General features: G+C 46.4%; 10 protein-coding genes across 18 annotated transcripts; 7 read left to right on the top strand and 3 right to left on the bottom strand.

The window, feature by feature from the left end:
* Positions 1 to 7,212: 7,212 nt before the first annotated feature.
* On the top strand, positions 7,213 to 10,426 carry LOC105183172 (putative uncharacterized protein DDB_G0290521). Of its 2 annotated transcripts, none has more exons than XM_011141130.3 (6): positions 7,213 to 7,389; positions 7,470 to 7,660; positions 7,743 to 8,145; positions 8,262 to 8,362; positions 8,613 to 8,883; positions 9,214 to 9,494. In XM_011141130.3, the coding sequence occupies exons 2-6, from the start codon at positions 7,580 to 7,582 to the stop codon at positions 9,324 to 9,326; spliced, it is 969 nt and encodes a 322-aa protein (XP_011139432.1). In that variant the 5' UTR covers positions 7,213 to 7,389; positions 7,470 to 7,579; the 3' UTR covers positions 9,327 to 9,494. The 2 variants fall into 2 exon arrangements, with proteins under 2 accessions (XP_011139432.1, XP_011139422.1); XM_011141120.3 differs by having other exon boundaries at positions 7,214 to 7,389; positions 9,261 to 10,426.
* Positions 10,427 to 18,372: 7,946 nt separating this feature from the next.
* Positions 18,373 to 24,084, top strand: dbo (Kelch-like protein diablo). Of its 5 annotated transcripts, none has more exons than XM_025296764.1 (6): positions 18,373 to 18,707; positions 19,456 to 19,760; positions 19,921 to 20,236; positions 20,358 to 21,055; positions 21,154 to 21,496; positions 21,692 to 24,084. In XM_025296764.1, exons 2-6 carry the CDS (start codon positions 19,564 to 19,566, stop codon positions 21,881 to 21,883), a joined length of 1,746 nt encoding a protein of 581 aa, XP_025152549.1. In that variant the 5' UTR covers positions 18,373 to 18,707; positions 19,456 to 19,563; the 3' UTR covers positions 21,884 to 24,084. The 5 variants fall into 5 exon arrangements, with proteins under 5 accessions (XP_025152549.1, XP_011139441.1, XP_011139446.1 ...); XM_011141139.3 differs by having other exon boundaries at positions 19,384 to 19,760; XM_011141144.3 differs by having other exon boundaries at positions 18,373 to 18,954; positions 19,384 to 19,760.
* A 686-nt stretch (positions 24,085 to 24,770) lies between these two features.
* On the top strand, positions 24,771 to 26,353 carry CNPYb (FGF signaling regulator protein canopy b). Its single transcript, XM_011141171.3, has 5 exons — positions 24,771 to 25,037; positions 25,265 to 25,391; positions 25,465 to 25,599; positions 25,686 to 25,850; positions 25,948 to 26,353. Exons 1-5 carry the CDS (start codon positions 24,932 to 24,934, stop codon positions 26,096 to 26,098), a joined length of 684 nt encoding a protein of 227 aa, XP_011139473.1. The 5' UTR covers positions 24,771 to 24,931; the 3' UTR covers positions 26,099 to 26,353.
* Positions 26,354 to 26,594: 241 nt separating this feature from the next.
* On the bottom strand, positions 26,595 to 27,582 carry mRpS33 (mitochondrial ribosomal protein S33). The gene is made up of 2 exons (XM_011141184.3): positions 27,167 to 27,582; positions 26,595 to 27,062 (listed from the first exon to the last, which is right to left on the bottom strand). Exon 2 carries the CDS (start codon positions 27,009 to 27,011, stop codon positions 26,667 to 26,669), a length of 345 nt encoding a protein of 114 aa, XP_011139486.1. The 5' UTR covers positions 27,012 to 27,062; positions 27,167 to 27,582; the 3' UTR covers positions 26,595 to 26,666.
* Positions 27,583 to 32,105: 4,523 nt separating this feature from the next.
* On the top strand, positions 32,106 to 46,575 carry Ggamma30A (guanine nucleotide-binding protein subunit gamma-e). Of its 2 annotated transcripts, none has more exons than XM_011141218.2 (3): positions 32,106 to 32,204; positions 36,875 to 37,041; positions 45,276 to 46,575. In XM_011141218.2, exons 2-3 carry the CDS (start codon positions 36,929 to 36,931, stop codon positions 45,379 to 45,381), a joined length of 219 nt encoding a protein of 72 aa, XP_011139520.1. In that variant the 5' UTR covers positions 32,106 to 32,204; positions 36,875 to 36,928; the 3' UTR covers positions 45,382 to 46,575. The 2 variants fall into 2 exon arrangements, with proteins under 2 accessions (XP_011139520.1, XP_011139513.1); XM_011141211.2 differs by having other exon boundaries at positions 32,107 to 32,204; positions 36,827 to 37,041.
* LOC105183222 (hemolymph lipopolysaccharide-binding protein) lies at positions 33,726 to 35,829 on the top strand. Its single transcript, XM_011141197.3, has 3 exons — positions 33,726 to 33,880; positions 34,517 to 34,768; positions 35,068 to 35,829. Exons 1-3 carry the CDS (start codon positions 33,799 to 33,801, stop codon positions 35,364 to 35,366), a joined length of 633 nt encoding a protein of 210 aa, XP_011139499.1. The 5' UTR covers positions 33,726 to 33,798; the 3' UTR covers positions 35,367 to 35,829.
* A 3,461-nt stretch (positions 46,576 to 50,036) lies between the features above and the next one.
* Positions 50,037 to 82,058, top strand: Cht7 (chitinase 7). The gene is made up of 16 exons (XM_011141238.3): positions 50,037 to 50,336; positions 74,586 to 74,667; positions 75,451 to 75,611; positions 76,427 to 76,664; positions 76,858 to 77,037; positions 77,298 to 77,421; positions 77,868 to 78,177; positions 78,446 to 78,872; positions 79,075 to 79,292; positions 79,400 to 79,554; positions 79,755 to 79,895; positions 80,651 to 80,798; positions 80,873 to 81,058; positions 81,268 to 81,390; positions 81,455 to 81,656; positions 81,763 to 82,058. Exons 1-16 carry the CDS (start codon positions 50,334 to 50,336, stop codon positions 81,969 to 81,971), a joined length of 2,907 nt encoding a protein of 968 aa, XP_011139540.1. The 5' UTR covers positions 50,037 to 50,333; the 3' UTR covers positions 81,972 to 82,058.
* Positions 82,059 to 83,140: 1,082 nt separating this feature from the next.
* Positions 83,141 to 89,779, bottom strand: LOC105183256 (chaoptin). Its single transcript, XM_011141247.3, has 10 exons — positions 89,582 to 89,779; positions 89,113 to 89,299; positions 88,869 to 89,016; positions 88,616 to 88,726; positions 87,506 to 88,249; positions 86,816 to 86,964; positions 85,703 to 86,485; positions 84,648 to 85,402; positions 83,989 to 84,505; positions 83,141 to 83,712 (listed from the first exon to the last, which is right to left on the bottom strand). The coding sequence occupies exons 2-10, from the start codon at positions 89,297 to 89,299 to the stop codon at positions 83,390 to 83,392; spliced, it is 3,717 nt and encodes a 1,238-aa protein (XP_011139549.2). The 5' UTR covers positions 89,582 to 89,779; the 3' UTR covers positions 83,141 to 83,389.
* A 2,034-nt stretch (positions 89,780 to 91,813) lies between these two features.
* On the top strand, positions 91,814 to 106,314 carry Nox (NADPH oxidase). 3 transcript variants are annotated; one of them, XM_011141265.3, is made up of 20 exons: positions 91,814 to 92,192; positions 92,812 to 92,982; positions 97,813 to 97,907; positions 98,035 to 98,146; positions 98,990 to 99,087; positions 99,203 to 99,323; positions 99,500 to 99,650; positions 99,739 to 99,949; positions 100,156 to 100,382; positions 100,585 to 100,773; positions 100,942 to 101,135; positions 102,496 to 102,817; positions 102,897 to 103,035; positions 103,124 to 103,296; positions 103,522 to 103,675; positions 103,788 to 104,005; positions 104,310 to 104,500; positions 104,632 to 104,841; positions 105,244 to 105,447; positions 105,520 to 105,834. In XM_011141265.3, the coding sequence occupies exons 2-20, from the start codon at positions 92,836 to 92,838 to the stop codon at positions 105,715 to 105,717; spliced, it is 3,354 nt and encodes a 1,117-aa protein (XP_011139567.2). In that variant the 5' UTR covers positions 91,814 to 92,192; positions 92,812 to 92,835; the 3' UTR covers positions 105,718 to 105,834. The 3 variants fall into 3 exon arrangements, with proteins under 3 accessions (XP_011139567.2, XP_011139560.2, XP_011139577.2); XM_011141275.3 differs by lacking the exon at positions 91,814 to 92,192 and adding an exon at positions 106,020 to 106,314 and having other exon boundaries at positions 92,836 to 92,982; positions 105,520 to 105,748; XM_011141258.3 differs by having other exon boundaries at positions 91,814 to 92,982.
* Positions 106,315 to 106,611: 297 nt separating this feature from the next.
* Positions 106,612 to 109,979, bottom strand: Dgkepsilon (diacylglycerol kinase epsilon). The gene is made up of 11 exons (XM_011141289.3): positions 109,765 to 109,979; positions 109,201 to 109,402; positions 108,798 to 108,969; positions 108,585 to 108,715; positions 108,340 to 108,487; positions 108,020 to 108,237; positions 107,784 to 107,929; positions 107,537 to 107,705; positions 107,268 to 107,448; positions 107,055 to 107,191; positions 106,612 to 106,968 (listed from the first exon to the last, which is right to left on the bottom strand). The coding sequence occupies exons 2-11, from the start codon at positions 109,363 to 109,365 to the stop codon at positions 106,846 to 106,848; spliced, it is 1,590 nt and encodes a 529-aa protein (XP_011139591.1). The 5' UTR covers positions 109,366 to 109,402; positions 109,765 to 109,979; the 3' UTR covers positions 106,612 to 106,845.
* Positions 109,980 to 124,604: the final 14,625 nt, after the last annotated feature.

Here is a 124,604-nt window from a genome sequence, read left to right as displayed (position 1 = left end):
TCCTTAAAAATTCGTTCGGGCTCGCTGGAACAAATAAGCCGATCCGCGATCATACCTCCAGCTGGAGAGCACCTCGGGGGGAGATGATCGATATTCGCTCGAGAGTGCTCGGTACTCTCGAGCATCGCCGTGGTTTGCAGCGGCCAGGAGATCCCCACCTCGTGCCTTCGTCGCGTCTCAACTTCGATTGAGACGTCGCGTCGCAACGTTATTATTTCCCGACGTCGACGTGCGCGAGAGGAGCACTGTGTTGTTATCTTCGGCGCGTTGCGATTCGAGGAACCTCGCCCGTCGAGTCGAGAGACGAGCAAGTTCCATCCGAATTGAATTGTCGAGACTTGGCTTTTCATTAGCAACATACATAATTGACGGCCGAGTGTTACTCGAGCTTGCTACGTATTACGTGGTGGTGGATCGACGTCGCGAATCTCGCGTCGGAAACTATCCCGAGTCATAATTATCAATATTTACAACTCTGCTGATAATTTGATCGTGCGTTAATTGATTCCTTTGAAGAGTCGCGAAAAATATTGTCTCACTCAGGAATCGGCTTCCTTCCTTACTCGAATTTCCTTACTTGCCGGGGCTTAAGCCGAATATTTAAGTCGCCGCAGTTCGAAGTCGTCGAATAGTTTGGATTCGAACTCGAATCGAGTCGAGACAATGCTCCATTCGAGTCCATTCGAGTAGTCCGCACTTCTCTAGCGCGCACGCGCTCGAATTGCTTGAAGATGATCGTAGAATTCATTTCGACCTCCGTTGAGGCCCGCGATCGCGCGTTGTTGGAGGAACGGGGGGGGGGGAGTGAGGATACGCGAGGTCAATCGACGCCGTTGAAACAAGAATAACCGCTTAATGGAACAGTCAACGGTTACGGAAGTGCCGGAGCGCGATGAGTGTCGAGAAATCTTTCGGCGCTGCCAGGTTCGGAAATCATAATAACACACTCTCGAACTTTTATGCGCTTTACGACCGGCAGAAGGCGGCAGCCACAATCCCCTTTAATATATAATCTTCAGCATTACCGTTTCGTCAGGCCTGAAAAATGGACCGACGCGATGCTCTTAAGAAGCCCCATATGGAAACTTGAACGAAATTCGCACGCATTGATACCCAAAGTGCGTGCGCGTCTGCGTGCGTGATCTAAATAAAATTCACTCGCGGCGCGAAACGACAAACCGCCGCTATTATGCAGAAATAACTCGACGACGAGCCGTCGTTAAATCATTATTTAAAAAAGCCGCCCGGCGCGATCAATCGAGTCCTTCGCCGAGCGAAGCGGGTCAATAGCATCCTAAGAAAAGAGGAAGCCCAGTTGCGTAATTGAAAATTAAAAAATAACGAAATTGAAAGATAAGGAAAATCACGCAGTCTTCATCCGTGCAGTTTTCATCATACGCACAAAGGATATACTCCTTGAATGCGATGCTCGCACAGTTGTTTGATCGTACGCGTTATTCGAATTGTTTTTACACTTACTCATACGGACAGAATACGATCTACCCAAGCATTGAAAATTTTTCCAACTTCCTTGAAAAAGATCGTTCACAATAGCGTCTCAGCTATTTCCTCCTCGCCCACGATCGTAAAATTATTGCGGATATCCAAAGTACTTGGCGCTTTTGGTTAATGTCGATCGCCTAATTAAGCAGGAAATGGTTCAACTGATATTTAAACGCGACGTAGAACGGCAAGAGGAAAAGTAGGAGGGGGAAGAGGAGGGACAGGTGCGCTAAATTGATCTTAAAATGTGAGCGCCGATTCTCGCGAGCGAACGACGCGCTCCGAAATTAAGAAATAGGCAATTATCCGGTTTATAACGTGCGTTTTTCTTCGTTAAGAGAATCTCCCCGGCGAAACCACGTAAAATCTGATTTACGCAACTTTCTTCGGGTTGAGCATTAAGAAGCAAACGTGTGCAAGTGTAAAGCGCAATTACTGACGTGCAGGAGATACAAGCCAGAAGATGAATATAACTTAACACGGTGATCATCTTAATTCGATAATTGATATTTTACACTTTTCCAACGGCGTATGAACACTTGCGGGACTCTCGTAATTGGAACTACTATAAATTTTTTTTCGTTACGTCGAGACAAATGTGTCTGGCGATAAAGATGCCGCTTGAGATGAAAGCGCTCCATTGCGAGATAAAAGTAACGTAATTAATTACACGAATATCATAATAAATATTAGTAACGCCACGACACTTTATTCGATCTCGATACGACAAGATGTTAATCAAGAGAGAAATGAAAGTAAAATCCAAGATGTATGAATAATGAGAGATATTTAGGAAAATACCTTCAGTCAAGTCACAATGTTCGCGCTGTGTACAACGTTGGAAATGTATCACAAAGTTGACAGGCTGACGATCGGTGGGAACGTATATGCGTATTTGTTACAACAAATTATCGATCATCAGCCAGCTTTGCGAGCTACACCCCCAACATTCTAATATTTTTCTAAACGTCCCATCATTCATATTTGCCTCATAAAGATTAACTAAAGATTCTCTCGTTCTCTTTTGTGCTACTCTTGCTTGGCGCTCACGCGGTCCAGAAACAATTTCAATCTCAATCGTGGAAAGTTGCTTGGCGCTCACGCGCGCGGCCTCTCGGCTGATAAAACCGATTCCCGATCGTCATTGAACCGGTTTCCCGTTTCAAACCACTCGGGTTATCCCAATGACTCCGCAAGAGTCATTCTCGTGAAGCTCGCCGGCAAGCTCGCGTCCGCTTCCGCCGGCTGATCAGATATCCTGGAAGAAGCGAGGAAAAGCAGCGCCGCGCTCCGCTCGCGATACATCATCGGCTCGAGGCGCGCAGGTTGCTGCATACCTGTGTGTTACATAGGTAGGCAGGTATATACCTGCCTACCTGCCTACGATCGTGTACGCGTGTCGGCGCGCACAGGCCGTGCCGATGAGAGATCGTCGTGTGGAAATTGCACAGGCAACCCCAACGTGCGCGCCTTAAACTGGGCCAAGTGTATGATAATAAATAATTCGCCTTACCCGATCCGGTTTAATGCGCGGCACTCTCGTGCGTCCATAAACGCGCGTATACCGTCGTTAAGTGCATCTACAGAGCGTTTCCAAAGCTGCCGCTCTGCGCGCAAATACCCCTTCGGTCCACCCTTCTCGACTCGCCGAACGAGTCTACCCGGAGAGTGCACTTCGTGGGACGAACGATTTCCCCATTGGCAGGTAATCGGAGATAATCGTCAGGTTGCTTGAAACCTCTCATTTCTGACTGTGTCTGAAAGAAGAGAAACCTGTGCGATTTTACGGAAATATTTGATTTGTCCGCTTCGGTAGGTATTGATGAACCTCCCGTGCGCAGTGTTAAAGCGCGAGTATCGACCGTGCGGATTTTCGTTCGCGGAAATCGCCTCGAATCTCCCGGCGATGTCATTACGTAAATGCGCCGAGAGAGCTCACCCGTCGCCGTGAAAACGCTTCAAAGGTGTCTCGGTTTTATTTTTCAATAATTCACGTAATGAACTCCGCTGGGAACGTCGCCGGACGACGAACGAAATTCCACTTCGGCGGATTAGGCGGTGGGTCGGTGAGGGTAAAGTCCGCTCAGATAATGCGATACGCCGGCCGACGCTCGGCCGGGCGGTAGATATTATCGGAATAATATGTAGACAAGGATTTCAGACGAATTGGAATTTAACCCTCAAACTGCCGGTAACACGAGCCCTGGGAGCCATATGACATATTTACGCGCCCGTACAACTCCCCCTTTCTCTAAACACACATGCATATGGAGACACGTGTTTTAGAGATTACCGTGTTTCAACATCGCGTTACTCAACATTGTTGAACATGATTATTACGTATCACTCTTCAGAAGCTAAACCCGCCGATCCTACTTTTGCTCTCTAATGCTGAAACTAAAAAATTATGAAGACTGCATCGAAGCCTAGTTATACAATTTGTTATACATTTAACTTACGAGAAAAAATACACTTCGCGCACTTTGCAGATTTGCAATTTCTCAAGCTGGAAATGAAAATTCACGAAAAGTGCGATTTGAGTAATTCGACTTTTGGCCGAAGACTCGCGCGAAGAGCCAGCCGCTCGACTCGATGCATTCCCGCCGCTGATAATCGGAGACCGCTTTGGAAGCGACCTATAGAAACGCGCTCGGGTATTTATTTACACACATGTGCATAAATCTATGTGCACGCAATGCACATGCATGTCGCGTGCGCGATCATGAGCGGCATGATGCGCGCACGTACGTACGTTTTCAGCTGTCTCCCAGTTCAAGCGTGTCTCAAGAGAAAGGGCGGCTTCAGGAGAAGAAGGGGCGGCGAGGACGGGGGAGGGACGTCGGTAAGACACAACATGCTCTGTTCTGCACGACACTTATTTTTATGCCCGCTCATTTGCACCCGCTTATGGTCGGGCACGTGCTACCCGGATCGATGAAGCGCGGCCGGTTGTGTAATGCAACACGAGTTGTAAAAATGCTCGTCGCGCGCGGCCGTCTCGTTCTATCCGCTGAATCGCGCTCTCGTCGCTCCTCCTCCCCTCGATTCGAGATTGACGCGGGGCCAGGTACCCGCGTCGACTTTTTCGTTCCTCCGCAGCGACGAATCCGCACGAGGGAGAGCCGGCTCTCTCGCCCGGCGATCGCTCTCTGATCGCTTGGCCCTCTTTCACTTCGTACTTACGCGGGTCGTAAGCGCGGATCGCGCCGCCGCGGGGCACCGTGTTTAGCCGCGAGAAGCGCGGTAACGTCGCTCGCAAGAGGCTCAAACGCGCCGTAATGGCGGCACGACGCATCGCAAATTTAAAATTACGCTGACGACTCACTCGGGCGGCCGCGCGCGCGATAAGCATCGTTCGCCGCCGCCGCGCCGCCGAGGTAAAAAACTGGCCCGAACGGTATCGTGGCGCTGCTGGTGCGAAGCGATAAACCGCGATAAACGCGTAAATTAATGATCCGCGCGCGGGGCGCGCGCCTTGGATGACTATGGATTATAATTTTATCCCCGGAGAGAGGACAGAGAGAGAGAGAGAGAGAGAGAGAGAGAGAGAGAGAGAGACCGGGGGACTCTCGGTGGTGTCGCAATATTGATTTCGATCGCTGCATGCGTCGGTCCGAATTCGCGTCGCGAGCGGGAACGGCACTCGTCGTGCATCGAGAAGCGAGTATATCTCCGACGAATAAAAACGTAAGTCAAATATCGAATTGACGATCCGCTTACAGAATGCCTAAGAATATATAGAAATAATTCGATATATTGGATCGAATCTCAAATAGAACTCTCCGAAAGAGTCACGAATCTCCTTCGGTCGCGCCCTCGCCGCGAATCGCGTCTCTCCCTCGAACTGAAGTCTCGCGTTGCAACTTGAGTCATGCAAAGTAACGAGGGTCGTGCTCAAACAATAGATAACTCCCCGCCGCACCTGCGTCGCTCCGATAGTAGTCGCTCTCTCGCGCTGCGGCTCGCGCTGGCGTCGAGTGTAATTCGCGTTCCTGGAGAAGTGACTGTACATGCGACTTATGCGGGGACGCGATATCTTTAATCAAACAAAAGAGAGGATACCGAGACCCGATGACTCGGACTTTTCCCGGCTAAAAGAACGTCGGACAGCTGGCGCAAGGTGCCCCCTTTCAGCGCTCCTGCCGAAAGTCCGTTCGTTGGGCGCAACCTTGCGCTCCTTCCACCGGCCACGTGCCGGCCGGCCGACCGTACCCCCGAGTTCACCGGGCGTAAAAAGCTCGACGGCAAATTCGTCGCCCGCTGCTTCACGGACGAGTCGCGATGACGCCTCTCGGCGATTCGAATCTGCTGTCTTCGGCGTACGTTCCCTTAAACAGCGGGCGCGCGTACGTTTCAATTCCGCCCGCCCGTCGCGCCCGGATTAAAAATGCCGCTGCAGAACGTGTTCTTCCTCCGCGCCGACTACCGACGATATCGTGAGATATGAATCGAAGCAGTGTGGAAATGAAAATAGGTCAAGCCACGTTCGGCGAGTCGATTCAACCAGGACGAAGTAAAAGCTGTTGCTTCGTCAAGTCATTGTGCCAAGTGGAAGTTTCTGTTGCTTCAGTCGGAGAGTCATTGTCGCTTCCTGTACGAGTATATTGGACACTCGGGGTCTTGGTCTACTCTTGCTTTCGCTGCACATTTTCATCCTTGCCTCATTCATCGTCGAGGATGTGTCAATTGAAGCCAGCCGAATCACTGCCGCGTCGCGACGCACGAGACATGAAAAATGTCATGCCGTGTATAAGTTTAAAGTGGCGCCAGCGAATTCAGAAGCCTGCTTCCACTTTGGGATCTCTTTTTCAGCGACAGGTAACCTCGTTAGTCCACAAGTTCCGTACTCTGTTACTCACAGACGGTAATGCACCAAAAACAAATATTACCTGTAGTCTGATTGAGACACACGCAGGTGTTATCGATGTCTTGCAGAATGCCGGTTCAGGCATGTTTTAGAAAATCACTAGAGCTCGAAATTTCGGGAGATGAAAGACGAATGAAAATTAATAACTGAACGCTTCGATGGAAATGCATTTTTAGATCAGATATTACAAATATTACAACATATGTTTTATGTGAAAAAGCATATATAATAATTAGTTTCTTTAGTTGGAAATTTTATAAGTAACGCAGGTGTTTACATGAGATTATGTTGGAATCGCCGACAGAAACATTTCGCTCACACTGAGAGTTCGCCTTACGATACTGAGATTAATTACTGATATCGGTCGACTCTCGTACAGAAGGAAACAAATTATTTGAATTAAGATAAATTTAAATGTCTAATTTGATTTAAATATTTCATGCGTATAGAGAAAGGATGCATATAACTGCACAAATTATATACATATAAAAAGTTATATGTACGTATTATACGTATATATAAATTATATATATAATTTTTTTTTAAATATTTATGCAGTTATATGCATCCTTTCTTTATACGCATGAAATGTTTAAATCTGTTTAGATATGTTTAAATCAAATTAGATATTTAAATTTATACATATATATATATATATATATATGTATATATTTACCATAACAAACACGATCGAAACGTGTGATCGCGATATTAACAAATAATATCATATTTCGCACATGTGTCGTTGAATGTTTATATCGGCGAATACGCGTCGTCGGTTAAACCCGACATCGGTGATAATTCGTCCGCATGAAGGCACACATAGAAAGGTAAACTAAGAGTATTTCAGTTTTGCGTCTGAAGTCACGCTCTCTCAAGTACATGTTCGTACGGGACACAAACACTTGCGGAAAATTGTAGCGGCAGGCAGAATGTTGGCCCGACGATAAGCATGAAAACGTTCGTCTCCCGAGACTGCTGCTAGAGCCCGGCTGAATGGCTGAGAATTGGACGACGCTGTAAGTTTGCAATTGTATATCGCGTACAAAGAGCTGTACGTAAAAATAGCGTACGAAATCATCTCCTCGTGCTCTTTCAGAAATAGCCGAAAACACGAAAGCGGAATATTCTGTCAACACGAACGAGTCACATGAGATTGCGATTGCGAATTTCTTCTTACGGATTGTAAAGTGCCAGTGTTTGTTTATTATGGTACACAAAGAAAGATCTACAAGGAAGAGAACTGCGAAGAACAATACAAGAGAAATGTATTACGCCAACTATAATGGGGTGAGTGTCCCTTTGATACCGCCTCGAAACTTACTTGGGATCTTATGCACTACAAGTGTCTTATGTGGTTGCTCCGTTTTAGAAAATGTACTACGACCCGACAACCAACTTTCACGAGACTTCAACATTTGCGCCTCAAACGTTCGCGCCTCAAACGTTTATGCCGCAAATGTTTATGCCCCAAACATTTGGGCCTCAAACTTTTGAGATGCAGAGGACTTTGCTTCCGGCGCTCGCACCTCAAACGTTTGCACCCGCGCCTCAACCGTTTGCAGTCCGAACAATCGTGCCCGAAACAATTGCGCCTCGGTCAATTGCGCCTCGGCCAATTGTGCCTCAAGCAATTGCGCCTCAAAGGATTGATCATCGAACGTTTTCGCCCCAAACGTTGTTTCATCAAACACAGTCGCCTCAAACGTTGCTTTCCCAAACAGCCGCGCTTTTGATATCTCCGGCTCCGTCGACAACGCCGCAACAATCGCACGGTACAATTCGCGTGTATATTAAAATATAATCAAATTTCACGTCTCCGCGAGGAGACTTTGCGCGCGCGAGACTTCGAGATCAAATCAGACGATAACTTTGTGTCCCCTTGACGCAGCAATCCAACAGAGTCAGGTGCAATCTGGGACTACTCCCAGCCAGTCGGTTAATGAGAATGTTAATAGCCGCTCGAATCTAAATGACAACCCCTCCACAGTGGTAAGTAACGTGCGCTCTGAATTCGCCATTAGAAAGCCAAAGATAAGTGAACGAAACACTCGTGTGCGCGAGAGAAAAAAAGAGAGGGAGAGAGAGAGAGATCATAAGTCGAATAATAATAATAATAAAAATAGTAATAATTCTACTCAAGTGAGAGTCAGACACCTCGATAAATTTCAACTGAATTCCGACGTCGACTGTTCAGTCTGAATTTCTGAATCGTTCATATCTCGTATTATCATCGAAACAGAATCAGCTCACCAGCTCGCTGCAATCTATCTGGACGCCCGCGCTGCAAACATTTCCGATTGGGAATCGTTCGACATTGCCGGTGACCGCCTTCACGCCATGGTACGGCGCGACTTGGCACACTGCGGATCCGTACAACATGGAGGAAGTTTACATGAGAAGTTCCACTCGCGGGCGCAACTCCGCTTCTCGCACTCGAGCGAATTCTGAGCAGGGACCGAGCAATACCGCTTATCAGCCACTCGCCGATTCGCTGGAGTCCTTGTGGGAGGGTCAGTATCGCAACCCCGTACGCAGAAAGGAAAACGCTTGCTTGGATAAACGAAGTTTCTAGGGAAACGTGAACGATCCAGAGATCTCAATTATATCAAAATATCAAAATAATAATAATAATAATAATTCCGTTCAAGTGGGACTCAGACACCTTGATCAATTTCAACTGAATTCTGACGTCGACTGTTCAGTCTGAATTTCTGAATCGTTCATATATCTCGCCGGAAAATCGTCTCATTCGGCCAAATATTTGCTCCTCCGCGCGCGTACATTTGCTTCTCCCGTTACGTCCGCTCCCTTTCTAAGCTGATTTGACTTGTGCTTGGCAGCTTCTCGCCTCACGAATACACGACATGTGACAGCCGTTCCATTACAGTCCCAATCACGGAACTATACGAACCGCAAACCACTCCGCAAACTCCGTACCATCAGCCGGCAGTAAGCAGAACCTTATGGAAAGAACAGCAAGGGCCACTTTCGCAAGATTTAAGTGACGATGACCTCATCCCATCGATTCAGATCGGACAGCACGTTGTTTATCACAAGGACCGACTTTTTCAGCCACCACAGATGACACCACCGCCGAGTGCACCACTCGAGTGGCGCCCAGCGCCTGATGCTTACATTTCGTCCAAATCGCAGCATATCGAGCCAACTTATCGTACAACTCCGTTTACTTATTACCTAAAGTTCCGATAATTAGATGATCAAACGCACGACTCGCTCAATGTTCGAATGTTGCAGCCGGGCTTGCGAGAGAAAGAGAGAGAGAGAGAGAGAGAGAGAGAGAGAGAGAGAGAGAGAGAGAGAGAGAGAGAGAGAGAGAGGCCCGGTGAAAAAGTCGTCGTTTATGTTGAGGTCCCACTCAACACCAATCGAGCGTGATTCGTAGATTGTAATATTTAATTTTCAACATTTACTACTTTTTACATATGTCGACGCACTTACTTTTACACGTGTACATATATATGTTACATATATACATATATGATCTATTTATCGGGAATGAATCGCGTATTTTTGGTAATGTACGTTTTTTACTAATTACCGTCATGAAGCCGTCATGGCGCGTTTGCGTTTTCTACACGAGGAAACGCCGATTTTACAGATACACGGATTGATGATCGTAATTCTTTCGACGATCCGATACTGTAACCATTTTTGTGAGAAGCAACGTGAGTTTGTTTTTTTCGGTTGACTTCGCTCGAAATCGATGAATTTTTAATGTGAAACCTATGATTGTATTTCTCGTGCGGGTTTTTCGAATTAATAATTTGCCGCAATGGATGACAAGTGGGAAATATAAAATTATCGTTCTTTGAATAACAGTGAAATGAGCTGTTGACATTATCTTTTTGTAATTTACTGCGGTATGGTAGTGTACATTTGTGTAATTATAATGTCAAGTCGGATGGATTTTATCTTGCAGTATAGCAGAAATTTGCTATATACTATTGTCGTAATAAGTTATTGAAATTATTATTCAATTGTGCTGCTGAAAAATAAAGATGCTGAATGACCGTCATTGTGTATGACTTACCATTTTAAATCACAAGCACCGGCGAGATCTCCACGAAAACAGGAACGTTGTGTCCACGTGAAAGCCATGTGGATTCCATGTAAATACAACGTGTGTTCCACGTGGATTCGATGTACGTTTTTGTGGGGATACTGATAAAGACTGTTAGTCTTACAGAATTCAGGGCCGATTGTTCCAACTTCTTAGTAAGTTAATTGATAGTTAAATCATATATTTATCTCCGTTTTTCCTTCAATTTAGACAAAGATAAACATATGATTTAACTATCTAACTATATAACTATATGAATTAACTTACCAAGAAGTTCAGTTCAGTTCGATATATAGCTTTAGGTAGAAAAGTGTACTCATACGCCATTCTCCTTACCAAGAAGTTGGAACAATCGGCCCTTAGAGAAATCTCGCGCTGAGCGCTGACGCTCTCTTAAATAAATAACGTGGCTAGAATACGAAGCTGTAACTCAAGTTAGCATAAATGATAACAGAAAGTGCTGACAGTCTTTAGCATTATTTCGTCGATGTTGATACTTTCCGACAGAGAGGAACGGTAAAAGCGGCCAACACGGCGTTTTCGACGACACCGACTTTCCGCACTAGGAAGGGACGCCATCTGCATCCATTTTGAGAGAGGAACTACAATGCTACATCCACTTTCAGGTTTCGGCGGTAAAACCTGCATGTGGTGGCAGTCCGTGCTACATTCATTTTCAGGCGGTTTATGTCCGTGTTACAACCATAATAGCTACTTGACAAGCACGGTCCCGCACATTGTTACGCGTTTATATAACACTAGAACACTAGCGCGCGCTACGCCCGCGTCATTTTAGCTTATTCATATTAAAGTTTTGAATAAATATTATAAATCATAAAAATAATCCCTGTAGTGTAATATAAGTTTAATAATATCCGACTCCAACATACGATGTATTAGGCGCATACAGTTTGAAATTCCATGACATATTTTCTGCATAGTAACGTGTAACCGTATGACAAATGAATTTCGATGTTTAACATTTCTATTCCAGACCATCTTAAGTTCATCTTCAGATGCTATATGCATCGTTCTATTGGTTAAAAAGCATTTGAAAATAAATTCAAGACGATCCTGAATATAGAAGCTGACTCCGTCTTCCCTCCTTCTCACTCCTCCCTCTCTCTCCCTCTCTTCATCACTCTATCACTTTCCTTCACTCTTTCTTTTTCCCTCACTTTTTCTTTCTCTTTAACTTTCATCCTCCCTCTCGCTCTCTCTCTCCCTGTCACTCACTGTCTCTCCCTGTCTCTCTCTCTCTCTCTCTCTCTCTCTCTCTCTCTCTCTCTCTCTCTCTCTCTCTCTCTCTCTCTCTCTCTCTCTCTCCCTCTCTCTCTCACTCTTTCTCTCTCTCTTCACCCGCTTCGATATATTCGAAATCGAGGTTCACGCACCTTTTTTTTAGAAGAAATCTCCTGATACAAAAATTGTCACTCAGCTATCCACGCATTCCACACGATGGCAGTTGCAAACAACACGAAGCCGGCCGCAACGCGACTTCGAGACGGCCAATCAGCATCGCGGAAAAGAGGCTTCAACCTTTCGATAAAAAATACATTCACAATGTTGACATGCACTTTTTATTAAAAAAATAAAAAAAAAAATAAAAAAAATAAGGGAGGATGAATTAACATATTAACATGTGCAAAAAAAAAGAATTGACATTGTGTATAATTAATATCATAAAGATCATACGAAGTGTCCGGTAATTAGCTGCCAACCCGAAGGGTGTGAGGGTAGATTGGGTTGAGATAAAAGTCCCATACCGTTTTGCGAGATTCACAATAATTATCGAGTTATTAATGACAGAAATCTGAGGAGTAGGAGCTCGCCGACATAGATGATTGGAGAAGCGTTGCAACTGCTCAGGGCAGCGATCATGAATTGAACTAGTGAAAAGTGAAAGACTTCTGTGAATTGGTGAAAAATGAAAAATTTTATATGAATTTGTGAAAATCGGAACATTTCACACGACAATTGAGTCGTTCAACATAGCAGTTGCGTTTTGGATAATTCTTAATAAATATCAAAAAAATCAAAATGATCAAAATAATAATGTCCGTGTAGTCCGAAGGATATTACGTGACATGCAAAATCCGTTTGATATAATATCCAAAGAAAATGTTTCAAAATATGTGTATACAGGTAATATAAACCTCATGCACCGACGAGATATTATAAAGACTGATGGCCTTACGAGATTTAGCGTACCAGAAAAATTTCCCTGGCAAGGCACCCGGGCGAAAGAGACGGGGCTAGGCGACAGAACGACGGCTGACGAGAAATATAATCTAATCGGAAATTTCAAGGTAGTACTAGCTAAATACCCCCGCTATGTCGTCGCTGCAAATTCAAGTGTGTTGTTTTCACACGCGTGAGCGTGTAATTAGCTCAAGCTTTCTTCACACGATTCTTGCGAGATTTGAAACGATAAAACTCGCCCCCGAAAAGAACCTCAGCCAATCGCACGCTCGTATGCGTATAAATAACACATTTGGCTTTGCATCTTGAGTCTTTCGAAAAAAATCGGCACTCGTTCTTCAGGTTCTCACAGAGAATGTCCAAAAACCATCCTCAAACAAGCAGTATCTGATCTTGAAATTTTCATGGATCCCGAAACTTGTAAAGCACAAGTTGGAGGAACGAGAATAGTTTCCTTCGCGGTATTTCATTTCAAGATGGTACGTGCGCTGAGTATTCTCCACGTGCAACATTTTTCGTAGGCACGTCTCGGGACATTTTTTATCAAGCACGAGCGACGAACTTGCGTAAGAGCTGGAAAACTTTACGAGACGTATCGTTCAGAAGACAAAGGTTATCCGCGGATGTCACTTTCCCCATACTCATCCGCAAAAATAATCGTAATGAGGATTAAACAGCCGCGGGAGCAGCTACGGAAGGAAAATCCATGCGGTGTTTACGTTCTCACCGGCAGCAGGCTCTGATTTCTTCTCGTCTTTATCACCGACGAAAGAAGCGCCCATTTTAAAGAGCGATCATAAAATGTGCGGCTATTTTGTCACGCTTATATCATCAACTCCCGCTTCAATCTCCCATCCTCGATTGAGTCTCAACGTACGATCAAGCGCGAGTTATGAAGATTCAGTTTCCGCGAAGAAACTAGTCGAGGGACGTTCGCAGCCGCGGTGGAATTTAACGCTCGCGTTCGCAAGGGCCTAACATTCTACTCGCGAAGGGACGTCATCGCTCCTCTTCTCACAGCGGTGCGGATGTTTAACTCCTTTCTTCCTTATTTTCCGCGACAACGATACCGCGACGAGGCCCTAACGAGGCAAGTTCGCTTATAACCAGCGTTTATGTCAAGAGCGCTTCTCGGGAACATTCTATTCGAGGGGTTAGTCCGCGATAGAAAGTTTCCTGCGACCGGAGGCCGCTGTGGTTTAAAGTTAAATTACAGCAACAGCATTGTTATCGGGCAGCCCTGAGACGGGCTGCTGTCATCCGTCCGTGACGTCTACGGCTTTGCGATTATCGGCAAATTCAGTTTTCTCGATTGTTCGCGCGATTTCAAGTGGCCATAATATATGGCGATAATACATGGCAATATGTGGCAATAATATATAGCAACAATATACGGCAACAATATATGGTAACAATATATGGCAACAATATATGGCCATAATATATGGCAATAATTCATGGAATATATTTTTCGTTACAAAAGTCAATGCAAATTTGCGGCATGCACAATGTAATAATAAAAGAGCTCTCTGCGAGCATTGAGTCAAACGCTCACCGATGATGATATTGATGATATCCCGTTGCATCCAACCAGATCCACCAATGTCTGCTCATGTCCGCTGCCGCTCTCCATGTCGCGCAGCATCCATCTTGCAGCGCGTCCCACGTTGATTGCTACACTTTCGCCACACTTCCGCGACGCGGTCAATACTTATATGAGAGCGGCGATATTTGTGTCAATTAACAAATGTTTTACGTCGACATCGATGGAAAGTTTTTACGCCTTGCAAAACGGACTCTATAAACTGGATCAGCGAGGAGCAAGAACCGTGTGAAAATTTATTGACTCATCCAACGGATTTTTACGGCACTTTTCGCGATCGCGCCTGAAAAATCGCGAAACTGCGGGAGTATCGATATCTACGAGAATATTCGCGAATGCATGCGAGGAAAGATTAGACAATCAGAAACCGGTCACTTCGAGGGAGCGCAAAGAGAGAGAGAGAGAGAGAGCGGGATAAAGTTTTCACGCATGATAGTTCCGTCACGACGAAGCTTACGTTCGCGATACTTTGGCGAAATGAGAATTTAAGCTTTCTTTGTTAGCAGCGCGGGTAAAAACGCGTATATTGATAACCGCGGTCGCAATATTCAAAGGCACGCGAGCGAGGATACCTCAAGCTCGCGTGCCTGGCGTGCGCTGGCGCAATTTCTGCGCGCATTGTACGCTACTCGAGACAATAGGGATCGTGATGAATGGACAATATTACCAAATAATTCTACAGCCTGTTTTGCAAATAAAAGAAAAGTAACCAACGCTATCGGCATTTATGCGTATGAATATATTTTACACGGACAATTGAATATTGTCAAATAATTGTCGTTAAATAATTCTGCGGCCCGCTTGAAAAATGAAAATAAAACAGCTGATGACGGTATCGCGTTTGTGGATATGAATATCTCTTATTCAGATGACTGAACATCAAAAGAGAGTCATTCGGTATTTTAAATCTCGTATGTAATGCAGGCTATCGATGAAGTAATCCCCTGATTGTTTCGAGCAATGTATTTTATCCAATGTCACAAACACACTAATGTAAAATCCCAGCATGCAAGAATCTATTTGCAATTCGCATTGACTCGAACGATATTTTATCTAGTCCTACATCCGTCATGCAGAATTTTTTGTTTCTCTTTTCATTTTGTATTTACTCACCGAAACGACTTGCAGTCAGAGCCGGCCACGTTCCGCTTCAACTCTGTAACAAAAAATTCACATTTGCTCATCAGATTTGACCAACGAGTGCGGGCGAGTAAAAGAGTAGTTTACCATCTGCGATTGTAATTTAAGTCGAGCCGGAAATTATATTCCAGCTCTAGATCACCAAGGGTCAAACAGAGGACTATAGTAAACTTGTAAACTTACCTTCAAGCCGACTCTGCTTGGCTCGAATCGGATCCTCCGGTACGGCATCCGCGTCCGCTGGATTACTTTCCGCAACAACTGAAACAGAAAAATAGTTTTCCCAGTTGATAATCTGCGGTAGAGAGAGAGAGTATTTTTGATCGGGACGAATCGAAAATATGTAAATATTTTGATGTGGAATTTCTATCTTTATATTTTTGTTCCAACATTGAATATTTAAATGAGACTTGAAGCTTTCAAGAGAGCTGATGAGAAACAAGTTGCAAAGGCAAAGACTGTAAAGAGTTGAACACAGATGTGTAGGAAACTTGTAAACCTTACCGTTCCGGCCGATCCTGCTCTGCCCGAACCGGATCCTCCAGTGCGGCATCCGCGTCCGCCGGACTTGCTTCCCGCAACGTCTGGAACAAAAATTTAGCGTTCTTGGTTGGTAAGCTGCGGTAGAGAAAGAATGTTTGGTTGAAATGAGTGGAGAATATTCGCTACGGTTTTTTCTTCATTGACATTGAAAGTCTAGATAGGACTTGGAGCACTTGAAAGAGCTGACGAAAAAAAATGACAACAAGAAGCGGAGACAACAGTTGTGTGCTCTTGAAAATACTCTTTTACGAATGGACATTTAAATTTAGATCTCGTAACGAGAGTAAACAGACTGGAAAGAAGCGCTGACCGAAAACAAAAAAGGTCGCAGTCTAAGAAGCGGTATGATGTTGAATATTCTACACAAGACCGGTATACTCATACAGTTGGGAATTATTCAGAATGTTTGATTGAGAACATGATGAATTAGAGATCCGCGTTCATGGACCGTTATCCGTCTCTGTCTGAATCAATATCTTTTGTATACAACAACGCAATAAATAGATAGACAGACAGAGATTGACGAGAGTAATTGCAGATTCATAAAGTCATAATTACTAGTCGGATGACGACGGATCGTGAATGCCGAGCGCGAAATTTCGACTTCTTATTCCCGGAAAATTCGTTAAATGTCCACTCTCGTTATCGGAGACCTCCCGCATAATAAATGATTCCACATACCTGAAAACATGACGTATCGCTGCCGACGTCCTGCTTCCCGGCTGCTGGAGTCCTTCGGATTTCACTCGCTCTAACGCCGATACTCGCGATTCGACCGTGCGGTTAATCAACGCGATGCCGACGCGATGCCGATTCAGTATCTCGAGGACCAATGAGATACATTTCTTTCAATTACACGAGACGGAAATGACGAACGTGTCGCGCACGAATGCTGCTGATGGAATGAGGTTGAGTACGCGAGGTGCGCGACTATTAATACGAAGGGCAAAATGTATCGTCGCTCGCGAGCCGATCAACACAATCGGCGCGATGTAAACATTGCGGGCTTCGGCGGCGGTTGAAGCAAAAGAGCACTTGCCCTTGGGCTTCTCTTCTTTTCTCGAAAGTTCCGGAACGACGAGAGGAATGCGAGGAGGCCTTTCAACTATACGCGACATTGATTTACTATTTATTGATTACTGAAAATAAAGAAAATTACTCTGTCGAAGCATCGGACATTTATATTTGTTTATTTATTATTTGTTAGCTTTATGTTAATTAAAGAGGAATGTGTACGATTAGAAAATGTGTTATCAACTAATTGTACAGAGTGTCAAAGTTGTGACGCCGTTTTCGGAGAATAATTAAAGGTCATGGTAGCGTTAAAGAGTGGAATTTCATCCCATGCGAATTTTGTCTCGTTCTTATTAAATGTTAGATTATCCGCTCCGGACAATAACTCTTCTACTTTTCATCTAATATTCAATGATGATAAATAACATTTAATTGCATTCATTTGGCTTCTTTTATTTCGCAAATAGAAAAATATATACCAGGGTGAGATTTCACCGATGACAACATCAACGTGATTTTCTTTGATGCTTTTTTTAAAAGTTCAGATATTTCGTCGACTCGCGGGATATTTATAATCGGAGTCTCGTCGCGTTAATTAACACGTGCTCCTCCGAGCGGATCGAATGCTCACCGACGGCCACTGTCAGTGCCACGAGCGAATGCCCAGAGTCCAGAAAGGACAGGATGCTGAATTGAGAAGCAGGACGAAGGAAATGGGATGTGGGCAACGATACATCATGCGTCTCCAGACGTGTCAAATCGTTTATTAACAGGAGGCTTTGATACGGCAATATGTATTCGAAGATTTAATATTTAATACGTACTTTCATTTTTCCTGCCTCTCCCCTTCCCCCCCCCCCTTCGCCGTTCTTTTTAGACCTTCGGGCATAGTCTGGCATAAAGATGGTAACTATGGTTGCAGCACGGACATAAACCGCTTGGAAGTGAATGTAGTAGCATCGTAATTCTCCTCTCAAAATGGATGCAGATGGCATCCTTTCCCAGTGCGAAAAGTCGGTGTTGCAGAAAATGCCGTATTGGCCGCTTTCAGGTTTCTCTCTGCTTTCCGATATCTTTTTCTCATTATTCCTCATATCTGTTGCTACTTATGCTTATTTCTCTGGTGTTCATAACACATAATATATAACACATAAGAGAATAAACTAATTAGTTTTCTTCATTTCCCTCCTCAGGACAGAAATGAAGAACTCTGATTGGTTGATTCTCTTGTGCGTGTGTATTATGCGTTATGCAGAAGTCTGTGCTCTGGCCTTTACGGTCTTTATTAGCGTTTCGTCGATAGTGTAGCTGAAGTAGTCGGTATTGTCATGTCTCTTGAATTACCTCCAGCTCCCTCCGGGCCCCCCTTAGCAATACGAAAATTTACCCGAGGCTGATAATCTTCAATATTATCTCGTCTATAGTTCAGTCGAGTTCATGAGCGGCCAGGATACGCGGGTTACCGTGCAGGACGGGTAGTAAACGTCAAAATGAGAGCACCCTCGTGATAACTCTCGCGGTGCAGTGCAAGTACAAGTCGACAACAATAACAACGATAACAACGACGACGACGACGAGAACGGCGACGGCGACGGCGACGGCGACGGCGACGGTAACGGTGGCGGTGTCGTGCGGCAACGTCCGATGTCTCGCGACAGGCACACACGCTGACGGGAAACTGCCCGAGACCAGCCGAATCGCGGCAGCTCTCCCCTGTTGATATCGCCTGGCGGTCCAGGAAAGCAACGAAAGTGTGTACACGCATTCTCCATGACTTGTCATTCCTACGTTTCGCAATCGTGATCGAAACGCCTAGTCCCTCGGAGTCGCGTGCACCGCGCTCCGCTGCCGCGTTCTTCGGTCTTTCCTAGTTCGGAGCAAAAAGCCAGGAGAAAGCAAAAGCCATCGCGAGATGTCAAGCGAGAAACTTTGTTTATGTGCCACTTTGATCTTCGACTTGTATCAATTACGACTGTAATATGTTTACAAGAGAATCTCGTACGTCACGAATTACTCATTAGAGCTCTCAGTGCTGCAAAGATAGCACTTTCACTTGCTCGTCGGAGAGTGAAATATTTCTTGCAAAACGATTTGTTGTAACCCGTTAAAGTAGCTTCATTCTTTTCTATGCAATTCTATGCAATTTCGAAAAAAGGAAAGAGAGAGAGAGAGATACAGAGAGATATATAGCAGCATAGAGCAGATGCATATTGTGCGGCAATACTTGCAGCACTGTATATATTTATCTTATATTTTAATTAAATTCTATACAAACTATGCAAAACTAACAGGTAATGGAGGAGCATTTATATTCTCGCTCAGAAATACCTTTATTTAAGTATATTATTCTTTACTTAATAATTATACTTATTTATTCTACAGTATACTTACATGACGTCACATACACATATCATCTTGTCACTATAGGAAAAGCACAACATTAAGGGGCCTGCTGCAGGCACATTTGAGACCTGCGGTGGTTGGTGAATGGTGTTGCAGATAGATTCCGTGTGGGGCTGGGCGTCACCCCCGCTGCGCCTCCAGCTAGCCGGGGGGACCAGGGGTGCCTCGGGGAGAGCGGCTGCGGGTGCCCCATCCTCGCAGAGGATGGGTGAGATAGTCGTAGAACGCGCTCCCTCCCCAGCACGCCTCAGTCATACCTCCGAAAAGCATCCACGCGCAACATTAACAGAGCTCAATGGTCTTCGCCGTCATCGAGAACTGTGCGATGTTGTTCTCAATGTTGGCACCAGAAAGATATTCGCACATCGTGTCATCCTCTCAGCATGTAGTCCATACTTCAGGCAAGGATATGAGCAAATAATGCGTATGTGTTATCAATATTGCTTCACAGACCAAACTACATGTAATTTCGTTTCTGATTTGTTTCTTTTTGAGAAAAAAAAGGCAGAGAGAAAAACTGGCCTAGATTTTAAAATGACCAGGGGAACTTTTTTACCACAGGGCAATGTTTACTGGGGAGCTGGCGGAATCTAGACAAACTGAAGTAACAATACGCGACATAGACGAGATGGCGATGGAACTACTCATAGACTTCTGCTACACTTCTCACATTATCGTCGAAGAAGCGAATGTTCAAACTCTCCTTCCAGCAGCGTGCCTTCTTCAATTAGCGGAAATTCAGGATATATGTTGCGAATTTCTCAAACGCCAGTTAGATCCATCGAATTGCTTGGGTATCCGGGCGTTCGCGGACACGCATTCGTGCCGCGAACTTCTGCGTATTGCCGATAAGTTCACTCAGCATAATTTTCAAGAGGTGCGCGCACGCGAGAACAGACCGCACTTATACATATTGCATTTTGGAGACGACAGACACACATATTACACACCCCGATCGCGCGATACTCAATATCTCACTTTATGCTCTCGCTCGGTAGGTGATGGAGAGCGAGGAATTTCTGTTACTACCTGTCGGCCAATTGGTAGACATCATTTCGTCGGATGAATTAAACGTGCGTACAGAGGAGCAGGTGTTTAGCGCCGTGATGAATTGGGTCAAGTACAACGTTACCGAAAGACGGCAGCATCTGGCCCAAGTTCTGCAACATGTGAGACTGCCGTTGCTCAGCCCGAAATTCTTGGTCGGCACCGTCGGCTCCGATCTGCTGGTTCGATCCGACGACGCCTGTAGAGACCTAGTGGATGAAGCGAAGAATTACCTGCTCTTGCCGCAAGAGAGACCGTTGATGCAGGGACCCAGAACAAGACCCAGGAAACCCACGAGACGAGGAGAGGTGTTGTTCGCCGTGGGTGGTTGGTGTTCGGGCGATGCTATTGCTAGCGTCGAGCGATTCGATCCTAACACCGCCGACTGGAAGATGGTGGCGCCGATGAGCAAACGAAGATGCGGAGTGGGCGTAGCGGTGTTGAACGACCTGTTGTACGCAGTCGGCGGTCACGACGGCCAGAGTTACTTGAACAGCATCGAGCGATACGATCCGCAAACGAACCAGTGGTCTTGCGACGTAGCCCCGACTACTTCTTGCCGAACCAGCGTCGGTGTCGCCGTGTTGGACGGATTTCTATACGCGGTCGGTGGCCAAGACGGAGTCCAATGCCTTAATCATGTGGAGAGGCAAGTGCACTTGAGTTCTTCGAGTTGATTCGCCAAAATTGACCTGTTCTTGTCACGGTCATTCATGATCGTCACAACGAATATTCTTCATTTCGCAGGTATGACCCTAAAGAAAATAAATGGTCTAAAGTGTCGCCAATGACAACCAGAAGATTGGGAGTAGCCGTTGCTGTGCTCGGAGGTTATTTATATGCCATCGGCGGGTCTGATGGGCAGGCACCCCTTAATACGGTAGAGAGATACGATCCAAGGCAAAACAAGTGGACCCAAGTGTCCCCGATGTCTACGAGACGTAAACATCTAGGCTGTGCTGTATTTAATAATCTAATTTATGCTGTGGGAGGACGAGACGATTGCATGGAGCTCTCCAGTGCGGAACGTTACAATCCCCATACGAATTCCTGGAGTCCTATTGTAGCGATGACATCTAGGAGAAGCGGGGTAAGCTCTACTGTATGTTTCTATTGAGATTGCTTTCAAAAGGAGGCTGCATATAGGGGGAGGATCGGATGCTTTTCCTTAGGAGATGAACATAAGATCTTGCGGATCCTGATTTTGTCGCATTTTTTTTCGCATAGTCGCGCACGAAGGAGAAACTCCGGATAAACTTGTCGTATTTGTCGTGGTGAATTTCAGGTGGGTCTAGCGGTAGTAAACGGTCAATTGTACGCGGTAGGTGGCTTCGACGGGACAGCGTATCTGAAAACAATCGAGGTATACGATCCGGAGCAGAACCAATGGAAGCTGTGCGGCTGTATGAATTATAGGAGACTCGGCGGAGGTGTGGGAGTGATGCGAGCTCCACAAACCGAGAACTACATTTGGTAGCTCAGGCCCCCCTCTTCAGCCCAAACGGCTGAAACTCCTCTAACTCCTCTCACACCGGTAACGCCAGTTACTCCTGTAACCCCTCCTGCCCCCGTATCGGTTCCTGTTGTTATAACTAATACTAGAAAACGCTACCGTCGATCAATGAGTATTATATAATTAATGTGTATGCATTTTGTAAGACTTTGCCTTTCGAAAATTCCGCGAGAGCCGAGTCCGGCGTTTTACTACGTTTTACCTTCTCTCTTGTTCTTACTTTTCAATTCACCACCGACTCCGAGATAGCTTGTTCGTTCGATCGAGACGTGTACGGGTTCCATGCATACGGCGAAGGAAAGTTGCGACAACCCGCTCGAGTTACTGCCGTTTACTTTAATATATTTACACACTTCTTCGAAACTTTATCGTTATTTTATAGGAATTTCCTCGTGAACGCTACACTATGTGTATTTTATTGTGTTTACACGATACGAATTTCAATCGCTTTAGACTTAAGTGTCTATAGGAATTTTCGGGAAAAAGAAAGGGCTGCTACTTTGCATTTGCCACGCACGTAAATTGAGGACAACGTTTTCTCACACGAAAAGAAAGAAAGGCAAATTCTCTCTCCCCTCGGACATTCGCCAGGAAAATATGTGTTTTCGATGAGCAGTTTCCATTCTCCTTCAGTGAATGAAATCGAAAAAAATGTATAAGCTTTCAGTTGATAGTCTTAATTTAATTAAGCGAAAGGTTGCTTTTGCACCTATTGCAAGGAATGTAATATAAGACACTGATTTCTCGTAAGAGTAGACTGCTTTTATTAAGTGTATGGATATCACGTTCTGTTCCATAAGACTGAGTGTTAACCAGGAAACATTCAAATACTAAATCGTGATAAACAGTTACAATCTGTATTCTCTCGCAAAGATATGAAAGTCAGAATAACACCCGCACTTGCAGTGCGAGACCCTGCGAATAATTCGAGTAATACCGAATTCATTTGACGCATTTATTATGTTATCAACGATTTATTATTATGCCAAGTGCGTCGACGCGCTTGCTCGAGAAAAGCAATATATTATATATGAAAATATTTGAAATTATAAATTATTTTAATATATGAAAATATTTGAAATTATAAATTATTTAAACGCGACATTTGACATCTCGTTCTTTCGTCTTGCTGCAAAGATATGCCATTTAACCGACATCCGTTGTATATGTTTAAGTCAACAGAGGAGTAGCCTTATCGTACAAAATGGTGATAGGGATCATTGATCAACAACAATCTCATAATGTAACACTTCTTATAATTATGCGATAAGGCCCAGTGAAATTGGCCAAGCACGACCAATGTTTCGCTGCAACAATAACGGACCTTGCTCGATAGAAATTTATTTTGGCGAAAATCGAATGACGATTGTACGTTGAAATTGATTCGAATGATTTTCACGGAAGCGAGAGAGCCTTCACGGATCGTCGCTGTTACAGGTATGAGATTGTTGAAGACAGCAAAATGCATGTCTAGCGTAAGAACATATTGACGATGTAATGTAATTCTTTATAAGCAGCTGGCTACACAAAGACGATTATTCCGATTTCTCCCGACAGCTTATTGACGCATTTCTCAATTTACATTATATGGGGCTATATTGCGAATAGTCCGTTATGATTAAGTTATGAAACTCGTGATGCCGTAGAGAGACAACGGGAACGTGGATCATGTTCAGTTAATCAAATTAGACGTTGCAAGGGTACAAATTGTTGTAATCCACGAACAAAGTTCAAATAAGTGTTCAATACCCAATCTCGTCTGATTTTCGAGGAAACAGGAATTAGAGGTCAGAAGGATGTAACATTATTTACAGAGCATTTGCGCGACACACACATAGCGCTAGCTGAATTATAATTTTAATTGATATGCGTTTTAAACTCGTAAACAATAGGCATATTATATCGAATCTTATACAATATGTTTCCCGCAAGTGAGGACGCACGAGAAACACCAAATCTGATTACGTTATCAATTAGCATTCGTAGAGTAATCCCGGAAAACGCCCAGCGTTAATGCAGACATATTGTTTTCCTGTCTTGCTAATCGAGATCAAAAGATTGTTCTGTACAACTGTTCAGTACAAAGGAAGAGTCATAGGATTTCTTTCCTGTTTTTTGTCAATAAATTAAAGAAAGTGCGCATTAGAAATTTGCGCGAACTATTACGCATAACGTTCTTGTGTCCTGCGTCAGTAGTAGAGGATGCCCCAGAGTTGAGTCATCACACACATTTCCTGATCAATTCCTCGGCGAATGTGAAAGAAGTGAAGTGATACTTTTCTTTTTCTTTTTTCTAAATATATGCAAGATATCGTTGGATAAGTTGATCAATACAGGTCAGAATTTTAAGAAATCAATTTTTAGAGCTTTATCATCATTCGTTATTTGTATAACGCCATAAAATTGTGTACAATAATTTACCGCATTTGTAATGACTAATTTTTCAAATTACTTATTTTGCAGATTGGAGATTACTTTGAAAAGCATTCATCGTTTATTTACAAAAGTATATAATTCCATAAGATCATATATATATATATATAAAATCAATAACAAAAGAAAATGCAACTCTTTTGGAGATGTTTATATTTACATTTCCGTTTTCAGAAATAATTTTGAAGAAAAAAGTGCATTATTATAAAATGAACGTAACAATAATGGATAAAGTTCGTTTGAATGTAGTTCTGATTATATGACTGAGATGATAAGCGGGGAGATGATAAAAGATTAATGTTTGTCATCGAGTTATATAAAAACGAATGAATTTAAAGTTCGCGATAAAGAATTTCTAGGGAGATCCATGATATCCTTTGAAAACCACTATAAGTTCCCTATTCGTTGGCCAATTGCCGAATTCCACATGATGTCATGAAACCCGGTGGAAATGGGTTTGTTATGATTGTGTACATGTTGCCGGCTGTCGTGTTGCATCGCACCCGTACGATTCAGTGACGTTTTAATACTACTGCGATATATTTGTTAACATTCCATTTTGATTTCATATAAGCTACAATGTTGCTTGTCAATTGTGCGCTTTTATTAAATTTGTTATTTGCATGGTCTGTCTTTGGCGGGCCTGAAGAGGAGCAAGGAGTAAAGTACGCTAATAAGTGTGAAGGTAATTTTTGCTTTTTAAAGAACAAAAATATTTTATTTTAAAAGGAGATGATAGTTTCAAAGCTGGTTTTAATTTAGAGAACATATTTTGTAGTTTATCTGTTAAAAGTAGGATGAAGTTTCAAGAGAAGAAGAGAGAAAAATTTTTCTTGTTTTTAATTTATAATAAACATTAACACATACGAAGATTGTATCTATTGGAATTGACGGCAAATCCTTTTCATACAGTGTGCAAGGTCTTAGCTGTAGAACTTGAAGCTAGATTAGACGAAACAGGAAAGACTCACGATGTATTGGAAATTGGGTATTCTGTAGATGACATTATACCAAAAAAGAAAAAGGATTATAAGAAGTCGTAAGTATCATTCTAAATTAAAGCAATGCTTGCAATTATTCCATTAAAGCTTACAAAAGGCTCTTGCTTGTAGAGAACTGCGATTGCTAGAGAGTATGGAAAATGTTTGTGAACGTATATTGGAGTATAATATACACAAAGAACGTACAGATAGTACAAGATTTGCAAGAGGGACAAGTCAGACATTTAAAACACTCCATAACCTTGTGTAAGATATACTTTAAAACATTGTAATTGTATACTTTAAAACAATGTTATAATATTATATTTATTAATGGTTTTATATGGTTACAGGGACAAAGGTATAAAAGTCGAATTGGGTATTCCTTACGAACTTTGGGACAAACCTTCTGTAGAAATTACTACTCTAAAAACACAATGTGAAGATATGTTGGAGTCTTACGAAGCTGACATTGAAGAATGGTATCATACTCATCAGGGAAATATTCCTTTAACAAGGTACTACTTTGTTTGAAATCAATATTCACTCTAAAAGAATATCACATTTACATAAAATTTATGAGACTAATATCAATATTTATTGTTCCCTGTTCAGATATCTATGCACCGACCGTGTATTGAAAGAGCAAAATGATTCTTGTCTGTATGAGAAGACTGGCAGTAAAGATGAAAAAAAGAAAGAAACAAAAAAGGTATCAAGTGACACAGAAAATACAAAAGACAAAAGTGTAAAGCAAGAATTATAAAATGAGAATATGAGAAAGAATTAGAATAAACAGAATAAACTGCCTCAAAGAACAAAATGACATGGATATACCTTTTATTACTGGATTAAACAAAATATGTGATCCTTCTCATTGAGTAGAAACATCATAGAATGAAACATCATGTAAAACATACTGTACATATATACAAAGGTAATCTGTAAATATTAGTATAGTATTGCCCATATATGCAAGTATACATGTGCCATATATATTGTACAATAGAAATATTATAATAAACTTCTTTTTATATTTCCTAGAAAACTAATACAAATATTATACCTATATAACATGGAGATAAGTTTAAATGCTATTATGTCACTCTATGTTGAAATATATAAAGGAAAAAATATGAGTACTATTGAAATTGTATTAACATGTGCTAACATACTTCAACCTATATGATAAGATTATATATTTTTCCAACTAGATATTTGAATTTTTGCAATGTCATATTTCTCTTTTGAGACAAATGATGTTATACTTAATTCTGATTTATTGTTTGCATATGAAATACATGAAACAGAATTGACACATGAATCTAAGAAATTTATGTTTTCGTTTCTTGTTTGTTTCTGAAAGGAGGTGGTATCCATTTCGATTTCCCACGAAGAAGTCTTAAGCGATTATATTCTTCATTGAAGTCCTTATGTTCATTCCTATAAAGACCATAATTACGCAGATGGTCCATCATTGTCTCTGTCTCTTTGGTTCTTGGATAATAATTCACAACCTCCGATCGCTTATTCACTGGTTTTTCTGCAAAGAGCTTCACCACCTTCATTGATTTCTGATTAGTAGGCCTGACTACTTCACCAAAGATTCGATTACTCAGTCGGTTCATACGCATTGCGTAATTCGAGTTCACTTTCGCTAAATTTACGTACTTGTTCATCTTTTCATTTACTTCACTAAGCAAAGACAGTGATAACTATACTTCTGAAATCTAAGGAAAGAAATAGTGTGGTTAAAAATTAGGGCCGACTCTCTTTCTCTCCACGATGAATGAAAACACGATCTTCAAAAGATCCAAAGTTGTTATTTACTTACTTATTTCCTTATTCCGTAATTTTACAGTTTAACCACGTTATCAGTCAGTTTAAGTAAAAGACAAGAAAAATACTTTCTTGTCCCTCATTCGTCCTACACAATCGCACAGCTGATCGTCAAATAAAAAATTGCTCTGCTTTGCCGTTGAGTTGTACTACTAGGAGATCAAACTCGTCTAAATAGTTATTGTGTTGTATTACGACTTTGATTGTAGCATTCGTTATTTTCGTTATTCGTTATTCGTTATATGGCTCCGAATTGCATTCAGCAATGTCCATACGCTATTTCCCAGTAATATGAAGTAGAAAGAAAAACAGAGACAACAAGTACGCAGTTCCCGTGATCCAAAAATATGCGTAGCTACAAGACCACATCCAAGTCAACCACCACGGAAGCGAACAAGACTCATGATTTTAGCAGAGAGAGGAATGAGAGCGGCCACCGGCCGTATTTCGGGGGATACGGCTAGGCGCATTTTAGATACGCCATCTGACCAAAATGCACCTAAACTACGTCCGCTAGGCGCACTTTCACGGTGATAAAAGTAAAATGTGCCTAGGTTCGTGTCCGTACTTCCATGCAATGGATAGTAGATTAGAAAAAGACAGACGACAGACAATCGTTCCGTCTTTGTCTCACTACTGAGCGGCGTGCGGCAGTAAACACGAGGCGAGGTAGCGGCGATCTTATCGCTAAGCGAACATCTCTCCGCTTTTCTTTCATCTTTCACGCTCCAGAGACATCAAAAGACGCGGTAGCGTCTCGTGTCAAGGGAACGTGCGAAGCGAGGAATTATTTTTCACGCACGCGAGGTAGCACATTGGAGACTAGACGAGCGTCGACATATTATCTGTTTCTTTCCCGCTCGTCTAACTTATTGACTGCGTGAGCCGCGAGATTTTTCTCGCTACTCCTATACCTCGCTCTTTGTCTCTCTCTCTCGTTCTTTCTCTCGTTCTTTCTCTCTCTCGCGCACTTGCTCGCTCTTCCTCTCTTCTCGTGTTCTTACGGCTTGATTAAATATATTAATTACATGAGAATATATATATATGTGTATATATATAAATAAATGACACATATATAGTGTATATGTATATAAAGAATATTTAGTATTAATGCACAAATAAAGAAGAGAGAATTATAATGAGAGACGAAAAGTTAATAGAAATCCACTCTTAGCCAATATATATATCTTTTAAAAATGATTTGTTATTAAAGTATATGACAGAATAATTTATTTATGCTAATAAATTTAAATTAAAAATTAAATGAAATGTTATTTGTTTTGTAAAAGATATTCCATTGTTACATTTTTCTTTTCGTAGCAAAAATAAATTTAGTCTAGTAAAAGAAGAAATTAGTTTTATTATCATATTTCAATTATGACTTTATTATTTAATTTTACGAATAGATAACGTGCATATTGTTGCTCAACGGAAACCGCGAGAAAATGGTGATCTCCGTCAAAAAATAAATGCAAACTTTTTAATAATATCATAATCTTTTTACGTAAGTGTTTGTTTTTATAGTATAACCTGTTGAATTTTATTATTGTTGTATTAATTATTAATTCAGCATGTTATAGTATAAAAAATATATTTTAATATAAAAATTAATGTAATATTAATTGTTTGCATTTGCAAGAAATATGGATAGAACAGGATAGGTTGCAATGATACATAGGAAGAAAAAAGATAGATGGATAAATAGATAGACAGATAGATATAGAGATAGATATAGATGGATAAATAGATAGACAGATAGATGGATAGATAGATAAATAGATAGATGGATAGATAGATATAGAGAAATAGATAGATAGATAGTTAGATAGTATAGAAAAAAAGATAAATAGAAATATAATTATCATTATTATTATTATTAATGTTTTCAGTTTCAAGAGAACATTCGCTTAAACGTAAGTCTTACTTAGGTCCAGTTACGAGTGTTAACACTCGTAAAGTCAGCCGAGTTTTAAACATCTCGTAGAAACAAGTGCTTCAACTCATCAATATAAATGTAGAGGAAAGTAACCGAAACAGCCAAAAACCTCCTACAGAAAGGAAGAGATTTGAGCATAAATTCATATTCAGTAGCTTCGAGACATTAAGTCAATTAGACATTCCATGTTAATGTAAGTTGCATATTAAATAATAATCATTCATTGTTAATCTCTTTTCTGCTTCGTATTTATTTTCGAGCTTTTTGCATTATGTTTCAAATCAGCATGTTAATCTTTGACTTGCGAAAGGAATTGTTCAATTAACAATTGAAACTTAGAGAATGTAATGAAAGGCCATATATCATTGATAATTGATATGAGCATTTCTTACTTTACACGGACAAATGAATATTGTCAAATAATTGTCGTTAAATAATTCTGCGGCCTGCTTGAAAAATGAAAATAAAGCAGCTGATGACCGTATCGTTTGTAAATATGAACATTTCTTATTCAGATGACTGAATATCAAAAGAGAATCATTCGGTGTTTTAAATCTCGTATATAACGCAGGCTACCGATGTAGTAATCCCCTGATTGTTTCGAGCAATGTATTTTATTCAACATCACAAACACTCACATGCAAAATCGATTTGCAATTCGCATTGACTCAAACGATATTTTATCTGTCTGCATAGTCGCAACAACTGAAACAGAAAAGTAGTTTTCCCAGTTGATAATCTGCGGTAGAGAGAGAATATCTTTGACCGAGACGAATCGAAAATACGGAAATATTTTGATATGAGATTTTTATCTTTATATTTTTGTTCCAACATTGAAAATTTAAATGAGACATAAAGCTTTCAAGAGATCTGATGAGGAAAAAGTCATTTTTCCATCTTTCGTGGCCTGTAATTCCGAAACGCGTAATCGCATTTCGACACGGTTGACTCGGATCATCCTTATTTTGAACCTAGATTAATATCTTATCGCAAATAATTTTGCAACTTATACCCGGTGACTCGTCATTTTCGCATCGGTCGATCTCGACTTATCGGTTTCAATTTTACGTGCGTAGGCGCACGTCGTTACAATTTATGAAGATCTTAGTTATTTTGGGTCTAGATTAAACCTTATCACTCATATTTCGTTAATTAATATTTGATGACTCGTCATTTCTGGGCCTGTCACTTTTCAAATTTTCGTGACTTTTAACTTCAAAACGCGCGATCACAACTCGATACGGCTTGGTCGAATCATCCTTATTTCGAATCTAGATTAACGTCTTATCATAAATAATTATCACAAATAATTAATTTATGGCCGGTGACCCTTCATTTTCGCATTGATTTCAGAAAAAATGAGAAAAATTGAATAAAAAAAAATAAAAAAATTGAATATAGAAATTATAAAAATGGCCACCTCTATTAGCGTCATTTTGTGTCAGTGCTAGAAGTTTTCCGCGCGATCTCGAAACATTTCTTCCCGAATTGCGGGCAGTGCGTTGCGTGAAAGATGAGAAGGCGAAGAGGCAAGACGGAAGAGATTTTGGCTTAGCAATAAGAACTGCCGCTAACTCGCCTCGTGCTTCCTGCTGCCGCGCGTACGCTCATCGGTGGTGCGACAAAGACGGAGAGCGATTTATCGTCTGTGCTTGTCTAACTTACTGTCTCTTGTAAGGGGAAGTGAGCAAGAACCGTTCATGCTTTGCCGTTACCGTCAGGACAGATGTAGTGTGCACATATTTTCTCAGGGGGCGCGTCGGAATTCGGCGGAAAAAACGTTCCGGCGTACTCGGTTCGGTGGCCGCTTTCAGGTTTCTCTCTGGCAACATATTAAGCCCTAATCACAATGTCAGGCAACAGGCAATAAGAATAAAAATAGACCAATCACAATAGATTATTCTTGTAATAGTCGATTGTGATTGGTCTATTTTTATTCTTATTGCCTGTTGCCTGGCATTGTGTTTAGGGCTTTATGGTTGCGTTCCGATATTCACTGCCAGCACTGAAAATCTATAGTATATGTGACACAAACTATACATTTTTAATACTGGTGAATATCGGAACGCAGCCAAAATATAGCGTTAGATGGCGCTGATTACTTATTTCATTTTAGCTGGCCAAGTGAGTCGGCTATTATTGCAAAGCGCAGTTCCTAAATCTCCGCTACGAGCCGCCACCGTTTCTATTGACAAATTGATGTCGTAATATACGATTCCATAATAAGTCAGGAAACTTTTCATTTGTAAGTCGCAACAAATTTTATCATAAAAGGTCAATATTTCTTGCAATTAATTATTTAAGCTTCAATTATTCTTTTTATTATTTAGCAGTTGACACACATTATAATGTAGGAAGTATAGTATATATTTCATATTTTGTTCTCTTTAATATGTTTAATTTTTAACCTAATAATAAGCTATAAGTATGGTAAAATAAAAAAGAGTTAGAAATATAAATCTCACGAGGAAGATAAATCAAAATTTTTTCTTAACTTCATTTTCTCAAGGAAGAAAAGAATCATATAAAAATTACTCCAATACGAGAAATATCGCTTTAACGATAAATAAGCGCTTTTTTTTAAAGCGCATTTTGTCTTTTTTTATTTTGTCTTGTTAAGAAAAAAATCGGCTTTACACTTGTAGGAGACCTTTTCAAAGGAAATGAAACAAGAAAAGAAATAGAATGGCATTGTGCTATCAGGTAATATCACATCACGTACGAGAACAGAACAATGCCCTCTATAAACGTCTATTTAATTCAATAATTACCTCTTTTAGTTTAACATACATATAAGTCGGTCATCAGAGACATTCGCATTCGCTTGGTGGATTAAGTTCAACGGCGTGCTCGTTAGCGAACGCGAGTAGGCGCACTAATGACTGAAAATATCGGCATGGAAATCACCGCTAAATTAGATTATACAGATTTTCCGAGGCTTCCGTAAGCGAATCGTGAAACCCACTAACGGACACTTCGCCGCAGAATACCTTCGTCCTCCGACAAGGTGAGTGCCACACCTGTGTGTCTCGCGATACGTAACTTCTCGTAAGTTCCAGCTAGTCGAACACAGCCGCGATTGCCAAACCGAGCCGAGGTAATCTCGAAATCATCATTCTTATCACACGACGACGAATTTATACGTGAACAATTGCAGATGTCGTGTTAGAAAGCGAAAATTCTCGCGCAACGAGATAGCTGCGGTATTTAGCCGTTTCTTTCGTGAGACGCACTCGCGTGTGTCTCGCGAGTTCGTTTAGCATTCAGCAAGAATCCAGCGAGGCCATGTCGATAGATTGAATTTGACGTTCTTGCATCTACGGGCATACGTTGTGCCTTACGCTTTGTGTGTCGAGAGATCTTTCAGTCGTCGTTACAATATTATATCACTGTTGCGACTGTTGCGTACGCGCTCGACTGACGTTAAGCGTAACCGGATTGGCGCGTGCGAGGATTAACTGCAGATTTTACGCACTCGAGGCAGGAGCGCGCGTACGCAAGAGCGACGTGGACATTTTTTGGTGCGAAACCGTGATTTTATCGCCGTGTGCTTTACCGCCGCATCGGCCGCATTGGCCGCCAGATTGCACGTTACAATGACATTTGATCTTTTCAATCGGGAATGCGATTACCTACGTTTACTTTCGCCCAGGTACGATCTCGCGCGTTTAAAGTTAAACGCGCTCGTCGGGTTACGCGCGCGCGCCTTGCATTCGCGTTTTCGCGGAAGTCGAGCCGCGGTATTCGCTTCGGACGATTGTAACGTCTGGTACGGCCTGGCGAAACAAGCAGGGCTCTCTTGCTCTCCCGTGTTCGCGGAAAAATTCTTCGGAAGATCGAGCCGTTGAATAATTTGCGGAACTTTCGCTCATGGAGTCGCTCTTCTTGAATTCCTCGATTTCGGCGAACATTTAGAGAACAGTTACAGCGCGGTTTAAGAATAACAAACGTTCCCCTCGTTGCGACCGAATGTCTCTCCCGGAGACAGTAATATTAAATTTCGTCAGAGATATCAAGTCGCTCGCGCGATATTTTAATCGCGCAATATCCCGTGTTGAAAAAACTAATCTTTATTTCTACGCGATAATGACGTCACGGAGAGTCCCGTTTGTCGCCGATAAAACTTGCTCTTCGTTGGGATTCTCCAAATTGATAAGTAACATCGTATTTCCTGCGCTAAATATCGTTGTACTTCCTGTGTCACGTTGGTATCACACGCACGCCGATTGGTGAAGTTTATTATTGGATTTATTTTGAGGTATTACGTCGTGTCGAGTCTGCCCTTTCCAACCGGATCAAATTCGGCAAATTTGCAGATCACAGCTTTTGTGTTTGAAAATCTCAAACTCTTTCCATCCGTTTGAAAAATTTGGCGACGCGCTTACACGTGTCGTCATTCTTCAATCGTCAACGAATTTTGAAGAGGAATTTTGAAAGGAAAATAATCAACGTCGTCGTTATCGTTGTCGTTGTTCGCTTACGCTGTTTCGTTCTACATGCATGTATACATTTTTTTTTTCTTTGATCGTAGTGGTGCTCACGGAACATCCTGTCGGGATGGCAAGTCCTGTACTTCCCTGTCTGTGCACGATGACGATTAATTTTATCATATTATATATAAGCACATCGCTCATTCGTTCGTAGCATTCGTTCTTGATAATTCGCGGTGTTAACACAAAGACGTAATAATTATGTTGCAATATTTGTTGGCGGCTTTGTGCGTTGCATGTTGCGTATTGGCGGACCAGTCTGACATCACGAACGGTATACAAGGTAAATTAAAATGGGAACGTAATTGCAATATTCAGGGATTCTTATTGCTCTCGGTCGCTTCGCGAAGTTAACAATCGACAAGTTCAGAGCGGAAGCTCGTCGTGTTCATAATTTAGAACGTTCTTCTTAAGCGTGTCTGAAATAAAAAATCGACAATCGCAAAGTGGATCACCTGTGGTCGATGCATTCTCGTACCGAGTTATTCAATTAGGTTCGATCCCATTATTTCCTACAAATCACACATATTTAGATTACTTATTTATTGGATTTTACTGATTATATTTCATTTATTTATATCGAAGCATCTTATATTGAAAACAATACAATACTCGTCGTAAGAATAGCTTAAAAATAAACTTACTTACATAAATATCGGATTAAAATACTGGAAGCTATCGTGTGTGTGTGTGTCTCCATGCTGGAGTGCCTTTGGAAAGTTTCAGTTCGATAAAATATCGCAGTGCGAAAATACAACGTCAAAATGTCTGCGCAATCTTGGCAGATAATTGCAGTGATAGGGACGGTCATGGATGTGTTTGCATTTCAATTACACGTACACAACGTACACTCTTTGCGGTTTCGACCTTTGACCTTCCGTCAAGTTTCGGCCGCATTGCCAGTTTTTTGTAACTCCAGGCAAATCGCTATGCGCCAGTGAAAATATGAGCCCGCTGCAACAACTGCTATGCGCATACGGTCAAGGTTCAAATTCGGCGCTGCATACCATTTTCATCAACGGGCCGCCGCTGTGGAGAGCGTCAAATTCGGCCAATCTCGTAGAAAAAGCAGGAAACGATTATCTCGTTACACCCAGCTTGGGCGCTCATAAGCTTCACAATCGCAAACTGTCGTGGAACCGCGCTCGTAGAATTTGCGTCCAGGAAGGGGGTAAGTTTCTTTTTTCTCTACAAATTCTCCTTCTCCTTACGAACGAAATGTCGCGATCTGTCGATCGAGTTCCATCCGTCCACAAACATACGTCGGACATGCTAAATCTACCGATTCTAAATCAACCGCACGCGATGGTAGAAGTTCGTCCAAGTGGATGAATCGCTCCGAAATTCGTCGATCAAATGAATTGAGTGTGCTGAAAAAAGAAAAGAAAGTAACGCTAAGAGAAAACTAAAAATCTCGCCGAAAATCTCGCGGAGGATTAACGAGACGGATAACTGCGCCTGTCGGCACAGGTCATTTGGCTGTTATCAACTCGAACTCGGAGGAGAAGCTACTGCTGCGCATTTTAGAGGAGAACAAGGTCAACCAGGCGTGGCTCGGCGTGCACGACCTGTACGAAGAGGGTGACTGGAACACGATCCTAGACGAATCCATGGAGTCATCGGGCTACACCAAGTGGACCTCGAAGATTGCCAATCTGCCCGATAACGCCGGTGGAAAGCAGCATTGCGGATTCCTGCTGAAGGACGGTGGCATGGACGATTTCGATTGTGCCAGCGCGCAATCCTTTTTCTGCGAGATCAATTTCTGAGCCGGCCGGTTCGCCGATCGTCGCTGAGCGTTCGCTCGCGCCAAGCGCGCGAGATCGCAATCGGATCCCGTAACGACACGCGATTTGCCGAAGATTCTCGTTTCACGGCGCGAGACCGTCGTGCGTTATTAAGATCGGATTAACGGCGCCGGTAACGCGGCAAGTATGCGTTATTGTAATTAATTAATAGGGTAAATGGATCAATGTCGTACACGCGCGTCCAAGCGGCGAAGGAGAGATTAGATCGTAAGTTTTATTTTTATATCGATGATAGCGCGTGAAGCACTCGTAAGGTATGTCGAGAAACGCCGCATGAGAATTATTCTTATCGCGAAGCATAATGAAGTGAGAACGAACGCGATCGCGAGATGTAAGAGCGTCAGTTCTTCGGGGAAAAATTCGTCATGGCCTCGCTTGTCGATACAGGGAGATGAAACGGAATAAAAGATGTTATCACGTGGAACGGCCTGAAAAGGCAACCGAGAGATTTATTTCTAAAAAATCTACACGCTTCTGTTTATAAAAACCCGCAGATGGAGGAAACATTTTTATGCTGCACCCTATATATTCTTCTCTCTCTCTCTCTCTCTCTCTCTCTCTCTCTCTCTCTTTCTCTCTCGTGCAACAAGTGCAACAAGATTCTTATCTGATTCGTGTAAAAGGCTGCGGAAAAAGAGAAACATAACAATGCAATGAAACTAAGAAAAGGACCTCACAGCTGAATCGGCGCTAATGCGCCCGGCCGTGCAACTAAACAATTTTCACATCTCGTTAACGTTGCACTTTGGGAGCTCATCTCCCTGCTCGGGATCCTGACTCTCCCGAAGATTGTTCCGCTTTTGAAACTTCGACGATTTCTCGATCATTTTCGTCGCGGGACATCGCGTCCCGCGATCGACACTCTCTCGGTCGCACGCCGCGCCCTTTGCCGAGCGAACGGGAAAGAAAAGTAAAAAGGGAAAGGGGAAAAAGGAGACACAAAAGCACCGCGGACCTACATACGCATACATACATACACATGCACACACGCGCATGTAAATCTGATTACATGCGTACGTGGCCTGGCCTGCCGTCAGCAGCGCGTCATCGTCGCGCGTCCCGTTCCCGTTTTCACGCGCTCGTTCGCCGAACTCGACTCCGACTCGGATCGGTTTGCATTCGTCGCTCGTGTTTCACCCGCGATGCTCGGCGTCGTAACGCGCGACGATCCATCATCATCATTATCTCTCGCGCGAGGTCGCCCGCCGATCTCCCGACGGTCTCTCGGATGCCGGTCGAGAGAGTGTGCCCGAGAGAGAGAGAGACAGAGACAGAGAGAGAGAGAGAGAGAGAGAGAGAGAGAGAGAGAGAGAGTGAGAGAGAGAGAGAGAGAGAGAGAGAGAGAGAGAGAGAGAGAGAGAGAGAGAGCCGTTCTGCCTCGTTCTGCACCCCGATGAGAGAGAGCCGCGTTCGCGTTACAGGGAGCACTCGAGATAGCACCGCTCTTCGCCCTATTGATTTTCCCGCAGAGGCGCACGCGCTATTCCGTTCCCGATTGCGACAAGGGGGGTGCGGCTGTAACCATGGATCCCAGTGTACTCGCCACCATGGACAAGGACGCACTGAAGAAGCAGATCGAGAACATGAAGTACCAGGCGTCCATGGAACGGTGGCCTCTTTCCAAGAGCATCGCGGCGTAAGTGCACGTAATCGCGCGACCGGCCGAATCGTCATTGCTTGCGCGAGCTTTTAATCCAGCCCCTCGCATACCTTTCTGCCTGCCTGCCTGCCTGCCTGCCTGCCTGCCTACAGTCGCCTCGCGAATCCTTCCGAGACGAGACATACGCCATACTCGTGCACAGGTGCTGAGGGAATCTCATCGTCTCAGTCTCGCTCGCGATCGGACTCCCTTACGTCGAGTTCTCTTACGTCGTTTAAATTCCTCGGAAACTTGTCGAGAACGCGTAAGGAGGGTTGGGGGTAGAGCAGGGGGGAGGACTATTTACGGGTGTTTGTAATCTTCAGGTACACGCTGGGCTTTCGCTGATGTTGCTTTATTTTGATCGCTACCTAAGCGTCTCGAAGGCACCGCTTATTCGTCACTCGTGTGTGTCCGAGGGAGCCACCTTGTAGAAATTTATGCAGTACTCTGCTTCTTTTAACACGTTAGAAAGTTCACGGAGCCTGTTCCGTTCTTCTTTTCTTTTTCCCGTATATCTCGAGCTCGAGCCGACAGGACTCGAGGGAAAGGTGCGATCCTTCCTTTTCGCGTTGATCGTCACTCTCGTCGCCGGACAGGTGCGATTAAGCAAAGCTCGAGGAAAACTGATCCCATCCAGCCGTGCGATCACGTCAGCGAGCGCGATCGATCGTCGCAAATGTCTCTCACGTCGTCGCCGAAGCGCGCGAGCGTTAATTATACGCAGATTGCTCTAAATTCGCGCCATCGCATCTTTCTCGCCCGACAGATATCGACGTCGCTCGGTCCCCGACCTCGATGCGATTCATCGCGGCTAATCGCGATCTTCCGGTGCTCGCGGCTCGCATTTTTTATCGGCCTCGAGCGAGGGACGTCATTAGGTTCGCGAGACAGTTCAGTTTTTGCGGCACGGGCGTCGACTCGCGTTACAAGCTTCTTCAAGGAAACACCTGAGCTGTGCAAGGCGCGCGCGCGCGCGTTATGCGAGAGCCATTTGACAGAACGGCTCGCAGTTCCTAGTTCCCTACAATCGACGACGTATTTCACGTAATTTTCACCGGCCTGTAATCACCGAACGCCCCGCCAGGCAAATCGGTTCGCGCGTAAACCCGCGTAACGCTCAGGCTCAGCTTGCCCGCGGTGGTTCGAGGCCCAATTACGCCCGCGAATGCCGGCGAATCGTGTTCGGCTAGATAAGAGATAACGAGAGTCGAAGGAGAATAATCCGAGTCGAGGAAAGCTGCCAGTTAGCTCTGTGATTATTCTTACACTCGCTCGTACGGCGCTCTTCGTCGTCGGCGAAGACTGAAATGTGACGAGCCTCTCTCGGCTCCGACATTTCTCTCTCGACGTTTTTCTCAGAATCTAAAAAGGACGTTAACGAAACAACAAGCAGTGAGAAACGCATTTGAACATTGGCCGACAGCTAAGGAAGAAACGATTTCGTCGATGACAACAATGGCGTCAACAATCACGCGCACGAGACAGCCCGATCGAATCGCCCTCCGAGTAGCCTGCCAGGCAAAGCGATCGCGTACTTTTCAGATAAATCTCGATCAGTAGCCAGTCGCGCCGCTGACAATCCGCGCGATAGCCCATATTCGGATTCGCACATTCTCCTCTCTGCACCACAGTTACTTCCAGGGAAGGGACATCGCCGCGGATCGCGGTTCATTACATCACTCGCGCTCGCGCTCGCGAGAGCGGATCATCGCCGATTCGGACTCGATTTCCCGGGGGACGGAGGCGAAAATCCTGAGCTGTCGCCGGCGAGTTCTCCTCGCGCGCGACAAGGCTGGACACGCGCGGCCGCGACGGTTTCCGGCGTCGGGAATCGCGCGGAAAGACCTCTCGTCGCCTTTCCCAGACAAATCATCTCGCGCCCATAAAGGCAAGGCGACGGCAGTCGTGCCGGCACAGTCAAGGCTGCACCATTGCCCGCGTCGCCGCGTTACACGGTGGGACAGGATCTCCTTGGACGCGCGCGCGCGCGTGGTGTGTGTCCGTTAATCGTGTTTTCGCCGCACACTCACTTTCAGCGGAGATTATTACGCGCGGCGGCGCGGCTCGCGGCGCGGCTCGCGCGGGAGGGCGCGAGATCGCGACGGTGACTCAACGGCGATGATCGATGATCTAATTGGGCCGCGGCGGCCGGCGATCGAGATCGTCCCCGCTAATAATGTAACTCGCCCGCGCGCTTTCGTCACGCGAACGAGCGATAGGCAGGGCGCAAAAAAGAGCGCGCGGATTATCCTCGCAGCCTCCGTCGCGGTCGCAGCCTGACGGACGGCGCGCCTCTAATTATACCCTGCTCGCGTCGCGTTCCGGCTAATGATCGAGCGGCGAGCTTCGCGATTGCGAACGCGAGGCCTCGCAAAATTCCGAATCTCCCGGCCGCTCTCGTCGTTCGACGTGACGTTGACGACCGCTGCTTGAGCGCGAGCGAGATGCCTTGTTAGTCTCTTTCTTTCTCTTTCTTGCCGTCCCTCCGTCCCTCCTTCTTCCTCTTTCTCTCGATGCCCGCCGACATCTTTTGCAATGCCTGTGAAATTGTTCGGAGAGACGCGCGGCCGGCTCGTAACGAGGATGCCATCAAGCGCCCGCGGCGCGACGAAGGCTTCACTTTGAATGTCGCGCGTCGACAGCGACGTTCGCGTGTTTTTCTTCGAAATTTTTCCCGCGCGTCGCTTCTTTTCGTCCCCGCACCGCGCGACGGCATTTGCTCGACGGACGCGTCTAGTTGCATTTGTCTTCGGAAAGGACGAGGTTGCAGCTCGATCCGCATGTAACCTCGCGGGAGCCATTTTTCAGGGGGTTGGTTATTGGCAAAATAATAAGGGTGAAATTTCAGAATAGAGCCTTTTCCGAATTTTGATATATTTTTGCTACTTGCTGGATAGAAATCTTTGTTGTGACTACGACAATGATAATCAATGGGGCGAGCCCGAAAAAAATGTTACCGATCTATTTTTTTCAAGTTTTTTCGGATTTCATAAAACTCTGAAGGAAAAACGCACCAAATTTAAACTATTGAATAAAAGTATAAAAAACTCAATGAACTCTAATAAACCAAAGACAAATTATTCTCCGCCATAATTTAGACTTTATAATATAAATTTGTGCTTTTGATTAAAGCAGAGCATGATTGTGAATAATGCTCTGTTTTATTTTGCTTGTAATTTATGATACGTCCTACCTTGCGTAGAAGTCTTGCTAATCTTTTCAGTATTCATTTTTAGTATATCGTAGACTCACCTGTTTAGTAAGGCGAAAGATTCGAGTGACAACTGTGAACGGTATTTAATCAGTCGGTATAAAATCGATATTTAAAATTTTAAATATATGGAATAAAATTTTCATGTTTTTTCCTATAAAGATCTTAGCCCCACCCCCCCCCCCCTCCTCCCTTAATATATATGTAAGACTTTGTATACATGCTTTTTTATAGCTAGTTTTGTAAATTACTGAGTAAGAAAACGTAGTTTTTGGTATAATAGTACTTCTGAATATTTACCAAAAAGAATTGTTCAAAAAATAAGTGGGTAACATTTTTTTCGGACTCCCCCGATTGATCATCACTGTCGGAGTCGCAACAAAGATTTTTACCATGAGAGTAGCAAATAAATATCAAAATTCGGTAAAGGCCCTATTCTAAAGTTTTACCACAATAAGATCTATAATTGATCCTGTGAGATTCAATACAAGTCAGACTCGTCGTTAACATCGCGCACGCTCGGAACTCGAGCGGTAGCCTGGTAGACATCGGTCCTCGCGCACGACGGGGTTGATTTGCGAGCGAGTGCGCTTTTTCCGACCGTCGCCGATGACGAATATCGGATACTCCGGTAACACATCGACACCCGCGGACGACAAGCCGTCGAAAAGCCGCAAACATCCGCGAACTCGCGGCAGCCTCACCTCAGGTTTCGCAACAGCCGGGGTTGCGTCAGCGCGACGAAAGGTGCGGGAGAGCAGGATCCAGGAAGCGGGGTGGAAATGCATTGTCGTGTTGCCACAGGGGCGCGAGATCAGGTCGATCGGCGGCTGGTAGAGACGAGAAACGGGAAAGAAAGGCGAGGGGGAAGCAACGGGAAAGACGACGGCGGCTGCGGGGAGAGGCGGGAGAGACGGGACGGCGGCGAAGGAGGTGCCGCCTTTCACCGCGCCGCGCTCTCGCTCCCGCCGGAGTCTCTCGCGAGAGACCGCGGAAACTTTTTTGCTTTCGCTTTGTTTTTGCTTTCGCGCGGCGCGAGAACGGACGGACGGACGGACGGACGGTCGGACGACGCGCGCGCGCGCGCGCTCGCTGAAAACGCGTCGGTTCCGCGTCGTTCCGCAAGCCGGAGCACACGCCGGAACTGCTGCCAGCCGCGGCGCCTATTTCCCGCACGCTCACGGATCGCCGAGCCGCGGCCTATTAGCGCGCCGCGATGCGCTCGCGTCTCGCGGTTTCCCCGCTAACGATCGAATTCCGATGTAATCAGCGCCTTTGACAGCCTCGGCGAGGCGCAAAGTTACGGAAACCTTCCGCGGTAACTCGAGCTCCGCTCAGCGTTGTGCCGCGCGTTTTCCGCGGCGCAGCCGCATTTTCCGCAGTTTTTCCGCAGCGACCGCTGATGACCGCGTTAGCGCCGGAAATATCCGCGAAGCGGCTCTCGCCATCTCAGCCGAGAAATTTCAGCCAGTTGGGAATTTAACGTTCGCAGTTCCGAGCGAGCCGAATTTTCAGACGAAGTTGTTTTCCTCGCTCGTCCTCGAATCCTCGTCTGGTTCCCGCTCGGTTGCGCAAACTGGGACTTCTTTTCCCAGGCAATCGTTGAGACGAAATGTCCAGGAGACGCAAACGGTCGCGAGTAGCGCGTCGAAGAGCTGGCTCGAGCGGAGCGTTGCCTCGGCCGCTTCTCTCGCCGGTTCCTGAATTCAGGATGACCTCCTTTAAACCCGACCGAACTTCGGCGCCTCTCCGCCTGTTGCGTCGCTGCTGTTGCGGCGACGCGCTCCGCAGAGCTCCGAGCGCGCTCCCGTTTTCACGCGCGGCTCTCCGCGCGAGAATTCCCCGCGCGTCGTCCTCGTTGGCGATAACAATGAATCGCCGATGACCGGCCGTGTAGATTTGAGATCGCCGCCGCGGCTGTCTTCCTCGTCGCTCGCCGATCGCGAGTCAACCGAACTGATCGAGAGAGCTCGTCGTCTCTCGTTTAACGCGCTTCTTCTTCCCTCGGCATTCGGATGACTCTGGAATCTGTGGGATTTTCCGGCGTCTCGTCCAGCCGCTTCGCTCGGTCTTCGTGCGTCAAATCGCGCAACTTCCATCGGAATGACCGCGCAGATAGGACACGAAAGTCTGACGGACGGCGAAGTCGAGCGTAAAGCGAGCAGAATCGCGCGCTCACTCCTTCGCGACAGATTCGCTCGATGGCACTTGCTCGATATCGTGCCGCGAGAGTCGAGCCGCGCTCCGATTCCGCCGAGAGTTTTCATTATATAAACGACGGCCGATCGAGTAATAGACGGCCCGGCTGAGATCGCGCGCGCGCGCGCGCCGATCGATCGGCAGGCGGCGTTGCGACACGCGGATGCCGGAAGGTCATTCACCCTAATTTAAAAATTGCGCGACGCGGACCCTGATAAGTGAAAGTTCGCGATTCCCGCACGAACTCTGATAATCGCCACCAATCAGGCGTGCGAGATGCACGCTCGTCGTTAACGACATCAAATTTACGCGCGCAACGCAAGGTAAGATAAGGCAAGAGGACTATCCGAGAGGAGAGCTCTGTTGCGGAAGCAGACGTCGTGCGTCCTTTCTTTCCTTTCGACATGGAGAAATTTGGAAGAACCGCTCCGTCGGTTCGCACGAGATTCTCTCTGGCCAGTGCGGCTCGTGTTTTTTACGCACTGCGATAGTCGCGTTAACCTTCGTTAACAACGAAGGTCTTATTCCTTTCACGTGATGGAAAAATACATCTTTATGAGTTTATAAAAATTCCTCAGGAATGTGCGCGCAACCGATATCCTTAACAAGCGGCGATATTCATATTAACATTCACGTGACGAATAAGGTCTCGTTTTCTCCGCGTCGTAGGATCCTGAAGAATGCAAAATGCTTCGTTCGCGCAGGATTCCCCGCGTCACGAAGCGATATCCTTCGGGCTGCGCGACATTCAACGGTATAATATAACGAAGTCGATAACGTCTTATCCTTGCCACGTTACACGACTCAGAGAGGAACGTCGTGCTGAACCCTCGTAGAACACTCATTTCAAAATTCAAGTCTGGTGTTAGGATCAATTTGATTGCCGCAAGTAAATTGAAGTTGAAGTTCACATGTAAAGTGTAAAGTAAACAAAGCAACGATGTATTTTATAGTTCGATAGAGCCAGGAGCCGAAAGATGAGATCAATCGGAGAAAATTTCCATTCCAATGAATTTCAAAAAGAGGCAAATTGACACCAACGTCCGTTGAGGGTTAATTACACAAGACTTTCCTGTGGGTGTAGCCGATATCCTCCTGCGATATTCGTCCTGATACGCTCATACGAAGAGAGTCGTCCTTTCATGCATAACGCTGACGGATCGAGCAAAATGGCTGAAAAAAATTCTCTCTCTCTCTCTCTCTCTCTCTCTCTCTTACGAGCGCAAGAGCATCCAAAGCCCGCGAGTCGCCCATTGGTCTGTTCTTTTTAGCTATAAGTTAGAATGAGACAACTATATTTTTTCTCACTTCAACTTATTGCACCAGTTCAGTAGTGCAGCTAAAAAGAACCGACTCCCATATCAGCGACGAATATTCTGATCTGGACGCGTTAGCGAAGCGACCAGAGAGACGCGGCAATCCTTGCTCGGCTGACCTCGCGCTGCCCATTCACGCGAGCGCGAGCGCGCCGTGTCATTGAAGCCGCACTTGCCGCTTGCGCCGCTCGGCGCGAACAAAGTTCACCGAGAGAGGCGGAGCGTGCAAACAGTGCTCCAGCGCGATTTCCGATCCATTTGTCGCGAATCGCGCCGCCGCGAAAGTCGCGAGTGCCGGTGAAGGGTCAGCGATGGCGCGAGGCGAGCGGAACGGTCGTATCCCGCGGGAAGGAATTCCGCGGATATTTCTCGCGCGAGCGCGCGAGAGCCCGCCTTCGGCAACAAAGTCCGAAAGCTTCGTGCTCTGTCGGTCCGTCTGTCGGCCGGCCACCCGCCTGGCCGCTTGCCGTGCGCGCGACTCTCCTTGAACGCAAAATCGGCCGCGCGCAGTCCCTTTCACCGTCGACTTCTTCGCCGTCGAACGGAACGGCCGCCGGCTCGCTCCGCGAGTAAACGCCGTAAACGCGCGGCCGTGCGGAGGCGCGAACTTATCGGCGATCTGATAAATCGCGGCTAACCTATCGCGCGTGCACCACCGCCTCTCCGCGAGGACATTCTCCGGGAGATCCTGGAAAACTGATCTCCGCCGGATAGGATTTCTCCCCCGAGTTCATAGGAGAACAGCGACGCTTTCAGGAAAGTCGCGCGCCGGGCTGACGGCCGGTTGATGCTTCCTCTTCTACCTTTGCACGTTCATCTGTTTGGTATCGCCTCATAAAGGATCGGTGAAGGATGTCTCGCCTGTTTGGACACGAATAAATAAACGGACGAATGAATGAAACTGCGCGCGGAAGAAAAATCGCCACTGTTTTTACTCGAGGCGCGCGGACGCGATCCTCTCATGCGTGTGTTCCTCTCATGGGGAGTTATATATCGAGTCTCTCGATATGTTATTTTTACATATTGACGAGCGCGCGTCGCACCTCTCTCTCTCTCTCTCTCTCTCTCTCTCTCTCTCTTTCGAGAAAGAGAGGACGTCTGATGAAAATTTGTCTTCATACTCCGGGACACGAGACGCGATCGATCACACCTTCCTCTCGCGGGCGTAAATGAATCACTGCTCAAGGAGCAGCGGGCGAGGGAAAGAAGAGCAGAAAAAGAAATGCAAGCTCGTGCGAGGATAAAGATAGTCGCGAGGAAACGAATGATTAATTTCGGTAGAGAGAGAGAGAGAGAGAGAGAGAGAGAGAGAGAGAGAGAGAGAGAGAGAGAGAAAGAGAGAGAATCACAATCGCACGCTCATTGCGCCACCGTCCCCTCTTAGGTAAGCCGCGACGGGGTAAACGCACGCCGGCGAGGCTGCAATTTCAGCATTACGCGAGAACAGCGTGCGCGCGAGCGAGCGTGTATATACACACTGACCCTCTTCTTTATCCCCGCAGGATGCGGGAGTACGTTGAAGAAAACGAGAAGAATGACCCGCTGATACACGCGCCCGACAAGAAGAACAATCCCTGGGCCGAGAAAGGCAAGTGCATAATCATGTAATCGAGCCGGAGCGGAGGAAGGGCAGCAGCAGAAGAAGGAAGCGTGCATACGCGAGCGTGCGAGGAGGAAGAGAGGAGGAGGAGGAGGAGGAGAGCCGGTCGTTCATCCGCGGCGAGAGGAATCTCGGACAGACCACGAAAAGGTGGAGTAGCAGGAGAGCCGGTGGAAGAGATCGGCAGCGGCAGAGGAGGAAGAGGAAGAAATCGGCGGACGCTCGCGGCGCGGCTCGATCGCGGCGGATCCGCGATCGAGCCGCGATCGAGACGCGATAGCCGCCGAAATGAGAAGAACGAACGCGCGCCGATCTCGATCGCGAAGCGACGGCGTCCGGTCGATCACGAGGACGCACCGTCTCGCTCTCGCTCTCCGGATCGTTCGCCGCTCCTCCGGGACCCTGGTTTCCCAGTCTTTCGCTTACTCTGCGAGAATCTGCCGATTCTCCATTACCGTCGCGTCCTACGTCGCCGGCGATACACAGCGTTGTCCCTCGTACCGATCGCGCCATTCGCGAGAACAATCGTAATCGTAAGAGCGCTCGCGCGCACTCCGAGGCGGCTCGTGAATCTTCTTCACCCCCCCGTACGATTTACCATCGCGTGCGCGGGAGGAAACGAGAAAGGACGATTTGTCGTCCGTTCGTACGACGTCGTCGCTCGATCCCGATTGAAAATCCCCGAAAAGTCCCGAGTGCGAGTAGTCGCGCAGCCGCGACCAAGCGAAGCGCCTCAAACCCGATCGTTCTTGCGCTCGCGGGTTTCCCCGACGGAGAGCGAGGACGAAGAGGCGAGCAGGAGGAGAAGGAAATCGGAAGAATCGTGCCGCTTGCCGCCGTCTGGCAGTCGTCCTCCGGTACGATCGATCGACCGACCGATCGATCGGTGTCAATCGGTCGATCGGCCGATCGACGTCGCCTCGCGCACATCTCACCTCGCCGATGCACTTGCCGTGTCGAATGTCCCCCCGTAAACCACCGGCGACCCACCGTCAATGCGATTTACCGTAACGCTACGTGTACGCGTGCGTGCTATATTCTCGCGTGTATTGTATAAGAGACACACAGTTGTTACTATTGCGATGTAAATTCATTACGACGAGAGTCACGACGATTGATCCTACTGCGACATTATGTATCTCTGCGCAAATTTCTTACCACACACAGGATTAAGGACGAGGAAATATAACATGAGCATCAACTGAAGTCCCCTTTCTCTCTCGTTTACCGATCCATTTCTCGTTGTCTTTCCGCCTCCCTCGGGAAGACGCGATCGCGGTTTCGCAAAGTCACACCTCGTACGAAATATCTCATTCGACCGAACGGCCGAGAGGAAGAAAAGACCTCTCCCGTCCGCTCCTCCACCCCCCCCTCCCCCTCCCTCCTCCACCCGCTCCGACTCTCGATTCGTCGTAATCGTCGGACACTTGAAAATCGAGGCTCTCCGGTCACGAGCGCGTTGAGTAATCCACCCGTTGACACGCGCGGAAAGGAACGTGGGAATAACTTATAACAAATAACTCCTCGCAGAAGTAATTTTCGAAACCCGACGGAGTCCGGCGCGAGCGAGCGAGCGCCTATTACCGCTGCGCGAGAGAAAGGGTTAACGACCGTTTCGCGGTTCAAACTGCGGCGCGCGCGATCGCCGTGCGGGCGAGATTTGTATTTCTCTATAACGTTAATTATGCAGATATCGCGCGCGCGGGTCGTTAAAACAGCCGGCCGAGAGAAAGGAGCGCGCGCGGTTGCATTTTCACGCTGAAATTCTTACACCCGCTCGAGCTTAAGCGCGGCGTCGGCGGCGGCGGCGTCGGTGAGGGGAAAACGCCGGGCGAGGAGGAAAACCCGCAGGAAGAGGAATCCACGAGGAGGAGGAGGAGGAAGAAGAAGAACCGACGGACAGGCGCTTTCGCCTTTTGAAAACGAGCCGACGACGGAGCGTGCCATCGCGATAATTAGCGAATTAGAGGAGTCCTGTTACTTTCGTCCTCATCTTCCCTCCTCTTCCTCTCCTCCCTCCCTTAATCTGGCTAAAGCCACGCAGGTGTGAATCACTGCGTGCGATGTACCTGCGGGATGATTTAACGCTAATGAGACGGAAGAGCTCGTTACGCGGCGCGTGCGACTCGACGTTGCCGTTTGAGTTACCGCCGATCGTTACCGTTGGAGGATACAAAGGATCACGAGTGACGGATCCTGAAAGATGAGCCGTCCAGCCGGATGCCGGATTCGCCTATCTTCGCAGCAGTGTTTCAGCAGACGCACGATCGATTGTAATGCGCGTTGTGACCGTGAAGACAGAGAAAAAATGAGAGAGGGAGGAAGAGAGAGAGAGAGAGAGAGAGAGAGAGAGAGAGAGGAAGAAAAAAACAGGTCGCGCTAATCCTCTCTGAATCGTTTCCCGAGGCGACAATGAATCCGTCGTCGCACACGTCGTCTGCAGGATGTCTTTAACGTGCAACACTCAATAGAAATGCATTCTGGAAGTAATTTGCCGGCGACCGCTCTTCTTTTCTTCAGCGGAAGTTCTCTAACTTCGTTCTTCATTATACCGACCTTTTAGATAAGATAATTATGGCGATACGATCAACCAAAGCAGACCAGTAATCAAGAGCTTGTACGGAAGCCCGCCGAGCGCGGAACATCTTCCTTATAAGATACGTATTCTTTCGTACATTATGAACCTCGCGGTTTCTCGCTCAAGGAGAGCTTTTTCAATTTATACGTGCGCCAAGGATAATATTATAACACAACAATATTTCGTATTATCAGGAAAATATGAAAATAATATAAGAGATATCATAGAAATAAAAAATTGAGGCAAAATGATCTCACAGTAAACCATAAATGCAGAATTTTACTGATCGATCGAAAACACTCGATTAAATCCACCGATATCGACCAATGAGATTGTCATAAGCCTTGTTAATTATTATAATTATTACAAAAGTCTCACGTTCTCGGTCTCTCTCTCTCTCTCTCTTGAAAATTTCGGGAAAGCCGCGAACTTTCGTTCAGAGTTTAAATTTCGCAACGAGAAGTACTGAAATATCGCGAGAGTACTGAAACATCGCTGATAAAATTATTACAAGCCTTGTTAATTATTATAATTATTACAAAAGTCTCTCTCGAAGATTTCTGGAAAGCCGCGATCTTTAGTTCAGAGCTTAAATTTCGCAACGAGAACCACTGAAATATCGCGAGAGACTAAGATGTCGTTGATAAAATTACTATATAAATTACATTAATTATTACAATTATTATAAATCTCTGGTTATTAGTTTTAAAGTCTAAATTTCGCAGCAAGGAGTACCGATATCGCGGGAAACACCGGAAGTGACTCGCGAGAGGACGCGAGCGCGCACAAGTGCGCGTCTCATTGGTTCACGGCGCAGGACAATGCCGCGCGGCTCCTGCGCGTAGGAGATTCTCCTCGCGAGAAGATTTTCACGCGAGGCGAGCGCGCGCGCGACCATCCTCCGTTGTGATTCCTCGGCGGCGAATCGATCGTCGACTTTCTATGTCTCCGGCCGGCGGGAAATCGCCAGATTCGGTTTCGACCCCGTCTCGGAAGACGATTATTTATGCGCATAAACATCGCGCGCCACGTGGATTATTTATCGACGGCGTATCGTGGCCCGGCTATTCTCCGCAAAGTAATTGCGCGATCGCTATCGACAACTTGCTGGAACATTTCCCCAATTATATGGCGAGCGTTGCGACATTAGAATAACCGATCGATTACGTGTATACCAGTCGCATTATGCACGCCCGGTCGTGCTTCACATTAAACTCGCGCGGCCGCGCGCGATCACGAAGTAGACAACGATTTCCTGCTACATTGTGCGTTATACTTATACGTCTCGCCTCATGCGGCCGGCCAGTATCGCTCCGCCGCGAATAAAAATCAAAATGGAATGTCAGCGGGAGCGTGTCCGTTCCCGAGGAATTCCAACGCTACCGATATTCGAGCACGAGATCGCGTACGTTCTTCCAAACTCATTCAGCGGCCGAATGAGAGAGGGAGGGGCTCGATCGCGAGCGTATCGTAATGTCGTAATCTCCGAATCTCAATATCCCAGCTGGGACGGTCGAAAAAGTCCGAGGTGTCGCACGGGAGGATCGACCGACGCGAATAAATGATCGGCATTGGCGTGTAACTGACCGCCAGGCGAACCGCCCGACGTCTTCGCCAACGCCGATCTTTCGCGCGCCGCTCTGTGCGACCGATTTCAGCTACAGTCGCGTGCTGTCGCTTACTATACGCAAAATGAAAGGCAGCTTTAATTGCCATCGCGGCTGCGACGACGACGACGACGACGACGACGACGACGACGACGAAAACGATGTCTTCGTCGTCACCGCCGCCGTCATCTGGAAATGTGCTGCGAAAATGTGCAGCGCGCGAGCAAGAAAGAGAGAGGCTGCACCCTGCTCAGGTAGAAAGAGGGAGGCAGTGACTGAGAGAGAGAGAGAGAGAGAGAGAGAGAGAGAGAGAGAGAGAGAGAGAGAGAGAGAGAGGGAATAAGAGAAAGAGAGTGAGTAAGAGAGAGAGTGAGTAAGAGAGAGAGTGAGTAAGAGAGAGAGAGAGAGAGAGAGAGAGAGAGAGAGAGGTAGCACATCTAGAGAGAGGGAAAATGAAAGAGAGCGAGAGAGAGAATGACAGTAGGCTGGTTCGCCGCAGTCAGTGTTTCCCGAACTGCTGTCAGTGACAGTTCATGCGATCATGCGGCGGCGGATCCTCGATCATTGATCCGTATCATTCACGAGATCCCTCCGAGTTTTTTTGCTCCGACAGTTCTGTCGCGTTGTTGAGTTTTCTCTTTTCTACGTTACGCTGTTCTCCCGTTCTTCGTAAGGCACTGTCCCGGGGGGATTTTTCGTCGGCTGTCTGCACTCGCGCGCGGCTCGGTACAACGGACAGTTGTTGTTGTTGTTATTTTGACTGATTGGAGCAATCATGGTGAGTACGATTCCGCAGCGCTGCGCTGGATCTCCCATGAGGTTCGATCGAAGCGCGATACGCAAAGTGTGATACTTTTCAATTCGCCAACTCGCGTTGTCTCTCTGGCTCCCTCGAGTCTCGGAGAATGAGTGGTCGAAATAACCCCCCCCGCGTTTATCTGAAACAGCAATCCTCATCAAGTATCGGTATTTCTCCCCTCAGGAGGCGACTCATTCTCGACGTAATGATCTCGCGGCCGAGAAAACAATTCAATCACGTCGGGCTCGAGGGAGGACCAGTTTGACGAGAGGCCCCGCGAGAACCGACGAGGACTTTCGAGTTCGAGCTTGCGCTCGTGTCACTTCCGATGAATATCCCGACTCGTCACCATGCGCGATTATTGATTCCACACATACCTATTTGCGTGCATTATTACTACATTATACTTAATCGGTCGTGTCAAATGGAGAGAACGGCAATTTTCCATACTCTCCGTCTCTCTTCGTCCGTCGATCCGCGCTGAGCGTGAAACGCGCCGTTTCATCGGTCGACGATCCGTCTCGGACCGTCAGAAGCGGAGAGATCGTGGTCGCTCGCATTTTCGCGGCTATTCATCGGGAAGAGTCACGCAGCCGTCGCTCATCCTCGAATCGGCAGTCGCGACCGGATCTGCCCGGGCGTAACGTCAACGCTCCCCCTCGCGCGCGCAGTGCGATTTTCGAGCTCGTCCGATTTTTCCCCTCCCTCCTCCTCCTCTTTTCGCCCGTCTTTTTCCTTTTCGTTGCACGACGGAGTTATTACATCACGCATGGATTCATGCGAGACCAGCGCGTGGAACCGGTCTGAAAAGAGATCTATTCGAGCAGGATTGAAACGACCGCGCGCGGGATCGCTCGGCGTCCGTGTCGTTACTAGGGCGTAGACTTTGTCGCAGCTGACGATTAATCAGTGCGAGTTTCCCGAAGCTTCATAATTACACACATGCCGGCGATGTATAATCGGTTCTATTAAAATGGCAAGCGTTCCACACGTGCAACTCCCTCGTTAGATCGAAAAATCCGAGCGCCGAGCGCGAGCCGCTCCGTGTCGCGGTTGTGCAAGGCGCGGGAATGTAAAACCTCGGAATTATCTCCACGACGGCCGATAGACAGGCCATTATCGTCTCTAACAATTTTGTAACGGTCGTCCGTTGCACCGCCGAGAAATATCGCGGTGTCGCGATTACCTCCTCGTTCATTCTCTCCTCTCACGCGGATATATTTATATCCCGCGAGGGGGTCGACGAACCTTCTCCCATTATTATATATCTCAATTATTCGTACAATTTTCTCCGCTGCGCGACAGAAGTTACAAGGTAAAATGCCGTCGCTTACGAGACGCGACTCTACTCTCCTCTCATTCAACAAGCCGGAATGACTCGTTGTTGTCTTCGGGACACTTTACAACGTCGGGCGAATAATGAAGCAATTTACCGAACTGTTGAATAACTGGTTAACGAGTCGTCAGCGGACGGCATGAGAATGCTATAAAATGAGAGTCCCAGTCATCCGTATCGATGCTCTCTCGGCAGCGGCGTTATATCACGGAACGAAAAGAGAGAGACAACTGGAGCAACACTTACATATCGGCGATCGACGGATCGGCCGCGCGATAAAACCCGCGCCGCTCCTTCGGGGCGGACTTTCGATCGCGCCTTTCCGCGAAAAATCGCCGCCGATCCCGATCACAATCGGACAATTTCGCGGCGGCTGTCGCGGGCTGTGCGGTCGCGCTGTGCACGCACACAGCGTCAGGACCTTCGTCGCTGTACCAAGAAACTCGTTCTGTCCTTCCGGGTTACCTGAGAGTCCTCTCACTTTCGTCGTGCGACGACCTCGTGCCGACGCGCTTTTTTTTTTCTCTCTCTCCTTTTTCGTTATAACGGCATAAATTCGCGCCGGATGGTGCGACGTCCGGCGAATTTGTCAAGTCACAATCGCGCGATCCGTCTGATCCTCGCGTGGGCGTCTTCTGTATCCTCCGTGCGGACGTGCGAACGGACGTATCGAGCGCGATGGGGGAAGAAAGAAGCGCCGAGGAAAGGATCGCGTATATATTCCACGCCGCGTCGGGCTGCGTCTTCGCGCATTCATCGCGGATTCACCTGTTCACGCAGCGTGAAAGCGCCGCGCGGATCGCTCTCGCGTAATTGAATCGACAGCTCGGTGGACGTTTTTCACTTTTCACTTTTCGTCGTTTCCAATCCTGCGAGAGCCGAGCCCCGCCGAGCGGCCGTTCGACTCTCTCGCCGCACTCGCGGCTGCGGCCGCGGAAACAGAGAGAACAGGAGGTTGGAACGCGTCTCTCGAGCCGGAGGAAAGAAAAGTTGCGCCACCGCCGCCAGCGTCGCTTTCCTAAATCGGCTCGCCGCGGCGGCCGAATTGAGGAAAATCACGCGACCGATTGTTGTTCGTCTTACCTGGCGCTTTTTGCGCGGCGTTCTCTGTTCTTGCGCGCAGCGTTCGGTGCTCCTCGCCGATTAATCACCGACGGGCCGGCGGGAGGAGGAGGAGAAGGAGGAGGGGAGGGCCTCTTTATTGCAGCGTTCTCATTTGCATTTCTTTGGGCGATTCTTCCTCTCGAAACGGCCGATTCGATCATTCGCGATATGTGAGCCGATATTTCAGCACCGGGAGGGAGAGAGAGAGAGAGAGAGAGAGAGAGAGAGAGAGAGAGACCGCATTCTCCTCGTTGCGGCGTCTAGTGCCGACGAATGAGAGAAAGCGCAAGAGTTTTGAGAGTGCATGCCGTATTTATCGCGCTACGGCCATTTTCAAGGTAAGCTTTTCTCGCGTAAGCGCGAGCCAGGCCTTGTCGAAACCGCAAGCGTCGCTCGGTTTCTCCGGCCGGCGACACAATGAGCGTCCGTCCCGCGTTATTTTCACCGCGATACTAACACAGAATGTCACTCGGTCTGGCGTGCTTCTGTAAAAATTCAGCGTACTTTCTATATCACTCCGTCGCGCTTGGAAATACCGAATTATGCGGTCGTACGAGCGACGTAACGTCGAGCGATGAACCAGACCGCCGCGCTTCGCGCGAGCGTTTCCTCCTGGGGGGGTGGAAAAACGTTAGCATTTATTTCCAACGGATGTCGCGAGGCGAGTTGCTTCTCTTCGTCCTACCCAAAGGATATCCTCCGTCGCGATACAAGGGGATTGCGCTGAATTATTAATGAGCATGGCTAATCGTGACTGGCCGGTGTAACGGTGAAGAAAGAGAAGAAAGGAAGAGACGCTCGCTTCTTTCGCGCGCGCGGTGAAACCGCCGAGAGAGAATCAGGTTTTACAGTGTCGCGTCAAAACACTCTTTGACATTCGCAACACCCGCCGGCGCGCCGAGCGACGTATTTCGACGTATCGTTTCGCACGTCTGGACGAGCACGCTTCACTCGGGTCGTTTCTCACTCGTCCGATGAGTTTTCAAGCTAATCACACGCATACACACGGTGCTAATAACAGGCCCCGGTATAATGAGACCCACGCGCGTCTCTGGCGTTGAGTCAGGTATTTTCTTTTTTCCGTCCTCTCCTTTAGATACGTCCGGGCGTTTAATCGATCATCGATATTCGCGCGAAATTTGCATCGCGAGCGTCGGCTTTTGCGCGTCCACGCATATATTCATAGATCCGCCTGCGAGTCGAGTCCGGGATAATCGCGTCATAATCGCGGTATCGCTTTACCGCACCGAGTCGTTTCAATAAAATATAACATTAACGACGGGCCGGGCGATAAAATATCAATGCGAATTAGCGATTTCGCTGTGAAACGCATCGCACGGAGCGTCAAGTTTCGCCCGGGGAGTCAATTAGGCGCAACAACGCGCCGTAAATTACATCGCACGCACGCGTTCGCTCATCGATCGATAAACCAACCTCCTCGATGCGAGATCGCCGCGAAAAAAGCCAAGCGTTGCTCGCCTTACAGTTAAATGCAATTCGCGATGTGTTTACGACGGCGCCGCGGGCGTTTTATACGCGTGTATACGCGCCTATCGGTAGATAAATCCGAGAAAGAAGAGAGAGAGAGAGAGAAGAGAGCAAGAGAGAGAGAGAGAGAGAGAGAGAGGGAGAGAAGGTTCGCGGAGAGATCCTCGAGACAAAAATCGTGCCTCACCGGCTAAGGATAGGGATAAGCGCAAACTGACGGCGCAGCGAACGCGCGGAGCCGGTCGCAGGATAAAATATTTAGCCGCGCGCGCTCGCGCGGCCGAGGAACCGGAGACACGTTCTGCACCGTCAGCCTCGGGAGAGCGAGTGAACGGGTGCAGGTCCACCGGACGGGGTGAACTCCGCGATAGAAATTCGACCGGATTCCACCCGGCTTTCTATCACAATCCTTTTTACAACGGCGTTACGACGCCGCATTGTGCGCCATTTATCTCGAATTACGAGCCGGAGACCGCGCGTGCGCGCGAGCGTACGTGCGACGTACTAAACGGGTTCTTCAAATGACATCAAGACGTGGAAAGTAACGACGACGGCGACGTTAATAGATCCGAGCGAGGTGCGCTTGCACGCGTCGATGTGTCCAACGTGGCGGTCCTTTCGTCATTGTTACTTTTCAAGAACTATGCGCGCAGCTGTCGGACGCGTATCTGCGGATGACTGATGAGTCCTTCTCTCTTTCTCTCTCTCTCTCTTTCTCTCTCTCTCTCTCTCTCTCTCTCTCTCTCTCTCTCTCTCTCTCTCTCGTGATCGATAATCTGAATGTTAGAAATGTCAGTGCATTACGGACGATAATTTGAATGCGTTACGAATGCCTCAACAATAAAGCACTTTGAGGCTGTCTTCTATTGATTAAAGATCGAAACGTTAAATACCGTTCTCACGGTTTTTCGTGTTCTTCGCGTTCGCGGAAATGAAAAATATCTACCAGAGGAAACATGTGATTCGGAGAAATGATAATATCTCCCGGCATGTGTGTCCAGTTACTCGGTATGTTTCTACTCGCGAGGCGATGCGCGCAGATTTGAAATACCTTCCGCCGGAAATGAGGTGAAAGGGCGGGCGGGGAGATCGCCTCTGGAATATAAAGTCGCACGGCGGAGGAATGCCGCGCGGACGATGAGACGTGATGAAAAAGAGGGAAAAGAAAGAGAGAAGAGGAGGACGACGGGAAGCGTATCCAGGCCACCCACGAGCACATCACGGATTTATCGTGTTTTCCGCGCAGGAAGCGCGGTTGGAAATTTCATAAGCGTGAACGCGCATAACGTCTAAAATCCGGCGGAGACGAGGTGAAAGGAAGACTCGAAGACGAATTGAGATTAGAAGCGAGGGAAGAGCGCGCGTGTGGTGGAGTAGATGCTTGTAAAAAGCTAGAAAATATTGCGCTTTACGCGGGGTGTAAATTTCGCGACGCCACGAGGTATTTCCTGCGGGAGCCGTGGAAATTGCGCGAGCGAGCGGAATGAAACGTCGAGAACTTGGCGGAGTGACTCTCGGCGAGTGAAAAAAGATCCTAGGGAGGAGGGGGAGGAAACGAGAACGCGTGACAAGGGGAAAGTAATGATCGGCGAGTGGAGAGACATGATTTGTGGAAAAGGGGTATTTAAATTTGAGAGAGGACGAAATAAGTTCAAATAAATATTTAAACATACATATATCCGTTTAAATATTCATTCAAATTTGTTTCGTTTTCTCTCAAACACACACACATATATATATATATAAATAGCGGCGGAAACGTACTACAAATTCGTAAAAATTGCTCACGAAGAATTTATGCGTTTCATCTTCAACAAATCTGATAAATTATACAATTCGTGGGATCTCAGCTGGGAGCAGTCCGAGAAACGACGAAGAGCCGGCCGTAACTTTGACGCGGAATAAAAGAATTAACATACGCGGCCATTCCCCGGGAATTATGAAAGTGGGAGTCCTCCGTGATGATATATTATTATTGTATGCGTGTGCGTGGGCAACCATTTCGCTATATATAATAGCGTTATATATAATAGCGAAATAGCGGCGACACAAGTGCGGCTCTGTACCTAGAATGAGAGAGAAAAAGGATAAAGCGCCGTGGAAACGACCGTTCAATTGCGCAGCCCACAACTTCAGCTGCTTTCCAACGTAACCTACATACGCTCGCTTATATCTGTCTAAAGAAAATGAAACCCCTGTAACCTTCTTATTAGTACGCATCCGCGGGACGTGCGGGAGACGGGCCGATTAGTTGACAAATGAAAATTTCTCCGTTTCACAAAAAAGTACCGGGAGAGGAAGGCGGAAACCGCGACAATATGACAGATTTGTCTCGGCATGCGCGTCGATATTAAACGCACTTGAGAAGCGACGGCTGTTCTCCAGTGGTTTTCGGATTACGAATCAGGCAGGTTGCTCAATCGCTATAAATAGGCTCGCGCTCGCGTGTAATCACAGAGACCTGAAAAATTGACTTGCTTAGCGGCGGGGAGACGCCGGGGGAGATGAATAATAATTTCAATTGACGAGCGCTCTTCGCGAGCTGAGCGAGCTGAGCGAAAGAAATGGGAAGCGGGCAAGAGAGCGTCTCTCCTGCACGGATCAGCAATGTGTCTCGTAGCAGGAAACCAGTGGAAGTTTCATAAGCGCGCGACACCGCCGCGCGCGGTCCCAATAACCCCTCCGGCGGAAGTCAGGTGAAAACGGTTCGCGGACGTGCGTAGCGTGAAAACGAGTCGATACACGCGCGCATCTACCTGCGTACGACGACACACCTAAGCGCCGAGTGTACATCTGCACGCAATTTCGAAGCGTTTCTGCTCGTCAAACACATGATCGTTGACGGTTCGACACCTCGAACATCGTTTCGGCAGATGTCCTTTTTCTCGTACGGCCAAGTGGCAACAGGATACTGAGCGAAAACGAGAGTAAAGTATACTCGCCATTCAGCAATTGTAGATATAAAATAATACAGCTGTGAAAGAAGATATCGGAGAGAGAGAGGAAGATGGAAAAAGATTAAAATAATTTTATTGGTTAGCAACGGTAAATATAAATCGGGGCAAACGTGTGAAGTAAAAGGGGTCATCGAGAGAAAAAGGAAGACGGCAGAATTAATACAGTAGTGGATAATTTAATATTAACACATATACACGCGGCGATAATTTACAACATAAATGCGCTTCACGGTGCACTTTCGTCGCGGGTTTCGATACACCGGCGAAAGTGTCAGTCCCATCACTACCTGGACGCACGCACCGACTCGGCGGCCGAGTCTGGTCCGCTCCGGCAAGAGCGGATTTTTTTGCTCGGAGCCGGGTCGTTTCCAGGTTAAAACGCGTCCAGACGCGCGGTCCCCGGCAAACAGGTTGCCCTTATGTAAGCCCGGACACGGGTGCGGTGTAGAGCGCCGTTGCGTCGTGCCGTGTCGATGCGGCGACCAAGATTCTGGAAGTGGCGCGCGGCTGTGAATGTTTCAATGTCAAAGGATACCTGGCAGGCCGGTCCGTGTCTCGCGGCCGAAGGATGTTGCAGGGTGTGATCGGCCGCTCAAAGGATGTAATCCTGTTCCGATGTCGAAAGCTGCTCGCGGTCGAGCGTATGCGAGCCAGTAGGTCGGCCGGGAGATGGAACTGACGTGCGAACGCGAGATGTACGTCGACAAATGCGTCTGCGTCTCAATCCCGGTATGAAGAGGGAGGAGGAGGAGGGGGGGGGGGGTAATCGTTTAATTTAATCGGCGAGTACAGCAACGGCAAAGGAGGCGAACGTTTGCGAAATATTGGGTCGCGCTCGACGAAGCCTCCCCGGAAGCGCGTCTGTGTCCCGATAAATTTTCTTACGAAAGTATTACTCGGATATATCGATAATATCTCGCGCGTCATTCAAGGTTAATTAACTTGGAAAGTGAAATTCGACGGTACGTGCTGTTCTTTATATATATATATTTTTTCTCAGATTGCCCAATGCGCCGCACGCCGTAAGTGTCAGGCGTTGTTTCCCTCGCGTTATTCTTGCAGCATCGCGTCGTCCACACCGCGCACACGGAATAACGAGCGTGCGTCGCCTTTGTTTTGCAAGACGATACGTGCGCAACGAATGCGAAAAATGAAGTCGCGCGTGGAAAATCAACGCCTGTATCCCGACGATATCCCAATGACTCACGACGTTCGGGGAGATTCGTGCGAAACAAAAACTGCAGCGATCGAAAGAAGAGCCTGAAAGATTGCTGCAAGCATCGAAAGTTGAAAGATTACTCGAAATTAAAATTCATCACGCGCGAAATTACTTCTTGCGTTGTAATATTTTCTACCGTGAGAGTTTCTACTGCATCGCGTAAAATGATCGCGTCGTCACGTCACATAATCGACACACGAGTCGATGTTGATAAACTGTGTTAGACAAGTTGTGTCTTAGACGCAATATAGTTGACTTATCGGCCTGATTTCGCGTACTAAAGTCCGTCGAACTTTATCCAAAAATTAGGCTCGCCACGTTCGCCCGCGAACGGTAGACTTTTTTTCCACCCTAAGTGGGTCATTTCGAAATTAAAATTCGTTACGCGTTTAAACGTGGGAGACGTGTCCGCGAATATGCGCGAGCGCGCGCGAGGTGGTTTTCTTATATAAGTTCCGATATAACTTACTTTCTTCCAAATATAGTCGCGAAAGACAGCGCTCGCTCCCGCTGGCTCGAATTTCAATGTCAGCAGATTATGATATATCAATCGAAATATCAGCGCGCGCGCGCGCGCGGATATACAATTTACATTAGAAAGCGGCTCGCGTGCGACGCACGGACCGTCCCGAATGTCGGTCTGTTTCTCCTACTGTCGTAGAAAACATTCAATAACCGATACCTTTCATTCATCTCGCGTGACGCCGCGCAAAATCAAGAGCTAATTTGACTTAATATCCCAGCGATTCCGCTCGCTCGAAATTCCGAGGGATCTTCCCGTCCCTTCCAAACTCGAAGTCGCGCAAGAAAAAGTGCCCGAGACAACGGAGGAACGTAACAGCGATACACGAAGAGAGCTTCCGCGCATCTGGTAGAGAAGGAAAAAGAGAAGTAATGAATTCCATCCCACAAAGTGTTCTCGCAGCCGACAAGCTCCTTCCGCGTCAATGTTTCCCACGTTTAATATGTTCGAGGCGCTCGCTGTGTGTTCAAACGCCAGGACGAGTTCTGTCCACGCGGGAGAAAAATCGCCGAGAATCAGCGCGTTTCGTCTAGCCGCGAGAGATACGCGAGAGAGCGCGGTTCTTCGTATCGCGTTCTGAGCATCGTGAGATGAGAAAGAGGAATCGGTCTTCGACCGATAGCGGGCTGCAATAATGCGCGATGTGTGGCAATGCGTTTTTACACTAATTAGACGACGTTGCAGTGAGCTCCGCAGCAGCGAGTGAGCGAGCGACTAGAAAAGTTGCCACCGCGGAATGGAAAAGCGGCGAAACCGCGCTCGTGCTGAAATGGTGTTACCGAACCAAGCCGATGCAGCCACGAACGGTGCGTGCACGATAAACGCGCTCGGAGATGCACGTTTCGTCAACAGTTCCGTCGCGGCGCCTTCGTTTAATCCTTGAAACCTTTTAGAAGGAAATCACGCTAGTGCTATCATGGTTGAAATTTCATCCCAGTAACATATTCTTCTTACTTTAGAAATAAAAAGGTTAAATTGTAATTAAATGTTTTATTATTATTGCACATTAAAGAATTTAACATTTAATAAGATCGGAACACAATTCGTATACGGGGTGAAATTTCATCCACGATAGCCTTTAAGGATTAACACTGGGTGTGTGTATACCAAATTTAATTTGGAATTTATCGCAGCGTATTTGTATAGCCAGCGACGTCATGATTGGAGTGGATTCTCTGGTAATCTCATAGCGATGTTTGCTACTGAGAATGATACGTCATACATTTTGTTTCGATAACTCGAGCATCACATAGAGAAAAATATCATTTTATTGCTGAGAAAAACGCTTACTTGGTTTATTTTATTATTATTATTATTATTATTATTTTTGTTATTTGTTATTTTATTTTTATTTCATTTGCTCATTACTCTGTATTCAAAAATAGAATTTATCCTCTTCTCAAGGATACTACGTGAAATTTATATTCTGTGCAGAGAACAAGCCGGTTCTCTTTATTTCATAATTTATTTTTCTTGTTTTAATTTAATATTCTTGAGTAAATCTGATGTTTATGATGAACTTGTGTGATAGAGATTTGCGAATGTAAAAAGCTATCAAATCCTTGAAACGAGTAGCATTTACTTGCGAATGCATCCGTTTATGTGTTTTAGTTTTAGTGAATAATGATATTACTATTGAATTGAGAAGATTTATTCCAATTACTGCGTTGATGAATAATTCTATCAACACGAATTTTCTTCCGCGTGCTAATTAGTGTCAAACCGATGTATCTTAATCGGCTTCTTGAGATCGCGGATGACGAACGCAATTAACCGATGCCGTCTATCCTGGCGCTGTTAATTACTTTTATCGCGTAATCGGCGATGTATTCGCCGAAATCGCGCGGCTACACTCGCAGGCGTCGATCGCGTGAATGTAATTGCACTTGACAGTGTTGGAGATAGCCTAAGATTGCTAAACTAATTTGTACGAGTGCTTAGACGCCGCGGAGGAAAGGATATTTTTATTCCGGCAATGAGTGCCCCGTCTAAGATATCTCCAAGACAAGGCGAGAACGGCGACACGTAATGACGTGTGTGTAACGTCTTGTGTGTAAATGTCGTGGGACGGGACTATTCCCGCGGGTTTGACGAGATAAATTAACGCAGATTTGCGATCTGACGGAAGGTTGTTAAGCCGCAAATGATCGCAGCGGCGCGAAATAATGCCGCGATTGATTGTTCGAGGCATCGAAGAACCCGTTGTTGAAGAACTCCAAAATGATCGAAGATGATCGAATGGAGCTGTCGTTCGACTGCGTGTTTTTATCTCAGAAATGAGTAGAGAATTACTGTCGGCATAAATCTTCAAGAAGGAAAATCGATTGGAATACGTATTGGAATACGAATAAAACAGGATACGAGACTCTAGTCCACTTGTTGGTGCTTCCAAGGATACGTAAGGACGCCCCAAGGTACGTTAGATTGCGGGAAATGAGAATTACCTTGATCAATAGATGATTGCGCTGAAATGACGTCCGGAAGAAAGTCGCAATTTGACTGGAATGAGAAGAATCGCAGTCGCGGGATTAAAATCATAAGTCCAACGGCGGGTATCACCAGGAACATCCGCGACTCTTCGAGATGATCCGAGATTGTGAAAATGATTACGATCAGAGACAATTCGAAGCGAAAGCGAAGTTGGACTCACTGCGGTATAGCTCGTCCGCACGCTAATCGAATTCGAAGCGCAGGACGCGAAACTTGGTCGTCGTTGCCGTCGAAGCGTCACGGTCTTATTGTCGCAGAGCGATCCCGCGAAACCTATTTATTTTCTCTTGTTCTTTTAAAAAAATCCCATGAAGCTCCGCCGTTCAAGTTCGCGCGCTAAAGGGTCGCGCGATCATCCTTAGGTCCCCAGGACGAAAGTCGCACGAATGAGCGAAATAAATCCGGAAGTACACGTGTCACGCGTGTCTAGCGTCATTTGTTTCTTTTGTTTTTTGTGTATTTGATCCTACGTAGTATGTATGTATGTATGTATCTTTGCGAAGAACGGCGTTTAAATGTTTGCAGGCATCGCGCAACGTCACCGCGAAGCACTGTTTAATTAGAAAGTTTCCCGAAGAAGCGGGGAACAAATTGTCGAGCCATGAGAAACGTTAAGAATATAGATTGTACTTCGGGAAAGTTCGGCGTAACCATTGAAACGTACGAACTAACGGAAATGATTAGAGGAATAATAGATAGTTTCTTTTTCACCGCCGCGCCGGCGCTTTCACCCGAACCGCGCGCGGGTTAAACGTTAATTGGCTGTTAATGAGCGCGAGCCCTCTCCGCCGCCTTCGAGCGCTCGTAAAATAGTTTAACGCGTGCCCGTCATTTATATATTTGTTCCTGAACGACTGGAGGACAGAGGCGCGACGTTACGCCACGTCGTGGCGTATTACATACATGACGATTCGCGTTCTAATTGCACGATAGGACGAGCGGTGAAGCGGGAAATGAGGAAACCGCGTGGAAAAACGGCCGATGCGAACGATAGCGGAAGCACCCGGAGCGTGCGGCGAAATTTAGAAGCCGCTGCAAGACACGAGAGACACGAAAGCGCCATATTTCTTTTCCGACATCTTGATAACGCAAGAAGACGCAGCGCTTGTTGCGTCTACTTGCGCTCGATAATGCGCGCAGCGCTTATTTTCTTCAGTAACGCACAATCTGCGAACGAATAAATAATAAAAAAATAAATAAAATTTTCTGTCGATACAATTGCGATTTCAAAGCGCCCTCTTTTCTCTTTTCCAACGTTTTTCCTCATTTCTGCTCTCAAGAACAGAACTTGATCGCACTTGAGGCGGGTTGGTCCAAATTTAAAGGACCAGCGTCGATATTTATATATCGACGAGCTGAGATTTCACGCGAAACGGCATAGCGGCACGTGCGTGCGAGTCCAATCAACGAAGATACATCATTTGCATACGGGAATGAACGCGACGGATCACGGCGCGGTAACTAATAATGACGAGTCTAAGATCAAGCGCAACAGAGGCGGCTTTTATCTTCCACGTCCCGGGCTTTCACCCGATTCCAGGTTAAGCGTTAATTAGAGGCTAATAAATCTGCGCTTTAAAGTCCCGTAAGAACATTCCAAGCGCGCGCAAAATTCAAATTTGGGTGAAAGTCGAGAGATACGAGCGCGCTGGCGGCCGGGCGGCCGCTGGGGGATTGCCGCTAATTGGGCGACAATGAAGCTCCGGCCGCTTCAGGAATCGCAGAATCTCCTCTCTCGCCCTCACGCTTCGCACGGCGCGTTTTTCCACGATAACGTATACAAGCGCGACAGGCAATTTTATATAACAGAGCCGTCACACCGCGAAACGTATTCCGCCGACAGCTCACCGCGGAATTGCGAGATGCGAGATAAGGCGAGAGAACACGCGCAAACTGGGCACGGTTGTCGAGCCGGCCGCGAGTTTGTTACGAGGATACGCGTGTAAATTGCCTGCCGGCGCGGCGGCCTAATAGAGAAGAGACAGCGATCGATCGGTCGATCGTCATATCGTCGTCGTCGAGATTCGCGCGTCGCCAGCGCTCGCCGAAAAGAAATCACGACGCGCGAAGGTGAGGCGTTCCTAAGGTCGCGGCGGCCGAAGCGAAACCGAGAGTCACGTCTCATTAAAGTACCGCACGCCTCTTCCACGCGCGCGTACGGCACTTCTAGTAATTGTTACATCAGCGGTGCAGCGCGCGCAAATTACCGTTAGTGCTTCCAGCGCGGCGCGGCGCGGGAGCGCCTCGGCTCCGCGAGTTTTCATAATCGAGCCGACGCGCGACGTGAATTATTGCCCGGCTCGGCCGTAAAACTCCATGACGGACGTCGCCGTCGCTCAGGACGAATCAGGTTGCGATTTACATTTCATTACCGCGCGCGCCTCTGCGATCTGAGCACGCCGAGCACGGATTATCGGCGTCGGGAGGCGATCACGTTTTCGCGAAGGCGAATGCATGCGACATATTAGAACAAAGCAAATTGCACGTGGGGAGGGGGGAGGAGTGCCTTGAAGGGAAAATATATAAAGATCGAAACTAATTTTTCGGTCGGTGCTAACGACGGATTTCCCAACTTTGAAAAAGAACGTTCTTCTTTCAGTGTGAAAATATGCAGATTAGTACATGTTATTAGATTGCAGTATTTTCTCCGTCGGTGCACTGAAAGGAAAATAGAAAGTTCTCGTTGATGATGGATCCGAAGAAGTACCGGAAGTTGCTAATTTTATCTATAAAAAATGAACATTTCCTTTCAATCGCGCAATACAATTCGTTTTCTGTTTCATTTGACGAGCAGGCCGAGAGGCAGTCTAATGTGCGATTACGCAGGACGTGATAATTTTTCGCAGACCGGCCGACCCGAAGTAGATTTCCGATGTCTCCTGAGGCGCCTCGTGTCACGAATAATCGTTTCACCGCGAACTTTCGTGCCGTTTCAATAAACCCGGATTGCATTCTATCACGGTTGTCGCGGCGGATGTTAATGCATTATTGATCGGCCTCGTTTGGGATTCGAAGGATCGATCGATCGAGAGGCGGCTGATCGCCGCGTAACGCGAGTGGACACACTTGTCGATGAAATTTCTGCTTTGACCTGTTAGACAAGTTGCGGCGGGAGAAATTAACGCGCCGCCGAGCGGTGGAGATTCGCGAAAGTTAGGAAGAGGGGAAAAAATGCTTTACACTTTTTTGCGCGGCGGCGGCGGCGATGGCGACGACGGCGGCATTCGTCCCGAATGCGCGCGAGCGCGAGTTGCGCGGAATAACGAGCCGTGCAAATCGAGCTTCGTGCTTCTCCGCTCGATACGCGCGTCCAATAATGCCGATCTTTTTCCGACTCGGCTTGCAAAAACTGCAATCACAGCGCGAGTATGTAACGGCTCGCCGTGTCACGACGCGTTGGAAACGCGCCGAGGGCGGCCACGCTGAAAAAGAATGGAGAGCGCGAAGTGGAAAAGGAGCGCAAGGCTTTCGAGAGCCGTGCGCGAAGGAGGTAAACGTAAAGCGGCGGCGAGGAGGGAAGCCGCGAGCCTGGGCGTTCACTACGAGAGTAATGCAATGTGAAATGTACCTCGGCGACCCGCAAGAATCTGACGGCGAGCGGGAAAGCTCGAAAGCAAGACGAGAGCGACGGAGATGGACGCGGAAGAAGCCTCAGGAAGACTCGCGGAAAAATGAGCCCTCGCGAAAAGGAGCAAATTTTATCCCCCTGCCCTGCAAAGTAAGAACACGAGAAATGGAACTGTTCGTCGCTCGAGAGGGAGAGAGAGAGAGAGAGAGAGAGAGAGAGAGAGAGAGAGAGAGATCCATGTTTGTTCAATTTTCTCCGGAAGATCTCATTGTTATCGACATGATGGAGATCTCGTCGAATACACAAACGCACAGCCGACAGTTATGCGTGATGTGCGATGGGAGAGCAGATGTTATTTCCGATAGATCCTACGGCTTCTCTTCATCTTCACTTTGACCTGTTAACTAGCGCTTTGGTCTCGCAGCGCGAGAAGGTGCCTACCGAAGTCGAGAGGAAGGCGATCGAGCGCCTCGGGCTTACAATCGCTGACGAGGTGATTGCATTAACGGCAATCTCGCTCGCTTATGACCGCACAGCGGAAACGTTCGTATTCAGCGCAAGAGGTCGACGACGGCAATTCAATGAGGAACGCGCGCGAGCGGAGGTTCCGGAATTCGAGCGGGAGTAAGAAAGCGTCGCGGAAAATGACGAAGCTGTGCGCGTAAACTCGCGGAATACTGAGCGGGAAACTGAGCGGGCGGGAAGAACGGCTGAGAATCGTGGCTGTTGCGACGACGCGAATACTCGACGCTGAGAGAAATTCGGCTGGAGACTCGCCGAGACTCGCTGGCGTTTGAAGAGCTCGAAGACGCTCGACTCGGCGGAATGAGACGCACTAGGAAAAAAAATTTAGTATCTCTAACAAAACTGTTTGGTCGAAGCATTTTTTAATAGCAACCAAATATCTTGTTTTGTATAACAAAATATATTTAGTTGTCTCAACTAAACTTTGTTCTCTGAACCAAATGATTGTATTCTTAGACTTTGTAAGTAAAAATTAAGCATTTTAGTAATTTCATCCACAACAATTACATAATAACGAAATATTATTTTACAATACATATACTAAAATAATACCCAATGGATACTCTTTTGTCTTACCGTGCACTAAAATTTAGATTTTATATATTAAGAAAAAATTATAGTATTTTTAGCAAAATTCATTTAGCTAAAGCTTTTTGGTTGCTATAACAAAAGTATTACGTTTATACGAACAAACCGTAGTCAGTACAAGATACTTGTTCGCAGGAACTAAACAGTTTTGTCGGGCATATTTTAACCAAATTATTTTGTTGTTACAACAAAATTTTGGTTCACGCAACAATACATTTTTCCTAGTGCGCGAGAAGCCGGACGAGGCACGCGGATCTCGGCTAAACGAAATCGCATCTCCGGCATTTCGACGGAGATAACAGTTACGCGCGACTCCTCGCCGCGCCACTTTCTTCGGCGATGAAACCATCACTCCGTGTAAACAACGGACCGCGAACGGTGTTGCGGTGTGTGCCGATGCGGCATCGCGCAGCGACCGCGCGTCTCAGTCGGATGCTGTGAAAATTACGAGCCGTCATTAGCGCAAATGTTCCAGGAGGTTGAAGTGTGTCGTATCTCAGGCCTGCCCACGGCGAGCGCGGCCGCAAGGGCAGCGAAGTTATAACCGCAGGCGCAGGCTGAATGAGAGCGCTCGAGTGTAAACCAGGTAAATGTAACGAGCAACGTGGCACGAACGGTGAAGAAAGCTCCGGCCGGCCGGGAATGCGCCTCGTCGCGCATCTCGCGACTCGCGCTTCCACGCATTTGTTGTTATTGTTGTTCGTCGTCGTCGCTGTGCGTAAAGTCGTGCGTGAGTCACGCGCTGGACGTCGGATTACCCGATTGAATACGCTACCACCGAAGAAAATCACGTCCATGCTGTCATGGGTGAAATTTCATCCCTATATTATTCTTTTATTTGAAAAATAAAAATACTGTCAAACTGATGCTGACGTGTGGCTTGGCTCGCTAATAAATGCGCGGCGTTTCGGCCGCACATATAGATAGGCAACAGCAGCTGCCGCGCTCTGCGCGGTGACAGCTGCGGGATGCAACGCGCTCGGGAGATGAATTAATAACGCGCGGTCGTTCGCTGTGCTGATAAAAAGAGCGCGCGCGCGCGCGCTCAATGAGAGAGAGAGAGAGAGAGAGAGAGAGGGGAGGGGGATCGACAATAACGCGTATCGAGAGGCGATAATCGCAACGTGGGTTTCCGCGTCGGTCGAAGAAAAGGGAAAACGCGCATTGTGACCGATTACCGTGCCGCGTCTCACGCATAATCGTCAGCGTAATTGCATTCCCCCCCCCTGCCTCCCCCCGCGCCTTAATGGACGACGTTGAGAATCGATTTCTCTCGCTCCGCCGGTGAATCAACAATTAGACGGCGGGCGCGTACCTTTACGCGGCGGGCAACTTTCGAAAATCCCCAAGTTCGCGTACGCAGGCGCAGCGTCAGTGAAATTTTCACGGATGGACGGCAGCGCTGATCTAGAATCCGCCGCAAAATCGACCAGCAGGACTCGCCGCCTGCATCCTGCCGCGATTCTCGGCGGCCGCGACGGCGAGACCGAGACGGAAAGAGGACGAGCGCGGCGGCCGACTCGCGAATCCTGCCGCCGGTCTTCACGCCGCCGTCGCAGCAACTTTTCGCGATCCGACTTCGACTTCGAAAAACTTGTCGTCTCTTTTCTTCTCCCTTCCTCTCGCCGCTTCGACAATTTGTTGCCGCGTTTCATCGAATATCGCCGCGCTGCTCCGCGCGAGCGTTCCATTCGCGGCATATTTTATTAGCCGATGAATCTTCGGCGATGCCGTGCATCACGACCGGCTCGCAGTAGAGAGAGGTCAAAGAAACTCGAGACGGAGACAGAGAAAGAGAGAGATTTATACACCTGGAGATTTTAATTAGATAGCCGCGGTCGTATCGGATTATCCAAACGAGCGGCGGCATCGCGCGACTGAGAGCGGACCACGAAATTGCATTAATCGGTCGGTCGCGCCGACTCGGAAACGGACGGAATATCTGCGCGATTGATCACTCCACTTACGGCCGACACATTTGACAAAAGTAACGCGTGCGCGTTCACGTGATCGAGCTAACGAGCGAGCGAGCGAGTGAGCGAGCGAGCGAGTGAGCGCTTTCACTCGACGGATATGAATATCGAACGCTCCACGGAACGCCGTAAGAAGCGCCGCGCCGTAAAGATAAATCCGCGCCGCGACTTTTCTATATGAAGCAGAGCTCGAAGTCGCTTTTATCGCGACGAAGATTCACCCAGCGTGCATCACGAGAGGAAAGCCGCTCTCAGCAGCCGCGTTTCTCCCGACCGATCGTCGTCGCGTCTCGTCGTCTCTTCTCCCCTCCGCCTAGAAGAAGAGACCTCGAGGAAATGCGATACACCGCGAGCATCCGTAAATCGAGATTTATGCCGGATGGAAGCTCTCGGCGTGCTCGCGACCGTCGAGAGACCGGGGATGCCAGCCGGTGAGCTCGAACGCGCAGCCGGGGGGGCCGGGCCGGGAAAGGGCAGGAGGACGAACTAGTGTGGTAGTAGCGGCGATAATAGTGGTAATGGTACCGGCGGATAGTAGGCGGTACGACGTAGGGAATGTTAGAAATGATCATCCTGCCAAGTCACGGATACTTGACTGGCTATATAACACGACGGAGTTGTGCACCGTGGCGCGATAGGGGGGCCGTTCTAAAAGTCCGGCATAGAAATCTCTCGGTCCGCTCTCTCTCGGCCAGCCACCGGTCGCGCTACGCGATGCACCGCGCGTCGCATCGCGTAGCGTCGCGTCGCGGCGCTGCAGGGCGAGAGAGAGAAAGAGAGCCGCATGCAGATCCCCGAGAACGCGCTCTCGTCGAGAGATCGCGAAGAAACTGGAGACTCAGCCGCGATATACATACAATAGACTCGCTGAGGAGCCTTTAGAGCCGGTTAGGTGTTCCAGCTTCTTGTTAATTAACTTTTTGTAACTAAGTCAAATGATAGTTAAATCATATGTCCGTCTTCGTTTAAATTGCAGAGAGAACAAAGATAAACGATTGATTTAGCTATCAGTTTAATTTATCAACAAGTTGGAACAACCGGCCCATAGCCCTTTGCCTCAAGGCGGACGGAGAGGTTGTCAGATTTGTAAGTTGGTGGGAAAGCCACGGGCGAAAATTTTGATGAGCGAGGAAAAAGGGTGAAGTGCGTCCGTTATCTTTCTGAATGTGTCAATTTTTGGCTGATTATATTATACATTTTATACATGTGTTTTATTTATGTGTCACTAGGTAGTGATTAAGTTATTATAGCAGCGTATCTGACGAGCAAAAGAAAATTCCAAAGGGCAAATAGCGTCCTTCGGCAAGACATGACAATTTTTGCTAAAAGGAAGGACAATCTTTTCCACACTAGGAAAAATGTATTGTTACGTGAACCAAAATTTTGTTGTAATTACAAGATAATTTGGTTAAAATATGCCCAACAAAACTGTTTAGTTCCTGTAAACAAATATCTTGTGTTTGATTACGGTTTGTTCGTATAACGTAATACTTTTGTTATACCAACTAAAAAGCTTTAACTATATGAATTTTGTTAAAAATACTATAATTTTTTTCTTAATATATAAAATCTAAATTTTAATGCACAGAAAGACAAAATAGTATCCATTGGGCATTATTTTAGTTTATGTAAAATAATATTTCGTTATTATGTAATTTTTATGAATAAAATAACTAAGATGCTTAATTTTTATATATGAAGTCAAAGAACAAAAACATTTGGTCCAGAGAACAAAGCAGAAAAATATATATTTGTTGAAACAACTAAATATATTTTGTTATATAAAACAAGATATTTGGTTGCTGTTAAAAAATGCCTCAACTAAACAGTTTTGTTAGAGATAGTAAATTATTTTTCCTAGTCCAAATGTCATCTGGAAATCCTATCTGAGACTACTGCCTCAAGTCGCATTTCGTATATTCCGGCTTGTCTTAAGTTCATTTTCGTGAACGAAGCGAATGATTCGTACAGTGTCTGAAGCTAAACTTTGGACGACCTCGGCTGTAAGATTCGGCTATGGCTTACCCGAGACTTTAGCGTCATTTCCGGCGAGAAGTTTCCCCTGCGCCGCGGGAGATCGTGACGCTTAAGACGCGATTCACAATGGCTGCTGTGGCGGTCAACCTCTGACCTTTCGCTCCAAGTCATAGACACGATTTTTGGCAAGAAGCATTGCTGCCAGAAATCGCGCCAAGTCGCTTGAAGTTTAGAAGAATCGTGACTTGTGTGACCGAAACAAAGTCGCGGAATTTAGATCGAGATTTGACGATTTACTCTCAGACACCGTGATTTTCGTTTCTTCACGATCGCACGATGTGATACGTAACCGGACTAGCCTTGTCGCAACCTTTCGCCTTAATAGGCGATTAAAAATCACACGCCACTCGAAGTCGTCGTTCAAGGAGATATCGCCATTCGTTACACTTACATCGCACTCGTCGCGATTCTTAGAGAAAATCGCATCGCGAGTTTCATATCTAGACGCGAGTGTAGGGCGACGTTAATCTCCGCCGCGCGTCCGTTTTATTAATCGACTAATATGAGCGAGCCAACGACGGCAGCGGGTCGGCAGCTCGGAAGTATAACGTGGAGTCGTTCTCACGTTCTCAAGAGCGACGGGCGTTTTACGGCGACACCGCCGCAACAATGAGCGGAGAGGTGAAGAAAGGAGCAGAAGGGGGCCGGAGCTAATTTTTCGTACGACGCGACACAATTGCGCAGCAAAATCCGGAGCGGGCAGCACGGCGAATGTGGAGCGGCTCCGTTGTTCTCGTGTTACTCTCGGCCGTTCGCTCGCTCGCTCGGGTTCGCGACCGAGGTCGACCTCCTCGTAACGGAAGATGAATGATGCTTAGAGACACGTGTGTTGGGATACACAGAAAGCGGCTCGTGCACGACGCGAGAGAGCGAGAGATTTGAATGGCAGATCCGCGGCGTGATCAGTTCGACAACAGCACCTTCTTCAGTCGAGAGAGAGAGAGAGAGAGAGAGAGAGACGTCTCTCTCGAGGAGCGCTAATTGCGAGCGTGATGGATCCTTGGGAGCGAAGTATGCTTCTCTAGATCTCATCTCTCATTTAAATTCGAGCGGTCCTCACAGAGCGTTCACCGGGAAGACTGGTTTTTTTCTTCCCGGTGTGGGCGATTCGTATCGATAGAAGGATTATACGTGTTAAGAGAGCGCTTAATAAAGCCAGTTAACTCGCACACACAGACGCGCGTTCGTGGTCTAAAGTGAAATCGGAACAGAATGATTAAGAAGATAATTGCGTTTTCACTTTATCGCAGCCATCAATGTCACAAAGTGTAAATTACAAGCTCGTTACCGTTACTCGATGCCTCCCCGGGGACGGCGGTCCTCCTCTTCGCTGGACGTGTTCTAAGTCGCTGCGAGATAATTCGCCGTGTTTAGAGCCGCGGCTCGCATCTTAAACTCGGCGAAAGGCCGCATCAGCCGCGTATAGAAGAAACCTCAAGTGACACGAGCGTCGTATAAGCCGGATATAAAGGCCGATAAAGCTCGCCGGCCAATAAAGTCGCTCTCGATAAAGCCGCGCCGCGCACCGCGAAAAGAAGTTTCACCTCCTCAGGAACGGGTCTCCGGCTGGCGTCCCCGGCATAAAAGCGGGGAACCGCCGCGGCGCTCCACGCTGCGAATATCATTAAGTGTCGCCGTGTCGCGTAATGATATTCAGCGGTTCTCCACGCTGCTCGCGAGGTTCACGAGGTTAAGAACTTTCCAGGCTCGTGGCCGGAATGGCCGATCGCGCGCACGCCACTTTTGCGAGAAGAAGCGGAGGAAGTAGAGGAAGAAAGAACAACGAAGAAGAAGGAGAGAGAGAGAGAGAGAGAGAGAGAGAGAAGGAGAAGAGATACCGCTCGTCTCTCTCTCTCTCTCTCTCTCTCTCACTCTCTTTCACGAGGTGCCGGTCGGCCATGGCCTCGAAAAAAAAGTGCCCGAGTCCCGCTTTCCTGCCGTTTGCAATAATAATTAATACGAGCGAGGACGACCGCTCCTCGCCGGCGCATTACCTCTCTCGCGGATAGAACACGCGGATCTATCCGTCTCTAAAGAGAAAAGAGCAAAGGGCAGAGAGAACGAGAAAAAAAGAGACGCGATGGAGCGCTATTTCCATCCGCGATCTCACGCGCCAGGGAACACCGGCAGCGAAAACACAATTAGCGTGCGAACAATCCGGCAATCTCGTCCTTATGACTAAGCGCACCGCGCAGGAGAGGCAATTATTCCGATGAGCGCTGTAAATACCTCGCGTCTCACTTGCAAATTTGAGGCTCCGATCGCGCGCACGTGTGTGTGTGTGTGTGTGTGTGTGTGTGTGTGAGATTGATTTCGTGCTTTAGTGGTTCCATTAGCGCACGAATAGAGAAGGAAGGATTTTCCAGATTAAAAAATCAGGTTTTCAAGCCGTTACGTCGCCGAGGAACGATTACGATTACGACCCGTCGCCGTTTCTCTCTCTCTCTCTCTCTCTCTCTCTCTCTCTCCTTCTCCCGGACCACGATTTTTTTCTGTAATCGGATCCTCGCGCGCTCGCGCACACACCGGTTACCACCTTCGCGGAATGAGTCACGTAATGCACATTGTGGCTGGAAACAACTTTTATCGTTTCTACATGAATGATTTAACGCGTTTATCGCACGGCTTCGAATGCGATAGACGCCATAGAATAATATTACTAACGCGGGCCCGCTTTTTTCAAAGTCGCACGACGGCCGATTAAATAGTCCTCGTGGAATTTCTCGGCGTAGAGCTTGCCTCGAATCGCGACGAAATAAACGATTCCACCTCGCGCGAGCCGAAATCTCTCCTCCGTCGGCCGAATTTTCGGAAAAGCACGCGAGCGTTCGGCAATTTTCCCGGAGCGTTTTCCACGCTCCGTTGGCTGCACTCGTCTCTACGAGCGTCCGTTCGACGTTGCTCGAGTCGAAGCAGCGACGGAGTTTCATAGCTACGCTAACTATTCGTGTTGTGTTCCGACGAATGGATTGTCTGAGCAAACCACTTTCGCCATTTGCATTTCTCGAACGCCAACGAAAATTGCTTCGTATTGAATCGTTAGCCGGCATACGTGTCACCGCGCGACGAGCGAGCGACGTGCGTCGCTTTGTATCACGTGCCTCTTCGCATACTTCAAGAGCCTCGCATTGTATTATTTGCAGTCGTGAAATATTTATTCATGAAAGGAAAACGCCTGGCGACTCGAGCGCCTTCGCATTCTGATCTGTGCTGATAAATTGCGATCGCATTTGCAATCGCGAAAATCAAGAGAATCAAACAGCATTCTCTACGGAGATGGAGATAAGCGAATTAATAATGGTGGAGGGAGTTGTCGCAATTAATAATAATGAAGCAGACTCGTATGCGCCGGAAAATGCGAGAAATGCAGGAAGCGAAATGAGAACAACGAGAACGCGCGAAAATTCTCTCCGGTGTTCTCATTATTTTGCATTTTTCAAGGCTGCATTCGCGTGATCTCTCGTGAAACGCCGTTATTCAGCGAAGTAGCGATCGGCCGACGAAATTCCTGCGATGCCCGACTGCCGATTCATTTCACACCGCTGGAGAAGCCGGTGATCCCTGTTGCCGCTTCTGTAGAACAATCCGCGATCGCACGGTAATTGATTGTCGGAACCGCAAACGACTTTCGCCGCTTATGCCTTTGTCAGGCATCGCGAGTACGAACAAACGGATACGTATTCTAAATTTCTCTCCCCGCCAAGCGCGACGGCAGACGTGAGTACTCGCGACCGGAGAACCGTATCTCGCCGGGTCTTTAACCCCTATCGTGCATAGTTACACGCAAGAAAGAATACGCGCGCGAAGCGAACGGCTTTTCAAGCTGTCGTTGGCGATGCGCGACGAAAACGAAACGCGAGCTGCGCGAGGAAAGAAGCTGTCGTTGCTTGATCAAACTGAAAGAATTCCCTATAATATCTCACGACCGTTCTTCGCCCTGAAAAAGAGAAACGAAATTCAGTAACATCACGAAAGCGTGAGAAAAATCTATCGTCGTCGCTCATTAATAATTCTGCATCCTTCAGGATATCGAATTTTCCTCCGCTGCTTTTCCCCATTCACACACACACACACACACACACACACGTGGAAGGTATAGAGAGCACCAAAAACAGACACACTTTTGTTTTTCATCACAGATATAATCTCGGCAAATGAGTCAGCGGAATATCCTGTTAATTGGACACTCCCCCTCTCCCGCCCCCCCCCCTCCCCCGCCTACTGCGAGTCTAATAATAAACCCCGAGATCGATTTCAGTCGACTCTCGTCGCGGTTTCCCCCGACGATGCTCGAGCGAAGGCGATACGCACGCCGCGAGCCGCCGCGAGCCGGTGCGAGCGAGTGCATTAAACTCACCAAACTCTCGTTGTGCTTAGCTGTTGTTGCCGCGCTATCTCCGCCTTTTCACTTTCTTTTCAGGTATCGACCGGCAGAACCACCTGGAGGCTGCTGCTCGTCTGCTTGGTGGTGCTGCTTCTAGGCCTCCTCCAGCACACCGAAGGTAGCCTGTGATTTGCGCATTCGTTCGTCCGCGGCGGCGGCGTGTCTATCTTTTGTAACGATCGCTCGGCAAATCGTGACGGGCTCGGGCCATTAGCGAGCGATCTGAATTTTTACTCGGCCGGATAAAGGCGCGCGCGCGAGCGTTCGCGGGGGATGACTGGGTGCTTCGTCGTGCCGAAGCTGTGCCGATGATTCATCATCGATCGGCTATCGGCCGATTGATCGGCAACGTGACGCGCGTTGCTTCGCCGCGCGAATTTACGTCAGACATTACGTCAGAACGCGGCCGACGTCGCGGACGGTATCGCGGCTAATTATTTCTTCACCGTTCATTACGTAAATGATCCGCCAATGATCGGTCCCATCGATCTCTATCGGTGAGTCAAAGCGCTCGCGCGCGCTCGCGCGCGCGCGAGAGCAGCCTTGTCAATCGCCGGCAATCGCCGTTGCAGCAGCGCAAGCTCGGCTCTTATACAATGGGCCAAAAAGCGCAAAAGGGCCCGGCCGACGTCGCCGTTGCGCGGCGTTGCGCCATATGCAAAACGGTCCCAGCGTAATCGATTCTAACGGGTGAAAGGCAGCGGCCGCAGAAGTTCCGCGGCAGAATGTAAGCGCGAAATCTTACGCAACGCTGAAATACATATTCGTGCGGGTTGCGCGTTGCGCAATCGGCAGCCGTGGAGGAATCGAACGCGATTACTTTACGTAATTATCCGGCGATTGTTCATCGGTCTCTCTCTCTCGAAGGTGTGTGTGTGTGTGCGTGTGTGTGCTGTCGCAGGTGCGAGGAAGAGATTCCGCAGGCCGACCACTTCCGCGCCGTCGATCTCGAGCGATCAGGAGGTCTCAGCCAGTGTCAACAGGTTCAAGGTCACGCGAAATCGTGTCAGCAACAAGAGCTCGAAGAACGAGCTTCAACCCGGCAAGACCAGCGATTACAAGGTGGGTGAGACGCGCGCGCGCGCGCGCGCGCGTGCTCTCGCGTCGTCGGCGACGAGCGACACGCTGATGACGACGAGAGGCAGTCGCGCGACATGCAAATCGTTTCTCGGAACGTTCGTATTGGTCGCGCGTTAATTACGCGCCTTCGCGCGAGTCGACGGAATCGTCGGTCCCGAGGTTGTTCACTCGCCGCGCCGCGCCGCGCGGATCGGCGCGGCTCATCTGCGCGACGATAGGAAAAAGGAGAGGAAAAAAAGAGAACGGTGAATTAGCGTCGCGAAATTATACCGTGAGATTTCTGCGCGGCGCCTTTGCTGTAATTGATTTAATCGCTCGAATCGACTCCTTGACGCTCGCTCTTTGTGCGCGCTTCTTTTTGCTGCGGCTTTTCTCTCTGCTCGCGGGGACGCGGCACGCAGCGATATTAATCCTCAAAAGTCTACCGTCAGCCCGAGTTAAATTTTCTCGTTATGTTCATAGCAAAGTATAAAGCGAGAATTGACCCTGTTTTGTGTCATAATGTTGTCAATACTGATAGCGCGAATTCATATCTACGATATAAAATTGTCAGGGTGATTACGTTCTTTTTTTTTTTAATACGATAAGAAATTCGCATGGGGTGAAATTTCACCCTTGCCTTGGTAGCCTTGAAGGATTAATCGAGCCTGAGCGTAATCCAACACACTTCGCGCGTCTTCTTGAGAATGATCTCGGCCACTGGAATGTGACTTTATCTGAAAATGGAAAATGTACCGTCGTGCTCGCCGCGTGATGATCCCCCGGCATTAACAACCCCGCGTCCTTTCCGCCCACAGCTCGTGTGCTATTACACGAATTGGTCTCAGTATCGCACGAAGATCGGCAAATTCCTGCCGGAGGACATTCAACCTGACCTCTGCACCCACGTTATCTTCGCCTTCGGATGGCTGAAGAAGAACAAACTGACCAGTTTCGAGTCGAACGACGAGACGAAGGACGGCAAGACCGGCCTGTACGAGAGGGTGGTGAATCTGAAAAAAGCCAACCCGTCCGTGAAGGTGCTGCTCGCGATAGGTAAGCGCGGTCGAAGATCGTCGATTCTCAACGCGCATTACAACTAGATTATCGACGTGGCCCCTATGGTCGTTATTAACCATTATCGACGATAACCACCGGCGATCCTCTCTAACGCCGCCGTACGAAGTCACCGCCGTTATAAAACCACCATGACGTGTCCCCTGTGTTTTGCACATGCGCGCGCGTCCAGGTGGTTGGTCCTTCGGCACGCAGAAGTTCAAGGACGTATCCTCCACGAGATACGCCCGGCAGACCTTCATCTACAGCGCCATACCGTATCTGCGAGACAGGAACTTCGACGGCCTTGACATCGACTGGGAATACCCGAAGGGTGGGGACGACAAGAAAAACTACGTGCTGCTGCTGAAGGGTACGTAGACTCGCGACTCTCAAAGGGCATACACGCGGAATTCCACGCGGCTGGAAATGTCAGAGACGCGCACGTGCGATGCCGATCCTCGATTAAAGGCCGTTAAGGCCCCCGTTGTTTTATTAGCCCGCGGCTGACAGCCGCGGCGCGTTAGACGCGGCGCGCGTGCCGCAGCTGACATTTTCGCCGCACGTTCGTGCGCGTCCATCACGCCGCGCGACTCGCGGGCCCATTTCTCATCGTGTTCGTGCCGCTCGCAGAGCTCCGCGAGGCCTTCGAGGCGGAGGCACAGGAGAGGAAGAAGCCGCGTCTCTTGCTGACCGCTGCGGTGCCGGTCGGGCCTGACAACGTCAAGAGTGGATACGACGTGCCCGCGGTTGCGAGGTACGACACTGTGCGAACTGTCGCGTGGAGGTGCGACAGAGAGATAAGTTCCTAGGTAGATTTGGAGAATTGGTCACAATAGAGGTATATATTCTCTCGGAGGAACTGCAAACCCGTGTCGAGATAACTGAACCGCCGAATCGAACGCTACGGCACTTTTTAGGCTACTTTTTAGGCAGTCTGCGAACATTTCTCAAGAGCTCTTGTCGCTGTTATCTGTCGAAAATTTAACCAAAAGACACCGAAGAAACTTACTTACCGACATAAATTAACATTCAACTTGCGTTAAAATCGCCCTTGCTGCTCACTAGTCGCAAAGGAAACACGGTAGTGCTCTGAATCGAATCGGCACGCTCTGTCGTGCTTCGCGCTCTCGCCCCAATGTCGCGTATCGCGTATGGTACTCTTCATCATTTCAACGTCAATGCTCTTCTTCGCGCGATCAGTTACCTGGACTTCATCAATCTCATGGCCTACGACTTCCACGGCAAGTGGGAGAGAGAAACCGGTCACAACGCCCCGCTGTACGCCTCGTCATTGGACTCGGAGTGGCAGAAACAATTGAGCGTCGACAATGCGGCCACAATGTGGGTCAAGCTCGGCGCGCCGAAAGAAAAGCTCATTATAGGCATGCCCACGTACGGCCGGTCCTTCACCCTTTCGAACCCGGCCAACTTCCGCGTGCACGCCCCGGCCAACGGCGGCGGGAAAGCCGGCGAGTATACCAAGGAGTCTGGTTTTCTCGCCTACTACGAGGTACTTTCCAATCTCGCCTTCGCGGCGAGCTTTTCTATCGAGCGTGTGATAAATTGAGAAAATTTCGAAAATTCTTTCGCCAAGGAGAAGATGCGAGTACGACAAATAGAAATTTATAGAATAAGGAAAAGGGAACACGGGGAATTTCGGGCGAGACCGAACGATCTCAATAGAAAACGCACGCGAGATGCGACAAGTCTCACAAAGCATAAGGATCGCACTCCAATTAAGGTCGCCCGACATTAATCCCATGCCTTCGCGTCTCTAGATTTGCGAAATGTTGCACAACGGCGCCGCTTACGTCTGGGACGACGAGATGAAAGTGCCTTATCTGGTGTACAACGATCAGTGGGTCGGCTTCGACGACGAGAAGTCCACGAGAAACAAGATGCGCTGGCTGAAGAGCAAAGGCTACGGCGGTGCGATGGTGTGGACGGTCGACATGGACGACTTCAACGGCACCGTCTGCGGCGGGAATGTGCGATATCCGCTGATCGGTGCGATGCGCGAGGAACTTAGAGGTATTTCGCGGGGCTCCAGTGCCAAGGATATCGACTGGAGCGCGGTTGCCACCACCATCACGGAGACGATCGTGAAGAAGCCGGAGCCTTACAAAGTCTCCGTCTCGGAAGTCCTCAGTAAATCGAAGAAGCTCCAGAAGTCTACGCAACTCGTGATCAACACTCCGATTCAGGGTACTCCTACGTAATGTAATCGCTGAAGCGGAAATTTCCCTCGTACCGCGCGTGATTGAATGTGCGCGTGATTGAATGTGCGAACATTCTTTCATTCGCGTGATCATCTTCCGAGTATTTAAGACACCGCGATCGAGCAAATTCGTCTACGTAAGTAGAAATTAACTGGGGCGATAGTGAAGGTTTTCTTGCGCGTTGGCAGAGAGAGAAGCACAGACCATTTGCTACCTGACTAATTGGTCGCACAAGAGGCCAGGAATGGGACGATTCAATCCGGAAGACATCGACCCGACTCTCTGCACTCACGTGGTGTACGCGTTCGCCACCTTGAAGGAGCACCTGCTAACCGAAGGGAGCGACAAAGACGCTGAAATGTATCACAGGTTGATCGCACTCCGCGACAAGAATCCGGACATTAAGGTATCCGTCGTTTTGTACTTTCACAGATCTCGCAATATTATTTGCAACATCATCGTTGTCGTCGTTCTCAGCGAGAACAAGGGAGAAACACATGAAAATATTTTCAGATTCTGCTCGCGATCGGAGGGTGGGCGTTTGGCTCGACGCCCTTCAAGGAACTCACCAGCAATACCTTCCGAATGAACCAATTCGTCTACGAGGCTATCGACTTTCTGCGAGAATATAAATTCGACGGATTGGATGTCGACTGGGAATACCCGAGGTGTGTATTTCGCACTTGAATCTCAGAAATTGACTAACGTAAAGTGCTTCTAAAAATATAACACTTTTTTACGATATATATATAATATATCATAAAAATTATATATTAATATATCATAAAAAAACAGGAATATAAATACAATCGCACCTGTTTTTCGTGTTTTCTACCAAAAATGACCTTTCAAAACCTTCCTTTTACAGAGGAGCCGATGACCGAAGCGCCTACGTTAATTTATTGAAAGAACTCAGGCTGGCTTTCGAGGGTGAGGCGAAGAGTTCCGGCCAGCCAAAGTTAATTCTGTCAGCCGCAGTACCTGCCAGTTTTGAAGCCATCGCCGCGGGGTAAATCCATCCCAGACGCGTGATCGTAATTAATGTCGAGCAGGATCCAAATAAGCGCGGCACGAGAAGTTGAAAATCAAACTTCATGTCAACCTCTCCACAAAAAATGAATAGAATATAGAGGAATTCTAGCCTATCAAAGAATTAAAAGCTACATATCATCGAAAAAACATCAAGTTAATGCTATCATGAGTGAAACTTCATCCCAGTATATTTATTTATTTTAGAAATTAGAAAGATCAAGCGAATGCAATTAAATGTTTTATTATTATTGAATATTAGATGAAGTTAAAATATTGGAGAAGTTATTGTTTGCAGCGGATAATTTAAAATTTAATAAATAAAATCAAAATAAAATTCACACATGGGGTGAAATTTCACCTATGGGAGAGTCTTTAACCCTTTGCCAGCACAGCTGGCATGAACGTTTATTTTGGCAACTCGGAATGCCAGCTGTGCTGACATGAAAAAAATTTGAAGATAAAGATCCTTTTTCATAATTTTTTCCAAGAATTTAATTAGTTAAGTAAAATGTAATTAGTTTCGATAAGATGCTTTTCCCAATTAAGAAGCAATCGTAAATTTTTCATGACAAGTTACATTTATAATTGCCGAGTTGGTGGAAGGAAATGTAAAATATTCCTCGAGTGCAAAGAATTAATTATTATTATTATTGAAGATCAGACGAAGTTAGAATATTGGGGAAGTTATTGTTTGCAGCGGTTAAGGATTTAAAAAAGTCCTCATTTTTCCAGATACGACGTCCCCGAGATATCCAAGTATTTAGACTTCATTAACGTGATGGCGTACGATTTCCACGGCCAATGGGAGAGACAAGTCGGTCACAACAGCCCATTGTACCCTCTGGAGAGCGCTACCAGTTATCAAAAGAAGCTGACAGTGGTGGGTATGAAAACGAGGACGTGTGTGCGTTAGGATCAACATGGCCGCGACTATGAGGTTCTCCTCGTTCGTAGGATTACAGCGCGCGCGAGTGGGTGAAGCAAGGAGCGCCGAAGGAGAAGCTCATGATCGGAATGCCCACGTACGGAAGATCCTTCACGCTGGTCGACAAGGAGAAGTTCGACATCGGCGCGCCTGCCTCCGGCGGCGGCGTGGCGGGTAACTTCACCAACGAGTCCGGATTCTTGTCCTACTACGAGGTGCGCTACGATGCCATTCTTTTTTCTTCCATTTTTGAACTTTGTTTTGTCCCAGTAATTTTCGGTAATGTCGGTGACGTGACTTGTGTCGCAGCTGGTTTGCATCAAGTACACACATGCATTCTTTCGCATATTTCATGTTGTACGTTCTCGAAGATCGAAACTCCTTCCCTCAAGTTTCGTGCGACTAACAGTAATCTCTTAAATAGGTCTGCAGCTTCCTGAACGAAGACAACACGACTCTGGTGTGGGATAGCGAGCAGCAAGTACCGTTCGCCTACAGGGACGACCAGTGGGTCGGTTTCGACGACGAGAGGAGTCTCATTAACAAGGTATAGCGAGACATTTGTGCGTTAATACGCATCTTCAGAATCTGAGACTACGTTCGTCTTGCAGATGTCGTGGCTGAAGGAGGAGGGCTTCGGGGGTGTGATGATCTGGTCGGTCGACATGGACGACTTCAGAGGGTCCTGCGGGTCCGGAAGGTATCCGCTGATCAAGGCGATGAAGAAGGAGCTGCAGGGCTACAAGGTCAAGTTGGAATACGACGGTCCTTATGAGAGCACCTCGAGAAACGGAAAGTACACCACCAAGGACCGTAAGTAACCCAGACATATAATTTACATTTTATTGCTCACGACGGAGAGCGCGCTCGCGTGTCGCCGCGAACGAGTCGTCATTTCTTACCCGAATAATCCCCGCAGCGAACGAAGTGATGTGCGACGAGGAGGACAATCATATATCTTACCACGCGGACAAGAACGACTGCACGATGTACTACATGTGCGAGGGCGAGCGCAAGCATCACATGCCCTGTCCCGTGAATCTGGTCTTCAACCCCAACGAGAACGTCTGCGACTGGCCGGAGAATGTCGAGGGCTGCTTGCAGCACACGCAGGCGCCGCCCGTGTAGAAAGAGGCGCGCGAGCAGCGTATAAAATAAAGTGAATTTCTCTCTTCACACACGCGAGCGGGCGCCAAATTGTAAAAAAAAAAAAAACAACGCGGAAGGAAGCTCGAGGAGAAGTAATCATTATATCGCCGAGATATCATTCGCTAATTCGCAAGACAGAACGAGCAATATTATCGTCGCGAGTTATAACACAACGGGTTTAACGTTCATGAATTTCTTACCCCATTATTATTATCCCTCTCGAGTACCTTATCGTCTCTATACTCCTTTATTGCTACTTCCTAAGGATTCTCTCCCTCCACTCCTGTTTACGTCTATCTTCGCCATCTGTATAAAGCACAGACGAAAAATCATGACAATTGTGTTTGTAAATAAAAACAAATTCTTTTTCGGAAGGAACGGTGATTGTTTCGAGGAACGGAGGAGGGTATGATTTTTTCTCTCTCTCTCTCTCTCTCTCTCTCTCTCTCTCTCTCTCTCTCTCTCTCTCTCTCTCTTTCTCTCTCGCTCACAGCGCGGAGATAACGTGACGTAACGCTCGTGATTATTTAATTACTTTTATTGTTAACCTTACATAAAAAATCACACTGCTTCTTAGAAGTGTCTTTACATCTCTCTACGTTTCTTTGTCTACTTTGTGAATTTAGTAGTTAAAGTCTCTCTCTCTCTCTCTCTCTCTCTCTCTCTCACTCACTCACTCCCGCAACCTGTCGTGCGTGCGGTCGCTTAAATTGCCAGAAACCTCCTTCTCTCACCTTTAATTTAGAAACATATCACTCGAAGGAGGCCTTGACACTTGCGCAATGTACACGATGCTTTCTTTATATTTCAACGGCACTGAGAAATTTAAAATGAAAGCCAAGATAGTCGAGTCATGATGTTGCATCATTCAAATCGCGCGAAAAGTATACAACGTATGGAACATAAGTGACGAGCTTTGCGACGATCATTCCGGCGTTACTGGAGAAACGATAATTTACGCGGCTAATTGTCCGGCATAAAATCAAGTCAAACAACGTATCGAACCGCTTACGATATTTTCTTCCTTGGAATAGAATTCTACACTCGGAGAGAGAAATATCCCAGACGGCATAAAGTCCTAAACGATGTCTTCGACAGATAGATAGAGAGAGAGAGAAAGAGAGAGAGAGAGAGAGAGAGAGAGAGAGAGAGAGAGAGAGAGAGAGAGAGAGAGAGAGAGAGAGAACATCCGAAAGACGTCTGACATTTCTTTTTAGACACTTTCCAGACGTCTTTCAGAAGCTCACAAGATCGGTCTCCTTCTGCCGAGGAGAGTCTTGATCGCGCCGCGAATATTCATCTACGCTTCGGAATTAAGATAGCTAACGACGTGAATGACATTTCGGCAGTTTCGAGCGCCGAAAACTTTCCGTTGCCGCACGGCAACCAGCGGCCAATTAATTAACAACGGAAACGAGGATGAAGAATTTGACGAAGGTCAGCCAGGCCGTCGCCAGGCGTTCGTAATTCCCCGAGCTGAGGGCGGACGCTTGGCAGGCGGTGTGCGGAGTACCGAGCGTCAGCAGGACCTTGTCGGACGAGTACGACGGAGTGGTCTCCGTGCAAACAGCTCGGCCGGCTATGGTCCTTAATTGCCTGGCGTCGGATTGCGAGGCCGTGTGGATCTGCCGGGACTCCCTCAGCCACCTGCGCAGCCACAGACTCAGCCACGCGATCTCGCAGTCGCACTCGAGCGGGTTTCCGGATACCTGCAGCCCACCTGAGGAAACGTTACCATTAAAGACGTGTATGCCGGCTCTGGAGCATCTGGAGCGTTTGGTGTTCGCTTGACTTCACCAACGACCGGCGCAAGCTCCGGATCGTTTATTGGTTCGCAATGCTGGAATTGCCAAGAGTGGTACAAATGGCCGAAGTAACTTTCGAAGAGAATCTTTTTGTTCCAACTTGTAACGATGCATTCCTTGAGATTTGCGGTGACACGTTTTCCCTTGTGTTATCAATAGCAGGCTGTAAGTGAGACGAGTAACGAGCTTACCGGCCACCATGTTGGTCCCTACAGTCTCCCAAGAGAGATTCCCGTAGATTATCGACGGACTCAGCTCGTTGATGTGGTTGTTCCTCAGGTCCAGCGTGAGCTGCGACAATCTCTTCGTCAACAATAGAAAAATATCCGACTGCAGTCTGCGGACGTGCGTGTCCTTGATTCGCAGTATCAGGTCGCCGCCCTCGATGGTGGAGAACGCCTCGGAGGAGATCAGCTCGAGATCGCTTCCGGTAATCGTCAGCTCCTTCAATTGCTTCGTGAAAGCATTCTGTATCTGGTGTTTCAGCAGGTGCTCCGTTACTTGAATCTCGACCGTCCGGAGCGGTAGGCCGGATAGCAAGTGACGGAGATGAAAGCCGTCAGCCTGCGGCCACGTCTGGATGCGCAGGTGTTTCAGGTACTTCAACGGCCGGAGGCAATCCTTGTCCACTGATTTGGTGCGATTTAGGTTCTTCAAATTTAATTTTTCCAGTCGCAGATAACCCAGGAAGCTCTCCTTCGTCAGTTCCTGTAAAATCATCGAGCGTGTTATCGAGATTTTTTACCGTCTTCTTCGGAGACCTTAACAAGTGATCGCGTCTGATTACTTGAATTTTGATGAATATCCGGATTTAAGACCGATAGATTTAGATCGAGGAGTTGATATTCACCTCGATAGGATTACCGGAAACGTCGAGTTCCCTCAGAAGATTCAATCTAACGCCAGGCATCGATGTCAACGAGTTATTGACCAATAAGAGGATCTTCAGACCTTCCAAGAAACTGAACTGCTTATCGGCAGTCTCGTCAATATTATTGAACGACAAGTCCAAGACGTTCAAGTTCGTCAATGGTAGCAACGGTACGCTTCTAAGACCGCAGTTGGCCAGATAGAGTTGCCTGAGGTCCGGCAGGTAGTGAAATAGCTCCTTGAAGTTCGCCTGAAGAATATTCTGCGACACGTTCAGGCTCAGTAATTTGCCCAAGGAGACGAATGAATTATCCGGCAGGATCGTCAGACGATTTTGCGCCAGATTCAAGGCCACCAGCTGAGAAGTCGGGAACGCGGTCGAGTCTAGGTGGTCCAAGAAGTTTTCCGCCATGTTGAGATCCCTCAAGGTGTAGCCGACCTCCAAGAATGACGCGGAGGGCACGGCAGTGAATTTGTTATGGCTCAAGTCAAGGATTTCCAGCCTGGTGCCCTCGAAAACGTCTCTCGGTAACGATCGGATCTTGTTGTTAGAGAGATTCAGGATCCGCAGATTCTTCAGGTTCCGAAACTGCTCGGTCGACAGCTGAGCGATCTCGTTTCCGCCTATATCCAGTCTTTGAAGAGAGTCCAGACCGTGAAAGGACTGCTTGCGCAACGTGTCGATCTTGTTGTCCGTTAAGTCCAGAGTTTCCAGGTGAGGAAGCGCGAACGTTCCTGAAATGTCACCGCGTTTGGATTTTTACCACCCGTAGATCGCAAAGATCGTCTACTTTGCATTTCGAGAAATAAATCCAAGCATATTATATTAATCCACAGTAAAGAAGAAATCTAAAGTAGCTGAGAAAAATTTACAACTGTTTGAAAACAATGCAAGCAAGACGAAAGAAGGAATTTCAAGAAATCATTATTTTTTTATTCGAAGGACAAGAGATAGCCGGTCTCCTTTACTTGAGTGTACTTGAAACTTTCTCATGAGAGACGTTTTTCAGACATTTTTACACAATGTTTCCTCACCCGGATCGATGGTCGTGAGAAAGTTGTTCTGCAGATTGAGGCTCTTCAAGTCGGGCGTGCCGTAAAATGTGTCCGGGGACAGATGGCTGATGTTGTTGAAGCCAAGGTCCAGTCTAGTGAGATTGTTCATCGAAGACCCCGAGTCGACGAACGCGATCGCGTTGTAGGAGACGTTCAAGGCGAAGTCGGGCCCACCGATCTCCGAGATGGCACCCAGGTCCAACACGGTGAGCTTGTTGAACTCCAAGTGAAGGAAACGCAAGCTGGACAGACCGTAGAAAGCGTTCCTCTCCATCTTCTGTATCCTGTTGTAAGCTAACGAGATGGTCACCAGCTTGGGACAATCTACGATCGAGCCGGACGCCAAGACCTTTATTCGATTTCCAGTGAGATCGAGAGAACGTAGCTCAGTCAGGTTATGGAAGCTCGACTCCGGGATCGCTTCAAGAAAATTGTATCCCAGCTTGACGTCTTTCAGCTCGGGGTGCACACTCGAGAGGAATATTCTCTCGGGCAAATAGTGCAGCCTGTTGGACTCCATGCTGATGTAACGCAGCTGCTGGAACGAGTAGAAGGCCGTCGCCTCGATCGTCTGGAAATTGTTGTTGTCCAAAACCAGCCACAAGAGATTCGTCAGCGGTCTGAGTGCACGTTGCGGGAACACGTCCGTGGCGAAGGCGAAGCTCAGCTCGAGGATGTCCAGGCTCTCTTCGATACCGACGAAGCAGTCGTCGTCGAGTTCCGTCAGATGATTAAACGACAGGCTGAGTTCCTTTAATTTACCTATAAAAGTGTCTGTTAGGAACAGTTTCCGCGGCCATACAAAGTAATATTAGTGATGAGAAATTTTTTCGGCCGATAGAAAGGAAACAACAGAAAGAAAAAATTATATAAAAGAAATATAATCTCTCCCCTCTACACACACACGTATCGTGTGTGAGAGAGAGAGTGCGGAAAGGTAGGCGTATAAACAATGTAAGAAACTTAATTATAAAGTATTAATGGCATGTTACGTCCAATAATAATGGCTGTGGCGCGTGTATCGTTTATCTCGAATAATACACTTCAATCCTGAATAATACACTTTCGCAATAGGAAACACGAGCAACGCACCAGCCCCCTTGAAGGTCTCAGCTTTCAGTTTCGTCAGGACGTTGTTCCTCAGCAGCAGGATCTCAAGATCTTCGGCCCACTCGAAATCACCCGGCTCGACGTGGGAGATCTTGTTGTAACCGAGATTCAGGTGCAGTAGCCTCTGGCATCTGTTACGAAAATCGATCATCGGAACATTGCATCCAGCTCTCGTTGGCCGCTATTAAGATCTCATATTAATAGCCTGTATCCTCGCGCTGTGTGATTTATTTTGACCTTTACGATCTATAACAAGGAACTCCATATATAAGAATGTAGTACAAGAACGCGCGTAATAGCGATCGGGCGGTCAGTCTTCGCGAGAACTCGCGTGAAGTAACGGCTTTGAAAACGGCTTTCTCACTTGAAAAGCGCGGCGCGATTTACGTCCTTTGTTAATTGAAATATCGCTATCAGTTTGTCATCGAACCAGACAAAAAGGTTCAGACAAAAAAACTTCTCTGCAGAAGTGTAATTCCTTGATTATTCAAAGCAATTCAATTTAACTCCTTATCAGTCGTCTTTGCTGCTGATCGGCAAAGACAATAATAATTGGAGATTTAATTTGATTCAAACACACACCAATAGCTTCTTGATTGAATTAAATTGAATGGTACAAATCTCGTCAGCGCTTGAGTCATCATATCGCACGCAGGAAAAATTTGGAAATACCTGGACAAAGCGGCCACTGGCACCGCGTCCAAACTGTTAGTCGCGAGGGAGAGAGCCTTCAGATGCTCGGCGAATTCTTGAAACGCCTCGCTGGAGATATTCCGAATCTCATTATTAGCCAGGTAAAGGTACGACAACGTTCTCAACTGGCTAACGGCGCTCGGCACCGCCGACAGATCGTTGTTCTCCAGATTCAAGTACTCGAGAATGTCTTCCAGGCCGTGAAAGGCCTCATCGTCGACGTTTCTGACACCGTTCGACGATAAGTGCAGTCTTTTGATCTCCAGGCGATCGAACATTCTACCTGGCAGCGAGGTCAGTTTGTTACCGGCGAGATTGAAGTCCACCACCTTCAGTGTACGATTGCTCAACGTCGTCTTCATCCACTCGATGGAATTCTCGCTGATGTCGATCAGCTCCAGACTGGAACTGCGGAAATCCGGCAGTTCCAGGTAGCCGATGTTATTTCCCCTCATGTAGAGCCAGGTGAGGCTTTTCAGGCCGCCCAAAGACTGCGGGAATTCCTTCAGAAGGTTATTGTTGATGCTCAGGGTGTGCATATTTGGCGGCAAACACTCCTTAGGGAACTCCTCGATGTTGTTGCTGTCTACGTTCAACCACACCAACGCGCCGAAGCTCGAGAACAGCCTTGGCACCTCGGTGATCGAGTTGTCGCCGAAGAACGCGTTCGATAGGGTGTCTCTGGTGCGGCCCCAGTCGCCGTCCAATGACGTTAGGTGATTGCTGATAATTGGCCAATTTTTCCTCACTCATTGCATCAGTTTATTACGTATCGGTTAAAGTCTTATTTTATTACATCGACTCGTGTGTCGCCACGTTTGTTTTTCCCCCCGGCCACGACGCGAATGGCCACTGTGTCGTGTCGACGGTGCCATTCGTGTCGATTGACAACCGGTTCTCTTTGGGGAAAAACGTCGGTTTGGCTTCTTTCATATTTACGTGCGAGAACGCGGCTAAAAATGCTTTTCGTTAAAATTCAACGAGCCGCTTCGTTAATATCACATTTCGTTGTAGCGTCTTGACTTGACTTTCGCGCGCGAGACACGACGCGGTCGTTCAGCGACGTTGCAGAATCTGTACTTGTCATACCTGTGCATATTCAGCCAATTCAGCTTTTTCAGATCGCGAAAGGCCTTGAAGGGCACGTCCTCGAGGGAGTTGTAGCTCAGATCCAGCGAGCGTAGACTGTCCGTAATACCTCTTGCAACAAAAGAAAACGCAGAGGCGTCACAATCTTGGGCGCAAAACAGTTTCAGGAGAATCCCACACGAGCTACATTTTTCTCGTATGTAGATTTTGCATGTAAAAAGAAAAGAAAAGAAAAGATAGAACATGAACTTACAATAGAGATTTGTCACCTATGCTGGATAATCGATTGCTCATCAGCCCCAAGGCTTCGACACCCGCGGAACTTGCAAGCGCGTCGTTGTCCAAAACCTGCATCCCGGAGCCGACGATGTCCAGCTGCGTCACGTAACTCACCGACACGTCTGAAGCAATTCGCATAAAATTAGTTCGTTATATATCGCGGAATTTATGCCAAGCGGCTTTATGGTAGCGACTGCACTCTGAGGATTCAGACGAACCAGGAAACCGCGCGAACGGAACTCCCATGCAACTGATGTCCATCTTCGTGAAGTCGTCGTCGTCGTCCTGGACCCAACACATGCACATTGTGTTGAACGCGCACGGCACGTTGTAACATTCTATCACTCCGGGGCTCCACAGGAGGAAAAGTAGTATATTCGCGAGACGAATCGCGTTGGGCGTCATCTGCAAAGGCGGAAAGCGAAGATTAAAAATACCTTCTCACATAATAAATGAGAGGAATAGTTATTATAGCCATGCATGTACCATCGACATCTTTCGGTTTCTGACACAATTGTACGTATTGAGACTCAAGATAGATAGCATTGTTACGCTGAGAGATTATTGTCAAAAATCTGTTAGAAAATATAGCGAAGAAAATGCTCCGCTGATAAAATATTTGAGAATTCGTGACTGTGTCAAACTATCTATTCAGTCGTGTCCATGCAATTGTAATAACGAGCAGACCTTGTCCAGGACTAGATCCAGGTGATCTCCCGGAGCTCCTCTCCCGGAAACTGACGTACGTCAGATGGGCTTCAAAAGCGAGATACTCATCTCAGTAAAGCGTCGATTTTCAGGATACCTTCATGGCTCTCGAGCGTTGGCTTTATCCGAGACCAGGAGGCAAGCAAAACATGTCGAGGACTCGGCTCGTGGACGATTGGTAAAGCGCAAGTGCAAAGCTCGGGAAAGCGCAAGCGCGTGTCCGGGCGACCTTTATGGATCGAATAAGATGCGACTCGCGATAATTTCTAGTAGGTAGGAACTTGAACTAGCTCAACTCTATTTGGAGTGTGATTTTTATTTACGAGCACACGCCATTAACAATTTAAATCGCATTGTTGGCAGGGAGAATGACGTTCTCATCAGACTCGTACAATTATGTAAAAGACAAATTATATTGTGTAAAAATTTCGAGAAACATATAGGAAGACGAATCTTTCTTTTGGCTTCAGGATACGACAAATCACCGTGACTTTCTCCTGCGTCTCCAAGTGGCGAAAAACTTTCCGATGAAACTGGTATTTCTCTAACAACGGCAGATCAGAAAGTGTCTCTCACCAATTTCGATGAGACTTTTGTGTGATATCTTATTAGGTAAGCCAAGAGAGAAGCGAAAATCAACCGAGAGCCACACCTCTAGGCCAAATCCGTACAAGCAATTAGTTTTGAAATGATGAGATAGATATAAAAAAAAAAAATTACAAATAAACTCCATAATGTTTGATCTGCTTTATAATTTAACACGTTCGAATCATCTTTAGTTTTAATTTATTTTCAGCTCCGTCTCTCTCATTGTCGATTTAATTATTATTTAAATCTTAATATTATTAATTATAATATCAATAATATTATTAATAATGATATTAATTATATTAATTTAATATTATAATAAGATTTTTTTAATATCCAATGTCACAATTCTCAGGGAATTGCATAAGAAATTGCGTCAGTCATGTGCAATTATTTTCTATAATTGCATTATTAGGATACGAGCTGTAAGGCCGCGCTCCAAGTGGTAGCAAGCAGATTACGTCCCGTCCGACGCGTCACGCTCGAAGTAGGTACAGCCGCATTACGCCTGGCCCGCGCGCACACGCTCTAAGTGGTGTCAGACGCGTTGCGTCCGCCGCATGTACGCTCGAAGTAGGTACAGACGCGCTACGTCTGTCCCGCTGTAAGTAGGTGTAAGCCGCGTTACGTTGTGCCGCCGCTTAGCCGCTCCAACCAAACAATGGCAAATCTCTCTCTCTCTCTCTCTCTCTCTCTCTATTAGCCGATTCTAACATTATAATGATCTCACATTCACGCCGATAATGTCCAATATCCAATGAGATATCTTCGCGTCGTCGTACATGGCAAGAGCATGCGCATCGTAATTACGGGCTATTAAATAAAACGTAATCACATAATTGCACCGTACAAGATAATTCACTTAAATTTGCGGATAAAAAATGACGCTCAAGATTGCTAAACCGCGCGCTGAATATTAATACGAGCGTGGGATCACACGTGGAGTGCCGACGGTAAAGCGCCCGACCCGCGCGAACGGCGCTCGGAGGATCGAAGTCGAGGAGCGCGATCAAAACCGCAAATAAAAGAAAAAAAAGAAGCGAGAGAAGCGAATTATCTTGCGCAGGTGTTAAATATCCGGGACGACTAGGCATCTCGTCCCGCTGCGCCGCGCTAAGGTATACGTACATACGCGGATTCATCCATGGCGTGAAGCCAGTTTCTCCGCAAATTTACACAGGACCGCACGTTTCCGATAAGAGTCCGGCTCTCGCACCTGCGGCTCGGCCCGGCCGGTCCCGACAGTCGCTGTTGGAGAGAGACAGAAACAGAGAAGAGCAGACAAGAGACGAGGGAAAGGAGGAAGAGGAGCAAGAGAGCAGAGAACGCGACGAGGAGAGGAGAAGAAGGTGGAGGAACCCGGAGAGCTTGTCAAAAAGTGAAAGGTTGTCCGTCTCCTTTACCCCCACACGCGATCTGGATCTCCGGCAGAACCGATATCTACCTGTCTCCCTTCCTCTCTCTGTCTCGCTTTCTCCTTCTTTCACCTGTGTTCTCTCTCCTCCTCCCCCCCTCCCGCCCCTCCGCGATCCAATACGAACGTCTCTGCATGGTGGCACCAACACCACCAGCCAACGACACCATCGCGGCGCGCGAACGCGCCGGCTCTCGTTGATGCCCCGAGGATGATTTTCATTCAGGACTTTGCAGTAACGCCGAGACGCCGAAAGCGGCGATTTGCGCGCTCGCCGATGCGCGCCGATAAGTGAAGCTTTCCGCACGTACGTGCGAATTCAAAGCAGGCCCGAGCACGCGGCCGGCCGGGCCGGGCGATTAATTCATCGAGCGACCGAGCGACGACGAGGAATCGTCGCGAGGCGGACTCTCGTTCGCGCGCGCGCGCGCGCTCGCGAGGATATGTGACGATAGTCGGGAGACGGGCGATGTCGGGTCTCGTTCGGACTTTGATCCTGGTTTGAAAGTGACGCGTTTTCGGCCGGCTGCTTCCTCATCGGCACGCTGATCATCGGCGACGGAAAGTTATGAAAAGGGCGGCCGAGCGGTAACTATAAGCTCCGAGTCGCGAGGCAGAGCCGGTGTATTTACGTGGCTCGCGCGAGGATAAGGTAAACAGCACGTGTGTGTAAAGGAGCAGGATTCAGCACGGCGCCGAGCCGCGATTCCCCGATTCTTGTTTCATTCAAGTCGGTCGTGAAGACGAGAACGAAGTATCAGACACGTGTCGTGCGAATGCGATAACCTTTAAGCGCATCTCTTGATTTACGTTATCGCCGGTCATCGTTCCGTCGTGTCGATAATTCGGAGGAAAGTCGGTGATTTGAATTATTTGACCGAGAAACTTGATGAAGAGACGTGGGAGCGAAACTTTATCATATTATTTAGAAATTCCAAGGAAGAAGCGACTTTTCCCTCGAAAATCGATCGTCCTCTCTCTGGCGCTTGATCGAAACTTAACGCGACGTAAAGTTGCGAGCGTAAGCGCTCATTCACGCGAGTCAGCGCAAGTCGCTTATTGTGTCAGCTCCTCTCCCGATCGAGTACGACGAACGAGCGCGAGCCGCGAGAAATGCCAGGAAACTTCTTGTTGATCTCGTGATGAATTGCCGAAGTGGCAGTGATCTCGTTTCTTCGGTGGCACTCCCGTTCGTTTCTCACAACAGCCGTCGCGAAGAGTAAGCGGCGACATGGAAGAAAATATCAGCTGCATGGAGGAAGAATGTCTGATCGAGAGGAGGAGGACGACCACCCTGAAGGAGTGTAAGGAGATATTGCAGGAGGAAAGATCCGGGCGTTACAGCAAGGAAGCCTTCAGGAGACTCTTCCACGATCAGGTATCTGTCCGAGACACGAGTGGAAATATAAAACTAGACATATAAATAATAATAATAGTACATAATAATAGATGCGCTTTAACGAAATAACGGTAGTGTGAAACCAACTGGTGGCGAATTTTTGTTCATTCCTTCTGTTCGTTTTCATTCCGATGAACTCGCTCTCACCGGATTCCGAAGAAAACGTTTTCCGAGAGGCGTAAGAGTTGAAGATATAAATTAATCGGAAAGCATCGCGATCTCGTTGAGAGATAACGTTTCGCAGAATCGTCAAGATTAAGGGAACAAATTAATTGAAAAAGACTTGTACCTCCTTGAGATTTACACACGAGCGTCCGGTGAAGAAGTTGTCACGATCATTCTGACACGGAGCGAAATTGCCGCTCTTATTCGCAAGAGACTCGAGGATCATACACGGCAATTTCCGATTTACGACACACCGACTGATTTTACGGCTGACTGATTTTAAGCCTTTCGACGTATCCCCTCGCGAAAAGTGAGTGAAACGTTATCCCTTAGAAGGAAAGCGTAAAATCGTGTAAAAAGTATCGTACCTCATGAAAGGGGCCATTATTAAACGACAAGCTCATTAAATCGTAAATCCGAAGGTTCGGCACAGAGAGACAAACAAAACACGGTCGAGCAATTTAAGTAGCCCGCTGACATCATTATGCTCGTAAAAACTTTAATTCCATGCAGAGTCTCATGGTTAATGGACCGGATAAAAAGCATTTGCTAAACGATGAATTATAAACGAAACGTCGGACATCTCCCCGCGGAGAAGAAAGAGACGATCGCTATTGTATTATTCATTCATGAACGGGGATCCCCAAACGAGCTTCTTTACAAAGGCGGCTGCAAAACAAGAGAAGCTACTTGTATCTACACGAGATGTACACATTATCTTGCCAAGGATAAAAATAATTATGTCTCTATGTATCCTTAGTCGCGGCTGTATCTTCATTAAGATTGTGCAAAAAGCTGCGATAACGTACAAGTTGCAAAGCAACCTTTTGCTGTTTACCAACACAGTAAGGAGGATAGAGCGTCCTCGCGATGGCAATCTGGTCGCGGCACTTTCTTAAAGTGGCCATGAAGAATTGCAATTATTGTAATTATTGGCTCGCCGTTTCACTTTCTTTCGCGAACCGCAGGAAAAAAAGGCTCGCGTGGCACTAGACGTGAAATCTCGAAATTACATCACAAAGTCCCGGGGATATTGGCTCGTCGAGCGCGATTCTTGCAAAAAAAAAAAAAGAAAAGAAAAAAAAACGAAAAGAAAGAGAAGGCAATGAAGAAGAAAAAGGAACTTACGATTCCTCGCTATCGGCGTTTCTTCGGGCCGTAATTTATTTCATATCCGAATAACGAGATAATATATGTTCTCGTTAAGCGCGAAAAATGGCCGCAATCGATAGCCGAAACCGTGAGAATTCGAGTCTGAACGTCGTAACGAGAAATTCATTGCTCCAAGAAAATAGTTGAAAGTCCGAACGCAGAGATCTGACCAGGCTACTTTCTCGGCAAACGAATTACTTAACATTTGGCTTTGGAAAAAGGATATACCAGCCGATTGGTTGGACACGAGAACGAGGTGGGTTTAGATAAAACGTACACGGCACAAGAAACGACGCGGACTTACTGGTTGCGATTTTTGTCAGAAGAAACCGACCTAGTTTCGAAGATTGATAACCGATCGCCAGAATTACGGTGGCGCTCTCGTCGGTCGTTCTCCCGTCGGCGATTTAGAATAAAATATTTCGCAAAATCGTGCGACGAGTACACTCGTGCGATGAATACACTTTTCATTCCTACGAAGCCGCTCTCTTAGACGGTCGCACGGTCGGCTGTAACAAACTAATCTATATAAAAAGATCTCTATAAGCTCTCTATAAGGTAGCGATCGGTCATCCAGTCAATCATTTCACACTCCGGCGGAATGCGCTGTCATTATACCGACTTCGACTTGCGCAACGCGCAATTTGACAAAATTGACGCGTACACGTTGCGTGTGAGGCGTCGAGAGGTTGAACATGAGACTTCAGTCCTGTCCATTTGTCTTCGCGTTTCAGACAAATTAAATGCACGCAGTACATAAAATATTGGCATCTCTCTCTCTCTCTCTCTCTCTCTCTCTCTCTCTCTCTCTCTCTCTCTCTCTCTCTCTCTCGGCATTACCGTAACATTGAAATTCACAGAACGAGCTGAATCATCGATGAAGAAGTGATTTTCGTCTACGTGAATTTATCGCCACTTTATCATCTTCCGAGGGAAACTTTGAGAGATGAAGCATCGTACTTCTTCTAGTAGCCGCCATCGAGTCCATTCGCATGATGGTACATGTATCTCTCTTTCTCTCTCTCTCTCTCTCTCTCTCTCTCTCTCTCTCTCTCTGTCTCTCTCTCTGTCTGTCTCTTTTTTCTCAATTATAAGAAAACACGTTGCTGTCTAAATAAGGCGAGCCGCGCCGTAAATACGACGTGGGTTTTCCCATATCGGGCCCGAAGTGGGAAGTTTCGACGCTTCGCGATCGCGGAGGCCCAGCGCGACGTTTTATCGGACAATCGTCTCCGCGCTCGCGCGAGAGATCGCGATCAGCGAGCAATGAGTTCACGCTCGAGAATCCGCGCGTCGCCGTAGGAAAAGGAGACCCGAGGCGGCGGTGACGATACGATCGAAGGAAACGGGGGGTCTCTATCGAGGGCCTCCGGTTTTCGATCAAGGTGGCCGATCGCCCCAGGCGCGAGGCCTTGATGCTCCCCGAGCACCTCCGTCACTTGGGACCGATCGATCGATCGCAGGGACCAGTCGTAGAGTAGAACACAGCGCCGGCTGGGGCCGACACCTCGTTTACTGACCATCCATTAACCCTTTAATCGTCATCGTTACGAATCGCCGACACGCTATCGGCCGCCATTATCGGCCGGGCATCGTTAAGTATCACGTCGTTAAAAAGTATACGTTTCTTTCGATACCGAGGGCCGACTGATCGGAGGAGAAAGAGAAGCGAGACGGGACGATCGTTAAATAAGATATTTGTTTAATTTAAGGAAAGAACGCGCGGTAAGGTTTGCTTGAAACTTTGCTCGCGAAAAGTAATATTGTGAGCAATAATATCGGAGAAGAAGCGATAACAACACCGTTATATTAAATGTTATTGAACTAGAAATAATAATGTTACAAGAGAACATGTCCAACGTTCGTTGAATCGTTGATAGATATCGATAGAGACACCGGGAAAGATGTTATCGCGTTATTTGTACAATCCGTGATTCTGTTTCTACCTAGAATTTCCATCTGGAAATAAAATAATCGCGTATGTGATTCACAATAAGAATCATCATTATAATCATTATAATTATTATAAGCAGAAGAGGAGGGAGAAGAAAAACATGGTCGTTAATTTTGAGTTACAGAATGCGCGACGTCATTAGGTGCGGTTTAGAGACTTATAAATCCAAACGTCAGCAGCTTGCGCGCAAATGTACGCGCGTTTTACACATGTTCGCAATATTGAATAGCGAGATCAACATCGGCCTTTCAATGGGGAACCTTCGCGCGGAATTGTATCGTAAAGGTGACTGTGGCTTGTCGTATCGAGCCAGTACAATTGTCATGATTGATTATCATTTCCTCTCGTACCTGTGCGAGAGAAAAGCACTAAGAACGGCCGATTCGAGACATCGAACGTTCTTCTCTTGCATCGCTAATTTTAGAAGCTAGTCGCAGATTAGTCATGGCACCGTAACTATAGTATGAAACGCCGTCCTTTACCCGCGCGGTTCCGGATTGGTTTAAGTATGCTGGAATTTCTTCTCACGGACATCGCGTACTCGATACGAGTATCTTACTAACAGAAATATCAACAGTTGATTACATTATATTATTACACAAGCATAGCAGCAGGGTTGTATCCTCAAGGGATTTTCCAGCGGCAGGTCCTCTTTTATCATTTAATTTGCTCTTTCGTAGCGAATCCTCCGCGTCCAGATCGCTAGGAAACAAAACAAAACCAGAATCAGATCTTCTAAATCTCAAACACTGAATATTGATAATCCGTAAATAACAGCGCCGATCACCTTCGATCACCTGCGGCAAAATTCAACGTCATTGTCGTGCACATTTTTCTTCTCACTTTCATCATGACGAATATTTTCGTTAACGTCCGCACTGAAATCCGGGAACAAAGTATGCTCCAGCCGCGTGAGCGAGCCGCCGAAAACTCGACGCCAGCTCGTCGCAGAGGACGCTATCGAAATAAAACAAGAGAACAGAAAGCAAGATCGAAGGATACTCACCTCGTGCCGGCCGCGCTCACCGTCTGTGCTCTACGAGAGCAATATTGGGATAACGCTTCTGGATCTCGGCACTACGTGCCGAGGGAGCACGCGGTGCAGTCTCTCGTGACATTGACCCATATCCTCCGAATGATCGAGCGAGTGAGATACGCACGTGGGTACGTGTGTGTAACAGACTCGCCGCCGAGATCCGCGCCGATGGTGATCGATATGCGTCATAATCGACGTTAAAGCTGTCGCCGCGCCGTGCGCACCTTAGGCTAGAATTTTAATAAATCTGCTCCAGTGTCCCATTATCATGCATTAACTTTGCCCCAGATAATATTCGTGGCTCGGAGCGGTGGCCGTTAAAGCGACGGAACGCCTGTGTGCCTGATACGTATTTCAAAAAACACGGTCCTTCGCGAGCGACTCGTTCGGTGTCGATTCGCTCAGTCGCGTCGATTTGATTAGATGTAATAATGAGTATTACAGAAAGCTCGTCACAAGTGTAACATTTGCACGCCGCTTACGACCGATCGGTGTCTTTCAGGTGCTCCTTGGGAAATTATTTATATTGTTCGATCAGGACCGTGACGAGCTACTGAAACAGGACGAATGGATCGAGTTTCTCAAGAGGCGGTTGACGTGAGCTCTGTTCTTTTCTTTTCCATCATTTAAGCACATACGTATTTTTGCGCGCATGATTTGTAATCTCTTGATGATCTACACGCATATCCGCCCTCATAATGCGTCATCATCTTCGTTGTTTCAGAAACGAGAAGCAAAATGACTTTGTCGATCAGATCGAGAGCGTGGCGTACGTGCTATGCGGCGAGAATCCGATAAACCTCGCCAACTTCCGGCAGATTTTTCATACCAAAGGGGTGAGAGAGAACGCGTTACTTCTATATCTAGAGAAAATATACGCGGAAGTGATCAAAATCGATGTTTATCTAAGTAAATAAAATTGCTTTGTCAATACGCAAAAGAAACCGGGAAGCTTCCATTTACAGCAGGATGCTAAATAAAAAATTAAAGTAGGCTTACATTCAATTCTCTAATTCGTGGAAAAATTATGCTAATAATTTGACATCTAAATATTTTATTAATTTTGAAGACTATGCTTCTTCTCGGATGCTATCATTCCCGTCACATGTAGTGAATAAAAAAAACTCCAACTACGCGGTTTATAACGGAAGAAGAAATCACAGTCGCTCGCGTGTGTGGGTCGCCGGGACAGTACGATTAGACGAATAAATTTATGCGGAATCAGCGATGTAATGAGCGATCGGGAGGAAAGGAATCTCGATTCGTCGTTATCGTGAAAGACGTTAAGTCGGCGCAACGAGGTACCGCGACCTCGAAGGTGCTCATTCTTTAAAAATATATACGGAACTGAAGATGCGACTGCGACGTGTTTCTGCTTCAGGCACGTTCCGCATAATATACGATATTGTTCGCGTCGCTTCTTCAGCAACGTCTGTTTTGTAGAATCCACCACTGAGTGGCCGCGGAAAGTGTATAATTTTTATACATATTTCTCGCGTTAAACAGCGAGTGTGGTTGATTCCATTGAGAAAAGTCATTTCAGTGAAAAGTCGAGAGGAAGAATTCTTGCTTCATTCTTATCGATTTCAGTGACTGGACTTGAAAGCACCTTATAATTGCAGATATAAACTTTTCGCCGCACGCACGTATCTCGTGTCTATTTTATGTGTCTCTTACAGATTGCTGATAAACTGTTCCGGTTGATCGATCAAGAGAGCTCAGGGTACGTTACGTCCACTCAGATCATGGAATTCATATCTGGCATGAGCAAAACCAGGTGATGCGCTGATTGCAATTACTTTTGTCATCAATGGAATGAAGATTGTTTTTATTATTGAATCTTGAAATTTCTCGATCGCGCAAACTAGTAAGAAATCGAAATTTTACTTCAGGCCGCCCGCCGGCTTCGATAAAGGCAATCTCGAATGGCTGGAGAAGATATTCAAGCAGACTGTTGGAAACGAGAGAGAAATCCGGCGAGAGGAGTTTAAAAAGATCGTCACTTCGAAGAACGTAGGGAGGAGGCATTAGTATTCTTCATTTCAAACGGCGTATTTCAAACATCAACAATTTTTCAATTGAATTGATCGCGATTTTCCTCAAAACGTCCCATCGAAACGAGATAGCTGTGTCTGTTTTTCTTCACCGACGTTCACAGTCGAATAATATTCATTCAAATTATTTTTCAGCCGTTCTTCACCGAGAGAGTTTTCCAAATATTCGACAAGGACAACTCCGGCGCGATATCTTTGCAAGAATTTCTAGAGGCCATGCATCAATTCGCCGGCAAGTCTCCAGACGACAAGATTAGGTTCCTCTTCAAAGTTTATGACATCGACGGTAATGTTTCGCAACTCTGAATACACTTAGAGGGAGTATTTATGAAAGACGCTCAGATTACGTTTCATCTCTTCCGGAACGACAACAGGCGATGGTTTAATACAACTTCGCGAGTTGGAGCACGTAATGAGAGCCTGCATGGAGGAAAACGGTATGAAGTTCAGCGACGAGCAAATCGAGGACTTGACGATCGCGCTCTTCGAGGATGCCGATCAAGGTAACAGAGGAGCGATCACCTTCGAGGCTCTGAAGAGGCAGCTAGAGAAGCACGACGGTCTGCTGGAAAATCTCTCGATCAGGTTTGACAGAGAATTATAAGATGCGAGCAGTTACGGAATTCTCTAAAAATTGCAGATCTCTCGAATTTCCGATGTTGTCGCTTCGATCGAATTCATTTTGAACTTTTCTTATATCTCCCCCCCCCCCCGGCTTGGAAGTTTTGTCAATCGCTGCACCCTCCAAGTCTCAGCGGTGAACGTAAGAAATAACAACGAAACAATCGTAGCATAGATCGGTGGCTAGTACCACCGCAGCCGAAGCCGAAACAGAAGTCCGCTTTGGGCCTGTTTTCGTCTCTTCGTCCGTACCAGCTCACGAGGCCGTACATGAAGAACAATTACGTCTACATCGCCTTCATCTCAATATTCATCGTCATCAACGTGGCTCTCTTCGTTTCTCGTCTCTACGAGTACCGGAATGCCAGCGGCTACGTGATGCTCGCGCGCGCATGTGGTAAGACAATCTGACAATACGCGACGTCCCATCTTCCGTGGTGACGGAAGCTTCTTCAGCTAATTCAAGCTGCATTTTCTTGACTGTAACACTCGAATATCACGTAGTCGAATATCAGGTTCAGGTTCAGAGGGAATCACCGTCCGAGTCCGAATAAAATAGCTCCGAATGGACCTGAATTAATCTCGAAACGATTTTTCAGGACAATGTCTGAACTTCGACTGTACGTTCATCCTGGTTCTGATGCTGCGCCAGTGCATCACCTTTTTGCGGACGCACGGCTTTAACTCTGTGGTGCCTCTGGATCATCACATATATCTTCACAAGATGACGGGGCTCCTAATCGGCGTTTTCAGCATCGCGCACGTTCTAATGCATCTCATTTATTGCGGTATGCTCAATATCTCTTCCAAACACCTCTTCGCTAATTCTCAAAACTAAGAGAGTGTCTGCTCTCGAGAAGAAAAATAGCCAATGCCATTCCGAGTGAAGTCTCTCTTTTATAGCTGCCTGTAGCGGGATTATAAATAACAACAATTATGTATCTGATTAAACGCAGGCACGGTGATACTTAAAGACGAAGACATGAACAGCGGAAACTACACGATGACCGAATGGCTGTTGACAAGTCGACCTGGACACTTTGGCTTGGTGGCGGGCAGCGCGTATCCGACTGGAGTTGTTCTGCTCATTATACTCCTCATCATGACCCTCTGTTCGATGTCCTTCGTACGGCGGGGAGGATGCTTCGAGGTACTTTGATTCTCATCGCCCACACGCGGGCATTGAACACTTCGTGTCGTAACTGAGATTAGTTATCTCGACGATTTTATATACAGGGTGCTAAATTTCAAACAGATAACAGGTAAAAAATCTCTAAAACTAAATGATGGTGAAGCCCGCCTTTTTTTTATATTGTATCGTTTCGAAGGGGACACATTTTGATTAAAACAAAATTTAATTTTTGGTGGAGGTGCCAAGGTAAAAAGAAGGTCAAACTTTTCTTTTAATGGAACTCTTTTAATTTTTTGAACACCTACGTTTGTAGCCTTTGTCATGACGAATTCAACAACCACATACTCAAGATGATTAGCAGTCAAATAATGGAAAAAGGAAGACTCAGGAAAGAAAAAAATAATGCTTGAATAAAGCAAGGAAGAAATAAACTTTATTAATAAATTTTCCATAAGAACAAAATATCTCAGAAAAAAGAAGCGTTTTTCTCCTCGAAATGGAGAATTTCATTAATTTAAGTGTTCGGAATGTTGTCCCCTTGCATCTTCTGCAAGCCTGCAATCTTCGTTGAAAATCATTAAGCACTCTTTGTAATTCGCTCGCCGAAATTATTTGACTCGCTTCGCATACTCGTTGCATCTTTGACGGTAAATTCTAGCAGTCTTCTCTAGCATTTTGTTGATATTCACCTTAAATAAATTAAGATCATGTCACGATATTCCTCATTATAGTATAACGCACCATAACGCAAATTACGAAAGAAAAGAAGGTGAAAACACAACTTATTCTAACGATTACACTAGTCACACTCGTGTTCAATATCAATAACTGACTTGGTTGAAATAATACCCATCCCCACACATACGTACATACGCCTAGTCTATCTGTTATGTGTTCATTTTCTGAAGAATGTTTATAGTTTTTGCATCGTCAACGCCAACATCCATTCCATATCCACTTCTACTAAGCTTTAACGCAGGAGGATCATGATAGAATTTTGCCAATATAAACAAGATAAACTTTGATTTTATTAAGATGTATTAATAAAGTTAACGAGTCTTTTTTCCATTATTTGACCTCTAATCACCTTGAGTATGTGGTTGTTGAATTCGTCATGACGAGGGCTACAAACGTAGGTGTTCAAAAAATTAGAGTCCCATTTGAAAAAACGTTTGACCTTCTTTTTACCTTGGCGCCTCCACCCAAAATTAAATTTTGTTTCAATCAAAATGTGTCCCCTTCGAAACGATACAATATAAAAAAAAGGCGGACCTCAATATTATTTAGTTCTCGAGATTTTTTACCTGTTACGTTTGAAATTTAACACCCTGCATATCCTCCTCCCATTCTCCTGTAATTTTCTCTCGTCTTGCGCAAGGTGTTTTATTGGTCCCATCTGCTGTACGTACCGTTCTGGATTCTCATGATTTTCCACGGCCCCAATTTCTGGAAGTGGTTCATCGTACCGGGTATCATATACTCGGTCGAGAGGATCCGCCGGCTGGTATGGCTGCGTTCTCAGCGCGGAAAGACGTACATAAGTTCCGGCCTGCTGTTGCCTTCGAAGGTGACGCACCTGGTCATCAAGAGACCGCCGCATTTTCACTTTCACCCCGGCGATTACGTATTTGTGAACATTCCGATAATAGCGAGATACGAGTGGCATCCTTTCACCATCAGCAGCGCTCCGGAGCAAGCGGGTGAGCCTTTATTGTCCCTCGCATTGTTGTCTCTTCGTCCCCCTCGCGACATTTAACGATGTCAACGGCGAAATTGTAGATTACATATGGCTGCACATTCGCGCGGTCGGCGAGTGGACCAACAGCTTGTACTCGTATTTCGAGAAGGAGCAAATCAAGCTTCATCACGGCGATATCTTACCCATCGAGAATGCCGCGAGTACTCCTCGCAAGAAATCGTAAGTCCGTTGCAACTTGATGGACGAGTAAACATTGAGTGAGATTACTTTTATGTCAACGGCATAAGAATAATTTTATCATGCGTAGGTTTCTCAGCAGCAAGAAGCCGCCTCTTATCATGAAGCAAAAGCCCTCGACGGAATCTTTGCAGCATCCCTATGGTCTCGACAATCCCATGTTCGTATCTGATTTGGCGAAGACAATGTCACCCACGAGTACACCTATTAATAATCAATCTGCGTACTTAAAAACTCCGGAAAGTAAGGCCTGCTTACAAGATAAAATATACCTTCGACACGCGAAATCTCACTGCATTTTTATTATTCTGTCGTAAAAATAATGAATTCGAGAGATTGTCTCTCCCGTTGGTCACGTTATCGACGTAATATGCAACGAAAATTAATGAATTAAATGAATTAAATGACATTGATAAAAATTAAATTTGGAAAACTGACGCGTGTTGCACGTATAAATTCGACCGACAGATACGCCAGGATCGGACAAGGATCCTAAGGGTTTGGTTACGGGGAGAGACAGGAGAATCCATCAGTTGCTTCTTGGCAGCAAGCTGCCGCTCGAAAAGTCGCGTTCCATGCCGGACATGCAAACAAAGAAGAAGAAGAAAGAACGACTCAGAGTGTGAGTAGATTTACACGGCGTAAGAGCGGTTCTTGCAGATAGAGCGATCCTTGTCCATTCATTAAGTGTTTTATTTAATATGATGCATGATTTTGCTCCTGTGGTGCCGCAGACTTCGCGATTACATGAGATCGGAGTCGGAGAGAAGCTTCGACGAGTGCCAGATGAAACGCGCGCGACTGAAGTCGTTGGGCCTGGCATACCTGAGTCCGCAAAATAAGTCACTGGCCCAGAGCTTTCGATATATGCGAACAAAGCCGACCATCATTGCCTTCAAAACACCCAGCTTCGAAACGTGTGATTACGATGTCGATGCGCCGTCGAACTCCGGTGAGTGTCAGAAAAGAGATATATCCTTTATTTAGAAGTACAAAAGGTTCTAAAAAGCAGAGGTCATCTGTAATGTAAAATAATGTGGCACGATTTTGAAATATTCCCATAAAAATGAGTCACGTCATTTATAACGACTGAAAGAGAAACAGCTTGTACGAGTAAAAATGACTTAAATCATCAATCACGAGTAAAATTTACATCGACCTAGATGTTATCATCTACGGATGTGTCATCACCGAATAACGATATCAAATGCAAATTCGCGCGGTAATAATATTCTTCATCCGTCACGCGCGTACAGCATCCAATGCAAACGCTGGAGCGAATGAAGCGACATCGAACACATCGGCAGATATACAAGTCGCCGCGGAAGAAGGAAGATTGAGGAAGAATTTCAGCGAGACCAACATGCGCAACTCGGGAAGCTTAGATTTGTCTTTCGAGAGTTCCTCTCATTCGCCCATCAATTATCCCGTCGGAAAGCCGCTGGAGGTAAAGCATCTCATCCTTGCGCAACATTTCTCGCGACACTTTCGAAGCTGCCGAAAGAGAGAGAGAGAGAGAGAGAGAGAGAGACTGACGGCTTCAATCGCTCCGAAACTGACTATAAGTTGCCATCGTAGATCTTCCTAGACGGTCCTTACGGTGCGCCGTCGAGTCACATCTTCCGAGCACAACATGCGGTTCTAATCGGCACGGGAATCGGAGTTACGCCCTTCGCCTCCATATTGCAATCGATCATGCATCGATACTGGAAAGCGAGGCACACCTGTCCGAAATGCTCGTTTTCCTGGGCCAGCGAAATTCCGCACACTGTAATGAACTTACGAAAGGTAGATACAAGAGGTTTCATTAAAATTCCTCAATTCTCGCATCGCTCATTCTTTTTCATGAAATTTATACGAGTTCTTCGATTACGAGGGTGGTCCAGCAATGTTGAATCAAGAATATAAAATTGACCGGAGTAAAAAAATTGCTATTGCCGTTTATAATTCTACTGCAGGTAGCTGCAGTAAAAGAGATGTCTCTTGAAATGGCTACTCTTCTTTTCGAGAGCAAATAATTTTCAGGATTTTGAGAGTTATTGAACACTTGAAGTGAAAATTGATTTAAAGAGATATCGAACATACCGCAGTAAATAAAATGCATTAGAAGTACGAGGGGTACGATGCTGAAGAAGCCGATAATCTTTTCATAGACGCGATTCAATTCCACCTTCGGAATATCTTTCGCAGGTGGACTTCTTCTGGATCAATCGCGATCAACGTTCGTTCGAGTGGTTCGTGAACTTACTGTCTCAACTCGAGATGGAACAAGCCGAGTTAGGTATCACCATGGAACGCTTTTTAGAGATGCATATGTACATCACAAGCGCGTTGCAGAAGAATGATATGAAAGCAGTTGGCTTACAACTGGCGATGGATCTCCTGCATGAAAAGGTGGGAGAGAATGTTGAAGTGTGTGAAATTTGCATTAGTAATTAAGCTTACTCATTGCTTCTCATTAATTAGGAGAAGCGAGATCTCATCACAGGCTTGAAGACCAGAACGAACGCCGGTCGTCCTAACTGGGATAAGGTGTTCAAGCAACTTCAGGATAGAAAGAAAGGAAAGATCACGGTCTTTTATTGCGGCCCGCCGCAACTCGCCAGAATCCTCCGATACAAATGCGACCAGTTCGGATTTTGCTTCAGAAAAGAGTCCTTTTGATATCTGCAAGAAAAAAAACGGATTTCTCTCGGTAATTATGTCGGCGCAAGATGTTGGTGTGAAAAATGTTAACAGTAATTCGTTATTTCCCACGTGTTTTATTTCTGTCAATTATAACTGTATAATATATAAAAACTGTATTTTAATAAATTATTTTTTTCTCAATTTTAATACTTACGGAAAATCTTCATCGGTGGCATTTCGGATTACAATTTTCTTATTCCTAATTAATCTAGAAATACCTTCGGCATCTAATTTCACTCTTCCAATTGCTAATCAATCAATATTTTTTATCATTCTAGCCATTTCGTGCATTATCCAGGCAAGAATCAGAAAGAGAGTGAAATGGAACTGCCGTTCTGTCATTTCTATAAAAAAAAAGATTAATTTTCTCGTTATTTTAATTTTATCGATCAAACGGAACCGCAGGAATTTTTACGTCACTTTTTTCAAATTATTTCCAAATTTATATATTATGAGAAATCTTTTCATAACTCGGATTGAAGTGTCACAACGAATGAATTTCTCGATTACCTGAAATTAGTTAATTATACGTGAATCGACTGTAATATATCAATACGTAATGGAAGAAAGGTAAATAAAACTACAACACGTTATTTCGCATAAAAGAAAGAGAGAAAAAAGGAAAGAGAGAGAGAGAGAGAGTTGGTTTTATTAAAAAAATTCCTTTTATAACGTCCAAAAGAACTTTATGAATCCAATTAAACTGTTAGTATTCGCAAGCGTATTACACATAACGATGTTACAAATATTGCGTTAGTTAGTAAGTACACATTGCATGTTATATGATTATATATAGTTATTATACATATATGAGTATATAATAATTATATAATTATCAATTATATATATATATATATATATCATATACAACATACAATTTATATAGCTTTGGAGTAACTCTTTGGCTAGGTTTAATTACTTCCATAATACTGTTGATACAAATTGTCTAATACTTATGTTGCACTATACATCATCGAAAAGCTGATTTATAATCGAGTTTAGACGTATTGAATATCGTTTCTTCAACAGCTCGTTACACATCCATGAACAAATGCATTAGTATAAATGCGTATATGATGCAAGCAGCACCATGCTCGAAAATGCTTAATTGTCGGTATTATTCTTCAACATAGATGCCTGATTACAGTGCGTTATGCTGAATTCGCAAGGATGTTGGTACCATGGCTCACCGTCCACTTGCATAGCGCACGCTCGCAACAATTTGATCTAAATAATACAAACGATACAATATATACATCGTATGCACTAATATACGCGAGAAAATCTTTTCAACAGTTTAATACTGCGAATACCTTTACTGATTTAGCTTGACCAATCCGGTGTGGCTTCGAGAGACCTATTTGCAACTGCGCCATGTGGAATGAAGAGTAAAGGGCTACTACTTCCAACTTACCGTCGCTAATATCTTGTGCATTCACGTGTCCCTCATCTGTTTGACATTTGAGTGATTTTAAGTGATCCTCTTTAAGTGAGAATCCTTCAATACAGAATTTTATTAGACTAACCTTCCGTTCCCATTTTCCACAAATCGACTCCTGCAGCCCAAGATGGAATGTTAAGTACCACTACACTTTCAATGGAAGGCAACTCCACTTTCTGGTCGTCTAAATAGACCTCCAAACTCTGATCGAGATCTTTGCACTCCCTTTCTACAACTTGTTGCGTGCCGAAGCATAAGTACAATAACTGCAACGCACATAGATATACCGAATGACAACCTCAACGTTGCTCAACAAACTTGCGAGAAACTTGTTTATTCAACAAAGAGGGATACCTTGTTAAATATTCTATGACTAAACAGGTAAAACCGACTCTCTCTTGTACGATGAAAATTCAAAGTTACTTGTGCGTCTACGCCCACGCTTATGTAGTTGTACATAAACAGCGTCCGATGCGTTCCTCTAAATCCTAATCCACGGTTTGGCTCTATTTTTACAGACCACCTAAATTCTCCAAAAAATTGCAAAGAAATTATATCTAATAACCGTTGATGTAAAAGCATGTTGTGTTTCATTCCATACCTGTCAAGTTTTACTTCTTGTGCTGCCCGTATCTTCTGCAGGACCTCAACTGGATCCATATGCTTGTCATGTTCCTTTCCCCATCCTAATACTCTGGATAAATCATTGCCCGTCCCCAAAGGAATTATTGCCACCGACGGAACAGGCTATATCGTACAAAAATATTTATTTATATTCGTGCTGAAATATAACATACGTGTAACCATAATAAAAAAATAAATAAATAAAAATACCACCTGCAAGCCGAGCTTATCAATAGTATTCAGCAACCAAGAAATCGTTCCGTCTCCACCTGCTACAAGAACAGTGCATGGAGTTTTCCCTAATAAGCGGCACCATTCGAGAGCAGCGACCGGGTCACGTTCCGCTAAATCCACAACTTGTGCAGGATTTAACAGTCTTCTGAACAGAGATAGAATTTTATCTCCATCATTGTTTCCAGATTTTCTATTTCCTACACAAAAGAACATCATGAAGATTTATTCGCTTAATAAAATTACTTTATCTGTACAGATATTTTAGAAGCAATTTATTGTTGGTTTGGATTCTTATTTACCTACAACAATAATTGGATTCCATTTAGGCCAGTTTGGTGTTATAACAGAACGAAGGTGCAACCTACGTCTCATTGTCCTACGTCGATTTATCACTTCTAAGCTTCCTGGTGGAATAATCATTAATTTGAACGATCCAAAATCACATATCTGAAAAGCAGAGAGACATAAGCATGATTATTTCTTGCAAATTATTCTTAAAAAATAAGACATGTTAATGTAGAAAAAAGATTTTGTTGATTATTACTTCAGAGAGGACAGATTTGCACGTTTCATGAACACATCTCTGACACCAACAACACCACCAATCTGTGAGACCAGGTTCTATGTCACATTCTTCTTTACAGACATAGCAAATGGCGACAAGTGGCAGATTACCTTTATAAATACAGGGAAAAAATATTTGGAAAGATTAAATATATCCATTATACAAAATAATAAACATAACCAGTAAGCATACCTTTGATCCAATGATGTTTCATTGGTTGCTCATTACTGAGTGTGATAACTTTGCATTTAAGTTGTTTATCTGCAAGCTTTATGCAATTTCGGTCTGCACAGACACCACAAGAATCACAGTAAAGACCATCAATATTCAATAATAAACTCTCGCAAATACTGCAGTAATATGCCTGTATGTGAATGTACATGTATAAAAAATAATTCTGTAAATTTTACATATTAATTTTATTATTACTTTCAAGATTTTGACAACTTAATAAATCAAGTAGACAGAGATATAAGATACAAGAAGTACAAAACAGAAGAACGATATGAAGTTAAGTCAGATCACAGTTGAATCTTTTTATATTATTATCGATAGAAAAAGTTGATTTAAACTATTGTATTACTCTTGAAAGTACCTTGGTTATTCCCCTGACTGTTTTCCAATTATGCTCTTTTGTGATATCCCTAATTGGAATATGCTGATCATCTACGAGATATCGTAAGAAATTTAATGTAAATATAAAGAAAACCATAGTAGACAACATAGCTGGAACAATAGTATTCAAGTTTTCTTCCCACATGATGTCCAATTGCAGGATTCCAAAAGTTTACAAAGTTCTAAAATAAATATAACATTATAAGCATAGCTTGTTTGTCCAAAGCAATGTTTCTTACATCCAGTGTTATAAATTTAAATTAATACTTTAAAAAATATATCACAATTATACAAAATACATATGATGCTTTTAAAAGTAATATATGACATTGACATTGAAATAAATAATTAATTAACTCACTATAGTATATAGACACATTGCATATATATAAAAATCTCTATTCTACAATTATATTTTTCACAAAATAATAAAAATTATATCAAATATATCCATGTGTTATAAGAAGTTTATTAAGATTTCTATAAGAATGTACAGAGAGAAAATATAAAATACAACGATAGTGATTAATGCTACTACGATTACCTCTTATACGACAAACGTGATAATCACTGTTTGCATCTCATGTTATTTGAATTTTGTAGATCATACATTATGCATTTATACACGCATCTTCCGATGTCGTGTATCGAATCAACTACATTTATCGCTTTGTCTGCCATTGATTCTCACATACTGGCCATCTGCAATAACAACTGATACAGCAGTTGGATCGAAGGTCCAAGCTCATAATAGATGTAGCAAGTTTTTAATGTCAAATCAATAAAAATGTTATTCTTATGAATAAAAAAATTACACAATATATTTAAATAACTGTTCGACAGAGCCTTTGAAAAGTAAAAACTTTGTTCGATTCGTCGCTGAGTCGTACTACTTGAAGATGAAAGTAGATATGATATGACACCACTAGATGGCGCCAGATGGTCTGTGAAGTGCGTTTCAAAAATTCGATATTTTTTTGTGACGTTAAAAATTATTAAATTATCAAATATCAATGTCATTGTAACAAATTGTTTAAATGTTGTTTCTTTTTTCCATTATCGCCCATTTCTATGCAAAATATCTATAAAACGATATTGGGTCGAACGATCTACTGTACGTTACCGCCCTCTCAGCACACTTTTTAACAGAATCTGAAGCTCCTGGCAAATTGCGGGAATATGGCGCCAGGAGATAGATGCGTACGAGTACCTGCGAAATTTCGGAATAATTGTAAGTTATAAAATAATCAATGGATTGTAGATTAACTAAATCCTACATCATTATTACGTTCCCTTACATTTGTATCGTCAAAGTATGTATCGATTCGAACGTACTTTGATGATATTAAGAGTATTGTCAAACAATGCCGTTAGATTCAAAGTTGTGATTATTCGATTCAAAATGGACGATTATATATTATGCACAAACGGCGATGGTGGTAACGTCGATTTCACGCGCAAGATGTATTTCCGCGAAATAACGTCTTCTCTTGCGACATTACTTTTCGATCTTGTCATGGACATGAGACTCACCGATAGAGGTTAATTTCGTTAGATACGTAAATGCGTGTTCAAATCCTGTCATTACTAAAATCCTCCGGAATTGTTCTAGGTTTGCCAAAATCTATTAACGAAGTTGGTTATTACACCTAGAAGTCTGCATAATATCCACTTCTGGTCCATTGTCCCTCTCCAAATACGTCCTACACACACATACACACGCGCGTGCACGTGCATTCTGCGAGAGATGTGTAAGTCATATTTATATTTTAATGAATCGCATTTACGAGTTTATCTAGCAAATATTCAAATCGAATTTACGAATTTGCAAATTTGTCTAACAAATGCTGCTTGCGAAACGACACGGCAATTTGTAAAAGAACGCCTTTGTGCTACGAGAGAAAAATGCGAAATTTATTACTTTCTTCAAGTAAATAAGGACTTCTATATAATCCTTACACATATAATGCACTTTTCAAAGACGATTGATTTAATGATACTGTTTGAAATAATTACTGCGTTTTTATCTTTTAAAACGCACTCTAATTTAATTTAAGATCTTGATCCTCGATAAACACGGAGCTCCTTCGTAAACATGTTATTTTAATCCTCTTAGTCACCCTGGTATCTGTTTAATTCCACAAGAATCCTCCGAGAAAAAAGAAATCCCCAAAATATTTTCAAGAGCCTGTTTGCGAGGGAAAGAGGCTCCTCTTTATCGCTCATTGAATTTCGCGAACTGCCTCGCTGGCATTCTTTACCATGACGAGATGGCGCATCGCCGATAAGGAAGCCTCACCGATGACCGTGTCATCATCATCATCATCATCATCATCATCATCATCATCGTCATCGTCATTCATTCATTGGCCACTTCCTGTGTTTACACAGCGTCGTCTACCTTCCGCTACCGTTGACCTCCCGACCGGACCATCGGTCGGGGGTGACTGACTGACTGACTGACAAACAGACAGACAGACGGAGGAAAACGCGCTTACCTCACTGTCGAAAACGCGGCGGCTGTGCTTTTGTTAATTGGTCACGGTCGTCGGTGACTCTTCCCTAAGCCTTTGCCCGACGGCAAACACGATCGTGAGGTCGCGAAGCGGGTGAACGGGTTGACGTGACGTGCATCCGAGCGTGCGAGACTAAGATTGATCTATCATTGTCTTGTCTGGCCGCCGTCTGGACGGTTGATTGCCATCGGGGCAAATATTATCTTCCCAGAATTCCCGCGGCGTTAGCGTTTTCGCGTCGTCTCGCGCCGGCCGCTCCGCAGATGATAGAGGAACATTAATGAAGCCGATGACTGCGCATTTACGCGCGCGGAGAAATATGAATGAAAGTGGAAATTCATTCGTGGCGAAGCGATACGCGAAATTGCGGGCTGCGTTCTATTAGCTTCGCGATCACGAGTCCCTGCGTCATATTAGCCTCGCACGATCGCATGACACATCGGTTTCTCTGCCGAATCTGACGATTCGGAAATCGCTCTCGAATTGGCGCCCTTCCTGCTTCCTTGTTTTATTCCACCTCCTCCCAGAAAGGGCTGCCGAAAATTCGCTGCGAAACACAGCAAGCTCATACCCCAGATCGCACACAGTTATATAAATTCTACAAATTATATAAATCCTTGCTCTTAAAATTGAGTATTCGAGGCGCGCTCAATTGGATATTTTTTCTATTCTACTTTCGACGATTTTACAACGCGTTATACACACCGGAAGAAAAGTAGCAGTTTTACAATCCATTATTCACACGTACATTCGGAACGCACACTGGCGCCGCTCAGTCATGCGACCGAACGAGCCGAGGAAAATTATCTCCAAGTCTTGGAGGGTGTGCCGTGTCTTTCCTTCTTTTTCTGCCTCTGCCAAAAATTATGGAGAAAAACGATAAGCAATTCACGTCGCGTGCAACCGCATGCAATTAATTATTTTCAGGAACACGGCGAGCGGCTTAGGCATCTTCTGCGAGAGGATAACGACCGAAGCTCCCTTGTATATCTTTCATCGCCGAAAATGCTCATCACGCCGACGCATTGTAGCCCTCGCGAATAGGCGACTGCTACGCGGTTGCACGCAACCTCGCCGACGACTATGTGCCGGGCTTTTTCTACTGAAATCTTCGAACGCGAGCTCGGAACGGGGGAGAGCTCGACTCGTGGGACACGCGTCCGCGTTTTACGCGTGACTCCGTCATTGTTCTAACGAAGCGTGCAGATGCAAAGATACTCGCGGCCGCGAGCGCACCGCACGCGCGCGCGCGCGCGCGAACTGTCCATTTCGCCGCAATAAAAAGCCACGAGCGTCGTTATCAATCGACGAGCACTCTCGTCGACGTGAGCGAGGGGTATCGACGGCGGCTCCTCTAGATCCTCCCCTTTCTGCCCGCCACCCCCGACGCGAGAACTCCACTCTCCCTCTCTCTCTCTCTCTCTCTCTCTCTCTCTCTCTCTCTCTCTCTTTCTGACGGGCAGTACGAGCGAAAAACGAACATCTAAAGTACGGCGCGTGCATTCCGCTCGCGGATGAGAAGAAAAAGATAGGAAAGAGAATAGAGAGAGTCATGGAACTCGCGACCGCGCGCAGGGGGAGGCACAGGGGGGCTGACGGAGCGGCGAAGGGAGGGATGGTGAGGAAGACGAGAGAGAGAGAGAGAGAGGGGGGGGAGAGAATGAGCGGGACAGGGAGGGAGGGAGAAATAAAGAAAGAGAAGGAGCGAGGTGTTCGCGGTGCGCGGCTTGATTGAATGCGGATGTGCGTGCAGCCGGTGGCCGGTGGTCGACAGCCACGAATCGGGGGAAAATTATAGGTAGGTCCTCCTTTCGTACATGTCGGTGGTTCGATGCTATCTGCCTTCTCCTTCCGGGAATTTCGCGGTATAAATAGGAGGGCCGCTGCTGTGTACTACGTGCGTATGTGTGCGTACGTGTGTCGCGTGTGTGTACGTGTGTCTCGGCTCGACTGCACCCGGAGAGTTGCAGCGGACTTTCTCCCTCTCCCTCTCCCTCTCTCTCTCTCTCTCTCTCTCTTTCTCTCTGTCTCTCCTTTTCTCTCTTCGACTACTAGGTGGAGTAGTCAACGACGCGACGGCAGCCGAATATTCGGCACCCGCGCGATTTATGCACCCCACTTTTGTGCAGCCGCCGGCAGCGTACGGGTTGCAAAACGGAATTCTAGTCACGACACGAAAGCCACGCCGCCGCCTCGAGCTGTTGTTTTAATTGTCGACAGCGAGCGCGGCCCGCGCGGTATGATTCGGACAGCCGAGAGGAAGGTACGGCTTGAGGCACTCATTCATCCCCTTCGCCCACTGTCCCCTCTCAACCGTCCGCCCTCTTGGCCGCCCTCCTGCCTTTCGCGAGTGTTCCGGAGCCCTTGATTCCGTGGTTCTAAACCCCTTCGCGCTGAAATTACCGGTAATTACGCGCCGTCGTTATCCGATCGTGGCTTATTCGCCGAAATAAGCCGGAATCTTTACGCGATAATAAATCCACGATGTTTGCCGGGGTCTCGAGTGTATGCACGAGCCGGTGGCGGTGCCTTTGACACGGCGCACTGCTTCCGGACTTATCGGTCGCGCTCACGGCTGTTATCGTTGCGACGCGAAATGAAAAGTTTCGCCGAAAAGATAAGAGCGAGTGTGGCCCCGCGGCTCTTGAGTTTTCGCGAGACATGTTCGTCCACGTGCGGCGTGTATCCACTGCCGCGGCCGGCGAAATCGTGCTTCGCTCTCTCGCCCCGCTCTATCGATCATTTTTATTCCCTTCTATTGTCACTCGATCGAAAACGGAAAACATGTCACTCCGCTGTGTTATTCCATTGTTATTCGATTGAAAACTGTGCGGTTTCGCGGAGTCGCGAATTGGAGAGAATTTTGTCGATTTGCGATGAATTTGCTTCGCAGTCGTCGCTTCTCGTTAGCTCGCGTCTACGTGAGAAACACGTCCATGTTTCGTTCGTTTCGCGTGTTATCGACACTGCGAAAAATACAAACATATATACAATATATGTAGGGGGGTACCGGAAAGTCTTGTCGTTTTTCCGTGTTCTTCGCTTGGTTCAAACGCTGCCATTTTCCAAGAGTAAGTTCGATCTTAATGAAAGTTGATATACGCAATAAAGAAATGTTTATTGAACTAATCTGGAATTTTAATTAGTTCTGGATTAAAATTAATAACCCGCATCGCAACCACGGAAACTGAAGGCTTTAAAATACGAAAAGACTTTCCGGTATCCCTGATATCCCTGATATACATTTGAAGTTTTCCTCGTTTCATATACTACGAAACGCAGCGCGTGGTGTCATTGACCATCCGTGTGCGCGTTTCCGCGGCCGCGCGTTTGTCGTCGGCGCGAATTAGACGCGATCCTTCACGAATGCGGGCCATTTCCGGCCGACGCATCGGTTCGAGGTAACCGAATTCCTCGTTGCGCGTAGGCGCAACGAGAAGCCGTCCTCGGCCCGCGTGTACCGACACAGCACTCGATAAATTGGCACACAAACTAGAGGCACTGCCGTCCCTTTTGATGCAGTACCAACCCTTCGCCCTAACCCTTTAATCCCGATGCACAGCGAGAGAAAAAGAGAGAGAGAGAGAGAGAGAGAGAGAGAGAGGAAGCAGCCAGCGGCTGGCTACTTTATACTCGGAGGCTACCTACCTGCCTGCCTGCCTGCCTGATTGCCTGCCTGCCTACCTGCCTGCCTGCCTACCTGCCTGTGCGAAAGGGGAGGTATTACGGGGTTACTAAAGTATTGTATGGCCTCCCCAAGCCCCATAAGGATAGCCCTCAGGCACGCACCCCCGTTATCGTACGCGTATGCATTTTTTTCGCTGGTGCGTGCGAGCAGGGACTCGCAGCCCTTATATGTGCAGTGAAGGTGAAGGGGGCATCGGGTAACACGGGCAGGCAGCCACCCAAACGACCGAAACCTGAATGCTCACCCGAGGACATGACTTGTTCACGTAGCGTGTCCTCTACCACTCTTCCCTCGCGCGAGCGCGTTCTTCTCGTACGCACACCGCCTCGTGCTCTCCTTATCGCGCGTCTCGCGCCATCCACCGCCTCCAATCTCTCTCTGTCTCTCTCTCTCTCTCTCTCTCTCTCTCTCTCTCTCTCTCTCTCTCTCTCTCTCTCCCCCTCTCTCTCTCTCTCTCTCCCCCCCTCTCTCTCTCTCTCTCTCTCTCTCTCTCTCTCTCTCTCTCTCTCTCTCTCCGTTCCACTTGGTCACCTAAGAACACACACCTGTATCTACGATCGATAAGGGCCAACGTTCGCCAAACAGGTGATTCCGGTATCGCGCGAAGAGAGGCGCCGCGGCGAACCGCTTCCCTCATCTCTCGCCTTCTCGTCGTCCGCCAGTCATTTGAGCTCTTTTGAGAGCCGATTGCGCGGTTACGTTCCAGCCGTTCGTCTAGCCCTCGTCGGTGAAATCCACTTCGCGCGGCATCTTCATGTGAATTTCCATCTAAACAAACGTGTCGTCGCCGAGACGAGATAACGCGCTCGTCTGAGAGCGATCTCGCGAGACGGCTCGCGAATCTCCGCGTATCTCTCCAAGTCTATAAATATCGTGGAAAATATCAGCCAGGCTCATTCACGAGTCGCTCGCCTCGGCAGCAGATCTCGCTGTTGCGTGAATTAATCAATTGTCGATGTGCGCACCGCGCATTCGGAGTACCCGGCGGCGGTACTTTCCGCGGTCGCAAGCGCGATTCACAAGCGTGTAACAAGCGCAGGCATAGAGCAGAAGCTCGGCGGAGCGCGGTCAAGGGTTAAAGCATTTCCGTGCAACCTTCGTGGAAGTGTTTTCCGTCTGGGTATCTTATCGCCAACCAGGAAGCGGACTGAGAAGGCGAGCGCCTTCGCAGGAGGGGGAGAGAAAGTGAGATAGAGAATACGACGTACAAATTATGCGTAATATTAATTAACGGAATCGATCGCGATAAGAGAACGTGCTCGGTCGCAGCGGAGCGGAGGCGCAATAGACCGCGATGAGACCGCCAAGTGGGGACTCGGAATCGCGCGCGCGGGGTCTTCGCCAGCATATAACATACCGCGAGTGTTCCGGAGCTAAACCTAGAGTGCTAGAAATACACCCCAAGTTAATTCAAGTACATCGCCTTCGCTGTCGCTACGTACATCCCCTCCTCCCGTCCCTGCCTCTGCGGGCTTCTTTCTAACGCGAACCGTGTCCCTCCGTAGCTCCCGCTCGTCGTCAATCCGTCATTATCCGCTCGCGGCGGTAACGACAAATTCCGATCGCTTGTTGTTCGCGTAATTGTTTCGCCGAGTCTTCGCCGTGTTCGCGGCTCTTCGTTCGATGAGTTCGACGGGACAGATGTCGCGGTGAAAAATTTCGTCGCTCTTGTCGGTACTCGCGTATATATAGGCTTAAACTGAAGCTTTCGCTCGCCGTTGGATGTAAACGTTGTTAACGACTGCTACGTCGGAACGATGTTAATCTTGACATACAACATTACGTGTGGAGCGTCGAATTCATTCAGGATTCATTCAGGAGCCCTTTGCAGTCAGACCTAAAGAGCGCCTCTCTCCGCGCTTTCTTTCTCTCCCTTTTTTTTTTTTCCTCGATGAAACGTAAATCTTTGCCAAACGTGATTTGTACGCGCGCGCGTGAAGAGTCATCCGGATGCATCGTCATATGCACTCGGCTCGATGCTCAAGAAGAAGGAGCATCCACCCTCGCGATTCGCGAACTCTACCTCCTCTTTAGATTCTTCGTCGTTTCGACCCCTTCGTGTAGGAAAAAAAGCCGGCAGGTTGACGTCCCCTAAGTAAAAGGCGCTCCACTTCATCCGCGCATTGTCGAACGAAGGGACGAGTCGTGAGGCCCTTGCAAGTACTGTGACCGTTATTCCGATCGTCATCACTTTCCTTATCCGGGCTAATCATTTCAAGTCACGAGGGCGCGAAGAATACAGCGGGAGAAGTGATTTTAGCAATGCCACATTGACGCACCACCGGTGAGTCCGTGGAAATCCGTCAAGCGCGGTCTCTCTAGCTTTAGAATCGAACGGTAAATTCATTCCGAACTGTAAAGTGACAAATTTATCACGGGACACGCAATACGATCGAGAAACTGAAATATCTCAGAGTCCATTTTATCCCGCGAAGTGTACCCCTCCGATCAAATCAACGCATAAGTTTTCGTCGCGAGGTTCTGGAGTGCCTCGGAAACACGAAAATTAATTTTGCAGCGAGCGTAATCGCAAACACAGTCGGGCGGAGAAATAAAAATAATACGGTTCTGGAGAGAAAAAAAAAGAATCCCTCGACGACGTCAAAGGGCGACGAGATGGCGAAGGAAGATATTTACGTAAGCGGCCCGTGAAATGCAGTGTTAATTAATGTTACGGTTGCGAGTAATCGGCCCGGACCAATGGTAGTTGACGAAGAAATTAGATTATACCATCGGAAAGTATATGAATACATAAGCAGCACACGCGCACGCACGCATGCACGCCTGCCGCTCGCGCCTTCTTCGTCCGATTCTCTTTATTTCTAGGCTTCCTTTCCTTCTCTCTCTCTCTCTCTCTCTCTCTCTCTCTCTCTCTCTCTCTCTCTCTGATCTGTCCTCTCTCTCTCTCTCCCTCCCTCCCTCTCTCTCTCTCTCTCTCTCTCTCTCTCACTCACTCACTCACTCACTCACTCACTTTCTCTCTTTCTCTCTCTGCCTGCTCACTCGTAAAATGCAAATCCGGGTAATGGCCGTACTCGGGCGCTCTAAGCCGGATCGTTGAATGAGTCGTAAAACGCAGCTAGAAACTACCACCGCCACCACCATGACAATTATGTCAAAGCCCGTGCTTCGCGAGTAATATTATTATTCTTATATCCGCGACTCTCTTTCCCGAGTGCACACTCTTCGCTTAACGACCCCGCGCCTGTATGTATGAGTGTGAGAAAGGCGTCCTAACGTCGGCCTACTTCCGTTTTCTCTCCTTTTAACGGCGAACGGCTCGTGGACGCACTTACGATCGCTAATTTTTCGATGACTGTCAATATACCATCGACTTGTCGCATATGTTGCGTAGTTTACGAGAGATGCGAGCGAATCCGAAGGTTTTCGGTACGATCGTTTATTGTCACTCTCGGATCCTCTCCGGCAAAAGTCCTGCGGACAAGCGGTCGCGATAACATTGATTTTTTATTTAAATTTATGAAATTTATACGGCTTGAAATCTTTCTCTCTTTTTTACACTTGATCTTTTCCTCAATCCTTTTCAATCACTTTACGCATCACGAATTCGTCCCGGAGACAATGTCTCGCATGTCGCTCTCTGCGTGTTCGCGAGAGAGTGACGCATTCTTTTTTCCTTTGCGTTTCCTTTTTTTCGTCCGGCCGGGTATACGTCGACAGGTCCTTCAGTCTCTGTGCTCGAAGCTCGATTTGGCACATCTACATAGACGTCTGCAGAACAGCAGCGCTCCGAGTCTCGTATCCTGCACCTTTTTTTAAGTGGAAGGAGGAAAGTTAGGCGGGAATGTTTCAAACTACCAATTTAAATGCCGATCCGATGAGCCGGCCAATACGTCGTGCGCCTCGCAGAGTGCAAGGTTATTAAGGCATAGTCTGGTCGGCGCGGCCGGCGAGTTTAGGTAGATTGGCCCAGGGGGCCAGTGCCATCGAGAGCTCATTGCCACCGATGGCAGGCAAAATGTGACCTCGGATTAATGAATGACTCGTTCTCGTAATGGAAACACGACCTACTCTCATTATGGGAACGACTTCGCACCGCGGACCGCGAACGTTCCTTCGTGGTTTACCTGTCCGCTGCGAAACGCGAGAAAAACCGCCGCGGATGCTCGCAACGACTGACGCGGACGCGGGTCTCCGTGGAGAAGCGAGGCCTCGATGCAAGACCGAACGTACGTGATCAGGATGAAACGAGGAAACGCGGAAGGAGATGCGCAGCTTATAATATATCGCTCAACGTAGCCTTTCTGTTGCTTAATCTCCGGTCTCAGTGTGTTCCTTTTGTTTTGGTTTTCGCTTCTTTTTCTTTTTTCACAGCAACGAACACAGCGATCGATTTTCGAGGTCGAGGTCCGAGGCGTCCGCGTGACAACGTTGATCGCGTCGCGTGGTTCGATCGCGACGAAAGACTCGCACTCGATCTTTCGTAATTCCGTCTCGATTATTTTTAGCGCGCGACACGCCGACTATTTCGGTACGCAATAAATTCCGCGATGTTTTCGGGTTAATGCCGATTTTCGCGTTTCTGTTTCGGCGAAAGGGGAGCACTAACCCGACCGTCGGCAAGGACGAATGCTCGAGGCGCCGCCGAAGAAAAACAATAAAACGAGAATTGGCACGTCTGGCGAAACAGTTGACTGCCGTCAATTCAACCGGCTGACTTGCCAGGACGTGCATCTACTATCGCGCGTTATATGCACGAATTATCGTCATACGTCTCCCCGGACAATGCGGCTGTGGCCGTGTCACTGACATACTGTGACGCTAAAAGCGACTTAGAGCTACCGTAAATCGGACACGCATTCTAAACACGATGCCTCGTATCGGGAGTTTGAGTTTCATCGCGTTAAGCTAATTAGATTGGAGGACGCGCGCGCTTGCGCGCGCACGGATCGATCTCGGAGCTTGTCTCGTCTCCGAAACAATTTCTCAGATGAATCAATTTCGTAAACAGGTAAGTAACAGGTGCTGCCTTTCGTGCGAGCCGGATTCGATTAACTCTCCGGGATGAATCCACCTCCAGCGCGCGGAAGTAGACGAATTTACGACTCAAATTCATCGTTTGACCGTCACGCGCGCGAATTCGACACGATGAAACGCATCCTGATGCCGGGTGACGGTGACGGCGATCGCGTGAATAAATCTTTCCTTGGCACCCTTTCGATCCGAGCGCTGACAAGTAAGATATCCCTTCTTCTGCAGTTCCTCGCACGCCTGCAATTGCATTATCGCAATTGCCGTTATCGCGAGTGATATAAAAACCATGGCACAATTATAGTCGACATTCGAGATCATGCGGCCTGAAAAGGGAAAGACGCGAGAAAAGATTCCACACACACACACACACACACACACACACACATACACATGGAGAAAAAATTTCCAGTTGGATGAAACCGATTTTCCGGTTGAACATGAACGACTCGAAAATTCTGATTGAAAATATCAGAATTCTATTTAATCTAAAGTTTAATCAGAAGTCTCAACAATTTAGACGAAATTCTGATCACTTCAACCGGAACTTTTTATTATTATTCACGTTTCATCAGAGGATTGTTTTATTCAAACTAACATGATAATTCCGCAGCGTGTCTTCCAGCTACATCAGACAAATACTATAGTATTTGTTGTTCATTAATGAAGAGTGATAATTGAATCGGGTACCGAGTTCCGTTCTGGTTCACGAATGGTGCGATTCATCATACTCGGATTAATGGTTTTCGGGGATCGGATCAAGGCCCAGAGAAAGATTACGTTCTTGAAATAGCATCGTATTATCCGACATTCCAGCATTATCAAAAGTGCAAGCACCGAATGGATACTATATTGCGTATGACGTGTATCTACGAAAATTAAATACGCGTGTTGCCCCTCGTCGGCTCATGCATTTACATATCAATCGAGTATAAAGAGAAAGATATACACGCCGATCTAGTAAAATTTATTGACTTGCTTCTATTATGTTTCTTTATTTATATATATTTTTATATCTATTATACTAGGTGTGCAACTAAGTTTCCGGGTTTTTTAATCAATGAAAAATGGAAAATTTCAAGAGAAATACGAAAAATGATTTATTCAAAGTATCGTCCCTCGCTAGCTACACATTTTTGCCATCTCCCTGGCAATACATGAATACCACGACGATAAAACGACGCGTCTTTGGACCGAAACCATTCATCCAACCAATTTTGCCCTTCTTCGAAATTGGCCCAGTGTTGCCCAGCCAAGCCATGTGCCATCGACCGGAACAAGTGATAATCGGAAGGGGCCAGGTCTGGCGAATACGGCGGGTGCGGTAGCAGATCCCGTTTCAGCGTTTTGATGGTGTCCTGGACGATGGAAGTGCGATGGCACGGAGCGTTGTCGTGCTGCAATATCACTCGTTCGTATTTCGTGTCCCATTCTGGCCGTTTTTCGAGCAATGCATGGTTCAAATTGGTCAGTTGTTGTCGGTAGCGATGCCCATTGACAGTTTCGCCCGGCTTCTTTTCAGCAGCTCATAGTACACGATTCCTTTCTGGTCCCACTAAACGCAGAGCATTGTCTTCTTTCCGAAGCGATTTGGCCGTGCCGTCGCTGTTGATGCTTCGTCAGGTGAAAGCCACGATTTTTTGCGTTTGGGATTCTCGAAATATATATCCACTTCTCATCGCCAGTAGCAATTCGATGCAGGAAACTCTTTCTTTCATGCCGCAAAAGCAAAATTTCGAAAGTGGCTCTTCGATTTTCCATCTGTCTCTCAGTCAACTCATGCGGCACCCATTTTCCTTCCTTTTGAATTTTTCCTATGGCATGTAAACGTTTGGAAGTACCTTGGCGAGTCATGTTTAATGCCTGCGCAAGTTGGTTCTTGTGTTTGCGCATCATCTTCATCCAATAACGCTTGCAGATCGGCGTCCTCAATTGTTTTTGGTCTTCCGGAGCGCTCTTTGTCCTCAGTGTCGAAATCGCCACTTCTGAAGCCACTTTAAACCAATCTTCACAGGTAGTTTTCGATGGTGCATATTCGCCGTAGGCCTCCTCAAGCAAACGACGTGCTTCAGCTGCACTTTTTTTCAAGTTAAAGCAGAAAAGCAAAGCTTCCCGCAAATGCTGTTTATCTGGCACAAAACTCGACATCTTCGTTGTTAGAAGAAATATTTTTGCGTTGCGATATATGTTGGTATTAAGACTGGTTATTGTTAACAGATGTCCAAGCTATAAAAAAAACACAACTTCAGACATGTATGTCGACTACATGTGTCGTTAGCGCCATCCATATGTGAAACCCGGAAACTTAGTTGCGCACCTAGTATATAATGCATATTTTATTATATTTTGTTATCTTTATTTATTTATATTCACTTAACTTCTTCTTTACAAGGGAAAGGCAAAATTACATGTAAAACTGTATTAATTATTCCATATATATAGCAGCGTTGTCAAAATTACAATTGTCTTGATTCGATTGGATCGCGAAGAAAACGATAAATTTGTATCCGTAGGATTTCGGTAAACATGGTTTCAAAGCGTCGCTCGAATTGATCGCCGCCGTGTAAAATGTAACGCATGCACGTGTAGCACTTCTGAGCAAACCGTCCCGGTGTATCGGACGAATCAGCACGATAAAACTGCAGTGACGCATTTAATAGAGAGACGTACATTTTGTAAAGTAATATTACGAAAGGGAAAAGAAAGCACATCCGCATCCACGAATAATACGAATAATCAAAGCTCGAGCGATGTGTGCAAGTTTGCGATGTCGATTAGTCGTTACATCGACTTGGTTTTACGTAAAACATTGTTGTACGTAAAAGATAACCGGGGCTGCCTGACTTGCACCTTTAGCTGATCACGATGTTAAAATTAATAACAAAAGCGAGGCGCGTTGCATCTAAAATCGCCGGGTTATGTACACACATTAATCGAGTGCAACATGGCCATGTTGATGACAAATTCTCTACAGTATTTTTTCCAGTTGCACGTATTTGTCGTTCACTAATGATAGTGATAATTGAAGTCGAGTTCCGTTCTGGTTCAAAACACAAATGGTACGATTCATTATGCGATTAATGTTTTCGGGGATCGAATCAAGGCCCGAGGAAAGATTATGTTCCTTGAATAGCATCCAATTATCCGGCTTCCCGGATTATCAAAAGTGCAAGCATGCACCGTGTACATGTTGCATTGCGTATGATACATTGCGTATCTACGAAAATTAAATACTACCGTTCGCCGATTCGCATGTCTGGATATTAATAGAGTATAAGAGACACATGTCCACTAAAACTGATCTACTTTTATTATATTTCTTTATTATATCTTCTCATACTTATCATATATATATTATGTTTTATTATATTTGCTTACTCCATTTTTTGCAACGGAAAGACAAAATTTCAAATAAAAGTGTATTAAAAAAAAACATATCGATACGTTGACGCAGAGAATATTATTAACGATACAACCAACAGTGGAATAAGGAAGAAATTTCTGTAATCGTCTGTTTACGTTTCCACGCTGGTGATATTGTTGTCGAGACTTTTCGGTTGCTACGAGGAAGAATTTTATACTGATAATTTAAAAAATTAATTTGATACGGAGTAGTGTGTATGCCGACGCGCGCATTGTGAAAAATATTTTTCTCCGTCAAGAGGTAATCCAAGCATTCGCGACAACGTAGCCGGTTTTAATTGGCGCGCCAGAGGAGAAATCGCGTGGCAACGATCGTTTTGTGCCCCAAAAGTTTATCGTCGGACGTCACAATGAGTCTCACTTTGATTAAGGGGGAAAAACTACGCATCATCGCACATAATAATTTAATGCAACGCAGATTGCTCGCCGCATAAGACGCACATTGTCAAATTTATTGCGCACCATTTATTATTCAATAAATCCAAACCGACGAATATACGTTCATAAGTTCGTATATTCGTCGAATGAAAATTTATAAATTATCATAGAATTATCCGCGTTCTGCGGTTGATTGAGAATCCGCGGTAATTGAGAATTAAAATCAACGTCTTTCTGCGTCTTACGACAAAAATTGACAGTCGATTTACGTCGTCAAGGCGAATTCTTTGATTTTGCTTATTCCCGCAGCTCGATTAGAAAGACACATACATTAAAGGAGGAAATAAAACCTTAGTCCTGTTTCATCGAAAAACCATTTATTTCATG

This window comes from Harpegnathos saltator, unplaced genomic scaffold (assembly GCF_003227715.2).
Source record: "Harpegnathos saltator strain DR-91 unplaced genomic scaffold, Hsal_v8.6 scaffold16, whole genome shotgun sequence".
Lineage (NCBI taxonomy): Eukaryota > Metazoa > Arthropoda > Insecta > Hymenoptera > Formicidae > Harpegnathos > Harpegnathos saltator.
The sequence above is the reverse complement of the archived record's forward strand: the minus strand, read 5'-3'. Positions and strand labels throughout refer to the sequence as shown.

Excerpts from the sequence above, each read along its gene's own strand:
- Cht7 (XM_011141238.3), top strand. Across the intron at positions 77,038-77,297 it reads CTACGTGCTGCTGCTGAAGG|AGCTCCGCGAGGCCTTCGAG; the intron begins GTACGTAGACTC and ends TGCCGCTCGCAG. Across the intron at positions 78,873-79,074 it reads GATCAACACTCCGATTCAGG|AGAGAGAAGCACAGACCATT; the intron begins GTACTCCTACGT and ends GCGCGTTGGCAG.
- LOC105183256 (XM_011141247.3), bottom strand. The coding sequence starts at position 89,299 with ATGACGCCCAACGCGATTCGTCTCGCGAATATACTACTTTTCCTCCTG. Across the intron at positions 86,965-87,505 it reads CCAGTGGCCGCTTTGTCCAG|ATGCCAGAGGCTACTGCACC; the intron begins GTATTTCCAAAT and ends TTTTCGTAACAG. Across the intron at positions 86,486-86,815 it reads TGAGACCTTCAAGGGGGCTG|GTAAATTAAAGGAACTCAGC; the intron begins GTGCGTTGCTCG and ends ACACTTTTATAG.
- Dgkepsilon (XM_011141289.3), bottom strand. The coding sequence starts at position 109,365 with ATGTGGGAAGAAAACTTGAATACTATTGTTCCAGCTATGTTGTCTACT. Across the intron at positions 107,930-108,019 it reads TTGATAAGCTCGGCTTGCAG|CCTGTTCCGTCGGTGGCAAT; the intron begins GTGGTATTTTTA and ends TGTACGATATAG. Across the intron at positions 106,969-107,054 it reads GTCAAGCTAAATCAGTAAAG|ATCAAATTGTTGCGAGCGTG; the intron begins GTATTCGCAGTA and ends TGTATTATTTAG.
- dbo (XM_011141139.3), top strand. The coding sequence starts at position 19,444 with ATGGTGTTGCAGATAGATTCCGTGTGGGGCTGGGCGTCACCCCCGCTG. Across the intron at positions 19,761-19,920 it reads GCATGTAGTCCATACTTCAG|GGCAATGTTTACTGGGGAGC; the intron begins GCAAGGATATGA and ends TTTTTACCACAG. Across the intron at positions 21,056-21,153 it reads TGCCTTAATCATGTGGAGAG|GTATGACCCTAAAGAAAATA; the intron begins GCAAGTGCACTT and ends TTCATTTCGCAG.
- Nox (XM_011141275.3), top strand. The coding sequence starts at position 92,836 with ATGGAAGAAAATATCAGCTGCATGGAGGAAGAATGTCTGATCGAGAGG. Across the intron at positions 99,950-100,155 it reads CTGGAAAATCTCTCGATCAG|CATAGATCGGTGGCTAGTAC; the intron begins GTTTGACAGAGA and ends AAACAATCGTAG. Across the intron at positions 104,842-105,243 it reads CTGTAATGAACTTACGAAAG|GTGGACTTCTTCTGGATCAA; the intron begins GTAGATACAAGA and ends TATCTTTCGCAG.
- LOC105183222 (XM_011141197.3), top strand. The coding sequence starts at position 33,799 with ATGTTGCAATATTTGTTGGCGGCTTTGTGCGTTGCATGTTGCGTATTG. Across the intron at positions 33,881-34,516 it reads CATCACGAACGGTATACAAG|GCAAATCGCTATGCGCCAGT; the intron begins GTAAATTAAAAT and ends TTGTAACTCCAG. Across the intron at positions 34,769-35,067 it reads AATTTGCGTCCAGGAAGGGG|GTCATTTGGCTGTTATCAAC; the intron begins GTAAGTTTCTTT and ends CTGTCGGCACAG.
- CNPYb (XM_011141171.3), top strand. The coding sequence starts at position 24,932 with ATGTTGCTTGTCAATTGTGCGCTTTTATTAAATTTGTTATTTGCATGG. Across the intron at positions 25,038-25,264 it reads GTACGCTAATAAGTGTGAAG|TGTGCAAGGTCTTAGCTGTA; the intron begins GTAATTTTTGCT and ends CTTTTCATACAG. Across the intron at positions 25,851-25,947 it reads GGAAATATTCCTTTAACAAG|ATATCTATGCACCGACCGTG; the intron begins GTACTACTTTGT and ends TTCCCTGTTCAG.
- Ggamma30A (XM_011141218.2), top strand. The coding sequence starts at position 36,929 with ATGGATCCCAGTGTACTCGCCACCATGGACAAGGACGCACTGAAGAAG. Across the intron at positions 37,042-45,275 it reads CTTTCCAAGAGCATCGCGGC|GATGCGGGAGTACGTTGAAG; the intron begins GTAAGTGCACGT and ends TTATCCCCGCAG.
- mRpS33 (XM_011141184.3), bottom strand. The coding sequence starts at position 27,011 with ATGAACAAGTACGTAAATTTAGCGAAAGTGAACTCGAATTACGCAATG.
- LOC105183172 (XM_011141120.3), top strand. The coding sequence starts at position 7,580 with ATGGTACACAAAGAAAGATCTACAAGGAAGAGAACTGCGAAGAACAAT. Across the intron at positions 7,661-7,742 it reads ATTACGCCAACTATAATGGG|AAAATGTACTACGACCCGAC; the intron begins GTGAGTGTCCCT and ends GCTCCGTTTTAG. Across the intron at positions 8,146-8,261 it reads AACGCCGCAACAATCGCACG|CAATCCAACAGAGTCAGGTG; the intron begins GTACAATTCGCG and ends CCCTTGACGCAG.